This window comes from Protomyctophum parallelum, assembly GCF_964188405.1.
Source record: "Protomyctophum parallelum genome assembly, chromosome: 12".
Classification (NCBI taxonomy): domain Eukaryota; kingdom Metazoa; phylum Chordata; class Actinopteri; order Myctophiformes; family Myctophidae; genus Protomyctophum; species Protomyctophum parallelum.
Genome location: NC_139712.1, coordinates 14,106,120 through 14,250,298, shown reverse-complemented (window position 1 = coordinate 14,250,298; position 144,179 = coordinate 14,106,120). Strand labels below are relative to the sequence as shown.

General features: G+C 41.8%; 3 protein-coding genes across 3 annotated transcripts; all 3 read left to right on the top strand.

Annotated features, from left to right (window-relative positions):
- Window positions 1-39,186: 39,186 nt before the first annotated feature.
- On the top strand, window positions 39,187-68,811 carry LOC310868087 (nuclear GTPase SLIP-GC-like). Its single transcript, XM_083778345.1, has 20 exons — window positions 39,187-39,288; window positions 47,758-47,992; window positions 50,373-50,414; window positions 52,171-52,201; window positions 53,251-53,338; window positions 53,591-53,813; window positions 54,334-54,606; window positions 54,797-54,994; window positions 55,097-55,275; window positions 55,404-55,494; window positions 62,191-62,281; window positions 62,398-62,516; window positions 62,683-63,002; window positions 63,127-63,244; window positions 63,478-63,586; window positions 65,566-65,699; window positions 66,068-66,149; window positions 66,302-66,407; window positions 67,621-68,392; window positions 68,557-68,811. Exons 1-19 carry the CDS (start codon window positions 39,239-39,241, stop codon window positions 68,045-68,047), a joined length of 2,916 nt encoding a protein of 971 aa, XP_083634471.1. The 5' UTR covers window positions 39,187-39,238; the 3' UTR covers window positions 68,048-68,392; window positions 68,557-68,811.
- Window positions 68,812-76,409: 7,598 nt separating this feature from the next.
- Window positions 76,410-83,564, top strand: LOC310868264 (cAMP-responsive element modulator-like). The gene is made up of 3 exons (XM_083778618.1): window positions 76,410-76,539; window positions 79,700-79,832; window positions 82,454-83,564. Exons 1-3 carry the CDS (start codon window positions 76,440-76,442, stop codon window positions 82,596-82,598), a joined length of 378 nt encoding a protein of 125 aa, XP_083634744.1. The 5' UTR covers window positions 76,410-76,439; the 3' UTR covers window positions 82,599-83,564.
- An 8,467-nt stretch (window positions 83,565-92,031) lies between these two features.
- Window positions 92,032-141,706, top strand: ccny (cyclin Y). The gene is made up of 12 exons (XM_083778207.1): window positions 92,032-92,555; window positions 118,578-118,652; window positions 121,592-121,626; window positions 122,243-122,266; window positions 128,024-128,124; window positions 128,675-128,710; window positions 129,877-129,934; window positions 130,197-130,316; window positions 135,435-135,601; window positions 138,525-138,687; window positions 140,381-141,021; window positions 141,359-141,706. The coding sequence occupies exons 1-11, from the start codon at window positions 92,402-92,404 to the stop codon at window positions 140,495-140,497; spliced, it is 1,050 nt and encodes a 349-aa protein (XP_083634333.1). The 5' UTR covers window positions 92,032-92,401; the 3' UTR covers window positions 140,498-141,021; window positions 141,359-141,706.
- The last annotated feature ends 2,473 nt before the right edge of the window (window positions 141,707-144,179 follow it).

Genomic DNA, 144,179 nt, shown 5'->3' with positions numbered 1-144,179 from the left:
CAAAGTGAGTTTAACGTTGTTTAACGTCGGATCAGATATAGGACTTTTCTGTTTGGATGCAAACGGACTGTCAAGGCCAGAAAGTAGTTTTCTCGCCACTCAGTATGATGATGATGGCACGCGTATTTTCTTTTGTTGTACTTTGGGTCCCGAGACTCAAAAAGAGCACCGACCTTCATCACTCCTTTTTGGACGTCCAATTATTACATGAGTATCTCAAGTGGGAATGGTATACCCAGTACGTTATCAATTGCGTTGTGTTGGTTTAGGACGGTACAGTATGCACTGTACTGCTGTACCGCAATCTGTCTAGTTTTAATATTCTCCTTGTTTTCCATCATCTCTTTGTTCTCTTCTTCTACATAATACATATCCTTCTTTGTTCTTCTCCATCCATTTGATAATAATAATGATTATTAGTGGCTCTGGTCTGCATAGAGAAAATGGTTATTGTCATGATGACACGCTGAGTCATCATGACAATAACACTGACCTAATGACTTGTAGACGTAGATAAATAGCTGACAGTCCTTTGATAACACTAACACCACCCCATAAACATGTCGCTCGTTTAGGCTGTGGCTGAGGGATTACCGTTTGTCTGCCCTCTGCTCCACAAGATAAGAGCAGATGCTGAGCGCTAATGGCTGTGTTGTTGGGACCAGTGGGAAATTCTGGCTCATAGAGGGAACAATATACTGTACTCACTGTACTGCGCCGTCCATCTGTGACTATACTGACACAGACGTACAGTATACTGAACGTTTTACTTATGGTCTCTGCACCTTTAACTGCTTGGACCCCATCATGCCTATTCTGGGGGGGACATTCGCCAAAACATTTCGATCTGCAAGCTCAGAACACGGCACGTTGCATTTTGAACTCATTCGGCTAATTCTTTGGTGAAGAGATTTGGTGTAGACGTAAAAATAAAAGCAATCAGACAACAGTTGTAACGCAATGGTTTTTTAGTGGTTAAATATTTCAGTTTCAACACAAAATGGAGAAGGAAGCACATTCATAATTGTATCTTAGAAATGACAAAGGCTGATTTTCCCTTCTGCCCTAGGCTTTACATATTGGGCAACCCAAAGCAGGTTGCCCATTGTGATTATGTGGATTTCATCCTGACGGCTAGCATAATTGGTAGACAGATTCTGATGAGAGGCGACGGGGAGTCCCTCTTCAAGAGTTGTTTTGTGGAGATTGGTAGGGTTGCTAACTTATGAAGAAATGGCCTATAGAAGGTCTGACAGACTGGATAAATATATCCGTAAGTGGGGAGGGTATATAATGTATGTCAGAGATCCCAATGTGGTGTGAGTGCAACATACTTATTTTTGTCGTCTTTTTTTCCACTGGATATATTGTATGTCAATATTACTAAGAACCAAATGGCATTCTCTTTGTATTGTATTTACATTTTGTCTTGTTGTGTTTCATGTGTTGTCTATTTGTATGTCTGATTCTGTGTTTTTTCTGTGTACAATTTGAAAAAAGGAATAAACATTGAGTCATAAAAAAGGATCACATTTTGATGTGACGGACTGCTTGAATATTGCAATTTCACATTCACTCATCATCAGTTATGAGACTAAACTGACAAAAGTGTATATATTATTTCACTGTACAACGTCGACCCCTTTGACTTATAGGCACCAACTGATGTATTGTTTGTTATATTACCGTGCTCAGTCAGGTGGAAACGTTTTAATGAGAGCATTAAATGAAGTTACCATGTGGCTCCATATGGACCATATTGCTTGGGAATCGTTGGTAATCCCTAAAGGCTACTTACAGTATGCTGCATTTCCACATAACAGCCCAGCACCGCACCGGCACCGTCTGCAGGTGCAGTCACTTCCATATACAGTGAAGAAAGGGCCAAAAACGGGTGCCAATTTTGGCCCCACTCCCTGAGAGGTCTGAGGCTGTGGATTTGAGAGGGAATAAGCATATTTCAATTGTGCTATGGAAATGGGACACATCTTCGGTGCTGGAAATGCAGCATTACTTAATAATACTACAACAAATGGCGAGAAATTTGCAGATCTGTTATCACCACGTGTTGTGCGTTTTCCCCAAGATAGGGACGCCAGGTTGAAAGTTGTTAAGCCTGTTAACATCTGCTCTGCATGGGATAAAAGAGCAAAACAATCAAAAACCTAAACCGGTGGAGCTGTGTTCTTTTATGAGAGGCTGAGTGAAGTTCGGTTCACTAACTGGGTCCATATGTGTCCCATGTCAAACAACAGAAGCCCTATGGGCGTTGCGTGTCTGGTTTGATCAGTGGGAGGAAAAGCAACAGTGGATCCAATGGAAAGACACTTGCCAGTCCAGCAGTGTCAGACCTGGCAACCCGGGAGCTCATCTTGCTACAGCTCGAGGATAAATCCAAAACTTGGCAACGTCGGAGGTTTGGTGGAAACAGGTTAGCCAGGACTCTAGCAATAGCTTAGATTGTTTAAGATCCTCTGGATATCCAATCCAATTGTAAATGAAGTTTGAAAGCAGTGTAATATCTGCCAAAAACAAACGGATGAACGATCACCTGGGGAATGATTCTCAGTTGAATGCAAAAACAACCCATACGCGCACTTTAAAATAGGACTGGATCTATAAGTATGTGTGTGCGTTTGTGCGTATACGTGCAAACGCACGCTGAAAAGCCTGGTGTAGATCGGCCTTGAGTGAGTGAGTTGAAATTAATTGTATTCTAAATGCATTGTTATAAATGAATAATATTGCAATCCCTAATCTAAACACAATTTATAAACAATTACAAACAATCACAATCCTTAGCATTGACTGTGCATTTTTAGCACGGACTGTAAATTAATTTAAAAAGTGATGTAAAGTTTTCATGAATGAAGGAATCATCTTCAAGGGGCTGTCCCTTTCCTTTTACCATTTGGAGCCCTTGCAGCCTCTCACCCTCAAGCACTTACCGGCCGACGTCACTTACTGTAAGTCTGTTGGGTGCAGCAGGGCTTGGGCTCAGGGCGGGCATTGGAATTGGGCCTGTCTGTGTCCTTTTCTGCCCATATGACGTGACAAATGATGATGTGTGTGTGTGTGTGTGTGTGTTTGCACATGCCCGTGTGTGTGTGTGTGTGTGTGTGTGTGTGTGTGTGTGTGTGTGTGTGTGTGTGTTACAGTAGGCCTGTAAATTATTACACCATTGCAGTGAATAACCATTCCCTGCCACTACTCAGGCACTCCTACACAACTACACTAATCATTTCTCATGTTGTATATACTACTATTAAGACAGTGGTCCTCAAGGTGGAATCCCGAGACTCAGGCGTAGTTAATATAGCCTCAAAATCTGTTTAACCACTTTATACATAATACCAGTAAGACGCTCTGAGGGCGAGAAACGAGGGCGAGGTCGCGTGCACGCATCCGCCAGGCAGACTTCTGGGCGAGCGCTGGTGCTCTGACATGGGGGGTCAGATCAACATATATGGAATGAATTCTGTACTGGCCATATACAGTATATGGAGCGTGTCTTGAGCATTCTGCTGCACACCTCAAAGGATCTGAGCCTCCTCAGAAAGAAGAGGGTGCTCTGTGTCTTTTTTAGCGTCTGTGTTCAGAGCATAGACTGTAAAAAAAATATGGACAAAGCGTTTTCCGGGTCTGATATGGACGTAAGATGAAGCTTGTCAGTAAATCGCCATCTTTCTAGATCCGTTTGGGCCCAGCTGGCCATTGGCTGGCCCAGACAACGAGGCGGGACTTCCCCCCTTCTTCTTCGTTGGTTTTTATTTTGACTCGAGCGGGGGGGTGGTCCCGATCATAGACTGCAACGGTAGCCACGCCCCTCAGAACATACTCGACCTTATGGTCATTTGTTTAATAAATGGGACCATAATTTTCCAAAAAGAAATGAGACTTTAAACTAGTGACTGGAAGAAGAAAGTATTCATGACCATGTTTATTAAGGTAATACAGTCTAGGTGAAGTTGGGCCCAAATACATGGACCTCTATGGAGCTATGGGCTTTTTTGGGCCCAATGACAGCGCCACAACAGGCCATTATATGAACTTTCAGGAAGTCAGGATTTCCTACTGGCTTCAGACACTATTGGCTTCAATGCCCCCCTGGTTCAGAGCCCAGTCCAGGTTCTCGTCTAGGTGAACTCTCAGGTACTTGTAGGACTTTCTATTTTAGCATCTTGACTGACTATCCCATTATTTTAAGTTATCACACTTTTCCCATTTGTTGCATTTACTATGAAACCCTGCCAGACGCGTAATGTCAGTAGGCCCCGATGCATGCTGATCAGTGAGTGCCCCCGACAGCACCCCCCCAACCCTCCCGCGCGCACGGGCGCGCACAATCGCCGCCGTGCAGCAGGGCAATGTACAGCAGTTCTGACGGTACCTGCCGTGATTGTAATCAGAGCAACAGCCGCAGCCTGTAAAAACAAGCCCAAACTGCGTGTTGGTTTATATACAGCGGGGCACTGACACTGTACAGTTATAGTTATGATTTGTTATCGTACCTGGCTGTCGGGACTCGAGACTGGGAAAGCCCACTGCACACTCGCCACAGACACTTCTGACTGACTGACTTCCTTCACGTTATAATTGGGAGGCGGGGCACGTGTGATGCCTATGATGTGTGTGTCATACGACCAGGACCCGCCAAACTTTGTTCAACTGCGTCGTGCTAGTAACGCCCCTGAACCCTGCATCTACCATCCGTTAGTCACGACTCCATATATGGTCACGCTTCGTGACATCACGCCTCCATATATGGTCACGCCTCGTGACATCACGCCTCCATATATGGTCATGCCTCGTGACACGTCACGCAACCATACGTATATGGCCATATGAAGATCACGATACTGACCTCATCTAACCTTAGATAACCATACACGGAGAAGACTGGATCATCACCTAGATCTGCATATATGGAGCCGGCCAGCAACAATTTGGAATATTTTTAAAATACTTGAACACAAATTTTGTATGGGGGTCCCTGGCACTACATCTTTTCAGACGGGAGTCCTTGGCATGAAAGTGTTTGAGAACCGCTGTCCTAAAAATCTTGCAGTCTCTTTCATCAGTTTAGGCCTGCCTGCTATTAACATCCCCTAAGTAAGTGGAAATCAATTTAGTCATTGGGTGATGCCCAACAGAAGTGACTAAGCGTGACCATGTGGTCATGAGGAAGTTGCTGGCTATAAATCTTTTTTCGTCCCTGAGTGCCAAAGCAAAGTCCTCGTATATGCACTTCTCAATGCATGGCAATGATGTTTTTATGAGTTCTGTTTTCAAACTGACACTCCATCAGACAGTCTTTTGAGCACGTGAACCAGACCAATTAGTCTCTACGAATGCTATACCCTGATTGGGTATAGCCTGGCACAGGGATAAAGTATTAAATAAAGTCTGCACTGCGGAGTCTGTTAATCCAGATCGTCTATTGATTCTATACAAACACAATTGGCCATGTTTGGAGGAGGCAAGATGGGGGTGGTCTTTGTTTCTGCACGTACTCCCACGGTGTGTGGCTGTGGCGGTGGCTGTCAACAGGGAATGTTGAACAGGAGGAGTAGACTATGGACGCTATTGTCCCGTTCCAGGGAGGGTACAACACAGAACAGTGTTTGGAGGAATTCATTGACGTATTAACTAAACTATTAACTAAATTGGGAGAGAAAAAAGGGGTGAAAATTATTACTTTAGACTAGTGGGGGAGAAGAACTGCACCCTTGGAGCTGTATTTAATTAGATCCAGAAATGACTACATTAGAAGATCAGTGAGGTTGCGATGGTTTGGACGGGCAAGAGGAGAAGAGAAAATCAGAAGAGAAGGATTATGGATGCGCTGTGAGACGCGGCATGCGGGAGGAGTGACTGAGGACGACAGAGAGAAGAGAAGCAGCATGGAAACAAATTAATGATCTGCTGTGGCGACCGCTGATGAGAATCAGCCGAAAGAAGAAGTATAGGGAGACTGATTCCTAGTGTGGACTCTGATATGTATTGAAGCACTGCTGTCCCTGTGTCTATTCACACAGTTATTAGATTACTCCTATAATGGCCGTGAGACAGATATCAGAGTAGTACTGTTGATCTAAGATCATTGTTGGGCTTTTAGGTCGTGCAGAATGTGACCGCCAAAACACCTCTCCCCCTGGGCCTGAACAGGTTGGAAGTGTTTTTATTATTATTTCCCTTATTTTGGTTAGATTTTATCCTTATGGGAATCTACCACTAATAGATAGACATATATATATATATAGACATATTACGGTCTTCATGCTACTACTATACAAGATTTTTACTACATGAACAGCATTATTTTACGAGCAAATCACCTTTTCTCAAAATGAATGCATGAATATGATAATTAGTCTACAAATGCATGCCTTTGTGTTTGAGTTTTAGATGAGACTTTAGTCTTTGTTAGGGACTTCAACAGTGATCCTGCCCCCGCATTCCAATAGCTTCCAAGATAGTCTTGATAAACAGAAGCTAAAGCTCTCACTGATTCCTTCTCTCTGGTCCTTTGACCTCCTCTCCTAAGCTGATAGGTTGTGGAATCCCAGCCACACTGCCTGTGGCATTCCTCCAACCTATCTCCCTCCTACGGAGTCCAAGCTGGATGAGGTGCGTGTGAGAGAGAAATATTGTTGCTGTCGAGCAGAAACCCTTTCAAGTCCATATTTCAAATTCATCTTTTTGGGGTAAATGAATGCCCTGCTTACTTTGTATAGCGTCAGTGTCATACAAAGGATAGCAAAACTAGCAGATATACATGAAGCTCACACACATGTGAGCTTGTAGTATCATCTAAATGTATTATCTATGATTCTACAGTGTATCTGTGGGTTTCATGAATATAATAATATAATGAATGAAAAGTATTAACAAAACCTAATAACTACATTGACTGCAGCATTCTTCCATTTCCTGGAAAGTATAATATACTTTCCAGGAAATGGAAAAAATTACCTACAGTATGTTATGTAGTTATTAGGTTCTTGTTATTACTTTTATTATTATAGTTAACGGTTAAATAACACTTTTGGACATACCAGGTTTCCACCCAACAGCGACGATATGTGACCCAGCCTGAAAACACATTTGAAGTCCTGGGCACTCTCATTCTCTCAGAAAGAACAGATCTGTTGCTCTCTACCCATGTCAATATTATTTTTGTACTCCAAATATTCAGAGGAAAAGAGTTCAAATTGCACAAAATTCCGTTTTTTTTTAGAAAGCCGGCCTTAAAGCCACTGGCTTTTACTGATGAGCATTTCTCCAATTTCTGCGTCGTTCCAACTTATAAAAGCCATGCAGTGGTGAAAATGTATTATGTATATTTGCGCAAGCACACACACATTTTATGGGCATGCACGCACGCAGGCACGCACGCACGCACGCAGGCACGCAGGCAGGCAGGCAGGCAGGCACGCACGCACGCACACACACACACACACACACACACACACACACACACACACACACACACACACACACACACACACACACACACACACACACACACACACACACACACACACACACACACACACACACACACACACACAGGAATGCAGCCATTGTATGCATCATAAATTCCAGAACACATGCAGTCAGAAGGTGGACCCCGCCGGTGCCAGCCAGAGTGTCCCTGGGACGCAACCACGGGAACATATGCCTCTATCCAGAGATGATGGATCATAATAATAATAATAATATTAACTAGAAAGGTGCAATTCTGGGAAAATTGCAAGTGTGGCTGCACCGAGCACAAGTTACAGATACAGAATGTTTATCTGGAATGAAGTCGGGCAATTACTATAGTCTGGTTATACCCCACTGCAACCACACTAATCATACTAATGTGTTTGTGTGTTTGTGTGTGTGTGTGCGTGCATGTGTGTGTGTGTGTGTGTGTGTGTGTGTGTTGCATGTGCGTTGCATATGCACAAGGGGCTTCCCCTAAGCCCAAGCTAACCCCCCTGTAAGCCCCCTGACATTTCTGGCGGCTCATACAGTATATCATTTCTGTGGGGCAGAAACCTTGTATCTCCATATTTTAGTCTTACTAGACCTGTATGTGCCCGTCGCAGTCGGCCACCGGCCTACTTGGGAACGATGCAACTTGGGAACCTAATGATATACGTTGTCATAGTGTGTGTGTGTGTGTATGCGTGCGTGTGTTCTACATAAACAGATCAGAGGCGTTTGGTTCCCCTCTGAGGGCTGTTTAGCCAGTTAACAAACTGCTAGCAGGAACAAACACACACCTCACTGATGGGAACAGCAGGAACCGTGAACAAACACACACACACACACACACACACACACACACACACACACACACACACGTGTACACACACTTGGTGCAGGCCTCCAGTGCAGTGGCACACAGATGTAAACCAGGCCTCACCAGAGCGGCAATTGGGGGTTCCTTCCGGGTAACCCTGCATGTGTGTGTGTGTGTGTGTGTGTGTGTGTTTGTGTGGTTTACACTTCTTTGATGTGGAAAGCTAATGGACCAGTGAGAAAAAGGAATTAGGGTGGCAAACAAGGAGGTCTTGTTCCATTTGAACATTGGGAATCAAAATGTTGGGTTTTACACCTGTCTTTCTCAATGTGGGGACCGTCCAGGGACCGAATGGACCCTTACAATAACTATGAGAGAAGCCACACTCTCACATGACCATGGTGGTTGGTTTAATTTAATTCATAATTTATTAAAGCAGAAATGTCCTCTGGAAACCTAAATAACACTACTGTTGTAGTGGTAAATGGTGCATTTATATAGCGCCTTTATCCAAGGTGCTTTACACAGATTGTGCATTACATTAACCCATAACCCATTCATACACACATTCATACACCGATGACAGAGGAAACATGCAAGATCGACCAACCTGCACATCGGGAGCAATTTTAGGGGTGGGGAGGGGGGCATGCAGAAAATATAAAATGTCTGACTCTTGCGTCTTGTCTCTCGTTGCACCAGGAATGCATTAATAGTCTATTACAAAGACATGGGGTCGTGTAATCAATAACAGAACAGAACATGCAGCGATAAATGCATTCAAGCCTTTCTTTACACCAGAATACTGGCAGTGTCTAGACTCTAGACAGTCTACAGAGTCCAAGCGCATTCAAAAGATGGCGGAACAATACCATCCATCAACACCCATCATCAGTGAGCTGAAGACGCAGTTTGATTTAACCGAGGACTTGAGAAGAGAGCATTCCTCATGTCTGGCATGGCTTATTTTATTCTCTTCAGACACTTTCATATGCCATTGTTTCACCCTCATTCCACCATCGGGTTGAAACCTCTTATATTATATTTGTGTTTTTGTGTGAATTAAGGCCCTACTTGATCAATCACACAATAGCATCACAAGTCGCAGATCTGCAAGCTTGAGACACAGCGAGAAGCGACGCGTTTTGAGCTCATCGATCTGCAATTGTTCACACTTTTCAATTCGAATCCTGAAAAGGTAACAGTTTTGGACATGAGGTTTCCACCCAACAGAGACGATATAAAACGGCTGGGCCGTGACTCACAAAAAGCATGAGTAATACGAGATCTAAACGGTTTGTGTTTTATTTGGTCCTCATATGTCAAACATATGAACTGTTTCATGAGGATGAGTATTTATTTGTGGTTTTGTATGTTTTCTGGCTATTAAATATAGTTTTTCATATATATTTGTTTACAATTATCCAAAACAATAAATCAACTTCATTACAGCATGCAATAACAATAGTTGATTGTGCTATCATTTCGGTGAATATTGTCGTATTTTGATAAAGTGAATAATTATACATTTATATGGAATCTGTGTGTGTGTGTGTGTGTGTGTGTGTGTGTGTGTGTGTGTGTGTGTGTGTGTGTGGGTGTGTGTGCGTGTGTGTGTGTGTGTCGGGCATAACTAATGATTGACCGTGAACTTGGCGCGTGTCTTCTTTGTCCCAGATGACCCAGGCAATTTGGTCGGACCAACGGTACAAAAAAACAACACAACTACCAGTATCTGTGTCTAATTGTCTGAATGTCCGTGGATACACTGACAACCAGTAAAAGTACTACAAATACAACGAGTGGGCCATCATGCATTCCAAACTTGCATCGTTCCCGACTTGCATTGTTCCCGAGTAGGCCGATGGCCGGTTATAACCGTGGAAACGGGTATACCGTACTGGGTACTCTAACAAGAGGGTACGGTATAAGTACTCTGATAAGGTACAACGAGATGGGTTTACATGTACAGTATGCAGTTCCAGACTTGCGTTTATTTATAGTGCAGTTAAAGGACAACTTTAGTTTTTTTCAACCAAGGTTTGTTATTAGATAAAGTAAAAGATGAGTGTTAATCTTTATTAATTTGCTGCTTTCTTTCGAGGGGCATTCGAGCATGGGGCTAAATATGTATTTTTTTACACAATTTTATGGTGATTTATTTTTTTATGGTTTACTATAGTCCTAATGGGGGAGGCTTATACTGTGTGTATAGGCTCAATATGTCAGTTCGTCACATTCAATAGATCCTGTGATCTTTTGTGGCCAGATGTCATTTCTTGGGGTCTAGTAGGACTATATTAAATAATACAAAAATAAATCGCCATAAATAATTGTAAAAGAAATACATATTTAGCCCCATGCTCGAATGCCCCTGTCAAAAACTGCTAAAATCCCTAAAACGAAAGAAAGCAGCAAATGAAAGAAAATTAACACTCACCTTTTAGTTTCTCTAATAACAACCTAAAACATGAACCTTGGTTCAAGTTGGTTGAAAAAAACTAAAGTTGTCCCATAAGAGAACAAGCCTCTGTCATTGCCATATGAAAAGTTCCCATCGCCGAGTTAGTGTCAGAGTTAAAGTAACCAGCTTGATTTGTAAGCGAGGCCTGTTATAGGACGATCAGCAAGAAGAATTTAAGTAGTTTAAGTAATATCTGCCCATTTATCTGCATGTTGGCTGCATTTCTATTTGTCTATCTGGCTACTGCATGATTTCCTGTTTCACTGTCTACAGGTGTTTCTGGCTGCATGTACATGCATCTTGTCTCACATGCTTTCCAGTCAGTCTGTCTGTCTGTCTGTCCGTCCTTCAGTCTGTCTGTCCGTCCGTCCGCCTGCCTGCCTGCCTGCCTGCGGGGTTTTCCCACTCTACCTCAGAGAGGAAACCATCATGGCTGATAGACACTGCTGTATGTCTGCTGTGTGTGTGTGTGTGTGTGTGTGTGTGTGTGTGTGTGTGTGTGTGTGTGTGTGTGTGTGTGTGTTACTTCTCTAAAGCAAACTATATAGGCTACTACTGTGTATATAATATTTTGGGTGGGTTAGGGTTTCTTATGTGGTCTCTGTCACAGTATGTGAAATGTGTCCCCTGCATTCACCCATCCTATAACTACTGGGAGCAGTGGATTGATTGCAGCGCCTCACAGAGCAACTAAGGGTCTTGCTCAGGGACACTTCGACCGAGGCTGGGGGAGAGAACCGAGGATCTTCGGATTCCCAGGCGGTCTTTCTACACGTTCAGCTGTGTGTGTGTGTGTGTGTGTGTGTGTGTGTGTGTGTGTGTGTGTGTGTGTGTGCACGTAAGTGTGTGCATTTTAAACCAACTATAGTTGCCAGTCTGTGCATACAGACAGGAAGTAGAAGATAGCCGTAGCAGGAAACGGGGGCAGCGGGATTGATGTGGACAGTGTGGGCTGATGATAACTCTATACGATAAGACAACACAGGTCCATTTGACTGGACACACACACACTAGAATGTATATGTGGGTGGGTTTCATTGTGTGTGTGTGTGTGTGTGTGTGTGTGTGTGTGTGTGTGTGTGTGTGTGTGTGTGTGTGTGTGTGTGTGTGTGTGATAGGGAGGGATTCTGTCTGCGAAGCCTGTTTCCCAATGGACAAACAACCCACTCACTCCCACTAACATCTGGCTTTTGTCTTTAGAGGTAAAGGTTACAATCTGCATTCATTCCCAGGTCAAATGACATGTGCAGTAGACACAGGTATGCATCCGGCCCAGCTCCAATCAGCAGTGATGGAAACATCACACAAGCTCATATTTGCTAGGTTGTGGACAAAGTACTCTGTAACAAGAGAGAGTGCCACACGTCTTCACCAGCATGTTTGTCATGTCAAATGTGAAAGATGCGTGTGTGTGTGTGTGTGTGTGTCACTGTGTCACTGTGTTTGTCTGTCAGTCTGCCTGAAGCCCGGGCCAATCCTTCCTTCATTCCTTCATTCATTCTTATTTGTTCCTGTTTACTCCATGGGCACCAGCACCAAAGTGGTGACCATTAAAGGCAGGCCAGCCGCTTACAAACACTGGCTAAGAACCCAGGAGCACACAGATAAAAGCACAGCCTTCCTGCATGTCTAAATGAAGACAAATGGAGACGTTTGCCACGTAGAAGAGCGTGGTTTCCACAATAGAGCTCCGTAGTGTCATGCTGTGGTTATTGCTGCTGTATAGGGTTATGGCGCAGTAGTTCACAAACCGTTTCATTTCAAGGACCCGTTGGGTATCTAAGCCTGCAGCTTGAGATGCAGCATCCCATTTTAGAGGAATGCATAAGTAAAACATTACATGCAGATACACATTTTCTATATAAAATTCACATAGGTTAAACGTTACTTGAGAAGTTAAGTTGTGAGCAGTATAGACATCCCTGAGGGGTACGCACTACGCAGGGATACTACACGGGGTATGTGAAAGAAAGTGCAAATGTAATTTCATTTATTTATTTTACTTTGTTTAACGCAAACATTGGCAAACTTTGTGTGCACCTACCAATTTCAATCAAAAAAAAATATATTTTTATATTGAATAGAAACCATGTCGTTTCAAACTTATTGACATGAACAAACAAACAAACTAAACTTTTGACGTGTATATTTTCTAAGCAGAATGTTGTTCAGAAATGTGGATATTTTCTCAATTTGTTTTTCGTATTAAATTGAAACTATATGTTACCAAAAAAAATTACTGAAATAAACGAAACTTTAAACTCTGAGACTGAGAGTGTACAGTAAATGAACCGTCTCAAGCAACCCTGGAGTGGAGCTCCACGGACCCTATACTTACTGAGTGTTATCGTGGAAGTCCCATTGTCTGTCTGTCTGTCTCTGTCTCGCATCTCACACAGACACACATGCACACACGCACGCTTCATTGGAAAATGTAGTGTTGTGGTTAAAAGGTAATTAGAGAAGCCTTGATCATCAAGTTGTGGTCAAAGTAACCTTTACGCAAGGCACTTTAAAAGATAAGCACTCTATAATATAACTGAAGACTTTCTGCTAATGTTTGGTTAAGACAGTAGAGAGATGATGAAAAATGAGGACAGAGGATGGATGGGTGACATCATGCAAACACTGACCTGAACCACATTTGAAGTTTTTAACCCAGGTTCAGCCACCAGGCTAATACCGGTTCATGAGTGCAGCACATGCGCATAACGTATATTAATACATGCAAGGATGCAACTTTCCGTGTCAATATTTTCATAGATTTTCCTCAAATCTCAAAACACCACATTCATCCTATATTGACCCTTTCCCACTCTCCCTGCCCTATACACACACAGTCACACCCAATTACACAGATCTATACATACCACACACACAGTGCCTAAAACTAGGATGCACATTTTCAAGCGCGACTTGCACTGATGCAGATCTCACAGGAAATTAGTGGTCATCCTTACAGGACATGGGCTTTCCACTGTCACTATGACACTTCTGGTGACACATATTGCGGACGTTGCACAATATAAGTTGAGTTTAACGAATAAAAAGAAATCACCAAAAATAAACAAATTAATAGAACAAAGAAATGATGAGAGGCAGTGAATGGAGCGGAGGCAAGCCAGCCAAAACAGCTGTTCAGTTCAGCACTGGGGCAGCCAGGGAACAGACAGGAAATGTACAGTCTCTGGGGTGGAAGAGTCATTTCAGGATAACAGCTTGTCTTTTATCAGATGGCCTACATACTTCATGAAACCATTTGGCTCTCTCATTAATGTCGTGGTGAGCAAGCTAACGGTATACCTGTATGCGTATGTATTGTGTGTTTGTATTGTACTAGAAGCTCGACCCGCCTGCGGTGGGTTTGGCGTCTGACAGCACGTGTCTGTGTCGCAGACTCTGCGATTCGAGTGACACACACACAAAGTGTACATTTTGAATGAAGGCATGCAGACAGCGATTTATCTTTGTCCACTGACTGTGTGTTTTCCACGCCGGGCAGGTTGTGTGGTTGTTGTTCCGTGTTGTTGTTGTTTCTCCGTGAATGTCCGTGTGTCGGTGTATTTTGTTTTAAGGTTGTAGGAAAGCCCCTCTGTGTGTGTGTGTGTGTGTGTGTGTGAAGGGAAACCACAGAGCTTGGTTGAAAACGCAGGGATAGGGTCTGTGATGTATCGCGGCGGCGCTTCCGCATGCTCCGTTTGTCACGGTGAGCCAAGGGGGTAGGACCCAAATGCAGGACAGAGAGGCCGAAGAGCTCAAATGCAAACAGTTTATTTTAACAGAGACTAGAACAGAACACTAACTATATGACAGTTTAAACAAAGATCTCACAAGGAACTGAAAAGACAGGAGAGTATAAATACACACAGGGAAAACAGGGCACAGGTGAACAAGACTAACAATCAACACAGGGATTGGCTGGGAGACTAACAGGACACAGGTGGAGAAAACTAATAATCACAGGGAGGTGAGACAAGACAGGCAAACACAACTAGGCAGAACAGGAAACACCAACTTCACCCATTATTACCCATTTGAAATGCCGTTCGCGTTTGAACACAAAGACGTTTCTAAATACTGAACGCCATCAAGACCAAGGAGTTCCAGATCTGTAACAACATTGTGAGGGGAGATTAATGTTGTTTATACTGTACTTAAAACTAAACTAAATAACCTCAACAGACACAGTTGCGGGGGGGATGCATAAGGATGTGTTCCTTCTGTTAAATTATACACTGAAACGGGGTCATCCTTCATCTTTTCAACAGCTTGCTGTTATCATGGTATGATTTTGGTGAATCATTTTGTGATTCATTTCACAAAGTATTTTCATTGTGATATGATTTTGGCCACCGCCATTGACAATTTGAAGGATGAATGATCTGACACCAAAGAAATATTGCCTTTGGTCGCGATTCCACGTAGGACGTCGTTCCAGTACATGCAATCAATTTGAGTTATGGAAACAGACATGGGGAGAGAGAGAGAGAGAGAGAGAGAGAGAGAGAGAGAGAGAGAGAGAGAGAGAGAGAGAGATGCATACATATTGAGAATAGAAGAAAAAGTCATTTTTGTCCCAAGTCCCTCAAAACAAGACTCTTTTTAACTACAAGAACTAAAAGTGAACCGTGCCACACCGGTTATGTAGGCTATTTCACGGGTTCTGGGTTTGTTTACAACTCGGTTTAACAGGAGGTGGTACTAACCCTGAGTTCTGGGGAATCCAGAACCCAGAACTCAGGTTTCCTTTTTTATGAGTTTAAATGGGGTACCTCCCCCTTCGGTTCTGGTAATAATGGAAACATGTGCAAAAAAAAACTAAACAACAAAAAAACATGCACAGGTTCTATAAAGTTTCAGGTTATGGAAGGTTGTTGTGGCTTACTCTTCATACTAAAAAAATATCCTATAACTGGTTGGAATAACGTGTTCCGTCCACGCGCTACGTCCAACCAGGGAAACTCCCCCCTGTCAGGTGTAAACTGTAAAGGAGCAACTTGGACACTCAGGCATGAAGGAAGCATGAGTTCAAGTCCGTTGCTCTCCCCATGTCCCCCATATATGGGGACTAGGTTGGCGGAGGGTGTGTAGAGCCCAGGATCACATTAGATAATTGACACAGGGGTGAAAAATGGGTTACAAAATCGTGGGATAAAAATTAAAAAAGAAAAGAAAAAAGAAATATCCTAAAAATTGTGCTGTTGCATGAACTGAGGTTGAAAGACAAAAATAACGTACATCCTCTGTTTTCTGTGCCAAGCAAAAGAAGCAAAATCATAAGCGAAGAAAGAAAGGGGCTCACAGTCACAACCCACTTTTAATGCTGCAAACTTTATTCACGTCAGCAAAAACAACGACATTTCGACCTTGCAGTCTCCTTCAAGTCCAGACATTTCGACCTTGTGGTCTCCTTCAAATCCAGTCAACTTGAGGAAGACCACAAGTTGTTATTGCTCCAGGTTTGGAGCATTAAAGGTGAGTTGCAACAGAGGTTGACCACATCATTTAAGGTTCTCTGGGTTAGCAGTTCCCTTTTACAGATGATGTATGGTTCCCAGCAGGTGGGGGGAGAGGTATTTGACCTGTGTGTGTGTTCTGTGGACCAGGAGATCAGTTACAGCTAATGAATTCTCCCACGTTCTGGAGTACTGTGTATGTGTCCCCGTTCTAATGTGTTGTTCATATGCGGGGTGTGTGTGTGTGTGTGTGTGTGTGTGTGTGTGTGAGAGAGAGAGAGAGAGAGAGAGAGAGAGAGAGAGAGAGAGAATATATTAACAAAATATATTACTGATCTCTTAGGGAGATGGTGGAACCACTGAGGGGATTAATTAAATGTGACAGGTGATATGAGTGCTTGCATGTACGTGCACATGCGCACGCACACTTTACATTTGGCTCTCCAGATGATCTGAAAAACTGACACTAATTGTAACAAACTATTTTGTTTTATTACTGATCATTAAAACACAACAATGATAAATTCTTATAGTCAAGTGAACATATAAACCAGATCCCCTGCATGCAGATTACAAACGCAGAGCTTGGCCTACTGATTGACTCCACTCATGTTTCATTGGCTGCAAGTCCTGCTTCTGATTATTATTAGATTATTCCATATCGTGATCATCACTTTCGGGAAGATCACTCAACTTTGTAAGATAATTGAGTTGAGGAGTGTTTTGGGACATACAGTATAATGAACAGGAGGATGACTTGGGGTGGAAAAAGTGTCATTGAGCAGCAACACACTTAACCCCTTAATGCTCCCGATGAGCAGGTTGGTGTCTTGCCTCCACCAGTGGTGTGTGAATGTGTGTGTGAACTGTGAATGGGTGAATATAAGGTCACATTCTCACCTAATACTTCGGTAGACTCGAATGCGTATGGACGGGGAAATTGGGATTCTTGCATATTTAATTGGCTGCGGTTTGCCTTCACACTGTCATTCGCAGCAATTGGAAACGCAGCAGGGGAGACCTTTATCAATGTGTTCCATTCATAAACTAGCCTACACAGTGAAATCTATGGTGATAGAATTACACTCATAACGTGCATGTGTCGTGCCGTCTGGGACCCCCCCCCCTCTCTCTCTCTTTCTCTCTCTACGCACGCAGCCGCCACACACTGTTCTTTTGGGCATGGAGGCACAGCGCTGCATGAGCGCACTGATATAACTCCCCAGTCCCCACACAGTGACAGCACTCCATGTTTACGGCACGCACAGACAGACAGACAGACAGACAGAATATTCTGTAGGCTATATATAATAGGCTACACTGCAGTGTTTTTATGTGTTTTCTTAAGCAATTGATTAATGTACACCGTACACGTCCTCATTTCGATCAGGGCTTCAGTCTCCTCATTCGACCACGTCTATCCACAGTAACGGGACATCATTGCGCTGCGTAAAATATGCCTTCTCCGTCTCCAACTGTGTTCAGCTCCTCACCGCCACATTGTTTGCTTCATTTCCTTTATTTACTGCGGATTGCATTCACACCTGCACCGAATCGTAGTCAAGTGCGATTGGAAGCGAAGCGAAACCCCCGTTTCTGGGCGGAGTAAAATGCTGTTCTTTGCTTTGCATTAGGATTCAAATGAGCCTTCACACCTGCCAAACGAAGCGCACTTTCTGAAAATGCGCAGCAGGATTCGTTTTAATCGCAGCAAAGCTCTCTGGTGAGAATGTGACCTAATACACATTGTATAGCAATAGGCGCACTAATAATTCAGACCATTCAAACAGCAATATACCCTGGAGGCTTGAGTTATCATTATACCACATTGCATTTAATGCAATGTGAATGTGGCACTGGTGTGTCAACAACGCTCCATTTGATACATTACCATGGCCTCTTGTGTATTATTGTCATGAACATAATCTGTATACTGTGTACTTTTATTATGTTGTGATGCCCTAGTGTTTCCTGTTCTGCCTAGTTGTGTTTGCCTGTCTTGTCTTACCTCCTTGTGATTACTAGTTTTCTCCACCTGTGTCCTGTTAGTCTCCTAGCCAATCCCAGTGTTCATTGTTTGTTCTGTTCACTTGTGTATTGTGATCCCTGTGTCTACCAAGGAAACTTGGTAGACTTTTCAAAAGGTCACAATTGTTCATGAATAATGTTTGTTATGAGCTGGTCCAGCCGGCTCCATTCACTGCCATGTATTCATTGCACTTCCTGTGTGATTTTGGCTCCCATGAAAGTGTCCATGAAAGTGTCATGGCGCAGCCCAGTCACGTGACCACTTCACTTCCTTCTCAGAGTTTCCTTGGTGTCTACTTAAACCAAGGGGCCAGTGAGGCACTCCAACGTTGAAGCACTGGGCCCTAGTGGTAAGAGGAAGGACTGCAGGCGGACGGTCGCGGACCCGTGGATTCATGACGAGGAAACCCCGTGCAGCTGGGCTTTAACATTGAGCGCTCGGTTGCACTTCCGCATTTGGGCAACTTTGGGCAACTTCCACTGACATGAATAGCGGGGGGGGGGGGGGGGGGGGGAGGAGCTTCACGCCAGATCAGTCTCTATCCTTTTAATACTCTATGACTTAAACCCTCAGTTCCTTATGTTCCCTGCTTGACTATAGATGTTGTTAAGGTGTTCTGTTCCCGTTATGTTCACCTAGTGTTTTCAGTATAATAAATACTTTAATTTGACGTTCTCTGCTCCTGCCTGTCTGTTCAGCATTTTGGGTCCTATATTACTTGTCTTGAGTCGCACCGTGACAATTATTGATTAATTATTGACAGACAGCAGGAAAACAGAGAGATACAACATAGGGACAGGCATATATGTAGTCCCACATAATGTATGCCTTATCTTATCTCTGGACAAAAATGCCAGTTTTTATACTGCTGCATTTAAAAGCTATAGCTCTGTATTTCTATAAGGGTGGAGACCTCCCATATACATTTTGTTATTTCTTTCACCTCTATTCTTGAGTTATTTAATTTATTAATCATAACGACTTTTTGTATCATTTCCATCATGGTATGGTATATTTAAAGCAGAATCCCCGGGTTAGCACAGACATTACAGGGGAGGAAAAACAATTATGATGTATATACGTATAGCAATCACTCTGTCTAATTCCTCATGTCCAAACTCAATAATTTGACAGGTTTGTGATTGGAATTATTAATGTTGACACTGGGCTGTATTTTGCGTGTCTTAAGTACCAGGTCTTATTCCCTAACTTGAGTAAACTAAAGACCTGGAGGCGTGATCAATGCCATTTGGCTATTCTGAGTGGCCAAAGAGCATTGATCACGCCTCCAGGTCTTTAGTTTACTCAAGTTAGGGAATAAGACCTGGTACTTAAGACACACAAAATACAGCCCTATATGTTTTATGCTTCCCAGTAGACAGGCATTAAAAGTGTGACCCGTGTTAGAGTTGGAATGTGGATTTAAATTCAGGGGAGGGTTGAGAATGTTACCTCCGATACGGCATGTTCTCATGTTCTCGCAAAAACAGTGGTGGAAAGTAACAAAGTACATTTATTTACTCAAGTACTGTACTGAAATACAATTTACGCTACTTTTACTTTGTGAGTATGTCCATTTTTCAATACATCTACTCCACTATATCTCAGAGGCAAATACACTGCAATTACTTGAAACCTTTTTTTTTCCTTTTTTTTTATCCCACGATTTTGTAACCCAGTTTTCTTTTCACCCAGTGCCAATTATCTAATGTAATCCTGGGCGCTACACTTCCTCTGCCAACCTGGGGGGGGGGGGCAGCGGACTGACCTCATGCCTCCTTCTATGCATGAGGAGTCCAAGCTGCTTCTTTTCACCTGACAGAGGGGAATTTCCCCGGCCGGACATAGCGCGTGGAAGGGACACGTTATTCTGACCAGTTCCTTTCCCCTCCATCAGGCGCCCCGGCTGTTACTTGAATTACTTGAAACCTTTAGTTTAGTGACTAGTATACTTTTCAAATTTAGATTATTAATACAGATTAAAACAATTTGTACATTGGCTAGCTTTGAAAAGGTTTACTTTTGCTTATAAGGTAGGCCTACTACTGTAAGTATATTCTTATGTCAATACTTATGAATGCAATTCATTTTTTGTGTACAGTATGTGGTGTTTAGCTCATGTGCCACTGAGCTAAACCACATGCACAACACCAATATCATGACTGAGTCCCTATAGCAAATGTATATAATGGCATTTTATGATCAACCCAGCACTGTCTAAGTACAGTAGCTCTACAGGTCCCTCACATCCACCCTGATAGCAGCTTCCTTCCAGGGCGAGGGGCTCCCCAGAAGCAACATGGCAAAGGACAAACCTCCCATTTACCTAAAGCAGGGCCTTGGGGAGAGAGGGCAGGCTAGAGACATCCTCCCTGGCCCCAAGGCCAATATCCTGGCCAATATCCAGTGTTCAGCCCCGAAAAATGTTACTTGGAGAGATGTGATTCTGAAACTCTCCAATAATATGTATAAAGCAGTGGTTTTCAACCAGTGGTCCGGGGACCACCAGTGGGCATTGAGGAGGTTCCAGGTGGTCCCCAACTAAATGATGGAAGAGCAAATGGAACCAATAGAGCTTTAACTCTCGAGAGCATAACATTTAAAAAGAAAGGTTACTTAATTAATTTACAAGAAAGTACATGTGAGTACATGTCTGTGATGGGGAAAATAGAACAAAGAAATCTATTTTGTGTGTGTGTGTGTGTGTGTGTGTGTGTGTGTGTGTGTGTGTGTGTGTGTGTGTGTGTGTGTGTGTGTGCGCGTGCGTGCGTGTGTGGAGGGTGTTACCATTCTAAATATGTCAAACCGTTTCCTATGATAAATGTTTGTTGTTGAGTAAAGAAAAACATTCATTTCAATCATTCGCTTTTGAACTCCAGTTGGAGCAGACATCTTCAAAGTCTTCTAAAACGATTCTAACAAAGAAGGTCATTGTTATTTCCTGCATTTACCACGGCAGCCCAGAGTACACTGACCTCCCCTTCAGCCATATCTGTCTGTGTGTGGGGAGTCGAAGGTCTCCACTCTCCACATAGTCTCCAAAGGAAGGATGTTGCACCATAATGGCTGTCAAACATGCATGATTAACACTCAACTTACTAAAAAAACTAAACCAATGGTCCTCAAGCATTTTACTGTCAAGGACCCCCATACATAGCACGAGTTACAGACCTGTAAGGGTCCACTTGGAACCCCCTCAAGGAACCCTGAGCTGAGGGTCCCTGGCCTATGGGGCATGGACCCCACTTTGAGAACCACTGATCTAAAGTCAGAGGCAATCCATGGCAATGGACGGTAGGAAACTCTGAGAGAGACTGGCTTCTTGACAATAATGAATCTCAATGTCAGTTAGGATTTGTCTGATTTACTCAACAGTATTAAAAGCTAGCGCTGGTGCACTCCCTAATGGAAGAAAAGATGCAGGATCTCCAAGGATTTTGACTCCAATAGTGAAGTTCTTTGGACTGCATCAAAACAAAGAGACTTTGTACTTTGTTGGCGTCAACATTAAATCCACTGTTTATCACTGAGCTATATTTTGAATATAGTATAGTACAGACTACAGAAAATAAATACTGTGTGTAAACTTTTTCACTCACTCACACACACATACGCACACACACGCGCGCGCGCGCGCGCGCGCACACACACACACACACACACACACACACACACACACACACACACACACACACACACACACACATATTCTACTACAGGACCACAGAGCAGAGATATACAGTATCATTTACACTGTGTACAGTAACTGATTCACTGGTTTGTCTCTCATCTGAACCCTTGGCTATCTCTAGGGATTTGGCTGATTTCCAAGATTTTACTTGAAGACTGCGAGTGTGTTGTGGCAAATCCATGCTGGAAAATGTAGGCGACTTACACTTACAGTATCAGCAGAGCAGACAAGACAAGTGCTGCAGATCAAAGCTGAAAGTTTTATACAATTCCAATCCAGCAAATAGAAATCTGAGTTTGTACAGCGGGCCAGAGCTGATGGCGGTCTCTCGTTGCCTAACTTCAAATTATACTATTGGGCTTTCACCCTTCGCCCCCTTTTAAGGTATTTCGACTCAACTATAAAGGTCTGTTGGCGAGAGCTTGAGGAGAGTTTGGTTCATCCTGTGGAATTGAGGGATCTGATCTATTCAAACTAGGGCTGTCAATCGATTAAAATATTAAAATATTTATTTAATTATCTGATTAATCGCATGATTGTCCATAGTTAACTGTGATTAATCGCAAATTAATCGCATATTTTTTATCCGTTCTAAATATACCTTAAATCAGTGGTTTTCAAGATTTTTCATATCAAGGTCCATTATTTATTCTGCATTTGATGACATTTAGCCTTCCAGACCCAAACTAAAGAACTGTATTGATGTTGGCCAATGGTACCATTACGAGAACAGGCCATGTTGATCAAAATAACATGTTTTCTAAGTTTTCTAATTGTGTAGACTTAAATTAACTTAAGTAATGCAGCTGTTTAACAATTATTCAACTCTTCAGTGTAAAATTGCCATGCATCTCTCAACCATTCTGTCAAACTTCACAGTGCGTTAATCGCGCGTTAAAAAAAATAGTGCCGTTAAAAGGATTGTGAGTTAACTAGTTAATAGTGCGTTAACTTTGACAGCCCTAATTCAAACATATCGAATAGTCAATGCAAAGTTCGCTTTGGGCTAATCATTTCACAGTTAGTAACAGTGTGGAGAGCGGCTGAAAAAGTGTGCAAGATTGATTTGAAATGGAATTTGCTTTCCCCAGTGTTCAACAATGATGGTTTGCTTTTAGATAATAGTTCTATTCGTTTTCCCAGATGGAGTTCCAAGGGGATTCATACTTTGGGTGATTTATTTGATGTCAATGGTTTACGTTCTTTCCAGAATTTATGCGATATTTTTAACTTGCCTGGTAACTCTTTATTTTTCTAATTACAACTGAGAACTGCCATGAGGACTTATGGAGTTCCATGGCAGACCCCCCTTGCAATGCACCCTTTGCATAGACTTATCTGTGATGTTAGATCAAGAGGTTTTGTTTCCATATTGTATGATTATTTATTAGAATCTAGTTATGGGACCTTGCTTGTCGATACTGTATGGATGAATGACATACCAAATCTAGATCCAGATTGGAGCTGGGATACAGTGTGGTCTAATGTTGTGCTGTCTTCTAGGAATCCTGATCATCAACAAATTCATCTAAATTTTGTTCATCGGACGTACTTGACCCCCCGTAGATTGTGTGCTATGCGGATTTTAAATAATCACAACTGCACTTTCTGCACTCCGAACACCATAGGTACATTCTTTCATATGGTGTGGGAGTGTCCGAGTGTCCTCACATTTTGGAATTTGTTTGCTGCTAATCTTTCAATTATTCTACAAATTAACATTACACCCTCCCCATCTCTATTCTTATTAAACGATGTATCCCAATTGCCATTAAATAATACCCATATTCGTGTCTTCTTTGCTGGCGTAACAGCCGCAAAGAAGATGGTTGCGTCGCACTGGAAACCACCTCATACATTGACGTTTCGCCAATGGGCTTTGACCTTTCTAGATATCATCTATATGGAATTGTCTACAGCAAGATTGCACGGAGCGAAAGAAGAAAACATTGATATTTGGTCTGATATTGCAGATATGGTTAAGAACATGATTTAGTCATTATTTATTTATTTTTCCCTATTGCACAGTGGTAGGAGTCCTGACAATTTGTGACATCTTTGGTCCCGGGGGGAGGGGTGTGTGGGATTGTTTGTTTGTTGTTTGTTTCTATGTTCCTTTCTTTTGCTGTTATGTGTTATTTGTATGTGTTTTGTTTTCTTTATTTCATTCATTCTATTGTGATTTTTTGTCTAAAATAAAAAACATTTGATAACAAAAAAAATAAAAGAATCTGAGCTTGTTTTGATTGACAGGAGACGGGCAACAGTCAAATCACGAAGATCTTACATGAAGCAATCTTTCTTTCTCAGTTTTCTTTTTTTTGTTTTGTTGCATTTTTGGCACTAAAAACAATCTTACTTCCCCCATTCTCTCTCAGTCTTTCTGTCTTTCTTGTCTCTCTTTCCCAGAGAAAACAACTTGAACAAGCAGACTTTGATGTGGTCTTCTTCATCGCATCACACTCTGTGGACTGTCAGCCGCTTTCCAAAGTCAACTATGGTTCTGTCACTGGCATTATGGCATCAGCACATCTCCATATGGTACAGAATAAACAGTAAACACTGCACCTTTTTGACCAAAAATGGTCAATTTGGGCACTTGAAAAGAAGCTCATACAATACACACACATCTGCGATGGCGTCTTTACTCTTTCCCCAAGGGGTAAACTTATGGCTACGAATTTTCACAGAGGATTCATGACTATAGTTAAGACATTAATACGGTATTACTGTCCCATGTCTTTCCTTAGGAACTGAAAGGGGGGGGGGGGGGTCCAAAACAATGGAATTAACATTGTGACACAGTCCTTCCTTCCCCCTTGCCATGACAACCAAAGTAACAACACAAACTATGCCAAGTAGATCTTACATAGGTCACTTCTCAGCACTTAAACCCCATTGACCTGGGTCTCCCAGGGCTCTTTACTTGGTCTGCCACTTTTTCCCTCAATAAATCCCTTCTCTGAACACAGTTTCACAGAAGGCTCGCCCCAGGTTAATATGGTTAATGTTTAAGGCCTTTCTATTTTATCAAGCAACGTTTTTTGCAGGCAGTGCATTCAGGAAAACGATCGGTTTGGTCAACGATGTTTTCAAACTGTGCGGTCGATTCCCGTAACGCACAGTGAGATGTGATTTATTTACTATCTGTAATGCAAACCGGTCTCAAACAGAGAGCTTTTTTTTTTTTTTTTGGCTTTTGCCTTTATTTTTATTTTTTTATGGAGGGACAGACAGTAGGCTGACAGGAAATGGGGAGAGAGATGGAGGGTGACATGCAGTAAAGGCCGTCTGGATTGGGAGTCGAACCCGCAGCACACTGCCAGACTGGATTACCAGCCAAGGTGCCTGGACCGCTGAGCCACGGCCCAGGCCTAGTTTTTCATCTGATATTTATTAAAAGATTAGAAAATGGCCCAAACCTCTTTCTGATATCATTCGTGTGTGGACCAGCATCTCCAGCTGGGGGAGAAATGTCGGTATTTCATGTAATGTGACTTTGATTGATGTCAGCCAGCGGCTGTGTTCACGAAACTAAAGAAATAGCTTAAACTAGACTAGAGTTAACTGAAATAAAATCACAGAGGAAATGTTGTTAGTTATCGGCAGAGTTAGAAGATAACCGATCTACAAGCTCACAACCAACCCCCCAAAAAAAAAAACTACAGTAACACTAAAACGAATACAAGTTTGACTAAAACTAAGTCCTTTACGTTGCGCTCCTGAATCTTTCTCGAGTACATCCACGTATGTTAACGTGGGACGTACGGCCTCGTTTCACAAGATAAAAACTAAACAGAACTGGCAAGCACGTTTTGAAATCTAATTAAAACTGGACAGAAATTGAGAACATGACGTGAAAACATAATCAAAATAAAAAGGAATGGAAACATTCATAGCTATACTAATAACCTTGGTGTCAGCTGAGCCTCCGTCACATGAGCCTGTCCTCAGTGGTAATGTACTGTTTGTACATTAAAGAGTGTCAAAATGGGCTTGTATTATAAACAAACATCATGCTGAAGTCATTTAACACTCCCGACATCTCTTATCTCTTATTACTCAAATAAGTAGGCTAGCAAACATGGCTGGGAAGATCATGGGCTTGTCCACCCCCCCTATCACTCCCCAGGCCATCTTTGAACAAGCAGTGTTGAGACAGGCTCGGAATATTGTGTCTGACCCCTTGCATGTATTGTACCGAGAGTACGAGCTAATGCCATCCGGTAGGAGGTATAGAACTCCACAGTGTGTGTATAATAGATTTAAACACTCTTTTGTTCCCCTGTCAATCAAAATGCTCAATCAGAGATTGCCGAATGCACTTTAATGACTCAGAGTTTCAGGGATTGCCAAAATAGTTGCACTTTATCAAGGGAATGTGTGGAATATCTCTGTTTTGTGTATATGGGTGTTTCATGGTGTTTTTCCTTTTCGTATGTGAACGTGTCTGTTATTTGTATGCAGCTGTGACTCTGTCTCCAAGACAAATTTCTCCCAAGGGAGAAAAATAAAGACAACCTTGAACCTTGAACCTTGACCAGGCTTTCCCAATACCCAATCTGTCTGTTTTATTAACACAAGGCTGCTGTACTTTTTACCTCATACTTTAAATGCTTAGTATGAGGTATAAGCAGTCTTGTGTTCATGAAACAGAAAGGGAAAGACTGACGTTATGTATCTTTCAGGACCTTTCACTGCTTTGTCTCAACCATTTCTCTATAGCTCTGGGCTCAGCCACCGCTGTGGATATTTTGACATTCTTTTTTTTTTCTTTTTTTTATGTTGCCACTACTGTTGGAGCAGCTATAAACAACACAGGTTCATCCCAATGTTCTGGGCATCTTTGTAATGTTAGTGTTAGTAAAAAGCAGGTAAAAGAGTAACGTTTGAGTCAGTCTACTACTACAGTTCACTGTAGTAGAAGAGCAGCTATGTCGTCTCCGCCTACAGGAACTACGTAAGCTGCAACCATGAGACCCATTTCTGAATTTGTCTATAAGTGGACAACAGAAGTAATAGCCTATAAAACGTTCACTTTGATGATCACAGGTCAAGGGTTTATCCCTCAGTTTATCTACAGCATTGGTTCCCAAACGTTTTATCCCAAGACCCAAAAAAGAAATTAGACGTTTGGCACCCAAACTAGCAGATCTACAAGCTGACAACGTACAGCCATTCATAGTACACACAAACACACACAGACATATTAACGGTATATATGAACTGTATATACCCTCTACAGTACAGTACTGTAGAGGGTACAGTAGAGGGACCCCCACACGGTAGAGGGACCCCCACATGGTAACTCTGTCATTTCTCAACCGTTTCGGACGCGGGGCGCCTCTCACCACTCACTTCACACGGGTGTGATTTTTATAACAAAGCACAAACATCACAGGAAAACACAGACACAAATACAACACACACTGCCATGTAGGCCTACGCCTACTGTATAGGCCTATTGTGGATATTGGTAACTGTTACCAATGAATTAATATACACAATGCAACAGCTGTAGCCAACAGCAGTGTTCAACTAAAGCAAAGCAAGTTGTCTATATGCTTAGAGTCACGGTGTCACCTCACCTATGTAGTGTAGACAATGCATCACCATATTGTCTATAAACATAGATGCGTCAGGCAATGCGTCACGTCACCACTCACCACCATATCCAAGGCACAGCCAACAGTATCAGTCTCAGACCACAGCATATCAATGCACTCATCTCAAACATATGTGTCAGACATTCAGACCTATAAACCTTTTACAGCTGTAATAAGTTGCCTAGAACAGTTAGTGTAATAGGCCTACTAATGATTTGCGTTCCATAACGTCAAAACAGAGTCGACTATAGGCTACTGCGCACTGTTAATAGCCTAGGAGGCTATCATTGGTAACACCTGCATTGTGATTTTATGTCAATGATTGCTGCATCATCACCTGCATGCGTCTTCCAAAAGGTCTACTATGCTATAATGCGCCTAAAATCAAATATAAGCAATTTCTTACCTTTTTGTCATCTTCCTTGCGTATAGGCAAGCCCAAGGACGATTCTACTTAATCCATAACTCATAACTGAAACAAACAAAAAAGCTAGCCCTGGTCCAGTGCTTACAGCGAGCACTGGACCAGGGCTACAAAAAAGCCACAAACTTGACAATGCCTCCCTATTTTTGTCTACATCTGTCCAGTGTTTTTTGAAGAAAATGTTTTTAACACTTCTTCCAATCTTTAATCTTTAACTTTGTTTTGTAAGTGCGTCACGTACAGTCCTACTGCATCAAACAAGACTGACGTTGCAAGACGTTAATTGTCGCGAGCCAGAAGCAAGGGGGGGGGGGGGGGGGGAGGGGGGGTAGGGGATACATAAGCTGTGGGCTTTTAGGTCTGATATTTTCGGCATCATGAGCACTCGAGCGGCCCGCCACCACTATACAGCCAGCCGTCTTTTTGCTATTTACTATTTAGGCTTACAAAGTCAAAAATAAAAAGAAGAGAATATTTACTCACAGTTTAACCATGAACCTTTTCATGTAGAAAAAACTTTTTTACATCATTTTGAAAATGTTTAACTCAAATTTTGGCACAAAATCTTTTCAAATGGGTTTCTGTCTGCAGACAAATCCATATCAATTTGGGGGTCGTTGACATGAAAGTGTTTGAGAGCTACTGACTAAACAAATCCTCCAGGTGTAGCAGCAGATAGCTACACTGTCTTGGTATGTTTGCTGTTACTCGAGTGTACATCACTTGGGTTCAACACTGTTGTTTTTAAATGTGCACTATAAATAAAGTGGATTGGAAAGGACACGGCCTTATCTTATAGCTTATCATAATCATAATGTTTATCAGTGCAGGGCTGGGTGGGGTGGGGTGGGGGGGTCACAGGAAATGCATAGTCATCACCACAGGCCAGGGGGGTTTCCACTGTTACTATAGACACTTACGATGAGGACAAAAATATTGGCTGTGGAAAAAGTGTGTGTGTGTGTGTGTGTGTGTGTCATGTATGTGTGTGTGTGCAGCGTGCGCACGTGCATGCTCATGAGTGCACGTGTGTTTCTGTGTACAAACCTATGTGTGTGTGTCTCGATGTGCTGGCTTATGAGTGTGGAATTGTCTTCCCCACGGTGAGGTACACACCCAGCTGAAGACATATTGTTCTCCAGGTCTGTTGAGTCTGGGGGTATGCCTGTGTGTGTGTGTGTGTGTGTGTGTGTGTGTGTGTGTGTGTGTGTGTGTGTGTGTGTGTGTGTGTGTGTGTGTGTGTGTGTGTATATGTGTGTATATGTGCGTGTGCGTGTGCTGGTTGCAGGTAAATGTATCACATGGTGTCACACCTTAGTTAAACATTGACCTGCACACTGACAGTGTGTGCGTATGTGTGCGTATGTGTGCACGCATGTGTGCGTGCGTAGTATGTGCGCCCGTGTGCGCGTGTGTGCGTGCGTGTGTGTCATCATGCAGTCGACTGTCTTTTTTTGTTGTTTGACTTTTCTGGTTGACATGCTGTAGCTGCCAATCATATGGCTCGAATAGAATAGAAGTGGAGGCCTCGATCTGCTTAAGTAAACTCATCTGGACTTGACTCTAATAAAAGCTCCCTTTCTGTCTGTAACAGACACAAAGGGAGCTTGCCTTACAGAAAGAATCACCTCAGTGTTTGTCTTTTTTTTGTTTCCATGTTTTCTCCCTTAGCCCTGAAATGTGTGTGTGTGTGTGTGTGTGTGTGTGTGTGTGTGTGTGTGTGTGTGTGTGTGTGTGTGTGTGTGTGTGTGTTCTCTCTCAGTTTTCAGGGTAAGTGACAAACAGCCTGTTTTTGAATGTTTTTTAAGCCTTGAATATCGATGTACTGTCATACCTTGTAATAAAATACTTTAAAATGGAAGCTGATGAATGGGTACCAGAGAGAGAGGGGGGGGGGGGGGTGAGAGAGAGAGAGCATCTCTAGAGAGGTATCATCATGGTCAATAGCTCAATCGAAGCAGCCTGTCCTCATTTTGGGGTTCAGAACAAAATGCTGGTTTCATCCAGGTCAAGTTAAGGCTTTTGAGTGCATTTATCGGCTTAAATGTCATCTTTCTCTTTCTCTTTGGTCATCTTTGACAAAGTTGTCCATAAAAGTCCTGGAAAACGGAAAACATTTCAATCATGTCTCTCACAAGAGCAGCAGGTCAGAGAGGCATTAAAAAGATGCAGTGGTGCAGTACATAAACAGAAGGTCAAAGGTTCCCTCCCTTTAACAGTCAATCCATATGTGCTCATTGCTCGATGAATTGCCCTTGAGCAAGACAGCATCTGCATTGAGATGTTTATGTATATAAAAGAAATGCAAAGAATCAATTGAGATTATACTGCATGATGATGTGAACCATCCAAGCTGAAATGTGGAAACACTCAAAGATAAGGTCATGGGAAAGCTTTGAGACCTTTAAGATGATAAAACGTCCCCTAAAGAAAATAAAGCATTGAATATTGCACTACCAGAGATAAACGTTTTGAGCTTTTCCTACCGGAACCAACAAGATGATATATCAAATCATAAGATAAGATTAGATAAGATCAGTGCAGCAAGCATGTAAAGCATTTAAAGAGAGAACATATACTCCTTGAAAAGTCCATACATTGTCTGGTTTGGATGCTTCCATGGTCTCAGAACAGTTCCTCGGCACGGTTGTACGGCAGAAGTTCGGCAAGGATGCAAAACTTTAAACTACAAAAAAGTAGGCCTATCTGTATGACTATAGTTGACTACTCTACAAGCTGTTTATTTTATTCAATCGTCTGAACATTTCAGGGGAGAAAACATGGAAACAAAAAAAAGACAAACACTGAGGTGATTCTTTCTGTAAGGCAAGGTCTCTTTGTGTCTGTTACATACAGAAAGGGAGCTTTTATTAGAGTCAAGTCCAGATGAGTTTACTTAAGCAGATCGAGGCCTCCACTTCTATTCTATTCGAGCCATATGATTGGCAGCTACAGCATGTCAACCAGAAAAGTCAAACAACAAAAAAAGACAGTCGACTGCATGATGACACACACGCACGCACACACGCGCACACACGCGCACATACTACGCACGCACACATGCGCACACACATACACACACACACACACACACACACACACACACACACACACACACACACACACACACACACACACACACACATGCGCGAGCACACACACACACACACACACACACACACACACACACACACACACACACACACACACACACACAAACACACACACACACACACACACACACACACACACACACACACACACACACACACACACACAAACACACACCTGAACACGCATCTCCTGTTAACACCAACACCTGTACTAATACACTTACAATGTGCAAATACACTCCACACTTTCTCTCTGATCTCTCTGTCACACACACACACACACACACACACACACACGCGCGCGCGCGCGTCAACCTCACAGCATGCACACACACACACACACACACACACACACACAGACAGACACAACCCCACCTCCTCCCTCCAGCAACAACAGTGGCTTGACCTGATGACACCACAACACACACACACACACACACACACACACACAGTCACACACACAGCTGTGACTCGCATGTGGAGCAAAGTGACAGAGCCTTGCCAAAACCACATGACAGCGTCCCACATCCCACCAGGGGAACAGGCCTCATGTGGGACATTATCATAAAGCCTCTACACACTACAGTTACACTGCTGCCAGCTCATCTGATCACCATCGTGTGCCACGTGTCCTGAAATGCATTTCAGTGTTCTCAACCTATTTCATGTGAAGTTTTCCTTTTTTTAAAATATATATTTACAGAATCAAGACTGAGGAGGCTGAGGAACTATAGGAGGTAGGCCTACTAGTCTCGCAAGCCAGCCTCCAGGGGATACAACCACCTCTGTAAGCCCTCTCTGAGTCACCATCATCATACTATAATTAACCGAATGTCTGAGTGAGTGTGTGTGTGTGTGTGTCCGTGTGTGTGTGTGTCTGTCAGAAACAGTGCCGTAACTCCTTACTGCCTGCACCAATCACTCCTACTACCTTGCCGATCACTTCTGAAATTTAATTTAATAACACAGAAGCCTGTGTGCGGCCTAATTGGCTGCATGGCAGCCAATCAGACACTATGTCCTTTTTTGGAAAACACTGTCAAACACAACAACATAGAAATAGACAACCTACTGTAGACTAGAGCACAGGCTAAACACACCTGTCGACATGTGGCAGTAGTAAAACCATTCGCAGAGAAATGTGTGATGTGACTGGTGACTTTCTTCATCTCATTTAAATATAAAAACTTTGAAATTAAACAAACATGTTTAGGCCTACTTCAGCATCAAATAAATTAAATTGCCAAATGTATATGTATATATCGTTTTTCTTTTTTTGAGTGAAGAGAGCCTACTGTCAGCTGTCCAGCAGTCCAAATATTATTTAATTTAATTTCAGAAGTGATCGGCAAGGTAATTGTATAGGTCTATATGAAAACACTACTGTCCCATTGTGCAAGTGAATTAAATGGAATAACATTTGATTGTGGGTTAATACATATAGGCCTATACAAGGAGGTTAAATGGGAGGCTGTTGTGCAGTCAAAGTTACCAATACAAGCTAGTTAATTCAGCATTCTTTTATTGACCGGTCAGCCGGTCAACCCGGTATGGTAGGCCTGAGGCCTACCATACCAGGTCTCAGGCCTACCATTGCGTGGCACATCTTTGCACAGAATATATATGTTCACACAGTGAAAGGGGGTGTTGTTGAGAAGAACCACACGCCCACTCCCTACGCTACGATGTCCCAACGGAAACCCAACCATTGTTTGTTGCAAACCCTGCTGATACCAGCCAAACAAAGTTCCCATCTAACCACTTAACAGATGGGTGGGCTGCGAACGCTTTTTGAGTGGGCCCTGGGTAGGGAACCACTGATATAGGGGTTCAATAAGACCATGAATGTAAAACCGTCAGGCTGTCATGTCATGATCATATCTTCTGTGGGCTGGGGTTAGGGGTTTGATTCCCTGCCTGATTTAAGGAAAGCATTACGCAGGAACAGGATTGGAGGTTTACAGTGGGCTACAAAGGATGGAATATCCTGGTTGTTCAACCAGTAAATGTGCATACAGTAGCTGCAACATCCTGGGTTCTAATCCAGTTCAGGGCATGTGTTGCATGTAATCCCTTTTCAAATAATCAAGAAGTGTCATTAAAACATTCCTTTTAACCACCATAAAAAGGAACTGAAAATCTAGGGTGCTATGGCATTGGTCCGAGACGAGTCTCTTTATTTCGACGCACCATTGTTGGTCTGACAGTGCACGTTACTAAGCCTAACCCATACCTCACACTAACCTCACATTTGTTGGACTGTTGGCATTTCAGAATAATATGCTGTCAGACCAATGGGCAGGCCCCCTAAGTAGTGAAAAGCCCCAATACAAACCCTCAATGCCCATGCACCATGCACGTGCCCTGTTGTGCCTCATACGTACGTCCTCCTCGAACATGACGACGAACAGGAAGCTATTGAGAAGAGTACACTCTACAGTACACGTGTCTTCTCTTCCACATAGAATACACGCATTTCATACTGGCAGTTTAAGTAAAGCCAGACAAAAAGAGGGGTTTCTGGCAGAGGGAGTCGTCCCCTGTTCTTGGGTGGCATTCAGGTCTCTGTGAACACTTAGCGCATGGCTGAAAACACTGGCAGACTGAAGTCAATACAGCGGCACTAAAGCAGTAAAGCACTTCCAACTGTAAACAGACACTGACGGAGCTGGACCTGAGCTGAACCTCACATACCCTTCTGATAATGCAGGAAGTGTGAGGGATCAAGTGGAATAGAATAGAATAGAATAGAATGTGATATTGGCTAGAATCAATAAGTGATGAATTCTCTGGCAATGATATGACATCGCATTTGGTTGCGCTTGCAGTGGCTTGCTCTAATCCATTTAATCAATTTGAGTTCTGAAAAGTCACACACAGAGAGATACAAACATGCACACGCACGGCGCATGCAGGCCTGCATGCGCACACAGAAAGAGAGAAAGATGGAAAGAAACAAACTGAACCGTGGTATATAAAAGAGGAGAGGAGAAGTCCAAGGGTATTCTTGATTACTGTATCACTGCACTGCTTATGACTTTGAATGGACACCACTTACATGATCAACTTTAGTCAACTGCCAACATAATCACAGCTGATTTAATACACTCACTTTACAGAGATAAATAATCATCTTCATATTACAGTAATGTATATAATGAGAGCCCCCGGCTTACACACTCTGTGCACACACAGATATTAATGAGTAATTTGTGTGTAAATGTTGTGAGTGTCCCTCGGCTGTTCTCAGGACTGTGTGAGTTGCAGCATCTGGAGGGATGTGTCCCCAATGTCCCACAGTCAGACTGGAGGGATGTGTCCCCAATGTCCCACAGTCAAAACACATCCCCCTGCTGCTGGTGCTGCTGCTGCAGGGGAGGAGCGTCCTGCAGAGGGCATCTGACAATGACTCACTTGCAGAGGTGGACAGTAATGAAGTAGCTTTTGTTTTACTTATACTGTACTTGAGTCGAGGGGAGAGGCAGGGTAAAGCAGTGTCAGGACCAAATTGTGGGTGGCGCACTGGAGTAACTAAAACAATTTTCTGTTCTGTGGAATATTTTATTTTCTGGCCAAAATGTGTAATTTAGGTGGAAGGTGCAGCCAGGTGCTGAGATTGAGAGTGTTCCCACGAGGAGAGTATAGGCTTTCAACACATTAAACCCGTCTTTGTTTTTGGTGTAAAGTGGCAAAGTTGTATTCTGTATTTTTACTAAAGTCAGAGAGCCTGCACTACTGGCGGTATATGAATAGAATGTCCAAAGAGTAACATATTGTTAAGGAGAACTCTTACCTAACGCTATGGACTAAATTGTCACACAACGCATTGCATCGGGATGCGTTGTGAGCTTGTAGATCGGCCATTTTCACTAGTTTGGGTACCGGGGAGAGTTTGGGTTTCGAGCTAAAACATTTGGGAACCACTGGGATAGAGGAGACGAGGCAAGATGAGATGAGGTGACATAACATGAGACGAGACGAGACGAGCTGACGAGAAAGAGTTAGTGACGGATAAGATGAGTACAGGAGGCCTCACATGTCTCTTTTGGGAAACACTGGGACAGAGGAGAGGACTGAGGAGAGGCCAGACGAGACGTGACATGAGTCACATGGCGTGACCGTGACGTGAGTCACGTGATGTGACGAGACGAGCTGAAAAGAAAGGGAGTGTGTGTGAGATATAAGAGGAGGTCAGGTGGACAGGATCGAGGCCAAAAGCTGCGAAATAAGGGAGTGAAAATGAGAGATGAAGGGAAATGGGGATGAATGACTTCATGTCTGGTATGAGGATGGGGGAGAGAATAGGAGACCAGGAAGTGAATGAGAGCAGTTAGGGAGTATTAATAACACTTTTAAGACTTGCTTTTTCTTTACATCTTGAATTTGTTGTTTACTTCCTGCATGTCTTTGGCTTACTAATAAGTGTCTTGATTGGTTTGATACTTGTTTATTTTGTTCTTTAGTTTTGTATTCTATTCTTTTTACAAATGCACCACTTAAAGACTTAATTGGCTTAAAGATGCACATGCACATGCACACGCACACACTATATATAGTATAGTATAGTATAGTACAGACTACAGAAAATAAATACTGTGTGTAAACTTTTTCACACACACACACACACACACACACACACACACACACACACACACACACACACACACACACACACACACACACACACACACACACACACACACACACACACACACACACACACACACACACACAGTAGGCCAGCACTGCAAACACATAACACGTAATACATTACCAGCACACATGTGTGATTTTTACAATGATTATGAAAGGAGGCTAAAGTTGTATTGGATGAAAAAGGTGTGAGGATAAGGATGATGAAACATGTAACAGTGACAGTGACGTTGGAAAAACAAGAGGAAGCTATAACAGAATTGATGAAGACAAGATGCCAAGTAAATGACGAGAGAAAGGTCAGAGACCATTCATTCACTAATTAAACGTACATTTTCATGTCAGAAAGACAATAGCCACATTCAGGGCAGGAATTTCATGGAGGCCATGAATGCCATGGCCAGTTTACCCTTCATGCCCCAGCTGATTTAGGTACAGTATAGGATTTTGTAGGTACCATTTTTTATATATTTTTTGAGACTATAGGGATTCTTATATTGGGCAACATCAAGTGAAATAATATGGCAATGGCACTGTGAAAAAAGAACACAAACCAACTATGTTATGTACTGTACATTGATAACATGTACACTACCCGCTACCAGGACAGGCGTTTCATGGCCAAGGCCTCAGTTAGGCCTAGTTTGGGAAATAAACATTCTTATTTGTTTATATTTAATTTAATCACATTTTCTTCTTTCCATCGTTTATTAATGAAGATAAACTCAACATGAGACTGTAGGTTACGGACTCACAGGTGCAGTGGCTTTGTCGAGAGTGCATTAGTGCAGTGATTCCCACAGTCTGGGGACCTGCCGCAGGTCACCTGCGGGTTCCAGCCAGGTGGTCCCTAAGGAAAATGAGTTAATAATAGAGCATAAAAATCAGTTTAACCACTTAAAGTTTAAGCTATTTTTCAAATAGCAGATTTCCATTCATCTGCTATTTGAAAAATAGCTTATCTACAAGCATAGATCAGGTATTTTCATTTCATTTTGAAAAAATGTGAAACATTTTAACAACGAAAATCTCGTTTGAGGGTCCCTGGCACAACATATTGTTTGCTGTGTGGATTTTGTCTTTCTAATCATCAGGACATTTGTGTCTGAAAGAGCAACAGGAGCTGAGTAAAAACCAACAATCGCACTGCAATACTGCCACCCTGTGGAAGAAATTATAATTTAAAAGTAAAAAATAATTTGAAAGCTGAATTTATCTGCCAGGACATGTCGCCTGATATTCAGTATATACTGCATGATATTGGGGGATCAGCGGTAATGGAAAGTCTTTGTGCAGTGGTAAATGTCTGTGGAGAATGTAGGGAGAAAGTGCAATGGCAATCAATTGGCTCATTTGGACCATGGTCAGAGCTTTTCTGGCCAGAGGCGCCTGCCTCTGTCTGGCGAGTAGACCGTACCTTCTTCTATGATAGAAGAAGTGCTCTGCAGTCCCGTTTACTGCCAGGAGAGGGAGCCAGCTTTCTTGTTTGAGGAATTAACTTTTCCACAATTTCCTCCACTGTGACTGCATTTTGTTAAGAAATGTTTGTGTTCATGTGCCTATAACTGCTGTAAAGGATTATATTTATGTATGTATTATTGTGACTGCAGGTCGCAGGTAACTATGGAATCTAGCATTTCCCGTCAGTGTGTGTGTTGTTTGGATGGTTGGTCACCCCAGGCAAGCCCCCCAGGTAATTGTAACATTTAGTTTAGTTTAGTTTATTCGCACAATAAAAACAGTACAAAAAAGGTAACATCAATAAAAGAGAAGAGTGTGCAGGTGAGAAAAGAAACCCAGGGAGGGCTTATATGTGGTTCTCACCAAAGATAATATACAATTTAACAAATAGTAATATACAAATAGTAAGACAAAGTAATCAAACATAGGTATGGAAAATAACAAAAACAAAAACAACAAAAAATAAACAAAAAGACACGCACACACGCAAGCACGCACGCAAACATAAGTGTTCTGCTAGTTCTTGCACTTATCTTTTGTGAGATTATCAATACATGCATATAATAAAGCTAAAAAAATCATTTCTGAGACCATTCATGTTTCTGGAAGATGCTTCTATTGCTAGTTTGATCACTTCAAATGCTCTTTCATCTTAAAATTACGACAGAAAATAGTCAATGTACAAGCTCATAACACGTTGCGCTGCGAGTCTGTGACATGTTGTAGATCTGCTATTTCCGGTGCGGCAGCAAGCTTTCACAGAAGACACGCTGCTATGGCTTCTATATTGAATCCAAATGACTGAAATCAGACTTGTGGCGACTGAGATCCATCCATGTTAATGTCTTCTTGCATAATGTTGTGCAATGCGATGGCATTCATTAATTACTTTGTTGACAAGATTTTACCCTTTCAAATTTGGGAAAAACTATATGAATAGTGTTTTTTAACACAAATCTTCAATTATGGGGCTCACTGGCAATAAGGCCACTGGCCACAATATGTGAAAATATTTGAAAACAGGAAGAGGATGCCCCCCCCTTCTGTCTCATGTTGAATGGAAGAGGGAGTGGAAGAGAATTACAGGAAGAGGAAAGGATATAGCCGGGGAGCCACAGGCCCAAAAGCTCAACGGTTAAGGATTAACTTGTGATGTTATGCTGTACTTTTTATTTGTGTTTTCTCTATTCACTTGGTCATTAAGATCCACAGAATGACCAGAATTTCCCAAATTTCATAATGCTTTAAGTAGCATGTGACAATTGTGACATATCAATCTAGGCGGTTTGCATGATTCTGAATCCATTCCAAGCATTTGTTTTGCACGAAAAACACTCCTTGGCCTAAAAGCGGCCATAGCCGTCATCACAAATGTGATGAGGTCAGCACAAAAGTGATGAGGTCAGCACATTTGGGAACATTTTGGCAAATGGCTATGGCCACTTGCCATAGCCACTTGCCACCTTACTTGTAATGTGATGTGACAATAAAGATTTATTCTGATTCAGATTCTCTACAATATATGGTGTGGTATACAAAAAAAACTTTTTTTCGCGATGTTTCCGCCAGAGCAGGCCTCTCATTCTGTGGACCTTATAATGACCAAATGAATAGAAAAATCACACCCATGTGAACTCAGTGGTGTAACTCCCCTCCTCCTCCTCTCTCTCTCTCTCTCTCTCTCTCTCTCTCTCTCTCTCTCTCTCTCTCTCTCTATCTCATTAGCAGGCAACAGTGCAGCACTATCACTCTCTCTGTTTCTGGCACAACAGCGCCCCTACTGGTACTAATAGTCATACTGGTGCTCATTAACCAACACATAGGCACATAGGTGAACACATAGACACATGAACACATAGGTGAACACGGACATTGCTGTTCCAAAAACACAAATAAAAAGTACGGCATGACATCACAGTTCCTGTCCAATTTTGAGCCTGTGGCTCCCCGGCTACTACAGTGAGTGAGTCATTTGTTTTTGTTTGAGCAAGCACGTCCTCAGATGAACTCCCACACGCATCCATGATTCACACACTGATACTCTGATGCGAGTCCACCACTCTTCTTTCTTCTTATGCTCCAAGAACGGTAAAAAGTCTTGATTTCTTTTTAATCTAGATATTATTCATCAAGACAAGCTCATGGCAGAAAATATTTCAAACGTTTGACAAGTTCAATTGTGCTATTACATTGTATAACTATGAAAGTATGTGGAATAGACATTATAGACTAGTAAGGCTACTCTACTGAGATAACAGCTAATGTTCATAATTGCAGACCAGGTGAACAAGTTGAAAGTTGCATTCCATAACACTTTATGAAAGTATGGCATGTAAAGAGTTTGATACAATTGGTGACAACGCCCTCGGATGAAATCTGAAACCCGGATGAAAGTGAACATAGTGTTCTCTTTTGGCTTCTACTTTTAACAACTTAAACCTCTGCATCCGTATATGCTGGGGAAATCTCTTGCAGAAAATAGTATGATTAGCTATTTTCAGCGAAGATATTTAACCTATTTAAACCGGGAAACTTGTTATAGTTGTATATCTCTATGCTTTTAAATAGTCCAGTACCTGCCTGTAGACCCTATCGCAATTTGGTGTTGGGGGAATTTCTCACTTGAACTGAGTCAATGGGTCCCTAGACATGAAAGATCAATGAGGTGCTTGTCCGCCATAGTGCCACGAATGGCGCAATGGCCACATAAAAAATGGCCGCCATCGGCTATGATGAAAATCCAACCTTTTTGTTTTTTAGTGTTTAAGCACATGTAATACATTCATTTTGACTAATTGTGGTGTGTGGAATTCATTTCTGATATTGTTTTGATGATTTGGGGTGATTTTGACCTTGAAAGGTCATAGTCAAGGTCATTTTGCTATTCCACAGACCTTGGCCATAACTTGTCCATTTTTAGGAGTAAGAACAGGAACAATTAGTCTATTTCAACTAAATCTGACTCTTAAAATTAATTTCTGATATTGTTTTGACCATTAGGGATCATCCTGTCATTGAATTATTGATGTTAATGTCATTTTTCAATAATTCGATTATGATTCTTTAGTCGCTTTTACTATATATTTTCATGATTTGTTTTCTTTACATAAACAAAATACATGGGCATGAGAAAAACAACAACAGCACCATATGTGCTGTGTGAATAAGCCCATTGTACAAAAGACTCTGTCCATGGCCCAAATGAGCCAATTCATTGCTATGGCAACCCCATAGTGGAGGTAAGTCAATATATCATAAGAATCGTTCACTTGATGGTACAAGCACCAAATTTGGTACACAAGTGCTTCAGAACCTACTCTCTCAGAAAAGTACGTTGTCCACTTGAAAAAACAAAATGGCCACCATTTTTCAAGATGGCCGCCAAATGAAAAGGGCCTTTTGTGGCAGTTCTGGACAACCGTGGGTCCGACCAACTCGAGACCGGGCACTGCACTCCCTGTGTGTGTGTGGAACGTGTGTGTCGAATTCGGTGAAGTCAGTGGGGCAAACGGTTCTCGGGTTACATGGATTACAGATGTACAGACACACACAGACTTGAATATATGTCAATGGGCAATGCCCATTGGGGTTTTTTTTAGATGATGGGTAAGAAGAGAGAGATGTGATGTCAGGTGGTGTGGGCTAAGAAGTGGTCAGGGCTAAGATAAAGTATATGAGATGTACAGTAAGTGCAAAGAGAGATGGTGAGGGAGGGAGAAAATTATTTGTACCAATTGACCAAACAGTAGACAGTAGTGTAACAGGTTAAGGTGAGTATAGAGATGGAAATGTTCTAGCAAGTGAAGCCAGTGTATTGAGAATATGGGACATATGTGTCAGGAGTTATTTGCCGTACGGTTGGAAACGGTGGCACTGATGAAAAGGAGGCACAGCTGGAGGTGGCAGAATTAAGGATGCTATGCTTCTCATTAGGAGTGAAAAGGAAGGACTTGATCAGAAATGACTAAATTAGAGGATCAGCCCAGGTTAGAAGGTTTGGGGATAAAGCAAGAGAGGTGAGGTTGAGATGGTTTAGACATGTGAAAAGGAGGGATGAGGGTACATTGGGAGAAGGATGCTGAAGATGTAGCTGCCAGGTAAGAGGATGGCCAAAGACGAGGTTTAAGGATGCTGTGAGAGATGACATGAAGGTGGCAGGTCACAGAGGAAGATGTAGAAAACAAAACCAAAAGGGGTCCTCCCCTTTTCCTTGTGCGTGCACACACACACACACACACACACACACACACACACACACACACACACACACGGTACTCTACAGTACACTACAGTATGTTACAGTACAGTATGGTAAAGTACAGTAACGTGCGGTACGGCATGGTACAGTATGATACCATAAGGTATGGTACAGTACAGTATGATGCCGTACAGTACAGTAAGGTACAGTATGATACCATACAGTAAGGTACAGTATGGTACAGTATGGTACAGTATGGTACCATGCAGTACGGTACAGTACAGTACAGTACAGTACAGTATTGTACAGTATGATACCATACAGTAAGGTACAGTATGGTACAGTATGGTACCATGCAGTACGGTACAGTACAGTACAGTACAGTATTGTACAGTATGATACCATACAGTAAGGTACGGTACGGTATGGTATCATACTGTACCTTACTGTACTGTACGGCATCATACTGTACTGTACCATACCTTATGGTATCCTACTGTACCATGCCGTACCGCACGTTACTGTACTTTACCATACTGTACTGTAACATACTGTAGTGTACTGTACAGTACCGTGTGTGTGTGTGTGTGCACGCACAGGGAAAAGGGGAGGACCCCTTTTGGTTTTGTTTTCTACATCTTCCTCTGTGACCTGCCACCTTCATGTCATCTCTCACAGCATCCTTAAACCTCGTCTTTGGCCATCCTCTTACCTGGCAGCTACATCTTCAGCATCCTTCTCCCAATGTACCCTCATCCCTCCTTTTCACATGTCTAAACCATCTCAACCTCACCTCTCTTGCTTTATCCCCAAACCTTCTAACCTGGGCTGATCCTCTAATTTAGTCATTTCTGATCAAGTCCTTCCTTTTCACTCCTAATGAGAAGCATAGCATCCTTAATTCTGCCACCTCCAGCTGTGCCTCCTTTTCATCAGTGCCACCGTTTCCAACCGTACGGCAAATAACTCCTGACACATATGTCCCATATTCTCAATACACTGGCTTCACTTGCTAGAACATTTCCATCTCTATACTCACCTTAACCTGTTACACTACTGTCTACTGTTTGGTCAATTGGTACAAATAATTTTCTCCCTCCCTCACCATCTCTCTTTGCACTTACTGTACATCTCATATACTTTATCTTAGCCCTGACCACTTCTTAGCCCACACCACCTGACATCACATCTCTCTCTTCTTACCCATCATCTAAAAAAAACCCCAATGGGCATTGCCCATTGACATATATTCAAGTCTGTGTGTGTCTGTACATCTGTAATACCATGTAACCCGAGAACCGTTTGCCCCACTGACTTCACCGAATTCGACACACACGTTCCACACACACACAGGGAGTGCAGTGCCCGGTCTCGAGTTGGTCGGACCCACGGTTGTCCAGAACTGCCACAAAAGGCCCTTTTCATTTGGCGGCCATCTTGAAAAATGGTGGCCATTTAGTTTTTTCAAGTGGACAACGTACTTTTCTGAGAGAGTAGGTTCTGAAGCACTTGTGTACCAAATTTGGTGCTTGTACCATCAAGTGAACGATTCTTATGATATATTGACTTACCTCCACTATGGGGTTGCCATAGCAATGAATTGGCTCATTTGGGCCATGGACAGAGTCTTTTGTACAATGGGCTTATTCACACAGCACATATGGTGCTGTTGTTGTTTTTCTCATGCCCATGTATTTTGTTTATGTAAAGAAAACAAATCATGAAAATATATAGTAAAAGCGACTAAAGAATCATAATCGAATTATTGAGAAATGACATTAACATCAATAATTCAATGACAGGATGATCCCTAATGGTCAAAACAATATCAGAAATTAATTTTAAGAGTCAGATTTAGTTGAAATAGACTAATTGTTCCTGTTCTTACTCCTAAAAATGGACAAGTTATGGCCAAGGTCTGTGGAATAGCAAAATGACCTTGACTATGACCTTTCAAGGTCAAAATCACCCCAAATCATCAAAACAATATCAGAAATGAATTCCATACACCACAATTAGTCAAAATGAATGTATTACATGTGCTTAAACACTAAAAAACAAAAAGGTTGGATTTTCATCATAGCCGATGGCGGCCATTTTTGATGTGGCCATTGCGCCATTCGTGGCACTATGGCGGACAAGCACCTCATTGATCTTTCATGTCTAGGGACCCATTGACTCAGTTCAAGTGAGAAATTCCCCCAACACCAAATTGCGATAGGGTCTACAGGCAGGTACTGGACTAAAATGGCTGTCTGCTAATATGCTGAGCAGGGACTAATGTATAAGCAGAGCGTGAAAGCCAATATCAAATATAATATTCACTCTCTCTCAAGCTATTATTGGTCTCAATCTATTCATTTAGTTACAGTATCTGACTGAATTACTTCAATGGACAGGTAGTCAACATGAGAAAGGCAAAAAGAGGAATCCTGCACACAGCTGTCTTCACTTACAGCAACAATAGGTTGTAGAGCTCTACATGTCGCTTCAGGGATAGCACTTACCCTGTAGCCATTAGACTGAATCTGAACTCATAATATATGCATATAGCACTTAGGCGTGGTCAATGGCGTGGTCAATGCTCTTTGGACACTCAGAATAGCCAAATGGCATTGATCACGCCTCCAGGTCTTAAGTTAAGTAATAAGACCTGGTACTTAAGACACGCAAAATACAGCCATATGTCTCTTGAGTCTTAACCCTGATGCCTAGTTTATAATGGTCTGACATTTCTAGAAGCTCATCTTCTGTACATCCATCCAATTATCCAAAAAAGCTTTGAGTTAAATTAAATCACTTGGCTGGCGGACAGAAGTTCACTGGTACAAAAACTCAGATTGAGAAATCGTCAACTAATAGGCGCCAATCCTGTGTGTGCACACCCAGTGCAGCTGCTGCAGCGAGCACGAGAAGCAGCAGTGCCTAGATGGGAAAGAATATCAAATATTGGTTCGTTTTCCTAATTTTCTAGCCTACAAAAGAAATCAGTACAATGCTTAAATTTTCGGACAGCGTCCTTGGTATTTTGGCATAAAATAAACAAATTGTTCAGGGTACTAAAGTGTAATTATTTTCCTGCATGAGGTACACAGATGAAGGTCCGAATATTAGGTCCGAATATTAGACAAGACAAACATTAAACCTGTATATAGGAGGGGCTAGCACCCTTCAAAAATCAGCCCTGACATTTGGCCCAGCCCGGCCCACCACAACCTGCAGCACGCAGATAGCAGATACTCTATCGCCCTGCTCTGTTGAAGCACACAAATATGAAATCATTCATTTATATAATGTGAATTTATACATTAAAAAAATACACAAAGCAACACAAAGTAACTACAACAGTAGTTATATTGCAACAACGCTGATATTTAGAAGTTGTGTTTTGTGAGTCAGCTTCTTGCTTCAAATTTATTTTTATTTCCATAACAGAGATGAAATCTCTGTTATGTTGTTGATTATCAGTGATCACATTTTTTGGGATAGATTAAAATGGGATAAAAAACGTCTTAGATTCTACGTTGATTAGCGGTTGTTTAGACGTCTATATATAGACCGTCTATATATAGACGTCTATTAGACCAAAAAATGCTCAGTGGGATGGGAGTGCCTTAATTGTCTACTAATGCTAAAAGTATAAAGTTGCGAAATGGAAACACCATAAAAGTACTACATTTTTACTTGAGTAAATTACAATGTACTTCGTTTCCACCACTGCCTATTCGTGCCATTTACAGTTTCTGTTTCTCTGAAACGGGAAGTTAAGCTCGGCAGGTTTCTAGAGAATCAGAAACCGTTTGTGTAGGATATTGGGGAAATGGGCATTGGGGGCGGGTCCATCGAACCACTTAACCCTATGCAGATTGGCTTTTTGAACTAAAAGACGATCTACACGCTCAGTACTGATGAAGCAAATTTTTATATTATTATATTGCTTAGCTTGAGTTTGAGAGTTGAGAACATGGACCTAAAACAAGAGCCGATATAGGCCAGAATGCAGGGAGTTCAGGTCGGGAGGTCACAGCTGCCATCAAGTCAGTTGCCCCTTTGTTATATGGATGTGCAGGCAGGCAAACATTCGGCCCTGACATTTGGCACAGCCCTACCCTACCTGATATAGTATAGCTATACTACCTGATGAAGGTAGAAGCGACTGAACCCATAAGTAATAATAAACCTATTGTCATGGCAAAAGACAAACAAAAAACATACCGGACCGGTATTCAAGCATTGTGCTAGTGCTTGTAGCACTTATCTTTTGTGAGATCATCAATAAAATCTTTTGCATAATGTTGTGCAATGTCGGTGCAAATATGGCATTAATTATTTAAAAAAAAAATTTTGAACAAAGCAGGAGTATGGCCCTCCCTCTGTCTCATGTATGGCCCTCCCTCTGCCTCCCTCTTCCTCATAGGAAGGCAGCCTTACCCAGATTGTTTTTATTTTCTTTAGTTTGAGAAAGCACGTCAGATTGCAGACCAGGTGAACAAGTTGAAAGTTGCATTCCATAACACTTTATGAAAGTATGGTATGTAAAGGGTCTGATACAATTGGTGACAACGCCCTCGGATGAAATCTGAAACCCGGATGAAAGTGAACATAGTGTTCTCTTTTGGCTTCTACTTTTAACAACTTAAACCTCTGCATCCGTATATGCTGGGGAAATCTCTTGCAGAAAATAGTATGATTAGCTATTTTCAGCGAAGATATTTAACCTATTTAAACCGGGAAACTTGTTATAGTTGTATATCTCTATGCTTTTAAATGGCTGTCTGCTAATATGCTGAGCAGGGACTAATGTAGCGTGAAAGCCAAGATCAAATATAATATTCACTCTCTCTCAAGCTATTATTGGTCTCAATCTATTCATTAGTTACAGTATCTGACTGAATTACTTCAATGGACAGGTAGTCAACATGAGAAAGGCAAAAAGAGGAATCCTGCACACAGCTGTCTTCACTTACAGCAACAATAGGTTGTAGAGCTCTACATGTCGATTCAGGGATAGCACTTACCCTGTAGCCATTAGACATCTGAACTCATAGTATATGCATATAGCACTTTAAAAAAACTGGATGTAATTTCCTATGCTGCTGGTTTTTGTTTTTGTATTGTACTGTCCTTCTTGTTTGTGTATCTATGGTTGTCTGTATATGTTGAGTATGAACCAAGACAAATTCCTATCAACTTGTTGACATGGCAAATAAATTATTGAATCTTGAATTGAATTGAATCTTTATAAGGTTTGGTTGCTTGGACCATCATCAGGTATACAGTATAGCTATACCTGATGATGAACGTCCAAGTAACCAAAACCATGGCAACCTCTCATGGCAACCTGATATGGCTGGAGACGATGTGTGGGATTCCTCTTTTTGTCTTTATCAATACTTAAGTATTCATTATGCAGAATGTTTCTAGAGAAACAGAAACCGTTGTGTACCAGAGGATATTTGGGGAAATGGGCATTGGGGGCGGGTCCATCAGTTAAACCACTTTAACCCTATGCATATTGGCTTTTGGAAGAAAGACACTTCTACACACTCTACTGATAAAACACATTTATATTGCTTTAATATCTTGAGTTTGAGAGCTGAGGACATAAAACAACAGAGCTGATATAGGCCAGAATGCAGGGAGTTCAGGTCAGCAGGACACAGCTGACAGCATGTCAGTTGCCCCTTTGTTTTATGGCTGTGCTGGGTCTGCATGTGCTGGGTAAAAAAATCACACCCGTGTGAAGTGAGTGTTGCAACTCCGTGTGGGGATCCCCGGGGGGGGGGGGTCCCGGAAGTTCCAGACCCACAGGAACGCACCCAGGGTGAGGGGCGGGGTGAGGCGCCCCACGCCCCACGTCCGAAACGGGTGAAAAACAACCATGCTGTTTTCGTGCTCAAACCCAGGCACCCAGGCAGGGACACAGGCAGGCACCCAGCCAGCCACACACATAGCTCCGTAAGGGAGTGGTTCCACCACTCAAAAATCACACCCGTGTGAAGTGAGGGGCACTTTACCAACCCTTATCATCTTACATCATCGCGATATCATAACATAACATGCATATGCCATATGCAACATTAACTCTGTTCATTGTTAATGGCATTTAATGTTTGTGTTAGTGACACAACAAACATTAAACTCTGTCCATTGTCAATGGCATTTTTAATGTTTGTCTAGACAAGAACATTAAACCTGTATATAGGAGGGGCTAGCACCCTTCAAAAATCAGCCCTGACATTTGGCCCAGCCCGGCCCACCACAACCTGCAGCACGCAGATAGCAGATACTCTATCGCCCTGCTCCGTTGAGATTTTTGAGATCTTTGAGATTTTGACTGCTGTACTGTATGTGTTTGTTTTGCAGTTTCAAGATGGAGAGTAAACCTGAGATCGCAGATCCCCCATTCAAAGGCACATCACCAGTGTGGAAACATTTTGGTTTTCCGAAAATTGATGGCAAGCTTGATAAAACACAAACTATTTGTCGGAGGTGTCACAAAATACTTCGATATGCAACAGGCAGAACTTCAAATATGCGAGGACACATCAAATCTTGTCATCCTGACATTGATCTCAGTGACAATCTACCCCACCAACAGGTACAGTAACTTTTAGGGGGTTGTCACGGGGCAGCCCGTGCCCTATACACACACACACTGATTAAGGACATTGCACGCACGCACACACCAGTGACACCACACAGACGTGGGTAGTGGGGCAGACAGGTCCTATCATATAATGTCAATACTGTTGATGTATGCATTTACAGGATGTACAAATGAAATGATACACACAGGGAAAACATTCAGTTTATTAACCTGTGTGTTTATTGTAACCTCAGTGTTTGTATGGCCTCTCCAGTGCTGGCACTTTAAGAGGGGGAAGGTGCCAAGTACTGTTGAGGAGTAGGGGTGTTCCACAATGTCATTTATCAAAGTATGTCTATATTATCTGGGGAAATGAATGTAACCCCATATGATGATTAATCTAAAATAGAACATCTAGGTATGCGGTTACTTATTCAGGTTCAGCTGATATCTGTGAGCTTGTAGATAAGCTGGGTATATTGAATTGCTTCTCTGTTGGTGGTAGGATCCTCTCCTATAAAGGGGAGACTGCAGGCAGAGCTAGTCAGTTATGCTCGGGCAGGAATCATGCTGACACCCCCGTGAGAGCTGCTAGGGCCCATGTCATGGGCATAGCCTAGTGCAGTTTGTTACTTTTTCCTTCATTGAGCGTTAAGTATTTTTGAGTGCTTTGTTTTGTAGTTTGGCCAGTATTATTTTTGTTGTTTGATTTTTCCGTTGAGAATATCTGCACTGGAGCTTGAGTTTTGGAGCAATAAAAACCACCAAAAAGCATTGCTGACTGTTTTTGGAGCCATGGCCCTCGGGCAACTTTACAGGGGGGATACAATAGGAGGGTGTCTTTGACAGCTTAACTGTAAATTATCTTAAATTGTAAAAACCTCCATAAGGTAATGGGCAATGTCTTTGTGCAAATTCAGAGCCTTGGTGCAGCCAAGTGACATTGCCTCAGACAAACATGCAAACATGCAGACAAATATGCAAACATGCAGACAGACATTGCCTTAATAATATGTTAGATATTTTATAACATAAATAAACCATGTGTAACAGGGTGGTATAATTGAGAGCAGCCAACTACATCACCTTGTGCGAATTTGCGCCCTAATAAATGGTTCATTGTACTTAAGAAATAAAGGCAGAAATAAGGCACCAACATAGAATACACTTTTATTCAATTTTACACAAGGGAATAGCAACAGCCATTAAGGATCCATCAATCAATAAGTTAAAATATTACAGTGGCTCAGCAATATACATTGTACCTCTAGGGATCGGCACTGAGGCTACCAAGGGGAGTGACGAACTATAGCTAGCAGGCCCATGGTGGCACCTCTAACCACAGCGCACACACAATCAAACAAATCTAAATAACACACAAAAGGGAAGTGGATACCACCACTGGAGCGGGCATCGCCTGGTTCCAACCTGGGCCGCAGCGCCAGCACTAAAACAGAGGAAACAAATAGTGTGCACAGTGCAGAGCACTAGCAATACATTAGTTTAAACATACAATTCACATTAAGCAGTATTTGACTGGGGGGCCTTCACACAACAAGAGCTGTTGGTCAGTGGTGGAATCAGTCCAGGCAAAGCAGCAGTTAGGCAGCAGTTAGGCTAAGTGTCACTGAAATGATGATAAGTGAAAGCGGCCATGTTAGCCTGCTAGCCAATAAGAATGACATTTAACCCCTTTTGGACAGAATTAATTTCTAATGATAAAAAATCTTTCTGCCATCAATGAGATGCTATATTAAGTTAAGATACTCAATTTGAATTTAGCATAACAATAGATATAATTTTTAATATATATATATATATATATATATTTTTTTTTTTAACACAATATTAAAATGTAATTGTGTATACAATATAAATGTGCCAAATTTGGGACAGTTGGCTATTACACGTATTACACTATTACACTAATTACAGTTATTACACTAGTACACTTATTACATTATTACACTACCAGTAAGACACCTGAGGGCGAGAAGTGACCTCACCCTAAAGGGCGAGAAGCGAGGGGCGGGGCGAGGTCGCGTGCACTGGCCATATATGGAGCGTGTCTTGAGTGTACAGGGTTTGATGAGGTCAGATCAACATATGGATTGTCAGAACAGGTCAGCTCTATATATGGAGATCTAAGAGTGGCCTTTGGTCACAATTAGATTTTATGTAATGGAGATAGTGGAAGTAAAAGTATAATTGTTACATCATTTTGTTATTTAGTGTTTTTAAAACAAGTACACATGTAGTTTGCTTTTACTCAACTTTGTACTGTGGTTGAGTAATATTTGTATCTTGACTCAAGTACTACAGTTGAGTACTTTATCCGCCAGTTCTAATGAGTGCTACCCTGTTTGTTTCGTTGTTTCACATTTGTTAACAGCTCAAGATGGCCAGCTGGGAACCGTCGACGTCTGCAGTGCCAGTAATCTAGTCAAATTATATATATATCTATTATAACATTAGAGAACTTGTACCCAACACATGGCAAGAAACCCAAAGCCACAACAGCTACGTCGCTATTGCAACACCCACAACACCATCTTACACACAACACCCACACACACTCACACGGCAGTGACGTCACACACTTACCTTCGCAGTGTTGCAACGCTATCTCCTCCTATCGCGCCGAACGCCAAAACCCGACACCACCCACCAAACACTGGCACTGGCACTGCCACCAAAAATGCCTTCCGTCCACACTCACGCCGCCAATGCATTTGTTTACTACAAACATTATCGCCCGAAGCACCCACACCCCCGGAACACTGTTGCCCTTTCACCACGCTAAATTCGCCAGGTCTATGCAAGTGAGCACAAATTACATGTGAGAAAATTCATTCACAAGCCCACAAATGCCATTCAAATGCCATTCAACACACACTACGACTCGCTTACAATTCGCGAACCTGGCAACACTGCCCTGTCTTCTAATAGGCCCACACTACTGTAGCTCTCAGAATCTGATTTTGATCTCCCGCAGGAGAAGAGAAACGAGGAAGGGGAGGAATTTTCCCCTCACGATTTTGCTTATTCCTTCTAAATCTCTGTATATTAAATATCGCTCTCTCAGCGAATCTCTTAGTTACATCAACATTGTTCTTTCACAGTTTTTGGTTTGTAACTGTCTTTCTCCGCACGCTCACGTGCGCACACAACATTATTCAAGTGAAATGCATAACGCCAATATTGGCCTAATATAGGCTACCAATATGTGGGTAGCCTACAGGGATTTACCCACGGAATGAATATATATATATATATATATATATATATATATATATATATTCATCTATACCAGGGCTGCCCACACTTTTTACTTCAGAGCTACTTTCAAAACGACCAGTCATATACCCACCAAATAAAACTATCATCCCATTGCAGAAAATAGTTACAAAATGTAATTGAGGCTACATACAGTGGTGTCCCCTTCGTCTGTACCAGGCTGACTTCTATAGGTTTTGAAAGGTACCTTTCTTTTTTTTTCTTTTTTTTTTCTTTATTTACCCAGGGAAGTAGCTGAGCACAGGTGCTCATTTTCAGCAACGCCCTGCACATCGTAACACACACACACACACACACACACACACACACACACACACACACACACACACACACACACACACACACACACACACACACACACACACACACACCTTTTTTATGTCAATCAATCAAGTCATCTCAGGTCATCTCAAGCGGCAGATGCACAAATAGTTTTTTTTAAAATTAAAATTATATATATTTTTAGGGCCATGTCATGTGCTCTACCTGCAAAGCCTTTGTGATCTATAACTTTTGGGCACCGCTTAACGTCAGATCAGGGGTTTTGTCGGCCAGCGCCAAAAATGCTCCCCGACAGCATAATCGGAGCAAATACCGGGCAGTGTGTATGAGCCATAACGTGTTGACTACACTACACTACACTAATAAGGACACATAATAATAACTAATAACCCATCCGTTACTACATATGGAGTCAACTCCCGCAATTTCCTTCTTCCCATAGTGCGCAGCAACGTAACTCTGGGATGAGCGAAATTCTAGTATATTACATACTATATATTACAGTATTATAGTATATATTACATAATTATATTACATAATTTACATATGGATACAATATGCATGTACGTGTGAAATGCTCAGTTAACACCTGTGTTTCCTTTCTCATTCAGGCAGATTCCTCTACTAATATTGAGGTTCAAGGTAAAGAAAGAACCTCATATCTTCTCAACAATACGATATTAAAAGTTACTCACAAAAGTTGGGATCTCTGTTCATCAGTAATTTATTTACGTATTCTGGGTAAATATGGCCAAGTCTGATCTAACAGATAAATAGCTCTCCAACTTCAGTGTACAAGAGCCCAAATTTCTCAATGTGCACAACTTTTTAATTTGACCCTGTTGACACCTCTATAGCTCCGTGACCTGTCCTGACATTTCTCTGTTCCATTGTACATTTTTACTGGAAATCACTGCCTTCTTTCCCCACCTAGAAACATAAGCAATAATGATGCTCCTCCCTTTCCAAAGTTTAATTTCACCCTGAGGAACCTACTTGTTACTGTCAACTCTGCAAAATGGCTTTCATTCACTCACGTATGATACCGGAGAGCTCCTTATTGTCTACGCCGGGCCGAAAGGTGTGGCTGAGACTATATTTTGTGTACTGTACTGTACTGTACTGTACTGTACTGTACTGTACTGTACTGTACTGTACTGTACTGTACTGTACTGTACTGTACGTAGGCCTACGTCCATTCGTCTGTCCGTCCATCCATTTGTCCGTCCATGTATACGTCCGTACATGTATACGTCCGTCCGTCCGTCTGTGAGCAGCTAATCCCTACAATAGTTTGTTGTCCCAATCGAAGTGGCTAAGATTGGCATCTGAAATTTTGCAGTATAGTGGTTTATTTTGAACAAAATGCCTCAAATCATGAACGGTGAATGCAGCGTCCGATTGCCGTGAAACTTTGCACGCACATTCCCACCAGGCAGAGGAAGACATTTTTACAATGGCCTATTATAGTGCCCCCAGCAGGCCAGTTTCTACAGATTGTGTCCAATCGTCACGCAAATCCTGTTCTTCCTGGTCATCTGTGTCACTAATTTCTATCACACTAGGTGCTCTTGCCCTCGCTATCACACTAGGTGAAAGAAATCCATAATCCAAATTATACTTATGTAATATGCATTTAGTTACTTTCTACCACTGGCTGCTGTACAGCTAAGGTTTTGATTCCTTTACAGAAGCTGAATTAGCTGAGGTGAAAGACATCATGAATGATGTTTACAAGAAACTCAGTCTACAGGATACAGATCTCAACACATTTCTAAAGTGAGGCCTACTCCAACTAATGACTCCTTTCCACAACAAAGGGTTTGAAAAAAAAAAAACGAATGTTTTACAATGTAGTATACTACTTTAAGTTATTGTTCATCTGTCTCACAATGAAAACTAACTTTTCAAGGTTTAAAGAAAAAAAAAAGATTTTTATATGTTTTTGTTTACATTTTACATTAATGTTAAATTAAATTACCAGCACATTAAATTCAAAGTTTAAAAGTTTGTTTGTGATTTTCGCAACAGGGGAAAAATCAAAGATTTGGAGAGCAGCAAAACGGAGCTGGTGGGTGTCTTTGGTAGAACAGGAGCTGGGAAAAGCACTCTGATAAATGCCATTATCGGTGAGACGAATCTCCTGCCATCTGGAGGTAGTGGCGGTACTGCGTGTACCTCAGTCATGATTCAAGTTCAGGCAAATATGAAAGACTCCAAATACATAGCAGAGATTGAATTCATCCCAGCAAAGGTAAAAAATTACGTACATAAAACATGATATTATGTTGCATTGGTATACTCAACCCCAGTGCAAAGTATAGATAGCCTATACTCGTCATAAAATATTACTCAACTTAAGTGAAGGTTGCTCAGTCAAGTTTGTTAGTACATAAAACAATGTACAATGTTACAATAGTGTAAATAGCAGATCTACGAGGTTTAACAATGTGACTCATTTTGAGCTTGTAGATATAATATTTTCCCAATATTTGAAAGTGATTATTTCATAATATAGCCTACTTTTTCCTTTGTTAAAAATGTACTGTAGTCAAAGGTACAATATGTCTTTGAAATGTAGTGAAGTATCATAAAACACAAATAATCAATAATGTTTTACTTAAGTCCAGAACTCGTGTAAATGTACTTTGTTACTGACCACCACTAGTTTTCAGCAAAATAATGACATGTTCATTTGTACAAATTTGCAACAGGACTGTCATGTATGAGATAAGGATTGTATTGATTTCTGTCTCTCTCTCTCTTTTATTCAGGAATGGGCAGATGAGTTGCAGGATTTGAAAATTATATCTCGCAAACATGCTGATAGTGACGAGTCTGACGACAAGGATGACGACGAAAGTGATGACGACAACGATGATGACAAAAAAACAGACGGTGATGATATTAACGAAAAGTTCTCAGCACTGTATGGAGAAGATTTTAAGGAGAATGCAGATATTGAAGACTACTTGACCGACAAGAAGTTTAGAGATATCGGTATTCCAGAATTTCTAAAATCACAAAAGATACTTAAATGTGAAAACGTAAGTTGACCTCAACACCAGAGTGGAAAATGATAAGTGAGAGTGTTATGGTTGTAGATCATTGAAAATGTAGTTGCATTTGTTTACTGTTAAAAAAAAAATAAAAAAAAATGATTGAATGAATACATAAAAGAATACAGAATTAATAAAATAATACATAAATGTTCATTCACCTGATTGTGTGTTACAGTCCTCAGATTTATCCAAAGAAATCGCACCGTACACAAGGCGTGACAGAAACAGAGGTATTGGCAGACAATATTGGCCACTCGTGAAGTGTGTTACCATTAAGGTACCAAAGGCCTGCAACATTCTTCAGCATGTTGCAATTGTGGATCTTCCTGGAACTGGAGACCGTAACAAGAGCAGAGATGAAATGTGGAAAAAGGTAATTTAAATTATAAATGCAAATCACATCATGATAATGCAATTAAAAACTATATACAATATCTATCTATCTATGTAAGATTATTCAATTATTTTCTCCTAGTTTGTTCAAAATTGTGCTGCTGTGTGGATTGTGACTGACAAATGTCGAGCCAGTGACGAGAAGGAAGCATGGGATATTTTAAATGAAACCCTCAGCCACATTGGAAACGGTGGAGAGTGTCAAAGCATCTGTTTCATCTGCACCAAATCTGATGTTCTAGGCATTACAGACGTAAACTTGTGAGTTCGTGAGGGGGGGGGGGGGGGGGGCATTGCACCTTTCTTTCTGAGACCTTGTTGTTTGCTAAGAATGCCTGCCTATCAAAAACAAATTAAATAACCCAGTCGATTTTCACATTTCCTTCCAGGTCAGAACGTGAGTGTGTATTGCAAAGCAACGAAGAAGTCAAGGAACAACTGCGAGAGGAATTTAAAAAAAAAATCAGGTCGTCCATCAAGGTGCGTTTTACAGTGAGCGGCTTGGCATGAAGCGTGTAGTAGAGCCATCATGATGTGAGCTGGTCCATTTCCGTTTTTGACACAGCTTAGTTCAATAGTCCTGCAACAAACAGTCAAAAAGTGCTTTAGTTTTCGAGATACCCCTACCGGAGTTAGGACCAAACACAACATAGTTTTTCCTCATCTCCAAGGCCTCCCATAAATGAAATGGATTCTTGTATAAAAATATTTTACTGCAAAAGTGGTGAAATTGTTATTTAATACACCTCAAACTAAAAATAAAGCCTGTCCGTCTGGTGGTTGAGGCACTTAAAGGCATGTAGATTCACAATGGAAGCTCTGAGAGGTTCAAAACGTGGCATACTTGAAGCCAGAACATACCTCTACATTCTAGAAAAGACTGAATGTCAATATCTGAATGTCAATATGAGATATAGTCATTTGAACACATACTTACAGTAGGCGGAATTGTACATCTATGTAGATGTCTTCTCTACTTTGTAGTGACTCTGGAATGGATTGTCATAGCAACACATATAATGACTTGTAGGAAAGGTGAGGTTCTACTGAATCCAGCAATACCAATTGTGTAAATGTAGCTTGCATAATCGTGGAGTTATGCCACAAAACATACATGTTGTCCCAAACGGGGGGGAAATTAAACTAATGAAATCTACAGTATCACATTAGTTTTATTTTTACTTCACTTATCAAGGGTGGGAAAACATAAAAAAATCACTTGAGTAGAAGTCCCTAAAATGTATGAAATGTCTCAAACTTGAAATGAGAAATTGTGAAGAAATAGATGCCGCTTCAATAGAGAACTAGAAAAAGTGCCCTTCTGGGCACAGGTCTCCACCAGGTTATCCACAGATCCGTGCAGTTAGAGGTAAAAACACTTTTCGGCCAGTTATAGCGCCACCTTGAGGCTGAGTTGAAATTGTTCATGTGGCATTTCGTCCTCGGCCTAGTGGGAATGTGGGTGCACAATTTCACGGAAATCACGCGATGTGTTCATGATTTACAGCATTTTGTTTGAAACTGAGCACTCCTGTGAACTTTGGAAGCCAATCTTAACCAATCAGGATGGAGTCTGATAAATCTGAAAGACCCGTTTCGTTGAATGGCTCTAGAGAGACTGTGTACCAATTTGCGCGATGTTTGGACAAAATCTGTAGGTGTACTGTGCAAAAACTTGTTTTGCACAAAGCGGCCTCCTGGTGGCGCTATAACAGGCTGTTCTGGAAAGTTTGGGGCAGAGGTTCATCGTTGGCATCCAGGGAGTGTGTGTGCAAAATTTGGCATCGACCGGGTTAACGGTGGCCGAGATTAGCTGTTCACGGACACACGGACACACGGACACACGGACGGACACACGGACACACGGACGGACGGAGTGCAAAACATACTCTCCCCACATGCCTTCGGCCTGGTGGAGACAAATATGCAAGCCTACAGTGGAACTACTAACTATTATTATGTTGCAGCACATGACCTGGATGTTAAATAATAATAATATAATATCTCAAACTTATATAGCGCTTTTCTGAGTACCCAAAGACACTTTACATGGGGGGGTTTTACAGAGGTAACAACAAATTAAAAACAACTTTAATAGAAAAAGGAAAAATAACACTAAAAGCTAAAGAACATTAAAAGACAGTGAAAAGGGTTAGCTAGGGAAGGCAATTTTGAAGAGGTGGGTTTTGAGGGTGGATTTGAAGGTTTGAAGGGTAGGGGCATCTCTGAGTGCCTTAGGGAGGGCATTCCACAGGGTTGGGGCTGCAAAGGCGAAAGCCTGTTCCCTCATCAAGCTCAAATCTCAATATTATCCTCGTAAATAGGGGCGACTGTGGCTCAAGAGGTAGAGCAGGTCGTCCAATGATCCATGGGTCGGCGGTTCGAATCCCGGCTCCTCCTGTCTACATGTCGAAGTGTCCTTGGGCAAGACACTGAACCCCAAATTGCTCCCGATGTGCTGGTTGGTACCTTGCATGGCTTCCACCGCAATCGGTGTATGAATGTGTGTGTGAATGGGTGAATGTAATGCACAATCTATGTAAAGCGCTTTGGATAAAGGCGCTATATAAATGCACCATTTACCATAAATATAAATAATCAAGTTATTAATTTCTGTTATTTGAGTTATTTGGTTACAGTCAATTTATACTACAGTATTTGGCTCCACCCATGTGCATCTAATGTGATCTTATAATGTGAAGTGTATCGGAAATCGGGGCCGATCATGACATTTTTAAATTATCAGATCAGGAGCACAAAAATGTGATTGGGACATCCCTAGTATCAATATGATATCCATATCATGATATTAGACTGTATATTGTCCGTGATTTGGGATATTGTACTATTGTGATATTGGAGGAGTTGCATAAAAATATAATTTTCAGATGGGGAAAAATCGGTATCGGCAGATACTCAAAATTAAAATGATCTTACTAAATGTTGCTCAACAGAGAGATGATGATGTTCACAAAACCGTGGCTCTATATACAGACAATATGCTGCAGTAATGAGCAAGTTGCAAATGTTGAGTGAGAGCATGCCTGCACCAGTCTCATCAAGAAGACTGAATAGGGTTGATACAACATTGTTTAACATACAAAGAGATTTTTCATTTGTGTGAAGGCCAGTACAAGACCAGAACATCTGACAGCCATTATGGCTGGTACTGGTATGTGTACCAGAGACTTAAGGTCCTTCATGCAGCATCAGAAAGGTTGATGAAGTTGTACATCATCTGCTCCTCTCGTACCCAGATCTGTTTGTGTATGATGACAAATATACAATATACAGTATAATACCGGTAATATGCTGGGGCAGCAGTGCCTCAGGGATAGAGTGGCCAATAGAGCGGCTGGATGGAGAACCGTGAGGTTCGCAAGACAAAATTCAGTGTGAACTAACAATATACCGGTAGTACTATATCATACCATATTCTCAGTTCGATCCAGGGCTCCCCCAGAGTTAGACTCTGAACCCCTAATTGATCCCGATGTGCAGGTCGGTGTCTTGTATGGTTTCCTCTGCCATCGGTGTGTGACTGAATGTGTGAATGTAATGCACAATCTATGTAAAGTGCAGGTTTAAAATAATTAATACAATGACTTATTTTTATTTGCCGATGTACAACTTCATCAATCTTTCTGATGCTGCATGTGAAGGCCCTGTCTCTGGTACTCTGACCAGTAGTCCTGGTTTTGTCTATGAACTGATTGCACAAGACCGCAAGGACTTTTTTGTGCTATCCCTTTTGGACTGATTGTATGACTGTACTCTGTTGCTGTTTTTACATTTATGTCTAATAAACTATTAAATCCATCAATCAATCAATCAATTGTGCTGGCCTTCCCACAAATGAAACAATATATTTGTATGTTAAACAGTGTTGTATCCTATTCAACAATGTTGTACCCTATTCAGTCTTCTTGACGAGACGGCATGCTCTCACTCTGGTCTTACTGGAGTAGTTTTCTCAACATGATACAGTATATGATGAGGAGAGGAGAGTATATTGAATTTGGGTTTGCCAGGGTTTTATGAACATCATCTCTCTGTTGAACAACAGTTAGTATGTGTTGAAGGTCTTCTGCCGTGGGCTTTATACATTATGGGTCTTGTTTCGTGCCTTTTTCCAACTGTTTAGCAAAGATGATACAAAGATTTGGATCCAATATTCCATTTTGGTAAATTTTTAAAGACACACTTCAGAATTTGTACAGTATCTATGTTGTGCATTGCGCACACTATTTTTAGGCTATAGTATATGTGCAGTAACCATATTACAAGTGATACTAATTAAGTCTATTTTCCATTCTGGTGAAATAGTGTCAGGGCAGGGTTCTGCTATTGTCAGTGTAGACTACTGGACAGGCAGTAGGCTCTGTTACACTAAAGAGAACTAAATGCTAGGTCACTCTCCACTCCAGTCAGCTAAATAGCTACTTGATTTGACAAGGTTCATCTCATCTTTTCACATTCCAAAATATGTGAAATGATTTTACCTGTCATTTTATGAAGAAAGCCACATACTGTAGGCAATAAGATGCAGGTGGAGCCAAATACTGTAGTATAACTTGACTGTAACCAAATAACTCAAATAACAGAAATGAATAACTTGATTATTTATATTTATGAGGATAATATTGAGATTTGAGCTTGATGAGGGAACATCCAGGTCATGTGCTGCAACATAATAGTTAGTAGTTCCAATCTAGGCTTGCATATTTCTCTATTGAAGCGGCATCTATTTGTTCACAATTTCTCATTTCTCAAGTTTGAGACATTTCATACATTTTAGGGACTTCTACTCAAGTGATTTGTTTATGTTTTCCCACCCTTGATAAGTGAAGTAAAAATAAAACTAATGTGATACTGTAGATTTCATTAGTTTTATTTCCCCCCGTTTGGGACACCATATATGTTTTGTGGCATAACTCCACGATTATGCAAGCTACATTTACACAATTGGTATTGCTGGATTCAGTAGAACCTCACCTTTCCTACAAGCCATCATATGTGTTGCTATGACAATCCATTCCAGAGTCACTACAAAGTAGAGAAGACATCTACATAGATGTACAATTCCGCCTACTGTAAGTATGTGTTCAAATGACTATATCTCATATTGACATTCAGATATTGACATTCAGTCTTTTCTAGAATGTAGAGGTATGTTCTGGCTTCAAGTATGCCAAGTTTTGAACCTCTCAGAGCTTCCATTGTGAATCTACATGCCTTTAAGTGCCTCAACCACCAGACGGACAGGCTTTATTTTTAGTTTGAGGTGTATAACTTTAAATTGTATGTATTGTAATGTATGGGAGGCCTTAGAGATGAGGAAAAACTATGTTGTGTTTGGTCCTAACTCCGGTAGGGGTATGCCGACTTCTGGGGGCCATTGTCGCAGTACTACAAGGAGGCAACACCCAGATGTGTAGGTTTAACACAATTAATCCATGCTTGGATGACCCACCCTAATCCTATACATCCCATGCAGGCATAATCCCACTCTGCACTGTCTAACCCTATCTGGATGGCAATACGTTTTTGATTTGATTTGATTTATTTTGAAAAGCAATCTTAATACAATATTATAATCAGCGATTCAAGGATTACACAGTAAAGTCCAAAGACTTATTTCCACTGAGGTCCTCTCACACTGAACGGAACAATACTTTAAAATACATCACAAATACATAACAGTACATTACATACACAACACAACAAGTACATCCCTATCCATCCCACTAAGATGACCCTTTATAGGGGAACCTTTTCCAGTAGCCATTTTTTAGTCTTCTGTTTAAATGTCCTCAAATTAGAGGTCAGTTTAACAATGGATTCCAGGCTATTCCACTGTGTGGCTCCTATATAAATGAATGAGCCTTTGCCCACTTTACTTTTAAAACCAGGGAGCATCACATCTGCAATACTGGCTCTGGTGAAATGGTTGTGTACCTCGTTTACCTGCCTGAAACATGTTCTTAAAACTGCTGGGACCTCCGTATTTAATTTTATGGACCATGTTAAGTCTAGCCATTGTAACCTTTGATTCTACTGGGAGCCAGTTCAGCTCTCTGAACTGGTTCCTTCCTATATGGGTTCTGGGTTCCATCCCTAGTATAACCCTGATCAGTCTATTTTGAGCTGACTGTAGCTTTGTTTTAAAAGACTTAATCAAGCCCTCGAACCACGATGTACAATACACGCAAAATCAAAGTGGCACAGGATAAGGGAGTTGGCCACCACTAATTTTGTCTCCCTATCCATGTATCTTGCTGTTCGAGCTAGAAACGTAGTCAGTCCGGAGACCTTGTTTAGCACCTTGCTGGCCATACTTTGGCCGTCTAATAATCAACATGGTTAGTGCCATACTGTAAAAAGGCTGCACAATTAACATAGGCAGAGGCTCAATCATATAGCACGACACCATCCTACCACACTGGATTTGTTATAAAGAATACATACATACATACATAAATACATACATACATACATGTATACACGCACGCACGCACGCACGTACGCACGCACACACACAGTCACTGTTCTGGAGGGAGAGGTTGGGGCAGAGCAGCTCGCAATTCATTTTCAATGGGAGTCACGTGTTTTTGACGAAACAGCTTTGCATATTGGCTCTTTTCTGCCCCCTCCACCCCATGAAGCAAGGCTGTTTCGTCAAAACCATGTGACTCACATTGAAAACACAGTGCACACACAGTATACTGAATAATAATAATAATAATAATAAATATAGATGCAAGCAGCGACAAGGCGGGACCAAGCAATAAGTCCTTTTAGGCTGCTCAACAGTGCCACTTTATGTCACCCAGCGGTATTGCATTTGAACTGTTTTTCATATATCAAAATGGCGGGTGATCTAAGGGTCAAAAGTCAGAACACGAAATTGTTGGCATGAGGAGAGACATATATGCATATGGAACTTTTATTGCCGGCGGTCAAACGGTTCATGAGCTATGCCCATTCAAGGTTTGCATTTTCAAATAGCGCCACCCTTTGGCCAATGGTTGTTGGCTGATTTAACCGACTGCACGGTTCAGCCAGAACTTCTATTTTTGGCGGAAAAAGAAGAAAAATCCGGACAAATACAATAAGGGATCAAGAAGTCGGGCTTGGTCCCTTAATAATAATAATAATGGATTTTCATTTGATTAGTTTCAGAAACATTTCAGCGAAGAAAGTGACCTTTTCAACGTGTTCACAGTCAGCTCTAAGACTGTGAAATATCTGCTAGAAGAGGACACTGGTAGGACAATTCTAATGTGTAGTATAGGATTAACTATTAGTATCAGTGTGAAAATTCCATAACATACAACATACATTTTAGACTGGACATTTTACTGTATATAAACAATTTTCCAGAAATACCAGAACTTAGGCAATTTCTGGAATATCTCAGCGACCGTCACTCAAAGACAAAAACCTTTGTCAAAGGAGCCTATGGAATACTTTCTCTGATGAAAGGGAATACTCAAGGAACGGTATGAACAACACACACACACACACACACACACACACACACACACACACACACACACACACACACACACACACACACACACACACACACACACACACACACACACACACACACACACACACACAGGTCTACATCATTATGATTCTGATTTAATTTTTTGATTTCAGGACTCCAAAGCAGACGTCGACCTGGAAACAAGTCTTCAGAAATGGATCAACACAGTCAATCAATCCATGACAAAGTGTCATAACGCTTTTGAAAAATGCCTCGATGAAGGGGTTTCAAAGTCAGTAAAAAAATGTGATAAAGTCTTGGCGTGTGCCACAGGAAAAAAAGGCTGTGGACATCATTCGAAATTGAAGTCTTTAGTTCAGAACAACGGCATTTACAAACCAAAAAGCAAAAAAGGAAGCAACATTAATCTCAATGAGAGATTATGCAAATACATGAGAGAAGAGATTGATTCAGAGTTTTGCAAGACCTTCCCGTAAGTACAGTATACTACTGTCAGCAGTCATAAAACCAGCATTATTGATTTAATAAAACGGGTAGAGGGAGGGCATGTCTTAAAGGGCTTCCTCAACTCAATGCAGATCCACTGTACATTTCAGGAATGAACGACAAGCTGGACCCATCAAAGAGGCCATCAATAAATTCACACTTGTCACAAAGAGCCTGCGTGACAAGCACAAGGAGGTTGCACTGCAGATGACATTTCTGAAGACAGAGGTATAACTACACCTCATTTTGATAGATTTTGTCTCTGAAGTAAAGAAAGACACAATAATTTGTATTTGTTTGTTTGTTTATTTGATAAGTATCCATGTGTCCCAGTTTGTTTGTTTATTTACCATGACATTATTGTTCTCTAGGCTGATATATAATGCTTCGTAGATGAGTTGTTTTTCTTCTCTATAGTGTTCAGTTTATTTGGCTTTCTGTACTTTTCTTTTAATGAACAGGAGGAGAAATTAAAAACAAAACTTGTCAATGTCATACGTGAAGAAAAGAAATACATCTACTCCAGTCTAGAAGTGTCAATCCAGAAATCCATGCAGCCATGTTATAAAAGTAAGCCATGTTTTCACTATACAATGCCAGTATAAAACCAGCTAAAACATTTTCACAACTTACTGGCATCTAGTGGGAGAGTCAGTAAAAGTGCTGGTAATGCCTGGAGTTGAGTTCAGTCAGACAACTCTTGGATTACATATTATTAAGGTTATTTATTGAGTATAAATATGTAGAGCATGGTGTTACGGCTCTGTCTCATTTAATTCATTTTCTTTAAAATAATTATCTAAAAAAAAAGGCAAAACAAGTAAATGGTTCAGGACTGTGTGTCAGTAAGGTGATGTTTTTAAATTGTGAATGGAGCCTCAAGCCCCCAAGTATGTAGAAGTACGTATCAAAATCCTCAATTGACTTCCATAATAAATTTAAAAGTAAAATATCTCAAAAACTACTGAACATTTTATACTCAAGAGATTGTGCACAATTCTACAGTATAATAATAATAATAATAATAATAATAATAATAATAATAACTTTATTTATATAGCACTTTTCTGGACAAAGTGCTGTACAACAAATTCACAGGAAAATCGAACACATTTAAATGGATGCACCATAGCAAATCAAGAACTTACAGCCAGCTGGCCTACAGTAGAAAGCATTTTTAAAGATACAATATAAAAACAACAACAATGTAATAGATAGAAATAAAAATACAGACAGAGTTCAGTGAACAAATATTCAACGGGGCTGGGGGGGAATGCTTTTCTGAACAAGTACGTTTTGAGAAGAGTTTTAAAAGATGCAATGGTATCTGCTTGTCGGATGGTTTTGGGAAGGGTGTTCCAAATTTTATGTTCAGTAAGCTGAACATGTTAAAGTTTGAATGGAGTTTCTACTGTAAGTGAAAGCGTGTAGGACTAGTTATTTGCCAAAGTTTTCTCTTGACGGTTGTCCACTTTTCATTTGACAATTACTACTTACAAATGAAAACATACTGCATGAAAGCATAGGCAGACCCTTCAATAGGAATAGGAATCTTGATTTGATTCACATGTGATTCCCATAGCTGCACGTTCCTCAGAACACACCTGATTTTAATTGCAGGGCAACTCCGTTTTTAAGCTTATTCAAGATGACGTACGGTACGATGAAGTACGACAGTGTATTACTAATTTTAAACTATACAGCAGATGCCCTCAGGGCGTCTTACTGTAGTCTTACTGGTATTTAACCAGAAGTATTACTGATACTTTGACTCAAGCACTATACTTGTCAAGAAGCAGCAGGATCAGGGCCCACATGTAAATCTCAAAGCGGGCCCACTAGTGTGGTATGATGCGTAACAAAAAAAAAACAGCTCTGTATAGGATTCTTGTGCTAAATTTTCTTTTTCCAAACTATGAGAAAATTATGGGGTTCAAATTATTCCAGACCCCCACCTACTTTCTGGGGGTTTCATCTATTTTGGAATGTCCCAGAACAGTACGTCAGCCAGTTCATGTCCAATTATCATAATGTTAAAGTTGTTTTGTATGTTTTAAAACATTCTGAGTTGATTTCTTACACTTTTAAAGTGTCCAGAAGAATCTTTTCTGACTTTTGGTAGGGGTATTTCCTCACCAGGCACCCCCCAGACTGACCCCCATCTCAGTACTCATTACATTCCTCGCTCTGCTGCTGCTCCAGAACGATGTCAAATTAGATTTTATTTTTTGTACCTGGGCTCTGATGACAAAAATGAGTAGTAGCTAATACCAGGAGTCTTCCAAAGGGGGTCCAGGACTCTTAGGGGGTCCTCAGAGTTACTACAGGGGGCCCACCAAATCGAAATTGTGGGATAGCCTAGGAACTTCTTTTTATATTGAACCATAGCCTCCTTATTCTGAGGATAATCTTTTGTTAAATTTAATTAAAATCTAAAAGTATATATGAAAATGTAATTAAATTAAAATATTTAAATGATCAATTCATCATTTAAATGTTGTATTATCCTCACTGAGAATGGCTGACCTTGAATTGAATTGTGCTTGTAGAAGCAGAAGAACACCATGGAACAGGGATGAAGGACAAAATTAAGCAGGAGCTGAAGGACCATCTCAATGCTTCAAAATCTACCATGTTTGAAAAGGCTAAGAGAGACATGCTGGAGCGCATGGAGTTTCTGAAGGTTTGTTAACACTCATCTATCTCAGAAATATAGACAAAATTCCAATGGCTCACAATTTCTAAATTAAGTTATATGCACAAGTAGCCTACGTCGCAGGTTCGAGTGCCCATCCCGACGGCATTTTGCTGTGTGTCACTCCCCATCTCTCTCTTCCCATTTCCTGCAGCCTGACTTCTCTTCTCTATCAATAAAGGCATAAAATAAAATATTGGTAGTTATTTGTTCTAAAAACGGATGTCGAATGAGGCCCAGGAAGGTGTGTGTGTGTGTGTGTGTGTGTGCTCGCAAGCGAGTGTTTCCTTGAAGTACATTTATTGACAAATCTAGATCACTTGTCATGCATTAGTTAATAATAATCTTCATTTCAGGATACATTGTTGGACACACTCCGAAATGATATGCAAACATCCATTGACCAGTCACTCAAGAAAAATTTCAAGTCTGTCCCAGGTAACAGAAAGATATATTTTTTGTGGTTTGTAGTGAATTATTTCATAATAATCAACAAGTGATTTATATAAATTGTATAATTGACACACCATGTACATTTTATTCATTTTGATACCGTCTAGTTAAATACATGTGAAACAATGTTGTTACAGATGTCACGGAGCAATATGAAAAGGTGAAGATATGCCATGAAAAACTGAACGGGACTGCAGGAGGCAGAGAGAATGAGACACCCGGATACTCACGGGAGGCGCACAAGTCAGTAAAGTTAAAATTGGAGATCCGGGCACTCAAAGTTTAAAAAGAGGCAACAGCTGAGCCGACCTTAATGCATGTTCGCCAACCTTAATGCATGGTCACCAACCTTAATGCATGTTCGCCAACCTTAATGCATGTTCACCAACCTTAATGCATGTTCGCCAACCTTAATGCATGTTCACCAACCTTAATGCATGTTCGCCAACCTTAATGCATGTTCGCCAACCTTAATGCATGTTCACCAACCTTAATGCATGTTCACCAACCTTAATGCATGTTCACCAACCTTAATGCATGTTCGCCAACCTGTATGCATGTTCGCCAACCTTAATGCATGTTCACCAACCTTAATGCATGTTCACCAACCTTAATGCATGTTCACCAACCTTAATGCATGGTGACCAACCTTAATGCATGTTCGCCAACCTTAATGCATGTTCGCCAACCAAAAAGCATTTTCACCAACCTTAATGCATGTTCACTAACCTTAATGCATGTTCACCAACCTTAATGCATGTTCACCAACCTTAATGCATGTTCGCCAACCTGTATGCATGTTCGCCAACCTTAATGCATGTTCACCAACCTTAATGCATGTTCACCAACCTTAATGCATGGTCACCAACCTTAATGCATGTTCACCAACCTTAATGCATGTTCACCAACCTTAATGCATGTTCACCAACCTGTATGCATGTTCGCCAACCTTAATGCATGTTCACCAACCTTAATGCATGTTCACCAACCTTAATACATGTTCACCAACCTTAATGCATGTTCACCAACCTTAATACATGTTCACCAACCTTAATGCATGTTCACCAACCTTAATGCATGTTCGCCAACCTTAATGCATGTTCACCAACCTTAATGCATGTTCGCCAACCTTAATGCATGTTCACCAACCTTAATACATGTTCACCAACCTTAATGCCATTTAATGTTTGTGTTAGTGACAAACAAACATTAAACTCTGTCCATTGTCAATGGCGTTTTTTATGTTTGTCTAGGAAAAACAAACATTAAACCTATATATAGGAGGGCCTCAAAAATAAATAAAAAAGCTTACAAGATGCTTTTTATACTCTGACAGAGATGCTTTACTTCAACCAAAAAAATGCTTCGCCATTAGCAAATGAAGTGAAATATGTCTTAATCAAACATTGTTCATAACTCCAAGAAACGGTTAAAAACAGCTTACTGTTGCTTTCAGACGGAGACGACCACGTACTGCAGGACACCAGCCCTGTGGAAAGAAATGTTCATGTTGCCCACAATCTGATGATCTGGAAGAATTCACCAATCCTCACACCAAAACAATTGTCCGCCTGGAAACCCTGACAACATGTGAAACAACGAATGTGATATATGCAATCCGATGTCCTTGTTCCAAATTGTACATAGGAAAAACATCTACCGCATTAAAAGACAGGATAAGTAACCATAAGAGTGGTATAAGAGGCAAGGTTGGACCTCTAGGAAAACACTTCGCCCAGCATGGCCATACAGAAAACGATCTTAAATTCTGGGCGATTGAAAAAGTACAGGGAGGAGATTTGATTTTAAGAGACGCAGAAGCACGTTGGATAAATGAGCTAAACACACTTTCCCCATTGGGTCTAAATGAGAATAAGGCCTAGGAAGCATTGCCAAGTCTGCTTGTTATATGAGTGACGTAGGGCATTATTTTCTGTAATGTCGCTTGTACATATTGGTTGCGGATTTTTGTTGTTTATAAAGTGTTGTTGCTCATTTGGGCTTGCTTCCTAATGTTCTTTAAACCAGTAATTCTCAAACATTTTCATGTCAAGGGCCCCCTAAATTATGTATTTGTCCACGGACTCCCCTCTGAAAATATTTGGTGCCAGGGACGATTTGTGTCGTTTTTTTTAAATAGCAGCTCAACAGAGCTTTGTAGATCTGCTATTTTCAAATAGCTGATGTACAGTATATAGGTTCAAAGTGCTTAAACTGATCTTCATGTTGTGCAGTATTTAGGTTCAAAGTGCTTAAACTGATCTTCATGTTGTACAGGTTCAAAGTGCTTAAACCGATCTTCATGTTGTACAGGTTCAAAGTGCTTAAACCGATCTTCATGTTGTACAGGTTCAAAGTGCTTAAACTGATCTTCATGTTGTATAGTGTACAGTATACTAATTTGGCTGTGTGCGTGAGTGTGTTCATGTAGACTAGTCGCTTCTTTTCTTAGACCTGACAGTTTATTTCTCTTGCTAAATATGGCAACACTAGCTGGTCCTCGGACTTCCAATGTTTGTTTATTGATGAGCTCTTAATCATGCATTAGTCTTTCTTGATTATTCTTTGACTGTGTAAAGGGTTCCTATTTTGTCTTCTATAGGCTTTACTGTATGTGTATGCTGTGCATAAAGTAGGCCTATACTCTCTTTGTAGGCTATATTATTATGTGTCCTGTCCATGTGTATCTGGATGTATGCTGTACATTTTATTGACTTTTATTGACAGTGGTGAAAAGCAAGTACAGTACATTTACACAAGTAGGCTATACTGTACTTTGCATTTTCATGCCAATATTTCTATTTGTAATGTACTCAACAACATCGTGAGTACATGACTTTTACTTGTAACAGTCTATTTACAGTATGTACAGTATGTGAGTGCTTCTTCCATCTCTCGTTGATCACCATTCTCTCTGTATAATATAGACTGATTTGTTTTTGGTTTCATTTTGACTGATTGACTATAATCACAGACCGCACCTTCACCACACCTGCGTACTCAGTGATTATGATGTGATCTCTTCCATTTATATTTGACATGGTTTCTCATTCTCACGCTTACCATTGTTGCCTGGGGAAATTTTTACACTCACAAGTCGCAAGCCGGTGCCTCCAAGATTTGTGGCCATTTGTACGTTCGCTTTCCTGTACAAAGGTTGTGAAACAAAAGTATGGCTAATATACGGTATATAAAGTAGCCTAATTAAAACTACATTTTGCATGATATGCGTATACAGTCTCCCTATACTCATCTGTTTCCTTTATGTTTTTTTTTGTTTTGTTTTGCATTTAATCTATAATAATGGAATCACACAAGTAGTGATATAGTGTGTCTATATCTACGTTTCAGACTTCTGCAGTTCTCAAGCTTGTCCTCTCCGAACCTTCTTCAAACTGCAAAAGTCCTGTCTGCAAATTGTAACTGGTCGTCTGGGCCTATTAGGCTAAGCTTTAACACCAGAAATGACCCCCACCCCCCTGCAGCTGTTTACTGTAGTCTAGACTACAGGTATGTTTTATTGATACTAGTGATGGTGTTTTTGTGTAATCCTTTTAGCACCATTGTATAATCGTACCACTGTACTATTTTCAAACTGTTAATAAAATATTCAATCAACCGAAAGAAAAGACTGAATTTACGTGGAACAGTTTAATAGATGCATGCAGTCAATGAACAGGGCTTAATACCAACTTAAAGTTAAAGCTTGTGATGGCAAAACGCACTGCAAAGAGAGTGGCAAAGAGAGTTTAACGTTGTTTAATGCAATCAGATAGGACTTTTCTGTTTGGATGTACGGGCTGTCAAGGCCAGGAAGTAGTTTTTTTCTCAGTAGGCGTTCCCGCATAACTTCCGGGTACGATGATGATGTCATGGCCTATCATGTCCGCTCATTTCTTAGTTTCATCAGTTTTTTATTTAACCTTTAAAAGTATCTTTTTCAAGTGGGAACTGGCCAAAAGGCAAAAATAAAATTACACGTCATTGTTAGATCATACAGAACAGGCAATAATACATCCATGATACAAAACTACTTCATATTTGTGTTTATGAATTTGAATCTTGTAGGAGTTCTCTAGCCTGATTGGGTGAAAATGTACTTTCTAAAGAGGTAAATAATGTGATGTCATGTTATTTCCTATAGGCCTGCCTGCAGTGCTCTGCAGTACTCTATACTACCAGGAGATGGAGCCAGTTCACTTAATATTGGTTGAGGAATTAACTTTCAACTGGCAGTTTCACTTCTGGATTTCCACAGGAATTCACTGTATGAGACACGTATTTGACTGATAAGTCTGAATGTTTTTAAGACGTTTTTGTGTTCATGTGCTTAGAACCTCTGTGATAGTATTATGCATCTGAAGGCTTTTTACTTGCGCAAGCAGAGCGCGCAAGTAATGTTTTCGCCAGGTCTCTTCTGCCGTGACAGCTGTCCCGCCATTCGATGTTTATGCAGGAAAAACATCAAATCTGTGCCTGTTTTGCTGGGACCAAATGACCACAAATGACCATATTTCTTACGTCATCATTTAGAGCTAGTCATACGTATACTATATACATAATCAGTAAAAAATAAAATAGCAAATTGTGCCTGATCTGATGGGACCAGAGTACGTGGTGTGTATATGTATGACTAGCTCTTAATGATGACGTAAGAAATATGGTCATTTGTGGTCATTTGGTCCCAGCAAACCAGGCACAGATTTGCTGTTTTCTTGCATAAACATCAAATGGCGGGACAGCTGTCACGGTTTTTGGCGCAAAGTAACCACAGTATACCGCTAATCAACTTACAACTACACACTTTATACAGTATAGAGTATATATGTATACGTATATAGTATATGCCTATATATACTATATATATACTATATATATTTCTTACGTCATCATTTAGAGCTAGTCATGTGTATACTATATACATAATCAGTAAAAAATAAAATAGCAAATTGTGCCTGATCTGCTGGGACCAGAGTACGTGTTGTGTATATGTATGACTAGCACTTAATGATGACGTAAGAAATATTGTCATTTGTGGTCATTTGGTCCCAGCAAACCAGGCACAGATTTGCTGTTTTCTTGCATAAACATCAAATGGCGGGACAGCTGTCACGGTTTTTGGCGCAAAGTAACCACAGTATACCGCTAATCAACTTACAACTACACACTCTATATAGTATAATGTATACGTATATAGTATATGCCTATATACTATATATATATACTATATATAGTACTATTATACTATATATATAATATATATATAGATTGATTGATTGATTGAAATATTTATTAACAGTTTGTAGAATTTACAGTACATTTTAAGCACAAACTCAATACAAAGACTGTCAACTGTGAGTGGACGACCCAATTAAGCATTACACTTGTTTACAACAGGGTCCACATTGTTCAATTCATCAAAACATTTAAAGACATACAAACATTTAGAGACATACAAATAGACATTTCTATGTAGCTAAATTCATCATATGGGAAGCAAAAAAGGGAAAATATACAATATACAGTGAGGGAAAATGGGGTGGGGGGGGTGGGGGGGATTCAGATTTTACAGAGGCCAGTTTCGAATTGCAGCCATCCGTAGGTGCCCTTTGAGAGCGGTTTTGAAGGAGTCAAGGGATTCACATGTCTTAATGACTGTTGGTAGGGCGTTCCACATTTTGGTGGCATAGGAGCGAAAAGAATTTAGTCCCTTGTTTGTGCCGAATCTGGGTTGTACATGGTTTGTTGTACTCCCTCTGGTGTTGTGGGTATGGACTTCGTTTACATTAAGGAAGTATTTAGACAGGTACATGGGTATCTTGGTGGTGTATCGAATCTTGTGGACCAGACCCATTGCAAGATGCTGTACTCTGCCGTCGACCCTAAGCCATCCCAGCCTGTCAAAGTGGGCCTACTATATATAGTATATGCCTATATATGCCTGCTTTGCTGGGACCAAACGACCACAAATGACCATATCTCTTACGTCATCATTTAGAGCTAGTCATACGTATACTATATACATAATCAGTAAAAAATAAAATAGCAAGTTGTGCCTGATCTGCTGGGACCAGAGTACGTGGTGTGTATATGTATGACTAGCTCTTCACCCAAACTTATATAGATAGAAACTTGAATCATACTTAATAATACTAGGTGTTTATATGCATAAAGTAGGTAGGTAGCAAATAGTTACATCTAAAAATTATACATTTCAAACGTTCCTTCACAGAGATACTGAGATTTGACAGTTTACAGCGGTCGAAAGGACTTGCACTCTCTGCTTGCGCACTAGTTGGCCATTTATGGCCTACTAGTGTGCAACAAGCAAGTATGCACTCGACAGAGTGCAGTTCTAGTTCAACCTATTTTCATCCTCACTAATGTAATATTCATTATAAGATGGCACTTCTGAGGTCGACCTAGACTATAGAGACTAAAAGTGTGTCAGCTGGGCTGACCCTGTGAAAGACTCAAAGACAAGAGTCAGGGCCGTAGCTGACCATTTGATTGCCCTACTCGTAGGATATTTGTGCTGCCCCTCCTCCCGACGAGAGCGCTGCTATTCCTCATGCAGATCAGCTATTTTCACTGTTTGTGAGGACGCACACACGGCCACTCGTTATTTTCCGCGGCGGAGCCGTAGTGAAAATTGTTATTTTGAGGGTCGGCTTGGCACTTTTTGGCACATTTTGTTGCCCCCGTCGGCGTGTTGCCCTACTCGCAGCGCGTACTGCGCGTATAGGTAGCGACGGCACTGACAAGAGTACACAAGACACAACACAGGCCCTGATAGGCCAGGCTACAGAGGATATGTGACAATGTTTGGTGTGCATTTGACTCCATATATGTGCATTTGATGGGACCCTCCCACCCCAGGGCTGCGGTGGTCCACACTGACCGCATTACCCATGGCACCCATTAGGCGATTTTAATATAGGATAAGGTTGAAAATGGGTAAAGTGCTCCTTTAACCCTCACAACACAAGCCAGCTACTCTAGGTTACATCAGGCCAAGGTTTCCGATAACAACACACCAAAATGTACTTGCTGTCTGACCAAGCATTGTGCTGCCAGCCACAAATCCCCCAAGGTTTCAGCAGCCTTCTGTTCCACAGCAGCTGAACACAATTCCTATTTCCTTCCAAGTCACAAGACAAACTGTATGCAGCCCTCTCAGAAGGTGAGGGGAGTGGTGGAAGAACTCAGATATTTTACTTACAGTAGGCCTAGGTAAAAGGCTACTAAATGTAATTGCTAGCAAAATAGGCCTGTATTACATTTTTTTATAGTAGGCTATAAAAAGTAAATATATATATATATATACGGTATATATATATATGTATTTATATATATATATATATATATATATATATATATATATATATATATATATATATATATATATATATATATATATTATTGTGGCGTCTCGGTCGAATTTACCAGACGAGCTGACACCTGCGTGCCCGCACCCAGACAGCATAAAAGCCTCCTCTCTCCTCAGTCTAGCCGAGACTCTCCCGGGGGACAAGCTGACCTGCGGTGCTCGGTAAGACAAGCCCATGTTCCCTCTCACCCTATATGTCATGTATTATAAACGGGATAGTAACTGTGATTCTCTCACCTCACAGGACACTCCATGCACAGAGTGATTGACCGTTGGGCTCGGAGGCTTTGGCGCAACATTCCCCCTATTCCCTACCAGTGACCAAAAGTGACAGACTGTTTCTATTTGTTAGAGGAGAGAACACGGCCCCGCTATTCAGAGAACTGCCGTTTATTGGAGCCCTGAGTTGGAGAAAACCCATAACCCCTAAGTTACCTTTTACTCACCTTTATATGGCTGGTTCCTCCTTCAGTTCTATCCCTACCCACCGTAGCATGAAAAGACTATGACCAATGTATGATTTTGGGATGAATAAAACTGTGCCTAAATAGGCTTGATGTGACGCTGTCTCCTGTGTGTCCTTGATGTGTAACCAGCGCCCCCACAATATATATATATATATATATATATATATATATATATAGTAGTGTCTCGTTGGTGGAATACCGCCCAATAAGAAAGCGCCGCTCTGGAGAGAGAGGGAGGCAGACAGCCTGGGCACACTTGAACTTCCATGCACGGCCAAAGGAAGCTGTCTTTTGCGTCATTTCCAGGTTTTTAGACAGCTGGTGGATGGAAAAGAAGCTCCACCCACAAGGCAGAATGCCGCTGGGGCAAGCTTTTCCGGAAATCTGGCATTCAGCCGCGTGGGTGGAGCTTCTTTTCCATCCACCAGCTGTCTAAAAACCCGGAAATGACACTGGCCGACGGAGAAAACGGCCGCGGCTGTCGGCTCAGGTCTGGAAACACTGTAGGTGTGCCCAGACCTAGAGAGCTACATGGAGACGCCAGGCTCTCGATGACAGGTACATCTCTAATCACCTGCTAGGACAACTCAGTGCACCTGCGCTCATCAGCACACCTGAGCGCATCATCAGTATAAAAGGGAGAACTCTCTGCCTCATCCCTATACTGACGGCGCATCCTCTCTCTGTATCTCACTCACAGGCATTATACACGGATATGGAAAAGGAGTAGAAATACGACCCCAGTACACGGCGTACAGCGAAGGAGTACAACTACTCGAGTACAGGCTGAGTAGAAATACTTATGAAACCCCTGTTCTGAGGGCATTTATTGACCGTTATCCACTTGACCTAGGCCTAAAAGCTAACCCTGTACCATAGACTGTAAAAAATATGGACAAAGCGTTCGCCGGGTCTAACATGGACGTAAAATGAAGCCTGTTATTCCTGCACTGTAAGTCGCCATCTTTCTAGATCCGTTTGGTACCAGCTGGCCATTGGCTGGCTCCGTTTTGGACCAGCTGGCCATTGGCTGCCCAGACAACGAGGCGGGACTTCCCCCCTTCTTCTCCGTTGGTTTTTATTTTGACTCGAGTGGGAGGGGAATCCCGATCATAGACTGTAACGGTAGCCACGCCCCTCAGAACATACGCGATGTTTTTTTTTATTAATGGGACCATAATTTTCCAAAAAGAATATTATGACATTAGAAATGAGACTTTAAACTAGTGACTGGAAGAAGAAAGTATTCATGTCCATGTTTATTAAGGTAATACAGTCTAGGTGAAGTTGGGCCAAAATACATGGGCCTCTATGGAGCTATGGGGCTTTTTGGGTCCAGTCCAGCGCCACAACAGGCCATTATAATGAACTACCGATTTCAAATGAGGCTTCACGAAATATCTGGCTGACTGCCCCCCTGCCCTGTACCTACCTCGTATACTCTCCTCTGGAATCCCTTGCAGGAGTACTTATCCGAATCCTCTGTGAAAAGTAATCCATACTCACAGCGACGAGGTCCAGCGACGACGATCCTCCTTATCCTCCGGGAAATTAACTTTGTGTTGAAATCTTACCTTTGACTGCATTCCCCTGAAAAGCAGAAAGAAAGAAGTTCATTTCTGACCTGAATTTATGTTCAATAAATGCCTTGTGAATAGGCAAACCTGACTCCTGAGTTGTGTATCAGTCGCCATTGTTTTGGCATCAATGTGTACAGAACCAAATTCGAAATGCTAAAATCTTTCAAAATGTGTCACAACATTCCCGAAAACAGCAGATTTAATTACAACACGCTGTGTGCTTGTAGATCAGCTGGTTTTTAATAGCTGAAGTAAAATATGGGGCTTATGTGGATAATGTAGTTTTGTATTAACGCATTCTGTGCAAAGTAAACTATGTCAAATGACAGCTTTGGACAAGGAGTACAAAAATTAAGTACAACATTTGACTCTGAGATGCAGTGTGGTATAGTATAAAGTTAGTAGGCTACCAAAAATCACACCCGTGTGAAGTGAGGGGCACTCTTATCATCTTACAACATCGAGGAGGGAATTCTAACTCATGTTGCTATGATTATGTGATGTGATGATGTAAAACAAACGGTGACAAAATGAACATTACATTCCCTTTGTTAATGGCGTTTTTAAAACAAACATTGAACTAAAAACAAACATTAAACCTGTATAATTAAGCACAATTCTGAGCGACTGTCCTACTTTGCCCACCACTGGGCCAAAAGACAAACGGCGCAGCGGGAGGATAGGGGAGGGGAACGGAGTAGAGAGAGGAAAGGAGGGGGCGGGGGCTCCGCAAAGCACGCTAGCTGTTGACATCAGGAGGGCCATTGATGTCAGAGTGATGTCAATGCCTGTAATTGTACATGACACACTCACATGGGGCTGGCTGGCTGCTGAGGCAATGTTTCAGTCAGACAGAAGAAGCCTTGGAGAGGAGGACAGTTTCTCTCACAGCAGCACACAGAGCAGAATGGCTGTGACTGGGGACGAGACGGAGTCAGGTAAGGTTTGTCATAATAGAATACTGGTCCATTTCTGTGTACATTCATACATCATTGATGCTTGTTTTTGTTTTGCCTTGCTCACATGGGAATGTCTCTTGAAGACGCTGTTTCTCGGTTTCTGGTCTGGAGGCCCACCAGGGGTCCACATGGAACCTTTTTTTACAGGTCTTTAACTCTGAGTGTACAATTGGAACCATGGATGGTACAGTTTTGTAAATTCTCAGTGTACATTTTTCACTGACTGAGACAGTACAAATGGAACCAAATGGACCATAGGGTCAATTGAGTTCCATACACTCAGAGTCACATACCGGCCTGGTCCTGCAGGTACTGGTAAACCCAGAATTGAGAGGGGAATGAATGCATTTAGTGAAAAAGAATCCATACTTTATTATCATATCACGTTGTAGCTGGAATGGCAACCTGTTGAGCCAGAGCCTCTGAACATTGAGTCATGAAGTTGGTGTTGTTTTTGTCCACACCATGGTAAGAACACGTACACCTTTCAAAATCTCTTCAATCGGCTTGTTACACAAAAAGGTAACTGTTGAAATATCAGTGAAATTACTTTCTTAAAGAAGTAAACTATAAACAAGTGTTGAGTCTCCTCAAAATCCCCTTGTCTCTCTTGGCTCTCCCTCCCTCCACACAACCTCTCTCTCTCTCTCTCTCTCTCTCTCTCTCTCTCTCTCTCTCTCTCTGTGTGTGTCTTGTCTTCTCTGTCTCCCTCCACTCTCTCACTCTCTCTGTCTCTTGACACACACACTCACTCACACACACACACACACACACACACACACACACACACACACACACACACACACACACACACACACACACACACACACACACACACACACACACACACACACACACACACACACACACACACACACACACACACACACACACACACACACACACACACACACACACACACACACACACTCTGTATTTCGCTCTGTTTCTCTCTCTCTTCTGTGTGTGTGTGAAATGCTTCAGCGGAGCACTCTTTGCTCTGCCCACTCAGAGCACATAGCAGCAGTGGCTGACGTCACTGCTTTTCCTGGAACTTGCCCCCAGCAGTGCAATGTAAATGTTTGACGTCAGTGTGTGCGATTACAGGCAGTACCTCTTACGCAGGGCAGACGCATCACAGTATTAATCATCTCATTACAGCATACAACACGGGCGGCGAGTTCCCCCTAGCAGAGCAAACACATACAGAACAGAAGGAGAAGGAGAGAAAGAACGGCGTCTCTCCTCTGTCTTTCCTTCATGTTTTTTTCTCTTATTCTCAGTTTCACATACGTGTGTCTTTTGCTGGTGGCAAGACACCTGAAGGGTGTTTATGATTTGTTCCTTTGGGCAAGATAGATAGTGATGACATCACTATGGCATCATCAGTGGTGTGTCACTAAAGGCTACACTTAGTGCACTACTTACAGTAAATACACTTTCATGGTAGTTATTATGACTTTATACTTCTGTTCCAAATTTCCAATGGAGTCAGAGTCAAATGTTGTAGCCTACTCTTGACAGCTTTCGTTACTATTACTTTCACATAAGCTTGTAATGTTGATAAACAGTTTTTTTAATAGCCTAAGTAATAGTCCAATAACATGATACCGTAGAAATTATTTTGAAATGGGCATTTTGCACAAGTAATACCTTGTACTTTGACTAAGTAAATGTGTTTTACACTTTGATATTCCTACTTTTACTTAACCACTTAAACCCCAGCATCCATATTGTGGGGAAATAAGCTGTCGCAGAAAATCGCCCCACAACGTGACACATTGTGAGCTTGTAGAAATATAATAAACATGAAAAGCCACTAATATACAGAGCCCTGAGGGACTCCGGTCAAGTATAGGGTTTAAGTGGTTAAGTCCAAAATGGCGGTATACTATTCACCGCTCGGTGTCATCAACATGACGTCAGACATCCACAGGCTCTCTGGGTGTTTGTGTGTCTAGAATGGCTAATGTTCATTTTACACACGTATTGTCAAAACAAATGCTTGCCAGTCTGTATGGGTAATGTTTTATTTGGTAAACATTTACTTTGACAGTAAGGATGAAGACCTCATGTGTTTTCTGTTACCAGCTGTATCCATCACTACAGTGTTGTGTACCAAAGCTGTCGTGTAGAAACCTTGTATCTTGTATCTTTTTTTCTTCGTAAATGAATGGCTTACTACTTAATCATCACACTACAGTGTCACACAAAAGTAGCTAAAGTAGCAGATCTACAAGCTCAAAATATGTCGTAATGTGACATGTTTTGAACTTTTTGTAGATCGGCTATTTTCACTTTTTGGAGCGGTGCTTACCGCTCCAGTGTGTGGCTTTGTGTGTTTGTCTATGCCTTATTATTCGGCCCCAAATTCCCATTCAAGTTGCCGGGCTCTAATTTGCTCCCTTTCTTGTGCAAGGGGGGTTACTTTGGCAAGTTTGAGGTCTTGGTCCCTGTTTGATAGCCGTTTATTATTGAGTATGATGAATGGAGCTATAGAGATGGCTGAGTCTCTGAGAAATTTGGAGGGAATATTGTCATGGCCGCAGTGGCCTTGTTGGGCTGCAGGGCACTCAGTTTTGTAAGTACCTCATCAGTTGTTAATATTAGTTTAAAATTGTCTTTTCAGACACCTAGGTTTCTGTAGAAAGCTTTGATGTGCTCTACACCAAAACGCCCAGAGTGGGAGGGCAGTTTGTGAACCAGTTTGAGTTGTTGCTATGTTTGTAAAGATGTATTGGCCACATCAAGCTTGTCAGTGATGTGGGTGTCATTTGATTTGATGTTGATGTTAGTGAACCTGGTTTTCAGTTTCTGACTGCACTTTAGTTGGTTGGTAACTTCCAGAGCTCCCGAGGATTGTTTTAGTTTTCCTCGGCTTTATCATTGATAAAGTTTCTTTTAGCAGATGTGGTCATGGCAATTACAATGTTTCTGGGCTTGTTACGTTGTGATTAACTACTTAGGCTAACAGTAAGCATAATTTCATACTTAGAAATAGTGAAAATGTGCCTATAATGAGTGATGATGACATCCCCAAAATAGGGAGAGATTATTAATTGCTAACTTAAAAAGAAAGAAAATAATAATAATGTTGCACTGAAACACAAACTGTATGTTTTTTCCCCCCACCATTCAGCTGCCACAGGAGACATGTCCTCCTATGAAGTGCATAAAGCCTGCAGCTCCAGCCTGGCTCAGGGGAAGATGATGAGCAGCAGCATGGCGCACGACTCCTCGGGCAAGAGGCAGCTCCGTCTGCTGAAGAACAGGTACCATATGGTGTTTGGCTTTCACATTTGAGCCATTACTTTGACCACATCGATGTTGCCTCTCACAATTTTCAAATGCTTCCGTCATACAGTCAGTGAAGCCATGGATATTTATAGAAATCACACCCGTGTGAAGTGAGGGGTGCTCTTATCATCTTACAACGTAAATGACAACATAATGTTTGTTTAAGCAACGGGTGCTAATGTTTGTTTTAATCCTCAAAACAAACATTACATTTCTCTTTATTGTCTATGGCGTTTTCTTAAACAAGCATCGTTGAAAGACAAACATTAAAGCTGTATATAGGAGGGGCTATAGCGCCCCTCAAAAATTATATGCCTCATTGGCCGCTGCAGCTCGTTGGAGCGACCTGTCTGCAACGGGAGGAGGAAGTGAGCGGAATCTTGAAGGCACGCACCTCTGATTGGCCCCTTCCGTTCTTCTGTTTTGCTTCCGCTATGCTTCACAAGGAATCTCTGGAAAGCTTGCCAATGCAATCGTGGGCCCTTTTTGAAACTAGCGCCTTGCCACTCACCCTACACACTTCCACTCGGTTTGAACATAGATATGTAAATAATAGAGGGCACCGGGATTCCCCTCCCATCCAGTGCCGTCTATCTATGCTCAAACCGAGTGGAAGTGTGTAGCGAGTGGCGAAGGGCAAGTTTCAAAAAGGGGGATGCATTGCCATCACCTCCCGTTGCCCCGATGTTACCTTCCGTTGAGATACAGACATAGACATTAGACATATATAAAGGCTCGATGGCTCAAGGCGGAGTCTCTGACGTAGTACACCCGGCGGCCATCTTGCCTCGGGGCTACAGTACAGTATGTTCTATGACAGCTCAAACACAATACTCATAACTCGCTCAAATCACACGGGTTGGTTTGTTACAAACGTTATCAACGTGGCTATGATTCAGGATGCTTATCTGCTTAATGTTATTTTTTTCACCTTTATATGGCTATGAGTGAAGCACCAAGCACGGAAGCTCCAGAAAATATCCGGGGTAAAGAAAATGCCCCTGCCGCGCCTTCCCCCACTTCCGTATCGCCTTTGCAGTCGCGCACATTTATCCTACTGTAAATCAAATTATTTTAAACATTTCTAGGCTATAGACTCCACCATTCAGGTTAGGCTATAGCTTGCTGCTTGGCAGAAATGGAAATTTTAATATATATTTTAAAGATACTTAAAGTTCATATTTTTGTGAACAGAAATGATGACATCTCCCTTTCTCAGCTTTCGGGAAGTGTAGTTACAGACTAGCATTCGGAGATTGTGGAATAGTTGTCTTGCTATGCGAGACTACAGTTGATGTGTCCTGATTCCGAATCACTTTCAAACTGGCAAAATAGGATTTTAATATAGGATTTTCTTTCTTCTCGAAAATAGCAGATTATAGGCTACAATCTAACATGCCGTAAAGCTATGCATTGTGAGTTTGTAGATCATTTTGGGATCATTCATAGAGTTATAATTTTAATTTTCTTTTTAACTTTTTTCATTCTACAAAATATCAGTCATAACATCGGTAATCGGTCGGCTATGACTCGAGGACTCGGGCCAGCATCAGACAAAAATCTGGCTCTATTTTACATTGTCTGGCCGAGCCACGCTCTGCTATTTCTGCCTGGACCCCCTCACTATACTGCAACCAACATGTTATTACACGTTCCCTATAATGACATTCTGTGGCACCAGGCTGCGTAATAGGCTAAGAACATGCTAGCTATTCCAAGCCAGGCCGGTGCTGACAGTTGCATTCAATGAAGTCCCACAAGCCTATACCTAATCATCATGGTTCACCTCCAACCCTGTGACTATATACCGTCTACTCTCTTACCAATGATTGTACTTCAGAGGGAGTCAGCTGACACGCTTTCGTGCAAACCTTTGCTTATAAATTTAGTTTTGTGCTCTTGTGGCGTGTGTGTGTGTGTGTGTGTGTGTGTGTGTGTGTGTGTGCGTGCATGTGTCGTGCGTGCGTGCGTGTGTGTGTTTGCATGCTGGGTAAACCCTGCTATTGGTGTGAACAACCACTTCCATCAGCACCAATGACATGGTGCAGTCATTTCCCTCATTTTGCCTGCATCGATTCGAATCATCCACATTTCATTTGTCTGCTAACCTGATCTTCCTGCATGATTTTTTTATCTTCCACAGTGCATGAAATCTTGTTCCTTTGGTTGTGTCACTTAAGATGAAATAAAACGGAATAATCCACACACCGTCTTCACTTGCTCAATAGAGAAAACTGTTATTATAAACGTTTCAGTCATGGGCCTTCCTCAGGCATCTGCTGACAGCTGGTAGCACCACAATTACTATACAATACAAAAACAGGGGTCTACAGCCAACTATCACTTCTCATTGGTGGCAATATGCTTGGTGCAACAGTCCCATCCCATTTGAATTAATTATTTTATTTCAATTAATTTGCACAATCAATATTCCGTACACATCAATTTATCGTAAGTTTGTAACTATACGAAGTGACAGTGGAATCACAATGCCACACGTTTACGAGCTTTAATATTTTCCCAAAAAAAGTAGAAGCGTTTAGAGTGCTGTCTGTGTGTTACGTTTTTTATGGTGACTGTCTATTGTTTCTTCCAGAGAGGCAGCTCGGGAGTGCCGGCGAAAGAAGAAAGAATATGTGAAATGCCTAGAGAATCGCGTGGCCGTGCTCGAACACCAAAACAAGACTCTAATCGAGGAGCTTAGAGCCTTGAAAGACATCTATTGCCATAAAGCAGAGTGATCGGCAAGGACTACACACCAGGGACTGGGAGAGTGTACGATTACAGGCCGTTTTTTTCCTATGGTCTATCAGGGAATCCTGGCTTTCTGACACAAACACAGATAAACATTCATGCATACACAAGCACACATGCGCACACACACAAAACATCCCTTGTCCGTTTTGTCACAGTTTGTGTTTACACAATGAAGTGGATGTTTGTAGCATGAGAGTCTGTGTCCATCCTCCACCGCCTCCACCACCACCAGCAGCACCAGCAGCAAAACAAACTGTGTTCAGGTCGAAAAACAAACTGTTTTCAGGTCGAGGTTCAGGCCAGTGTGTATCACAAGGCATTTATCACAGCAGAAAAGAGGCTGCCAAAATGTCCCGGCAGAAATTTTAAAAAGGGATTACGTGAAAAGGCTGCAGAATCGTGAGGCGGTCAAGAAGCAGCGGCCGACTGACTGAAAACTGAAATGATTTTCACTCACATTAACTACTAATACTGCACTGTATTTGATATTTATCTGTAATGGCTTTAGATTGGATATGCTCAGAGACCTGTCTATCTACTGTATGGTTTGATTGTATTGTTTGCATGTTTTTTTTGCAGGTTATTTTCCCCCGTACAATAGATTGCCACATGCTGTTGTAGTAATTGCATTTTAGAAGAAAGTGTTCAAAGATAATTCACAGCCTCAAGGTCTCAATGTGTATTTTTCAATCCAATCCATTCCTCTCTCAAGAGAGGTAGCCATATTATCTCCTACTATAATAGTTGTTTGACCTGCATCTTCATTTTAGTTTTTTTGTATTGTGCATCTCTGAGAAAATAAGTGACCTTTTTAACCTGTGGTATTTATTTGATAGAAAGTCTGGTACACGCTGTATTTTTGTGCATTTCCTGTTGATATATCTTTGAGAAAAATGTCCTCAATATGAATGAATGTAATAATAAATTACTAATAAACTATTTATATAGCACCCTTCTAAAAAAAGAGTTGTGCTTTACAAAATACAATAAACAATCCACTAATAGTAAGAATCAAGATATAATAAAACAGGCAGTAAAACATTAAGTAAAAGATTACACAGTAGTAGCTAAAGTGTCACTAACCGCCGGATCTGAAAAAGGCTTGATCGCTGCATGTGTTTCTTAAAACCACATGAACCACACACCCCCTATTCTTGGTGAACATATCTTACGTATAGCAGCACGACACGTTGGGAGCTATAGATCTGCTATTTTTTATCCTAGGCCATCTACATTCTAGGGGTCTCCCTCTCTCTCTCTCCCTCTCTTCTCTCTCTCTCTCTCTCTCTCTCTCTCTCTCTCTCTCTCTCTCTCTCTCCCTCTCTCTCTCCCTCTCTTTCTCTCTCTCTCTCTCTCTCTCTCTCTCTCTCTCTCTCTCTCTCTCTCTCTCTCTCTCTCTCTCTCTCTCTCTCTCTCCAAGTAAACAGCAAATACATTTTCAGGTCAGGATACAAATCTTACCCAATCAGGAGGGAAAACTCATACAAAATATAAATTAAAAAAAAGTTAAATTTAATAGTGATGACACAAAGAAATTAACAGACAAAATTGGTACTGCAACACTATCAAACTGAAGCTGATTGAATGGGTAGGGCCTATACTCTCTCCTGATTGGCTGATGGGCAGCATCTTTTGAGAAATGTAGACCCACCTGAACACTGTTGTTAACCTACAGGGTGCTGATGGTAGAACCGGCCCTGTATAGGCTATTTAGAAAACCAGGTACCAGGTACAAAAAAACCCAACAAATTGATACAGACATGGAAACACTTTAACCATGCCAGCCCGCCTGTACTACACTTCTCAAAAAAGCACTTTGTTGCCATGGATACGTGTACGGAACACACTGAAATACCTATTCCCTATTCTCTCAATTTCCAAACAAAACACAGCGCACTATAAAAGATTGACATCTTTGTATAAAACTTCAAAACATAAGCATGAAGCATAAATAATGCAGTATGAAAGAGGTACCAAGTTATCATAATGGACATAGGCTACAGGTGTATGATAAGAGTGCCAAATGTGCTCCACGAATATGAATAATCCAATATCATGATGAGAGACTTGCTATTATTGTCTCCAACAGGCCGGTATAGATGTCTTATATTATCTGTGAGCACTTTTCTTGACATTCCACCCCACTAGGGTGTAACTTCATATCCCATCCCATTCTCATCCCATGCCCTTTAAACCAAACGAAAAATCTTGTTTTTTATCAAAGCCCTAATATTAAGATAGATTTTTATCAATTATACCGTAACTGCATACTGATAAAATGTGTTAATCGGGAGTGGATCATTTCATCTCAATGTGCACTTCACAACAGAAGCTCTTTCATTGTTCAAGGTCTCTTCTTATAAGAATCCAAGATTCTAACCTTGACTGTGAAAACAGAGCATTCAAAAAAGAACTAGAAAAAGTGCCCTTCTGGGCACAGGTCTCCACCAGGATAGGAATGTAGGACATTGCAGCTTGCCTTCATCTGGTGGTTGGATAAAAGGGCAACAAAAGTAAACTAGGGAGTTGGCATACAAAGTTATCCACAGATCCGTGCAGTTAGAGGTAAAAACACTTTTCGGCCAGTTATAGCGCCACCTTGAGGCTGAGTTGAAATTGTTCATGTGGCATTTCTTCCTCGGCCTAGTGGGAATGTGCGTGCACAATTTCACGGAAATCACGCGATGTGTTCATGATTTGCAGCATTTTGTTTGAAACTGAGCACTCCTGTGAACTTTGGAAGCCAATCTTAACCAATCAGGATGGAGTCTGAGAAATCTGAAAGACCCGTTTCGTTGAATGGCTCTAGAGAGACTGTGTACCAATTTGCGTGATGTTTGGACAAAATCTGTAGGTGTACTGTGCAAAAACTTGTTTTGCACAAAGCGGCCTCCTGGTGGCGCTATAACAGGCCGTTCTGGAAGGTTTGGGGCAGAGGTTCATCGTTGGCATCCAGGGAGTGTGTGTGCAAAATTTGGCATCGACCGGGTTAACGGTGGCCGAGATTAGCTGCTCACGGACACACGGACGGACGGACACACGGACACACGGACACACGGACGGACGGAGTGCAAAACATACTCTCCCCCCATGCCTTCGGCCTGGTGGAGACAATGAGTGGTTTATTCCAGTGCTTCTCAAAGTGGAGTCCAGCCAGGGACCTTCAGGATTCCTTGAGGGGGGTCCAAATGGACCCTTACAAGTCTGTAGAGCATACAAATGGAGCCAAACGGGTACATTTGGTTCCACTCTCTGAATTAATGGTGGTCCTTTCATCAATGCAAAGATGTTGTGACTCATCTGTCCACTGCCCCCGGCTGTTACAACAAAGTATAAATCAGGCATATCATTCCCGATATTGCAAATTATTTTTGCAAAACATAATACTGCTGGTAGGTCAGTTCTGGCCTGCATGCAACTTATTGCCTAACACTGCTCTATGTATTCAACAGGGGGTGCTCAGAGTCATTGAAATATTTTCTATTGTTTGATAGTAGGCCTACTCTTTGTCATCTTTTTCTACCATATTTCCTTTCTCAACTTCCCCCTAATGGCTTTGAACAAACAGAAACCCAAGACAGACAGTCAAACAGACAGACAGACAGACAGGTGCTTTTAAAAATGTCCAAAAACACATCAATAAACAGTATACTTCAACTTTCTTCCTCAGCTTTGCATGCTCTTTCTAAATTGCCTTTTGATGACTTTGAAATTGACTCTTTGTAATTTTCCTATAATCAGTAGTATAATAAGTGAGTGCCTGCCACTTCTTTGTGTCCATTGTGTTTATATAATTGTATAGTCAAATAAGTTATTTGTAAGGTTTGTAATGTTGATGCTGCTTTGTACTGAACCTAGATCTTGTACGATTTTGAAAAACAAATAACATTTTGAATTATAAAAAGAATAAGAAGTTATTTGTGCCAGGAATTGTGTGGCGTGTGTGATTCCATTTGCTCATTTAGTTCATCCCCCCATAGAGCAGCAAATGGGGTTTAATCCGATTTACCGAACTTTCCTTTTCGCTTCATACCGTTCCCTAGAGACGGCCTATATACCAAATGAAAGCCCTAATTTCGTAGTTTACATAGAACTTTAGACATTTTTAAAAATGGGGTGCATCACAAGTCAAGACAGCAGCACATCACTCTTCCATGTGCTATAGAACAATATAGAACTGGACATAATTGGGCAACGGATATGGGATCTCTTAAAGGCAATGTTGGCACGTGGACCCGTGATTGGTTTAATTTGGTTTAACGCCCAAACCACACCTATGCATAATATAACGGGTAACGGAGTTGTTTTAGGGATGTTGGGCTTGTGTTATTATGTGGCTTGTTTATTTACTTTCAAAAGGAAAACCATCAAATATTCTTATATTATTTTAAACGGCTACTAATATATATATACTACCAAATACACAGCCATAGATTGGTCCTATCCACACCCGGTTATCAGACTGACCTCATCAGCATTTAAACTTGTAGAGATGCGTGTGTACTCACCCAATAATTAATTCCTAAAACGAGTCAGATATTGTAATCTAGTTTCATATCTATTTGAAAGTTCTGGCAGAAAACGTGTATTTACAAGTGACTTTTGTGCCCGGACAAGTGAATGGGACATTTACTTGTTCGAAGGACAAGTGCCTCGAAAAGTTAATGTCAAGCCCTGCCTGTAGAGATTGAGACAAATTGATAATTTATATTCCACTAATGAAGCAAACAAATCCAATAGTGCACAAATGTTTTCATAATGTGTATAATGGTCTGAAGGGATTGTGCTACTGTCAAGGTGAGGGCCTTCTCTGAAGCAAAATGTTCTCTTTGCTCTGTCACTTTCCCTCATAAGAACACCTGCGGGCGGCGTTATTACAGGGAAATAGAAAGAGCTAGTATTTAAGATATTTTTTAGGAACAACAAACAACTAAAAGGGAGGCAAGGATGTGAAGTCATAGAGGAGGCTTGAGCAGTTTGAGTGATTTGAACCCAGGACGTATACAAGTGGTTTTGTGGTCAGCTCATTAATTAGCCTAGTTGAGCCACTAAGAGTATTTTAACACTTTTTAAACCAAACATTCAAACAATGATGATGGCCAGTTGGTGTCAGTGTAGCCTGAGCTAACGTGTTAGGTTTCTGGTCTAGAGGGGCGGGTCGCGGCTCAGATTTGCGCACGCCCTGATTGGATCTCATCGATCTGTCCGTCACCCCCGGCCCCTCCTCTCCCCCCTAGTGCAGCGCTACGTCACATTATTTGGAGCGACGCCCACCCGGAAGGGTTGACTCCCACTTTTAGACCAGAGCGGCCAATCTTAGAGTATATATATTTATAGAGAAGGCACCCAGAGGAAATCTTGAGGCGAAATGGACATAGTGGCCGAATGAAGGTATTGCAGCCTGGCCCCAAACACATGAACGCGCTGTCCGTTGACTATCATTGTACACGTACACGACGGACGACGCTTGTGCGCGTTCAACGGCAGCGCGTTCATGTGTTTGGGGCCACTCACCATTGCAATCCGTCCCAGAATGCACTCTGTTCCTACCAGGAAGGAGGAGTGAATCCGCCTCATGCGCTTTTGAGCAACTCAATGCAAGTGGATGGGAGGAGAACTCGGGTGTCTTCTCTATAGATATATATACTCTATGCGGCCAATGCGTTCCTCCAGGCTTTCAATTTTTGCACCAACAAAAATGAAAGCCTGGTACCAAGGCTAGTGTCAGTGTAACTTTATGTCCAAAAAACAACATTGATTTGTTTTGGGGCTTTTCACCATTATTTCGATATGAATAGGGGAGAGAATCACAGAGTGACATGCAACAAATCAACTGTCGGGCTCAGGAATCAAACCCATGAGTCATGACATGCAGGCATAAAATACTATATATGGTACTATACGGACCTTAAACATATCGATCAGCGCCCGAACATTATTCATTAGGACAAAAAGGTTATGGCAATTCAATTCAATTTGTCACGGTAGTGGTTAGCAAAGCAAAGCAAAGTTACTATATTTACCCAGGGTAACTGGACTAAGCTCAAGAACTTGTACAGCCAGGCCCTGCTCATAGAACATTTCATGGTAGCCCCCTTTCTGAAACCAGCTCCTAGCCACTCGCCCTACACACTTGCCCTCGATATGCGCGTTCACGCGAGGCTGCACCATATTAAGTGTTGTCCGAAACCAAGCAGCCTTGAGTGGAAGTGGCTTATAAAGCCCTCAAGAGTGAGTCTGTGCCGATCTAGACTAGATTGCCTTGTGCAGCCCTGCTTTCTGTCCGCATGGAAACCGCAACCTACAAATGGAAGTACCACTACAAATAAATGATAAATAAACTCCTCCTAAACAATCTTCATCTGATGCAGAATAGACAACGCTCCAACTGATGTTCACAAGGGCTCTTTATTTACCCCACTGTGAAAAACTATAAATGAAACCACACAAACAAAACAACTTTTAACACAATGATTTATAAACACCATGGATGTATATGTCATTTTTGACAGTCATGCTGTATTTCCTTTTTCCATATTAATGAAATCCACATGTCACACAAACATACACGATGCAATGCAATATAACTGTACAAACAAAATAACAGGTAACACAATTGTATGATGGTAACGAATAGTGTCTGATTCCTGTTTCTTCACAAGGAGGGCGAGTGTATCTCCAAACAGTTTTTTAAACCCAGCACCCTAATCAAGGGAACTTGATTCAGCTGGAGGGGCACTTCCTGACGAGGGAACCTCCCGAGAGCACTTCAAGTCAAGGGACTGGTTTCAGAAAGGGCCAGGGGTTCAATGCCTTGCTCAAGGGCACTTCAGCGGTGGTATTTTTATCGTGCCGGTCCGGGGATACGAACTAGCGACCTTCCGATATCAAGACCGCTCTGCAAACCGTTCGGCCACTGCTGCCCCGGTTTTGCAGAGACAAATTAACAATTGCAATAGAAACAATCCAGTGCTATTGAACTCTGACCTGCAGCTGGGCCCATTGTGAAGCTGTCTTCCCAACACAATGTATCACAAAACAAAACAAAACAAACCACAACTTCCACCAAGCTGTTGGAGAGAGGCTGCTACGCTGTGGAATGCACTCAGTACGGAAGGGGAAATAGGCTGAAACTAAAACGGTGTGTTGTTTAGGCCTGGGTGTGATTATTTAATGTGGCATTAAACATACTGATTTTTGGAACAGCTTTTTATCTCAAAATTACACCCCCAATTCAAAGCGTGTCAATTCATTTTAATTCAATTCAAAGGGCTTTATTGGCATGAGAAAACATACGTTTACATTGCCAAAGCAGTGTACCAAGATCACTCGATGCAGGTATAGTGCAGGAATATACACAATGATTAGTCTTTAGGGTGGTTGTGTTCCATTTGATATCCTTCTCCTATCACCCTTATGCTGCCTTCACGTATATATTTTCTTCTTCTTTTGATTGTTTGTTTATTTATTTCCATTAAACTTCCCATGAACTTAGTCAGTATTATTGACAACATGAAGCAGCAGACAGCAGTGAAAGATTGGGTGTTTCCATTTGGTCCATCCATATTGCAGTTGCCTAACTGCAATGTGTGTTCATGACCAGCAGTCTGCACTGCAGCATCACATCTGGCCATGGTGTGAGCTAAACATTAGTATAACAGACAGTATTAGCCAAGCCAAGGCAGGACCTATAGCTCTGGTCCATAGCCTAATGCTTCTATGATTCTTCCCTGCATTGGCTATGCTACTTTCGCTTTTAAATCTCACATGGAACTCGACCAGCCTCTCCTCTTTAGTGTAAATAAAAATAACTACTCACCAAAACAAAGGCGGGTTTGTGTCATTAGAAAGCCTACTTTCCTTAGTTGACTCTGAGCCCTGCACCACACATATAAACGGTAGGCCTACTTTTTGGCCAAAAACGGATTCAGTGTCTTGAAAAATATTCTCTATGAGGCCATTCTCTGGGCAATATCGGTAGAGGGCGCATTGGACTAACTAAAAGTATTTTTTCCCGGTGGAAACAAAATCCCCTTTTGCCCAAAAAGTACTGTTTATACGTTAATCTGTAAAATCTGATTCCCCCCCACCCCCCCCCCCCCCATTTCCCCTCACTGTATATGTATCTTTTCCCTTTTTGCTTCCTATATGATGAATTCCTGTTCTGTTCTTTAGCTACATAGAAGTGTCTATTTGTATGTCTCTAAATGTTTTGATGAATTGAACAATGTGGACCCTGTTGTAAACAAGTGTAATGCTTAATTGGGTCGTCCACTCACAGTTAACAGTCTTTGTATTGAGTTTGTGCTTGAAATGTACTGTAATTCTGCAAACTGTTAATAAATATTTCAATCAATCAATCAATCAATCAATCTCCCACTAAGGAAAGTAGGCTTTCTAATGACACATCCCGCCTTTGTTTTGGTGAGTAGCAAAAACGTTATTTTTTATTTACGCTAAAGAGGAGAGGCTGGTCTGATAGTTCCATGTGAGATTTAAAAGCGAAAGTAGCATAGCCAATGCAGGGCAGAATCATAGAAGCATTAGGCTATTGACCAGAGCTAGGCAGGACCGTGCATTCATACATTCAATATATTTTGTCACCTAGGGCAGGCTATGACCTATCCTGAACTCTAATAGTCTAGAATAGATAATGGATTAGTGACTTTGTGAAGCAGCATATCCAAGGATATAGCCGGAAGAGTGGGCACCAGAGAACTGAGAATGAATCTGATTGCCGTGCAAGGCTGAGGAAGAACTGGCACTCTTTTCACATTGGCCTATTATATACACTTATATACACGTTTTCTATGATTTAATTTGATTGTCTTAATTGAGTCAGGCAGTCAGCCAATCAGTCAGTCAGTCAGCCTTTAGGCTACTGATGAACCAAACCAAAGAAACCATTGTACAAGATATATTTGGCTGGAATTAGTTTTAGGCTATTAATCATCAGACTTGAACAAATACCTGACAGGCGAATGACTGTTAAAATGGTCAAAATTACTCGAATATTGAAAATAGCAGATCTACAAGCTCACATGCAGCGGGTTCAGCTTGTAGATTTTTTGTTTTGTTTTGTTTTTGTTTTACATTTTTAAAAACGTTTCACTTAAATGACATGCCCAATTAAATTACTAAATTATTATTATTAAAAACCACTGTCTCTATAGCAGTTTAAAGTGTGTGCGTGCTTTTATTACATGTTTGTTAGTACCACCCACTTGAACCGGAACCTTTCTCAACACGCACGCACGCAAACACACGTACACGTACACACACACACACACACACACACACACACAACTACAGTGCTATCGGTCGTTTCTGCAACAATGTAGCGTTCGGGGGGGGGGGGGGGGTTGCACGAAAAGTAACCGTCGCATTCAAAGTGAGAATAATCCGAATGATCCGTTTTGCTGGAAACAGTGCAGTCAGTACTGACTGACAGTGTAGTGAGAGTAGTTTAATTATAAGGGACGCTATCTGCGTTCGCCAGTAGAACTGTCACAGGGGCGGAGTAGTAGTAGCCAGGCTTGTCTACAGATTTATCAGCCTACATTCTACTGTTTTAATGGCTCTTCTATAGCGGCTTCTTTCAGCCCTGTTCCCGGAGGAGACGGGCGTGTGTAATCAATGTAGAGGACGGACACCCCGCGGCTGTTATTTGACGTCCGAGTCCCTCGGCTTCCCTATCCGCGTTACCGCCCCGTTTTTCAGCTGTGGTCTGCCTGGTCGTAGCAGCTCCACTCAGCCAGCCAGACAAGGGTACTACTGAACGTGAACCATGGGGAATACCACCTCCTGCTGCGTCTCGTCCAGCCCCAAACACCGGAGAAACAACCACTCCAGGCTGGAGCCGTACCGTCCTGAGGCGGACCTGAGCAGGGAGGACACCGGCTGCAACCTCCAACACATCAGCGACAGAGAGAATAACGACGGTAGGATTAAACACTTCACAAACATTTTAATGTCAAGGAAGGACCCCCGAAAATTCCGATACGGCCCGAATTTATATGCATTTTGACCACGGACCCCACCACCCATCTTGTTTGTTTTGTTTTGTCACATTTGGTAGGCCTCCTGCTTGGTTGTGTTGTATTTGTTTTGTTGTTAAGTGATTTGTCTAATGTGAATTGTCTGTTGCCCCCCCCCTCGAAAACGAGATGCTACAATGAAGGGGTTATTCCTAATAAATACTTTAATTATCATCTGAAAATATTGTGTGCTAGCCAGGGCACAACATACAAATGTTTAAAAATATATATAGATTTTGTTTTCCAGGGGAGGTGAGGGAAGGACAGAAATATATAGGCCTATAAACTCACATCTGATGCCATATTTATAGGCCTAACTCGTTTAGCTGGGGACCCGACTGGAACCCTCTCAAGGACCCCTGGGGGGGTCCCTGGCTGGCTGCTAGATCCCTCTTTGAGAACCACTTTTGGTGTGGAACACATCCTTGATCTCTTCTTCCTTCTTTTAGGTCGTTTGTCTTGCATCATGACTGCTGCACAGCAATAAGAACGACTGACTGACAAGTGTTGATATTGCAGCCTTTGATTTGTTGCTTGTGTAAATAGTTATTAATATGCTGTTCTGCAGCAGCCCCAGGCTACGATAGAACACTTAAAAGGTGTTGGAGTAGGTGTTACCCTTTATGTAGGTAATTCTTTTCTGACTACGGATAAGCGGATGATGGATGGATGGTAGACCTAGAATGCCTGTGATAATTTAATTATACTTAGTAAATTTTCATGTATCACAGGCATAGATGGCTTGCACCGGGTCCTGGTAGAACTTTAACATATGTGGCATAAATGTGATAAATGCTCCGTTTGTACTCTCCCATTAAATAATTCCAAAGACGTGGTGTGAAAAATGGTCCTCTAGTTTTATATCCATGTGAAAGTTCTGGCACAAAGTGATGACGTCTGCGGTAAACGGGACGTATTTGTAAAATCAGTTCATCGATTGTTTCTGGCCCCCCTCGCCCGGAGAGAAAGATGTCTGTGTGCATCTCTTGAAAAAGTGGAGATAATTCACTAAATACGCGCTTTGTGCCAGAACTTTCACATGTATATAAAACTAGAGGACCATTTTTCACACCACGTCTTTGGAATTATTTAATGGGTGAGTACAAACGGAGCATTTATCACATTTATGCCGCATATGTTAAAGTTCTACCAGAAATCAAGGGGGGTGTTCTATGGCTCTTGTATGTGAAATACTGTACTTACTGTATGTAACAACAAGAGCCGTTCTAGGGCTAGATGGATGGATGGAGACATGATATTAATTGGTGCTCACTCACTAATGCTCATTAGGCTATAAGATGCCATTTCTGTCTTCTTGCTCTGTGTCTCATTGGTGGGCTGTAGTGTTAGTATAGACTATAGACAGTTCAGAAACCTGCCTACCAATGACATCATTGATGGGGATTCCAAGCTAATAGAAAATAGGCTACAACCTTTCTCTTCGGGAGACGGGAACGCATGTTTAAATATAGAAGCAAATGTTGTTCTTCCATAATAAAATCATATTTGTGTGTGTGTGTGAGTGTGAGTGTGAGTGTGAGTGTGCATGCACATGCACATGCACATACGGCGTGTGAGTGTGTGTGCATGCACGCTCACACACTGTAGTGTGTACATAGCTGTTTCCATTCTCCTGCCAAGTCCAGAAGGCTTTCTCAATGAGTCTGCTGAGGAAGGCATGACGAGATGCAGGATTCTGAACTGTCGTCATTGTGTATATGTGTGTGTGAAAGTTCCCTCCTTGGATCAACAAAGGTCTGTGTGTGTTAGAGTAGGAATGTGATGGATGTCGTTGGGTGGTGGGGTGTCCATTCCTCAACAGTCCCCTGGGGCTTGAATAGGAAATGACCAACAACATGACTCAATGTGACTCAACACTTATAATTAACATCATCAGGGTGGCCCTGTAAATGCTACAGTCTAGCAGTGGTTCTCAAACTTAATATTTCAAGGGCCCCTTATAACTAAGAGCATACACACAAGGGTCCATTTGGTTCCTTTTGTACTCTCTCTGAGTTACAGACCTTTTAGGGGTCCATTTGTAACCTCTTCAAGGTCCGCTGAGGGCCCCAGCTGGACCCCACTTTGAGAACCACTGATCTAAAGTCAGAGTCAGTGCAGTAACTGCTTTGGCATAATGTGTTTGCTCAAATCTATTTGAACAACCTTAAAGTGTGTTGAATCTGTCGATCACTGAATTTGAACTGTTGCTGGCCGCTCCATCCTACACCCTGGAAGCATTACAGCAGTAATTAGGTTTTTGTTAAAAACAGATGGAATATGGATCTGTGTTGATCGGGTGCAGTACCTAGTTCAGACTAGTCATTGGTCCGACAAACGACAACCTACCTCAAACCCTAACTTAACCATAACTGCAAGCACGGGAGCAACGCATGTGCAATGCTCCGTCGGATCCCCGTGTTGATCACATGACTATAGATATACTGTGTACCTACCGTATTTGCGTGATGTTTGGACCAATTATATGAAGATAAGTTGAAAATGGGAGAAGTGGAAGCCTTTATACTTCGTTGTACATCAAATGGCGAGAGCTCACGATACATCACAAGCTAGTGATTATCGCTGAATGTTTCCATTATGTGTACTGAACGTGCACATATTAGTGACATGCCCGGCAGCCCAGAATAGGGATGCTACGGTTCATGTGGCTAACAACTGGAATAGCTCAGGAGTGGAAGCCTTCCCGGCCTTCTCCCATCCAGGGAGAGTAGACTTCTCTGTGGTGTGAGCAGTTAGGACAGCTCCTGGTTCTCTAGGCTAGAGTGTCTCGTCCATCCACCACCAGTCCTTTAAACAACATCAGCATCAACTCAATTATTGATGGAAGAGTCAAAGGACTGTTTCAGTGGCTCAGGTGAAAGAGCGGCTGCTTGGGAAACCAAAAGTTCAATTCCAGGCTCCCCCTGTGTTAGTGTTGGAAGTGTTCTTGAGCCAGACACTGTGACTGAACCCCGAACTGATCTTGTCGATGAGCAGGTCGGTGCCTTGCATGGTTTCCTTTGCCATCGGTGTGTGAACATGTGTGAATTGTTGAAGGTAATGCACATTGTAAAGCAGCTACATAAATGCACACTTTAGGATGAGGTTTGGCATGTTGGAGTCACACACACCAGCTTGTTTGCCTTTGTGCCGTTCAGACTGGCTACATCCTCCGTCCACATGGTTGGACAATTATTGTATCTAAACGGCTCTTCTCTTCTGCATTGTGTTAAAGTAGGTCTGAGTTATTTGAATACATAATCATCATCACCCCATGGCATGAATGCATGAGTCTTTTTCTAAAAGGACAGTGAATAGGCTAGTCGCTAGTCCATTAATTTCTTCATGAGGACAGACGGAGCAATCATCGAGAAAATGTGTTCTTTGCCAGTGGTGGACAAAGTGTATACTCAATTATTCAAAAGTACAAATTACAAAGTAAATTTACTTTCTTTTCTTTTTGAATATCGATGCATTGCTGTATTGAAATTTAGAACATTTCACACACAAAACCCCTGAATTGTTCAAAAATAGCACTTGATTGAAAGAAAGAAAATGACAAATCTACACGCTCACAATGCGCCGCACCACAATGCAAGGTATATTTCTCACAGATATTTTCACTCTATTTAAAATGGGGCACAAGTGGTTAATTCATAATATATTTTTGTAAGTTTGGGTCCAGGAAATGTTGTCAAACTATTTGAAATGTAGCGGACGGAAAGTCATTCACGTGTGGTGGTGTTTACCTACAGAAACCTGTTTTCACTGTTTGTTTTGATAGACAGGGACGTTTTGGTGAAAAGTACAGTGAGAGAGCAAGGTGTTTCTGCACCATTACACTTCTTATCTCCAGTGGCTGATAACTGCTGGTATATAGAGGGAAATGGTGGGTAAAAATATTATATAATTGATTTGTTATGTTAACAAAGGGCACAGTTACATACTGCATTGTGGCTTTTAAGTACAGTTGAGTACTCAAGTATATGTACTTTGTACATATGCACCACTGACTCATTGTTCAGCAGGTTCTTCCAAAGCCCAGGTGACCTTAGGGTACTCCACTACTCCATCCAGTGCTATAAAAGAAGGGCTCTTCAGCCATGCTGGTGAAGAGAGAGAGATTTGCACTACTTCGAGTGTTTGCATTTAGGTATTTGCTCAAGTCATTATGGGCGACCCTTTAACCCCTTCATTGGGCCTCTAATTGGCATTCCAATGTCAGGAGACCTGGGCAGTGCACCTGCCACATGGACCCTGTGACGGAAACAGACAGATTGATGTGAAAAACCCATAGGTCATTGTTCTCAGACTAGCTTTAAGACAGACGATTCTCAACCTGTGGGCAGGAGGCAGGAGCCCAATAGTAGCCTGGTTAATAAACCAGACTAATATCGCACGGACCGCGAATTTATTTTTGCCAACGGCTGATTCGGTCTGGTTTATTAACCAGGCTAGCCCAATAGTGGGTCGGGAGGATATTGCAAGTGGGCCCTCCCAAAATGATTTGCAAAACATTTTAGATTTTAATGATAATATAACAATGATAAAAAAGGGAATCGTCAACTATGTTTTATTTAAAACCTTAGTTTTCATTGTAATACATAGGACCTTAAAGTATATTGATCCAAGCTGGAACACAATTGATTGATTGATCATTAAAACAACATGCCTGAAAATGTACGTATGTGGCCCACCCACCACACATGATCTGACCACTTTACATCTGATCCAGAAAAGGTTGGGAACCACTGCTTTAAGAAAGCATTTTGTTATCTGGAGGACACGTGGTAAGGAGTACCACGTGATGCCAAAGATTGGATATCTCTTTTAGGAATGCAGTGTACATGCAGGAGAAAGTGATTAAGACAAACTGGTTTTTCTCACTTCTCATAGAGTCGGATAGTTTTCTGATAACCTGAGTAAAGTGGGTATTGTACTTGAGTTGTGTTGATTTGATCGGTTCAAGAGGTGTGTGTGTGTGTGCGCCATAGAGTATATAATATATATGAATAGAGAAGACACCCGAGTTCTCCTCCCATCCACTTGCATTAAGTTGCTCAAAAGCGCATGAGGCGATTTCACTCCTCCTTCCTGGTAGGAACAGAGTGCATTCTGGGACGGATTGCAATGGTGAGTGGCCCCAAACACATGAACGCGCTGCCGTTGAACACGCACGAGCGTCGTCCGTCGTGAACGTGTACAATGATAGTCAACGGACAGCGCGTTCATGTGTTTGGGGCCAGGCTGCAATACCTTCATTCGGCCACTATGTCCATTTCGCCTCAGGGTTTCCTCTGGGTGCCTTCTCTATGCATATATACTCTAAGGTGTGCGCGCACGCGCACGCGCCTGTGACTGCCTGCATTGTGACCATATTGTGGATGTGTGATACTTTTTGCTCTGAGCTTGTGACTACAAACAACTCAGCCATGAGAACTGCTGACGTTGATGACACAGAGCTCTGCAACCTCCTCTTGCATCTATGAAGTGGTCTTTGGAGTTGCAAATCACAGCCTCTGGAGTCGAGTTGTTTTCCACATACTTCCCTAGTCAATATCTCAATTGACAATATACTCAATATCCTGCGTATATCCCTGTTAAGCCAGAGATACAAAGTAGGCTGGAGATCCATGTGCTAACCTCACAGCGTGTATTCATCTGAACATTATGGTTTATGTTCAGTATATCATGGAACATATAGGCTTTATTTTGCACGATGCATATAATTTTGGTTTGTGGAAAAAAACGTAGTCTTAGTATTAGTCTAAAACTGTTACTTTTTAGGATATGGAAAAACAATGGATCCGATGTAATTATCATTTAGCTCTTGATCATATTTTTCATTAGTTAAATCTTTGCAAAACCCACTGACACTATTAACACCACTTTTATTATTAATCAGAAATAGCAGATCTACAAGCTCACAATGCATCGTGATGCTACCCGTTTTGATGACAAAGTAGAGCATTGATTTAATGAACAAAACTAAAAAATCACACCTGTGTGAACTGAGCGGTGCAACTATACTTCTATTGTGATAGTTACTGTACTGCAGTCTACTGTACTGTACAGTGTTCTGTGCTGTGTACTGTACTGTCTCAGAGTACTGTTCTGTACACTGTACTGTACTCTGTACTGTACTGTTATGTACTGTACTATTGTAATAGTTATAGTGCACAGTGTGAAGCTCAACAGCGGTCACCCAGCGGTAGCGGTATTGCAGCTGTTCCAAGCAGAGTTGAAATATGGAGATACGTGATTTCAGCCCAGCAGCGAAGATATGCAGATACAAATACCTGCCTCCCAGAAAACCGTGATGGAGAGGCCTCTGACCCATGAAATCCAATGCAACGGTTGGAATCTACATGACTAGACTAACATCGGGCCATAACCCAGTCTATTGTCTTTCACACAGATAAAAGAGCTGCAGCCTGCCAGCGACGCAGAGCTTTACACAGTCGTTTTTAGGTTTTACTGTCTCTATCAGCACAAAGGTTGGATAAATCAATTCCCAAGGGAAGGAGAAGTCACTGGTGTGAGAAATACAAACAGCCGTTGCTTGCATAGCTGCAGCCGTGGAAAACCTTGCAGCTGCAATTCAGCCGGTTCTCCGTTTGGTTTTTCTCTTTCATTTGAAAGGCTTTAATATGGATCCAGATACAGGTTTATTAGTCATGTACATGTACCAGGATCTAGCCGTTTGGTTTACATGTAAGCACAGGCAGCAAAGAAAATGTACAGCTACACCCTAATATATAATAATGTTGGCTTGGATGTCCAAAACTTCCATAGCCCTCTCCACTTTGTCAGTCTTGCAGAATTACTACCGCTACTGGGAGTATCAAACTAGGAAAAACTGCCCCCAACAACAGGAGCCGCAGCACAGCACTCTCTCCGAGTTTATAATCCAGACCAGAGATTGGCTGCTGCAAAGTCCACTACCACCAAGCTTCCATCCATAATCTCATGTACTGGAGTTTGGATGGAAGCTTGGTGACAAAGGATATGAGTCTGCACCGTCAATGAACAGACCCCATCACACCAGACTATCTTCTGAAGTTAGTCAGTTGCAACTATGAGGGGGAGTGTACACACTGCATTTTAGTGCACAGTGCATTTCTGCTTGTGGTAACTTCCATGGCAAATTTTGCAAGAACAACAAGCTAGATGACGAGCAGTGAGGGAGATGAAAGGGAGTTGGAAGCACAAAAGCATACTTACATTTTAGCCCCTTAGTTTTGTATTATGTGTTGATCTTTTTTATATTGTGATATCATAGAGCCATATTCTGTTTATTTATATTTTTTATTAATGAACTGAAATTCGGCACATTCATTTCCCCCTTATTTTACCGTTAATTCTCTTTTTATTTAAGGTGTGAGAATAAAGTCTCTGATTCTGAAAAGAATAAATCAGTTAAATCCATTAAAGATTGTCCATCTACTTCTGTTTCAACAGTTTGTTTCAATTAAGATGCATTTGTGATATATTATTAAAAAGCTTTTTGTATTTAAATATGCCCCCCACACCAACACACATACAGAAAAGAAAACAAGAAAACACCATAGACATCCATTGAGATATGCATACACTGGATTAGTATGTCTGGAACATTCATTTTTACTGAAAATGAATGGTTGGAACGTATTCAGCACCCCAAAAAAACCCTACTGTATTTACACACCTCACAAGCTCATATTAGCCAATTTGAGAATGTTCTGCTGTTAGCCTAAGCTCTCTGCGGGGTACCCCAACTTTGATTGGCTCCCACAAAGTTTCCCAAGGGAATTGGCTTGGAACCATTTTTTCTGCGATAGATTTGCCACAACTTAAGCTAATTTTACCTAACTAATTGTATTGTGGTAGTATTGTAGTATTGCAAGGCTGCAAGCCAAAACGCAGACTGTGTGAACTGTGAAGTCGATAAACACCCGTTTTGGGAGAAACGGCTGATACTGAGATGGCAGTGGCTGTGATGTTGGTGTAATTAGGGGAAAGAGGTTGGTGGGTGGGGCGGGAGGAGGGGCATGAGGGAGGTGACAAAGGAAGGGCGTAGATTAGAGTGTGTCATCCAAATTGTCAAAAAGCTTATAGATTGCCTTCAACTCTCATCAGGATCCGAATCAGCTTTATTGTCGCATCACAGGCTTACAGGTGTAAAGAAGTGGGTGGAATTATTGTATTTGCGTGCCGTGCGCCCCATCATTTTGTAATTTCAGTGAGAAGAGCGCAGCCTCAGATCCTAGAGAATCAAAGGCATATTTTCACAGAATTTACCTCTTCTATCCAGGCTATTTATTGCCACTATAGCCAGGGTTAGATGATGTGGTAGCATTGCGTCTTTGTATTATTCTGTAGGAGCACCCCCGTAAGGCCACTGCCACGGTTGATGTGAAGGGTTTCAGCACGAGCTGAAAGGAGACATGAGATGGCTTGATCCCTCAGACAGCGTGGCGGCGTCTATTTTACACATATACATCTGTAAATGAACAAGCTCTGTCCTCAGGCTCATGAATGCTCTAGACTAGAGCATACACGCACGGAGTCACACTCACGCACGTGGGATGCATGGCCTTATGAAAACATGGGTACACACATGCACACATAAAATATAGGCTACGATATGCATAACGGTATGTATGCACATTGCACGTTCATATACACATGCACACGCACTGATGGTTGGAGCCGGATTAAGTGCGGAACATAGCACAACAGCAAGCTCACAATGCATAATTTTATACAGTAGGTGTGCTTCTGGATGGTTGATGACTTTACGACCATATCTGCAATAATGTGATTAGGTTTGGTTTGCTGCCGAGGCGATAAAGCCTCTTGATTGTCCCCTGAGTCCTGATCATGCATATCTGGGATATGATGCGTCATATTGATATGACAGACAAGTGGTTCCCAACTGCCTTACTGTGCTGTTATATGATTGTGTGATTGTTTATTTATTTTTCGTGTCCTGCACACAATGTGCCCAACCCTCATGGGTTTATAAGGCACCATGCCAACGATGAACCTCTGCCCCAAACTTTCCAGAACGGCTTGTTATAGCGCCACCAGGAGGCCGCTTTGTGCAAAACAACTTTTTGCACAGTACACCTACAGATTTTGTCCAAACATCACGCAAATTGGTACACAGTCTCTCTACAGCCATTCAACGAAACCGGTCTTTCAGATTTCTCAGACTCCATCCTGATTGGTTAAGATTGGCTTCCAAAGTTCACAGGAGTGCTCAGTTTCAAACAAAATGCTGCAAATCATGAACACTTCGCGTGATTTCCTTGAAATTGTGCACCCACATTCCCACTAGGCCGAGTACGAAATGCCACATGAACAATTTCAACTCAGCCTCAAGGTGGCGCTATAACTGGCCGAAAAGTGTTTTTACCTCTAACTGCACGAATCTGTGGATCACTTTGTATGCCAACTCCCTAGAGGCCAAGGAAAAACCTTTGTCTGGAATTTTTCACATCTGCTCTTTATAGCGCCACCAGGAGGCCCACATATGTAAAACACATTTTCTATTATTACTCCTTCAGATTTTATCCAAATTTCACGCAAATCGGTACACATGATCTCCATAGTCATGTGATCAACACAGGTTTGTTTGATTTCTCATATTCCATCCTGATTGGCCACGATTGGCTCCTACAGTTTTGAGGAGTAGCAAATGGCCACAACGCAGCGTCCGATTGCGATGAAACTGTGCACGCATATTCCCACTAGGCTGAGGAAGAATCCTGGTGGAGACCTGTGCCGATTGGCACTTTATCTAGTTTTGTATTTATTGATAGTTATTCTATTTTATTATTTCACTCAGGCCCTGAGTTCATGTGCAAGCATGTACACGACAATATAAAGTGAACCTTTAGCCTGTGGGCCACAGGTGTCCGTGATGCTATTGCAAGTGGGCCCCCACATAATTGGCAAACCACTAAGATATATATGATAATATAACATTAATATAAAGAAATATACATCTTGCAAAAACAATTACAAACCTTGAAAAAGGTGTTTTCATTGTGATACCGATAAATAAGGACATAAGTATACTATGTTGGCTCTATTGATCCAAGCCGAAACACAATCGATTGATTGATTATTGCTCTGAATATGTACGCAGCCTGCAAGTGGGCCCTGATCCCGAAAAGATTGGGAACCGCTGTAATAGACCATATCGCTATATTTTGTTTGATTATTATTTTTAAATACAATATCTGTAATGTCCTACCTGCCATACATACTGACAAACATGGAGAAAGAAGCGAGATGAGTGTGGAGAATGCATGATGGTGACAGTGAAACTTAGCTAGCCCCTGCCACTCTCAAAGGATATTTGTAAGATGTATTGGCTATTTGGCTTAGCCTTTAACTTCCTTTCTGCTAACATATTGTTAAACATTGTATCTGGATTACTGGATATGTTGGCATATTGTGAGTTACCCGCCAACTCACCTGCATTGTTCTACCCAACCCAAGACACACAACCATGGACATACCATGCATATCTGGTGGACTACTGGGCTTTACTTCATTTTGTCTCACTCATGTTTCTATTTCTGGCCTCCAACCTGAGCTTCACCTTTCTGTCCTGCTCTCCCGAATCACACAGCAGCACATGCTGAGACGAGACCGCCACAACAAAATAAAAATACATTTGAAAGAGGCCTGTAACATGTATGCAGTGTGGGTAAACCCCAGGTACTGTAGAAAGAACAGGTGGTTCCAAATGGACCTTTACATGTCCTCCCTTGAAATTCAAAAAGGTTTGAGAACCACTGAGACGGAACATATGGCAGTAGGGTCTCAGGGTTTGACCCTACAGAGCTGTATCATGTTCTACAGCTAGTGCTACAGACAATTACATTTGACTTTGGGTTTCTTCCCTGGTGCGATCACTGCGATGCCTTGCTCTCTATACTAATACGTTCACTGACTGCAATTATTCTGTAATTAGGCTCTGTTTTGTTATTGTGTTTGCACGTGTGTCTGTCTGTCCTTGCCGTCTGTGTCAGTTTGAAAAAAGTATAAAGTATTGCAATATATATTTGGAAACGAATTGACCATCAGCAAAGCTATTGATTCTGGCAGTCAGGATGGAGGAATTGATTTTGGCATCTACCAAAATCAGACACCGTTTCAGCCACAATAACCTACAGTGGAGCCTGAAGAGCATTGTGCCACTGGCTGTCCACATGTTAAGCACTTGAGCAAGACAGGGATTTGACAGATACAGTACACATGGTTCTGAATCACAAACGCCATTTTGGCAGATACCATTTCATCCACGAAAAATAATAATAAAACTAGAAATAAATCGCTGCAACCAGCGATAAGGCAGGACCAAGCAGGAAGGCAATAAGCAATAAGAATAATATACACAATAAGCCATAGAAACATGGAAGACTGAACTTGTGAAAAAAAAGACCATGTCATTGTGACAGGGTCAGTTTTAATTGTGTGTGTGTGTGTGTGTGTGTGTGTGTGTGTGTGTGTGTGTGTGTGTGGCGGGGGGGCAGAGTTCTTGAAGACTCATACGCTGAGCTCTCTGCCGAAGGTGAGAGCCCTACCTACTGAGCTAGAGCTATATGTACAGTCCTATCAGTTGTTGTATTGTTTTTTTTTAAAACATATGTTTATTGATTTATTTTACAGTACAAAGAAGTATTTTCAAAACAATTGACATATATTTTTAGTTGTTGTATTGTTAACAGCATCATTCAAGAAGGCAATAAGCAAATATGAGTACCAACGCAGTCGGTAGTACTCAAACAGATCTACATACGTCACATCACAGATCAGCTTTGTAACCATTTTTGTGCTAAAGCTATCCAGACGCAATCAGTTGTTCTATTAACAGCAGAATCATTCAGTGTTTGATGACAATTGTGTTCTGGTCCATTATTCATTACGACAGTGTGTTCGCTGTTCATGTTTTCACGTACAAACTTATCTTCAACTGGGATTTCAGATAATGGTCCATAGATTGTGCTACCATACTGTAAAGTTGCATAAGCATATGACGCTGCATGTATGTATTAGGGGCAACAGAAGATTCATTGCCGATGGTCAAACGGTTCATGATCTATGCGTGGTCAAAGTTTGCATTTTCAATTTAGTGCTGTAGCGCCACCCTTTGGCCAATGGTTGTGGGCTTCGCATCCTTACAGTTTGGCATGGCCCTCTACCATATTTCCAAATTTCGCGAAAACCGGCGGAAGGAGAAGGAGAAGAAAAAAACTAACAATAAAGTCCTTTCAGGACTGCTTGGTCCTTTAATAATATAAAATTAAAACATGTCCCCCACTCCTCCACAGGAATAACAAATAATTTCAGATGCAATTGGCTGTCTCATTGCGGCCTCTCATTTGGCTTGACTGGGACTCATGCGTGGGTGATCGTCGAGCATGCAAAGTGCTCTACTACCACCCACCACTCTATCCCCCCCCCCCCCCCCCTTCTCTCTCTCTCTCTCTCTCTCTCTCTCTCTCGATCTCATAGAATTGCCACATTGCATAGTCATGCTATTGATTTAGCTAGGAGACCTAATAGAGTAGTTATTTTGCAGTGCATATTGATGATAAGAATTATGAAATAATACAAGAAATATATAGTAAACCCATAAAAGTAGGGGTGCTTCGATTAGGTTGTTTGGGACCGATCCCGATCTTGTGCATAAGGGGAAACCTTTAATATTTCCAAAATTATCCTATGTCAAAACCCACGTCAAAACTGTTCCCGTGTGTGGGGAGGAGGGGGAGAATGTTTAGGCCTGTCACAAAGATACAAAGCAATATTATACTATACATCTAATTGACTTTTATACCACCACTTGAATGGTATAAAAGATCAGTTTCCCCAGATTGGGTACATTTCCGGTCACCGATCGAGTGAAAATGCTCCGATCCAATCGGAGCACCTTTTAATAAAAAGGTGCTCCACAAAAATAGGTCCCGACCCACTGTTGGAGAACCAGTTGGCCTAGACTGATTTTAGAAGTGGTCTGAAGAATCCCGCACACTGTCTTCACTTGAGTTTAGATTTTATTGAGCAACGTTTCGGCCTGACGAAGGTCTGACGACCGAAACGTTGCTCTACTTATCAGTTCCAGTTATCCGACACACCTGTCCATTGTAGGTGTGTAGAAGGACTTCTGTCCATTGTAGGTGTGTAGAAGGACTTTTTCTTATAGAAGTGGTCTGAAGGAATCCCTGAACTTGTAAAGTCAAACAACTTGACCCCTCCTCCTCCTCTCCATGCGGTGCACGCAGCGCATGGCTGGCTGTCAGCCATGTGACTGTTATGTGTGAATGGTTGCTATTCTTATGAAGTTATAGGGTTAGATAAAGACATCTCTAATCAGTCCAATGAATGGTCACTGTGTGGATTGAAGGTCGGGGAATACCCTGCAACTGCCCCCAAAGCGGGAAATGAGTACTGCATATTTTATATAATATAGAAATTAAATCAATAAATCACATGTGCCTTATACCAATGGTTCATAAGGGGGGTCCGGGGACCTCCAGGTGTCCTTGAGGGGCTTTCCAGCTACATTTGTTAATATAGCATCCAAATTCCCAAATGAGTTTAACCACTCTAACCCTGTACAAGCTCACAAGTGAACTTCTAAATCTGCTGAAATTTCTGCAGAATATTCCTGTCAGAAAGTCCCTGGCAGAAAGTGAAATACAATTTAAGAAGGGGATGGGGGTCCTTGACATGAAACATGTTTGAGAACCACTGACTGCCTATACAACTTAAATTTGAGCAGAATAGAATAGAACAGCATTGAATATACCAGTACAGTAGCACAGGGAGAAACTGAGAGTAGCATTGTTGTGGTGTTTGTAGTAAAAGCTGAGGCTAATCTCAGCAGGTAATTGAGCATGCATGTGCCGGTCAGATGGGACCAGCGGAGCTGCCGGTGTTCGTTAGCAGGTGTGGGGCTTACGCTAATTATGTGCTGTGATTGGCCTCAGGGCTGCAGTGGGGGACATCTGTGGTGAAACCATCCTTGAAAGGCAATAAAACGGGCAGACATCAAGGAAGAGAAAGAACATCCGCACACTATAGTTTCTAGAGCTCCGATGATTCTTACTTTATTTAGAGGCAACAAATTGCAAACTTTTCCACCTACTAGGTCTTCATCAGGCAAATATTGAAATATTTCAATATTTGCCTGATGAAGAAGACCTGGTAGGTGGAAAAGTTTGCAATGTGTTGCCTCTAAATAAAGTAAGTCTCTGAGCTCTAGAAACTAGTGTGCAGATGTTCTTTCTCTTCCTTGATGTTTGCCTTGATGCCTGACATCCATCCAGCACCTGGCCTAAATATAGGCATTGAGATCTGCACACAATCTTCTCAATAAAACGGGCAGGACACTGGGTAGAGGATGTGATGTGTAGGGCTGGGAGATAGGGCTAGAAATTACATCTTGTATCTGGATAGTACATGCAACACACACTACTAGATACCCATTAGGTTTGGAGTAGGGCTCGGCAATTATTCACCAATAATAGAACCAATAACTGACTTATCTTGCTCATGTAAGTACATTTAATAATAATTAAGCAAGATTAGTTTTTCTTATCAATGCATCGACACAAAACATTCTAATTTATCAACTACATTTATTAGTCTGATTAACCACTGAAGCCTCTATTATACTTCATTGTTTGTACTGTACAGTGTAGTGGTCAACAATAGCAGAAATCTACACGCTAGTAACTAATGTGACTATTTTTCTTTTATTAATAATCGTTCAGTAATCGTAATGGAGGCCATGGTCATGATTTTACAACGGCTAAGAGGGCCTCACGTCACCACGCCCTTGTCAATTCCACAACGAAGTACATTACCCTTTAGGTAGCAGGTGTGGAGCTAATTATCTGCTGCAGAATGGCCTCAGGGTTGCGCTGCGGATAGTGTGACACTAATGTCCAAATATTGCCATCTTCATTATCATCGTGTGTGTGTGTGTGTGTGTGTGTGTGTGTGTGTGTGTGTGTGTGTGTGTGTGTGTGTGTGTGTGTGTGTGTGTGTGTGTGTGTGTGTGTGTGTGTGTGTGTGTGTGTGTGTGTGTGTGTGTGTGTGTGTGTGTGTGTGTGTGTGTGTGTGTGTGTGTGTGTGTGTGTGTGTGTGTGTGAGACTTGGACAGGGAGGTTGTCTCCCTCCTGCAGTGTGGATGGCAGCCCTGACACATTATTTCATTAGCTTGTTCATTCTCCACTCTGCAGGGTCTTTCCCAGGTCACTGTATGGTGACAGCAGGCTGGTGTGTGTGTGGACTAATGTAGGTGTGTGCTTGCATGTGTCTGTGTTTCTGTTTACATTTGGGATGCATTATGAGCTTGTACATGTACTATTTCTGTTATGATTTATTTTTATAGGGATGCCACGATAACGTTTTTTTACTCCCGATTCTGATCATTTGATTTTGAATATCTGCCGATACAATTCTTCCCCGATCCGATATTAATATATATATATATTTTTTCAAATCACAGAAAATATCCAGTCTAATATCATGATATGGATATAATAATGATACCAGGGGTGTCCCAATCACGTGATCGGATCGGGACAACCCTAATCTTTTTTTGTAAATTATTAAATGTCAGTCATTTCTTTGTGTATTTATTATCTGACCTGTGCATTTTTTTATGAAGCTTAAAAGAAACATGTTAAATGGCAAAAACACAATTAAATCGTTAATCACAATTTTGACAATCGTTAAGGGAAATGTCATGATCGTGACACGCGTGTGTGCGTGCTTGCGTTTGTGTGTGTGTTTGTGCGCGCACGTGTGCCTGTGTGTAAATGTCAACAAAGGCATGAGTGTGACAGAGCTTGGCACACAGATGGTTGTCCTGCCGTTCTCTGATCCTAACACAGCATGACACAGGAACACAACGCAGAGAGGCAGACGGGCGAGAAGAGAGAGAGACTTTGAGACAGGAAGAGAGACAGAAACATGAGAAAACGAGGGCATCACGTACAAATATGAATGTAGGAGAGAGAAAAAAACTAGTGAAAAGGGAGTCATTGCATAATGCATATTAACATAGGATTGGGAACGAGGGAGAGAGTGGTGGAACATCTTTCACTGGACATTCATGCCTCAAACTTCCTTTAGTGTTTACTTGACTGGTAGGAAAGTCTCTTCTTGTTCCACTGGCTCCAATGGAAGTCAATTCAGCATGTCATAGTCAGATCAGATCAATTATTAGAAGCCAAGACAACGTAGCTTAAAGTAACTTAAAAGTACAGATGGAAGATTCATACAGGCCCAAATCCACTAGTAGAATATAGGCTGGCATACCCGTTTCATGCTCTGGTAAACTTTCCCTGAGCTTCTTTCGATTGGATCAGCCGCGGGTGGCAGGGCCATTGAGTGATATCCAACGATTGCTAATATGTATTTATTGTGTACAGGTAAACACCACCACACTACTCCAGTGACTGATGATTGGTAGCATGTATTTATTTTTTGTTATGTAAACATATCACAATAAAATCACACCCGTGTGAAGTGAGGGGCGCTCTAATCATCGTACATCATCAAGAATGGTGGTCCCTTATTGGCCAAGGGTGGCCACCGATGTACCCAGGCGATTTGCTCAGACACATATGACGTAAATTCTCCATTCAGTGTCAATGGCATTTAATGTATGTGTTCAGACAGAATCTACACTATAGCTGTTTATAGGAGGGGCTAGAGCCCCTCAACAAAACATTTCAAGGTTTTATGAAATTGTGTTTTTAAATTATATTAGTGTTTTGCCACTTATTTGGGGTACAATGAAGAGAATCCCAGCACTCATATGTCCATTTCACATGATTTTATTTACCTCTGACGAGAGTGGACAACACACGCGTTTTGGCCTGCACGGCCTTCCTCAGCGTCGTCAACGCTGAAAATGCTGAAAATGGGTCACCTTCCTAAAAATAAAGTTTCTGTTAGAGGCCTGTTACTGAACAAGCAATGATTACTAGCAGTATATAGTGCAAAAACCTTTTAATTGTAAACCAAAAAATATCACTTACCCGCCCGAAATAACCACTTGAGCATCTGTCCAATGAGTAATGTCAGTGTTTAGTTAAATAAAGCCAATTACAAATTTCTACAGCCGCACACATTTCACCCTGTTGTTCGCTCCCTGTATTCCTTTTTACCTCCTTTCTATCTCCCGGAGTACAGATATACTAGCTGGCTTGTCCCTCCTGTCTGTCCCCCTGGTAGCCTGCCATTGCTGCCTGGCCTCGCAAATCCCTCTGCAGTTGCTAAGGAGCGCTAGTGGGCCTCTACAGTACTTGAAACCTTGCCTACGCCGCTGTTCTTTCTGTTCTGTTCTGTTATGTTCCAACCTCACCTAATTACAGTCATTGGTCAGCTTTGAAGGTAATCACCCCTCTATGCTTAAAGAAAGGCACATCGCCTTCAGTATACATAAAGCAATGACACTATGGAGACTTTAACCAAAGTACTACACAGAAGGTGACCAGACAACCCGGTTTGGCCCGATTTAAGTCCCGGGACTCCCGGCCAATATCTCTAAAACACTAATATGTCCCAGTTTTCCACATTCACTACAAAATTGTCCCGGTTTTAAAAGTCCGGTAATGGTTGTTTTGAGTGGTTGCATAGGCGCTTATCAGGTTATTTTCATGTAGGCTGAACATGCTCACATAACCAGAAAACATGAACAAATGCAAAATCATTTTAACGCTGAGGCTGATTTGTCAATCAGTCGTTGCCTGTATTCAACACCTATGCTACAGTATACGTGTATGTGCATGAATGGGTGCACATCGAACGTGCACATTGATTTAAGCCAGGGAACCAAAATCTAAAAGTAGGTTAATTGAATATTCTAGAAGCAGGTTGTTTGTTTTATATATATACAGTATATATTTATATCATATATGTCAACAAATCAACATGAAAGAAATTCTAATAGATGCTATTATAATCGACTGAGTCGATTAGTCTGATTAACCACTCACTGTATTATACTTAATGGTACAATGGTGCCGTGTAAAATTGGCGATCTACAAGGTCACATTGCGGTGCGGCGCATTGCGTTAGCTTGTAGATCTTCCATTTTCACCATTTTGTTTTTTCATCGTTCATTGTTCGTAATCGAGGCAAAGGCTTGAAATAATCGTGATTTTGATTTGAAGTCATATCGATCAGCCCTAGAATGTAGGAGGTGTTATCATATCAGTGGACTCTGTTTCCCGTGTGAGGTAAGGATGTGACCTTCCTGTCAGAACAGGAAGATATGGTGGTCCATCTGTCCAGGATGCAGACAGGAAGTGCAATGTGAGGTATGTGTGAATAGCGGACCTCACACAGTGAGTGCAATGTCTGAATGAATGAGTCTTTACTTTGACTCATTTGTTGCTTCTTCTTACTATATGATTTTGGTAATAATTTCTAATCTATGCTTTAAAACCCATTTAGGCGTGACATCGAAATAAAAAAAGTCTTCTAAACGGTTTTAGAAGACAGTATTTCAGACAGTTTTCTGAAATACATATATCCTTCAATATTTCATGTCAAGGACTCCAAAAATGAACTTTGGACGCCGACCCCCATCTCAAAATATGTTGTTCCAGGGGCACCCCCAGAAGCAAAGATTTGAGGTAAAGTTGGTCGCTCTGAAAAAATATTCCAAGGTTTGCGCCACATTTTTACGATTTTTCAAAAATAGGCTGTGCAGGTAGATCATATGAAATGCCCCAATATTTAACTTGAATTAAGGTGACTTGATTGACCGGCATTATCAGCTATAAATCAGCTCAAACCCATATGCAATATTTTGTTTCAAGAGTGTTGCTGACGGGCCCAGGCCGTAGCGTAACGGTCTGGGCACCGGACTGGTAATCCAGTCGCAGTGTGCCGCGGGTTCGACTCCCGGACCCGACACGGCCTTTACTGCATGTCATCCCCCCATCTCTCTCCCGTTTCCTGTCAGCCTACTGTCTGTCCCTTCAAAAATCAATAAAAAGGCGTAAGCCGCAAAAAAATCTTAAAAAAAAAAAAAAAAAGAGTGTTGCTGACTGTGCACAAACGTCAGTGATCTAGCATTACAAATAAAATACAAAAAAAAACCCTACCTATTCCATTTCTCCCCATCTATTAATTTCCCATTCCAAGTTCATTTGTCTTATACAGTATGTAACGCCAGCGCAGCTATTCCAACTATTCAGCTACATATCCGCTACATATTTAAACAATTTTCAGCAATGGTGTAATATTTTTTTGGTGGACGTAGTTGGTAGACTAGTTGTTCTATGCTACAGGGACAGTTCACAAACTTAATTCCATGATTCGACTTAAGTAGGAGATCCCTTTGTGCGGAACACAAAGAAGAAAAGAAAACAGTTTCCTGCTATATGCTACAGTATGGCAGCAGCCTCTGGAAGGCAGGTGTGTTGACCAGGATATAATTACGCAGAAAGCTCTGTAAACACAGTCTACAAGACTCATTTACAGTTGGTTGATGGGGGTAACTGACAGGCCAACTTCTTGGTTCCTGCACTGATTCAGTGATTGCTATTGATTGTACAGGCTTTGTTGGCTCAAGTTCTCTGAGCTTGTGGCTGACCTTCATAGTTCTGCTGTGTGTACGTGTGTCTTTATCCAGTTCTGTGTCTGGCTGTGTGTAAGTCTGTGTGTGCATGTGTAATCTTGTGTTTGTACAAAGGCTAAGCTCCCAAGATGTGCGCTACATTTGGAAATGGGTTCCCTTCACTAGAGAGTCAGAGACCAACTGATAACAACTAAGTAGAACTCAGGCTGGTTGGTGTTACAAAGGAGGAAAAAAAGGCAACATTGCATTTATAAAATTGCCATCATAGGTGTGTGTGTGTGTGTGTGTATAGAAGATTGTCAGAGAGCTAATGAGGTACAGTAGGACAGAAGGCGTATCAGAGGAGTTGAACCCCCTCTGTATGTTTGTTTGTCTCTGTCTCTGTGGCTGGAGGCGGGGGTCAGCAGTGCACCCTGTGGTATTTCCCAGCCTGTTAAGGTTGCATTGTTAGCAGCAGCTCTGTGCTTATACAGTGTTCAGTCAGCCTTAGGGAATGACACAGAATGATCTGGCCATTTGTCAGGACGACAAATTGACGAAGGGCCATTAACTGCAGCCATTCATTTCCTAACCATTGGTCCCACTAGTGGGCCATGGGGATATTGCAAGTAGGCCACCAAATAATTGCCAAATTACTATGATTTTTGAGTGATGCAACCACTCCTACAACCAGCAATGTCCGTGTCCGCCTATGTGTCGTCCACCTATGTAGAGAGAGAGAGAGAGAGACAACACTTACAGTAGGCCTTGAGACACATTAGATTTAGTTTGACCCGGTTCCACAGATACATATGTATTTTCACAATTTTTGCATCTGTCTTAGGTAACTTTACCCCGACATTTGTGAACACATTGGATCCCCACAAAGGTAAAAAAAAGTGGGGAACACACATGCAATGTATTTTGCCTAACTGCTTAATTTATACTTTATAGTTAGAAAACTGCGGATCTACAAGTTCACAGGTTACATCAACAACGCGTTGTGAGCTTGTATCAGCCATTTTTGGCACAGGACTAAGTGTAAAACAGGCTCCAGTCACAGGAAAGGGATTATGTTTTATTGTTTTCACACATGCACATGCACACGCACACGTGCACCTCCCAGGCAGATAAAGGTTGATCTTCCCTGCTTTGATGAAAGTGCATGCGTGGTGATGCTCTGTGTCAGCTGCCAGCCATCCATCGATGGGAGCTCAGAGGGAGTTTAAACCCTTAAGAACAGAAAGGAGGAAGGAAGCTTTGATCCCGCACGCAGCTGTGTGTATCGTAAATGTTCTTTAACCAAGTCGGTTTATAATTTACGTTACATGATTCAACCAGTCACAACACAAAGATGGCAGTGGACACCTTGCAAGGCAGCAACCTGCTGACATCATACAGCAAAGACGTAGATAGAGGAAACTCAGACGATCAATAGATAAGGCATTGATCTATTCTAATGTCAACAATATAGTGGGGGACATTTGGCCCTCACATGTACTGTAGTGATACAACTACGCACACACTCACGCACACACTCATGCCAGCTCACTCAATGTCAGTCACTGAGTATGGAGTGAATATGCAGGCCTGCAGGGAGGGAGTAGCTGCCGTGAACATTTGTCAGACAACAATAGGCAGAGTTCAGTGAAGTGATCCAAGGATTTAAGAGTGCTACAAGTAAGACGCGCATACGCGGGAAGCGAACGTGTGTGTGTGTGTGTGTGTGTGTGTGTGTGTGTGTGTGTGTGTGTGTGTGTGTGTGTGTGTGTGTGTGTGTGTGTGTGTGTGTGTGTGTGTGTGTGTGTGTGTGTGTGTGTGTGTGTGTGTGTGTGTGTGTGTGTGTGTGTGTGTGTGTGTGTGTGTGTGTGTGTGTGTGTGTGTGTGAGACTTGGACAGGGAGGTTGTCTCCCTCCTGCAGTGTGGATGGCAGCCCTGACACATTATTTCATTAGCTTGTTCATTCTCCACTCTGCAGGGTCTTTCCCAGGTCACTGTATGGTGACAGCAGGCTGGTGTGTGTGTGGACTAATGTAGGTGTGTGCTTGCATGTGTCTGTGTTTCTGTTTACATTTGGGATGCATTATGAGCTTGTACATGTACTATTTCTGTTATGATTTATTTTTATAGGGATGCCACGATAACGTTTTTTTACTCCCGATTCTGATCATTTGATTTTGAATATCTGCCGATACAATTCTTCCCCGATCCGATATTAATATATATATATATTTTTTCAAATCACAGAAAATATGTGTGTGTGTGTGTGTGTGTGTGTGTGTGTGTGTGTGTGTGTGTGTGTGTGTGTGTGTGTGTGTGTGTGTGTGTGTGTGTGTGTGTGTGTGTGTGTGTGTGTGTGTGTGCGTGCGCGTGCGCGTGCGCTACAGCTGCGCCCTCTGGTGGCGGGCGGGTGGTGTCACAGCGGGACAGACAGACACATACACACACACACAGACAGACATGAGCTGCAGGGTCTCATAGTTAGTGCTCATTGCATTCGCAAAGAACAGGTTATGATGAAAAGTAACTGGGATAGTAGGAATAGGACGTAAGGATTGGCAAAACAATCGCTCATGCTTCATTCCTTAATCTCCAACCTTTGCACCTATACATCATTTTATTTTTTATTACCCTAAAACTAAGCTCTAAAAACCCGTAACCCTACATTTGTGAGGACATTGGATCACAAACATGCGAACGAACACACGGGCAATGTGTTCCGCCTAATGTTTCATTTATAGTCCTAAAATAGCCAATCTACAATATTGTGACAGGCCTAATTACAAGAAGCACCTCCTTGTGTTTATCAATTGGGTGATATCACTTAACCCAGCACCCGGCTGGCAGCCACAGGGCATGGAGTGGGGTGGTTGCCAATCTCTGCCATCTGACCCCCCCCCCCCCCCCCCCCCCCCCCCCTCAGGGTACGTCACAGTGGGACAGCAGAGAAATGAGGCCTCTCTGTCACTGTCACTGCGCTGCTGTTTGGAGCCAGTGCCACGGACTGCCACCAGGCACTGTGCCAAGGTTACTTACCATGGCTGAATCCTCCTCCCGCCCACCCTGGGCAAGACCTATACGCTGTAAAGGCTATCATTTGTTTGGGCGGAAGTTGCGGGATTTTAGCGGAAGTATCGCCCAAGGAAATGATGCTTTACAAATCAGTTTACATTCTCTGCGTCTCTGCGAATGAAAGTGTTGTGATTGACCGGGAAAATATCCTGGGACTGAGGCTACCTCCCGCCAGGCACAACACCCAACGCTGACTGACCCAACTGTTATTTACCTATTTCTGGCCTAATCGTGTCCACCTACAAAAATGTATGTGTGCAATTTTAAATGCATTTGAACATTTGTTGCAATTTGTTCCAAAGGTTTTATATCAAGTGACGGCAAAAAAAAGCTATAAAGCTTTATCCCAACTTCCAAGCTAACCTTTCTGACTATTTCTGCCAGCAAATGCACAATTCGTATGATTTTGTAAGGTCTTGTTTTTTATTTATTTGTACATACATTATTTTGTTTTGATTGTTTTGAGAGAGAGGGAGAATGAGATCAGTTTGGAATTAAAGTTATAGATTACCAGTGGACAATATTATGATGTTGAACGCACACACATACACACACAGTAAGCAAGCCTGCCCCTCTTTCCTTTTATCCAAACTGCCTCTCTAACAATGGAGTGTGCTCGTCACCAGCCCACAATACCTAATTTCCTTTCCACTTCCTGAAAGGCAGGAAGTGGCACGCCTTGTTGCATCTTCCCCAGGTGTGTGTGTGTGTGTGTGTGTGTGAGAGAGAGAGTTTGGCATTAATGTACAGCAATACACATTGCTGTACATTCTAGTTCTACTATTAATGCTTTTAGTTATCTTGTTGCTACGCCATCGGAACTCTGTCAATCAGGCTTAGCAGTACACAATCATCATGTTAAGTGTTCTGTTGCTGTGTATTGTATTGCTTATTTTATCCATGATGACACCTCTGAGGATAATTTAATTTAGTGATAAGAGGATGTATGTGTGTGCACATACGGCGTACGCATGTGTGTGTGACTGTGTGTACCATAAAAGTATGTTGTACCAAAGGTGAAGTGTGTGTGCCTGCCCGGGATGTGTATCCTTTGAGGTTCCTCAAGTGCCTGTTCTCAGACTAAATCAAAGCAGTTCAAAGCTGTTCTGCTTGCACTGCTGCCTTCAGTGCTGAGCACATCCATCCCGCCATAATGACACACATACACGTGACTCACCCAGGTGGAAAGGAGGAACTAAGTACATTTAATTACTCAATTACTGTACTTCGGTACAAGTTTGAGGCACTTTTACTTTACTTGAATATGTCCATTTTTCAATATTTATAAAACCCCCAGACGGCAGACGGTCACCATCCAAATGTTTAAAAAATATGGAAAACAGCAGATGTACAAGCTCACACCCAGTTGCATCGCATTGTTTGACACAATCGCACTGTCGATTACAACTTGATTCTTAAGTAGAGCCGATATGATTTCAAATGAATATCACAACTATTTCAAACTCGATTATGATTCACAATTTTCTTTCACAAGGTAGTATGTTTCTCTCTGTCAGACTCATTTACAAACAAAATCTAAAGAAATATTTAACATCTTTTGTGTTGATATATAAAACATTGATAGATAACAAACTTGCTTCTCGATTCATCTTTATTAATTCATCTTCACTAGTCCTTACCCGTTGTGAGATATTTGAAGGGTGAAGGGTACTGCGCCCGGGTGCGTTTGTAATTGACTAATACATTAATTAATAATCATTAATGTGTCAAATCGAAAAAAAGGGCTTCGTTACGCCCTCCATATTCATATGGTCAATGCCTGTGTGAAAAGTGGGAGTGATTGGTGCAGGCAGTAAGGAGTTACGGCACTGTTTCTGACAGACACACACACACACACACACGGACACACACTCAGACATTCGGTGAATTATAGTATGATATGATGATGATGATGATGATGAGCATGATTGGTTCTTAATTTCGGTTTCGATATATTCTTTGTTAATTGTCCAGTCCTAGTCCCAGGCACTGCTGGCAACATATTCACAGTCTGCTCTCCAACTCTAGCTCCCTTCCTTAACCCCCACCCATTCCGCCCCTCTCTCTTCCTACTGCCTTTTCCTTTCTCTCTCTCTCTCTCTCTCTCTCTCTCTCTCTCTGCCTCTCTCTCTCTGCCTCTCTCTCTCTCTCTCTCTCTCTCTCTCTCTCTCTCTGTCTCTCTCTGCCTCTCTCTCTCTCTCTCTCTCTCTCTCTCTCTCTCTCTCTCTCTCTGCCTCTCTGCCTCTCTCTCTCTTTGTCCATCATTCCTCCACTGTACAGTATGGTGGGTGTTGGTCCTTCCTGCTGTTTTCTGTTGCAATGACATCATCAGCACCCCACCGTGTGTGTGTTGTGGAACACTGTGTTTGTAGGGCTGCAGCTATTCATTATGTGTATTAATTTCTTTCATCAACAACTTGGTTAACGACTTAAGCATTATTCAATCAATACTATACTAGTATATCAAATAATAATAATAATCAAGGGCAATATAGCTTAAATAAATAAATAAATAATTATAATTATAAATACAAAAAAAATCACTTTCTTATTCATATAATATAATCAATAAAAAAAATCATAGTGTTGTGCCAATTATTAGGGGGCCCACTTTCAATATCCACCTGTCCCACCTGTGGCGAATGGCTGCTCTCCCTGATGACACTCCAGTGCTCCCTGAAGGGAAGCGCTCTACTCTCGCCAGTGTTTTGAGGTAGAGTAGAAAACAATGATGGCTCCTATCTCCTCTGCTCGTCTTCTGTTTATAGTTTATAGTGCAGTGATATTAAACTCTTCAGCCAACACCCATAAAGCCTGGCGCCTGTGCCAGCCTAATAACATCTAACGGCTACCATAAAACTTGCCTTCTTTTTCTGCAGCACCAGCCATGTTTTCCTCTGGACAGGTGGCATTGCGATGGCAGACTGTTCTATGTGGTGCTGTGGATTTCGCATGCCACAGTTACAGCAAACATGAATGCATTAATGCAGTGGTTTCTATTTATTTATTATAAAAGCAAGTATTCACATTGCATGTCACCGTGATTCTGCAGACTTGCAGCCTCCCAGGCTTATATGTACAACGTGTTGTGAGCTTGTATAGATCGGTTATTTTTTTTAATGGTTGAATCATTTTGATTATTTTCTTTTAACACACATTGAGAGGTCTGCGGCAAATTACATAAGAGTTCGGGGAGTGTTGAGGATCTGCACACTGTTCTTTCCTCTGCTGTAAGTAATGCTGTTCTCGTTCCTTCTCCTCTGCAGACCTGCCCATGGAGTACAACCCCTCTGACCACCCCAGAGCCAGCACCATCTTCCTCAGCAAGTCACAGACTGACGGTGATTACACACACACACACACACACACACACACACACACACACACACACACACACACACACACACGGTCCATATCACGTCAGTGTCATGGTCAGTATCGTGTCAGTCAGTATCACGGTCAGTATGAATGATACCTGTTGTGAATTTGTCCGAGCAGGAAGCTGGGCATCCAATGCTGTAAAAGAGTGTCAGCTCTCAATATGATTATAGTTGAAGGTGATAAAAGTTAATCGGTATCAGAAAATTGAAAAAAAATTAAATAAAAGGAACTGAGTGTTTTTTCTTTATTTTATTTTTTCTCATTTAAAAAAGCATGTCTGTAATTCACTTAATTTACAACATGTTGGAAAAGTTTGAGAGCAAGAGTGTCTGTCCTGTTGTCTGTTTTGTTTGTCTGTTCACACTTGTCATTGTTTAACAGTTTTTTGTTTTTTCATGTTTATCACATTTATTTATGTCTTTTTTATTATTATGCCTCACGCTACATAAATAGGAGATAGGCTCCTGCCCTATGGGCCACATGGCTCAGGAAGGCTACTTACTTATCTATACACATTACACACTAAGCCCCAACTGACACCATATTTACCATATTTAAGTATCAATGTAAATAACAGGGAAGGAATATGATCACCCGATTGTGGTATATTGATCTGATATTGGTCTCCAGAGCAAAAAAATAAAAGTCTCCAGATCAGAAGGTTGTGTGTCCAAGACTGGTCAAATATTCACAAAAAGGTCCTATCTCTGTAGTACAGTAATCAAAGATTATGAAATGGTAGCAGCCTCGAGTTGGTACAGTCCTACCCTATTGCTATGAAAAGTGGCAATTCCAAGTATTATCAGTGAAATAATACAGTATGCTTAGCTATAAACAAATAGACAAACTGGCCTTTGTGTTTTTCAGTTGCTGTGGCCAATAAGAAAGGTAAGTATGGGTTTGTAGTGGGTTGGTATAGGCTGGTAGTCTTACTTGCTTACTGTGTGTGTGTGTGTGTGCATGCATGTGCAGGCTTATCTCTGTTTGGAACCTGGTCTCCTGGTTCCAAACAGAGATCTAGCTTGTGTGTGCCTAGCCTGAAGTTACGCACACGCACGTGTGCGTAACTACAGCTCATGGCGGTCCCGTCGCTAGTCACGTTAGAATTTATATACTTCCCGTTGTTGTCGATCGCCTCGGGGGTGTTTTGGCCACATCTAGCGACTTCTTCAGCTACATCTACCTGGTGCACCTTGAAATGTGAACCGTTGCTGCAAATCGCTGGGCGCTCTGATCCAATGGTCCTAAATACCCCCGGGCGTTCGGGGTGTTAACTGTGATATATTGATTTGAAGTCATACAGCCCTGGCTGGCCCTTAATTTGAGCTAAACTTGTTCATGTTCAAGTCACACATGAAATACATAGACTGGAAACCCAACCCAATCTGTGCGTGATTCATCACAGTACAATGATGTTTATGATGATAAAGAAACGGCTGGTTTTGCAACATACCGGTAGGTCTGATTGCCCTGGATTAAATATTTGTTTAGTTCGTGCGTGCGTGCGTGTGTCCATTTCACTGAGTCTTAAAACACTGGGTTTCAAATTTATGGAATTTATTTGATTTTCCTTTGCTTAAAACTTTGAGTGAATGGCCGACTTGCAAACACACCGATGCCATTCAATAATGTGGACTTCTATCTTTTATATAACTAGACCGGTGCCCGGGTGTAGAGTGTGTATGAAATGTGTTGCGCAAATCTAATAATAATTATACTAATAATGATTAAACCATTTTCACTTCGAAAGGACAAAATGTAACGCATGATCAACTTATGTTGCCAGTTTAAAGTAGTTAACTAGAAGACCTGAGAGACATTGGCCCTGTTTCATCAAGCAATTTACGCTCATATTTTGAGCGTACCGAGATTTCCGACCATTCCCATGCTTATCAGGGTAGGGATCAAAGCATAAATGCATTTAGCATGCTTTAGTCTCATGCTGACAAACGCATTCCACACCCTCACAGGGAGTGCAGCGTCGAGTCGGTCGGACCCACAGTTGTCCAGAACCGCCACAAAAGGGCTCTGGACAGGCTCCATATGGAGCGCCACTGTTCCGACATCACAACACTCCATATTTGGGCATAAAGGGACACAGAGAAGAGACGGAAACAGAAATCTCCATGGCCATATAAGGGTACGGTCTGACATGGGTACACCATGTGTACAACATGGGTACAACGGGTATTGCATAGACTGGTGGGGAATGGATCTCCAACTTCCATTGTTACCGACTCGGTGCTCTACACCCGGGCACCGGTCTAGTTATATAAAAGATAGAAGTCCACATTATTGAATGGCATCGGTGTGTTTGCAAGTCGGCCATTCACTCAAAGTTTTAAGCAAAGGAAAATCAAATATATTCCATAAATTTGAAACCCAGTGTTTCAAGACTTAGTGAAATGGACGATCTGCGAGCTCACAACGCGGCGTTGTGTGCTTGTAGATCTGCTATTCTCACTAGTTTGGGTCCCGGGCAAACATCAACCACTGAGATAGAGGTCATTAATTAATTAATTAATTAATTCGTTCATTCATTCATTCATTCATTCATTCATTCATTCATTCATTCATTCATCCATCCACCTCATCTAGGAAGTGTTTCAGCTCTGTGTAGAGACAAAGAGGAGACGGGTAGCTAGTTCATTTATTTTGTAAATTTTTCCAAAATGTTTTGTCTATGACATGCCTAATATACTGATTGATTATTAATCGATTGTTTTATTAAAGTATCTATTATCACTGTCACTTTCACCCCTAAATGTGAGCTTTTTGGATATTACTTCTTTGACTGCTGGTTACCCTGGGTACACACTGCCCCCTGTCTGTGCGGGTTGGGAATTGCATTGTTTAGTGCAGCATTGACTCCCATCTCTCTCCTCTTTTTCGTTTTCAGTGCGAGAAAAACGGAAGAGCTTATACATCAACCATGTGAGTATGACCTCCATGTTATTGAGCCTGACGTTTACTCAAGCGTTTTCGGTTGTCAGTTGATTATTACCTGGAGGTGGGCCTTACAGGTGCAATGTCACTTGAATAGTGGTTCTCAAATATTTTCTAATTCATGCAAATTTGGCCAGGGAACCCCCATGCAAGATTTGTTAAAAAATAAAGATTAAATTAAATAAAGGTTTCGAGCTTGTAGAGCGTCTATTTTCAAATAGCCAATGTATATTATAGGGTTGAAGTGATTTTGATGGAATATTTACTCATTTTACTGGGGAGTCCTTGGACCCCTTCAAGGACCCCTGGAGGTCCCCAGAACCCACTTTGAGAAGCACTTTTCTAGAGGGCCTCTGGGCATTGTTGTCATTTCACGACTGGGTTTGATTGGGTTTGACATTTATTATTATTATTTTTATGATCATATTGTATGTGTAGGCTAAACATTTTGTCAGTTCTATGTAGGCTACTATGCAATTTTATTTATGTTTACTTTATATGTTATGGTTTTGTTACATTAGCTGTTCTCAACACACGTCTACTGATTATTACTGTTATTGATGTTGGAAAAGTTGGTAATTGTATTTTGTATTGTTTTTTCCAGTTCACGCACATATCGGAGAACAAGGTAATTTGGCCACCCTGTCTGTCTTTGTATGTTTTCCCTCTGTTCACACTGTCTGGCTGCAGGTGTCATCAATGTGTCCGTGGCAAATTTTAGATTTTTAAAAAGATACATTAACATAATAACAACATAATTATAATATTCTTATACTGTACGGTTCATATAATGTGCAACAGAGGCTGTACTGATATAAGACCCAATTATGGAAATGCCAGTCTCCAGGTTTATTTCGGAATAGCTGATTTAACCCATTCTGGGCGGGCACCCCTTTTGGTGTTAGCATCATGTTATGCTTTAGCTATTGAAAAATAGCAGATCTACAAGCTCGTAGCGCGCGCTACGAGCTTGTAGATCTGCTATTTTTGAAAAATCCAAGAACGACTGACATTTTTAGAATCTGATCTCAGGTCAGAATGGGTTCATCAGACCAGTGTGTGTCCAGTGGAAACCTCGTATGAACCTGATCTCAGGTCAGAATGGATTAATTAATGTAGAAATTCTTGTTGTAACCACTGGAACAACCCTAGCATCCCTATTCTGGGTGGAACAAGACTGTAGCCTGGCTATTTTTGCGAAGAGTTTTGGTGTGTCTGTGTGTGTGTGGGGGTGGACGGACGGACGGACGGACGGACGGACGGACGGACGGACGGACGGACGAGACGTCTGGCAAAGTGTAGTTGTAACTCAGGTCCAGTTCTCTAAAACAACACCAAAGGGTCACCATGCAACTCCTTGGGTCCAAACGGTTGCAAGGAGTTAACGCTAAAACCGTCTCAACCCTTTGGTGTGGTTTGGGCCATTGAATAGATAGATAGATACTTTATTTGTCCTTTCGGAAATTTGTTTTGTGCACAGCAGTCATCAGGATATACATAAAACATGCAAACAAACAGATCACACAGTACATAGACAATAAAGAAACAGTGCCAACAGAAGGCCACCAGTCATAGTTCCAAGAGGCATCACATCACACTTTATGCACGGAACTGAGACGTGGCCTGCTTGTTCATAAGTCCTATACTTAAGGGAACAAACAATCTTGAGGCCCTAGCCTGCAGGGAAGGTACCATATACCGTCGCCCTGATGGTAAAAGATGGTATTGGCTGTGTAACGGGTGTGTGTTGTCCCTAGTAATAGCTTTCCCCTTCCTGAGTACCCGCGTCTCATACATTGAGGTCATACTCTCAAATCGTACCCCAGCTATTTTGCTGGACACGCTGATGATTTTATGGAGTTTGTTCTTATTAACCAATGATAATGAGCCATACCATGAAACAAAACAAAATGTCAATGCACTCTCCACAAAGGATCGATGAAAAAGTGCCATGATATTTTTATACTGTCTCAGTCTGCGCATAAAATGCAGCCTCTGCTGACCTTTCTTGTAGATGGAATGAGTGTTGGAATTCCATGTCAGCTTGGAATCAATCGTTGTACCCAAGTACTTATATTCGTCCACAATCACTACCCCATCCCCACCAATGACTATTTCCTGGTGTGCATGGGCACCAGTCCTAAGGTCCAATATGACCTCCTTATTTTTTTTTTATATTAAGCTGGAGGAAGTTCTCCTGCACCAACCGGCAAACTCGTCCACTGTTCTTCTATAGCTTATCTCATCATCCTTAATCAGACCAATAATAGCTGTGTCGTCTGCGAATTTAACAATACAGGTGTTATCTGACTTACTCCTACAGTCGCTTGTGTACAGCGTGAACAATACCGGTGAAATCACGCTCCCTTGCGGAGCCCCCGTGTTGGTCGTAATGGGGAGAGATATTGCTTTATTCACCTTGACCTGTTGTACCCGCTCAGTCAGGAATGACTCCACCCACCTGATGATATTGGTGTTAACACCCATATCAAAGAGTTTCCTCATCAAAATATGAGGTCTCATTGTGTTAAACGCAGAGGAGAAGTCTACAAAGAGTACCCGAGCATATCGTTTCTTTTGAGGTTTATCTAGAATCTAGATACTGCTCTTCTTCTTATGCTTAATAAAATCTACTACCATCTAGATTCTAGATGGTAGTAGATTTTATTAAGCATATTAAGAAGAAGAGCATCATCAGTGCCCCTCCCCTTTCTATATGCAAATTGCAAGGGGTCCATTTCATGTTGCACATTATTAAGGAGGTTATTTAAGATAATGCGCTCCAAGCTTTTTATTAACAATGTTGTCAAGGCAACTGGCCGATAGTCGTTAAGGACTTTGGGATTAGACATTTTCGGCACTGGAACTATAAGCGAGGTCTTCCACGCTTTTGGTATATAGTGTGTATCTAGCGATACCTGGAACATGTGTCTCAGTACAGGGCTGAGCTGCTCCCTACACTCCTTAAGCACATAACCCCTTATCCCATCGGGACCCTGTGCTTTGCGTGGGTTAATTCTATTGAGGGTTCTACGCACCTCCTCCTCTGTAATAGTAATTGACTCACTACTGCTGAATTGTTCCCATAACAGATTGCGTTCAGTGGAAAAATCTGAAGTATCAAATCTGCCATAAAAGGTATTTAGCTCATTGGCAAAAGACATATCATCACTAGTGTTGATGACCTCTTTCTTTTCCTTTATTCCTACCATTGTATACAACCCCTTCCAGGCTTGACGTACATTGGTATCCCTCATTTGCCTCTCAATTTTAAGTTTGTAGTTATGTTTACATTCACTAGTTAGTTATCCGTTTGATCTCTTTCTGAATTAATTTCACTTGAACTAGATCCCCTTGTTCAAAAGCACGTTTTTGAGTGGTGCAACCACTCCTACAATCAGTGGTGTGCGCATGCGTGAAATTGGAAAGAGAGAAGTATGTGACATGGCTGCCACCTGCTGGACGCAAATCCAACTACTGACTGTCTAGGTTCATTGATATCCATAATAAAGCTAATCTGACGAGCAGAGAGAGAGAGAGAGAGAGAGAGAGGAGGGGGGGAGAGAGGGGAGTTGCACCACTCGGTTCACACAGGTGTGATCTTTTCCTATATAATGCTTCTTTCATTTCCTTATTCATCCATGGTTTGTCATTTGGAAACACTTTGATGGTATAACGCTATTTATACAAAACTGTATGTATTGCGTTACAACAGAGTTAAGTTCATCAAGATCAGCACATGTGTCATTAAACATGTCCCATAAAGTGCAATCAAAACACCCCTTAAGACAGTCAAGTGACTCCTCACTCCACTTTAGAATGTCTTTCACTTCAGGTTTGCTTGTTTTGAGTCTCTGTTTGTAACGTGGGACCAGGTGGACCGCATTATGATCGGAGCTCCCGAGCTCCATTTTTCGGTGGCTACGCGTTCTTTATATTTCCAAAGCATAAATCAAGAGTCTTTTCACGTCTTGTTGGGCATGTCACGTATTGGTAGAAATTGGGCAGTGTCTGTTTAAGCGGACATCCGTTGAAGTCCCCCAGTATGAACTTGGGCGAGTCAGGAGAGATATTCTCCTGTTTGGATATTGTCTCATATATTACCCCCTTCATATTCGCACAGGGATGAATATAGACCAGTGTAACGAAAATCTGACCAAATTCTCTTGGCAGGTAAAACGGTCTAAATGAGACAGAAAGAAGTTCGATGTCTTCTGAACAATAGGAGTCTCTCAGTGTGTAATCCCTGCACCACCGTTCATTCACAAAAATACACACTCCTCCTCCCGTTTCTTTCTGCGTTACCTCAAGGTCTCGGTCAAGTCTAATGGGTTCACTGAACCCTGGAATACGGATGGAATCACTAACAATCGTGTCATTAAGCCACGTTTCAGTGAAACAAAGCAAGCAACTTTCCCTGTACTCGGAGAGGTACCTCACCGCAGTTTGTAGCTGGTCGTATTGCTGCGGGAGAGAGCGCACGTTTGCGAGGAGTATTGTCGGCAGTGGTGGCCTTGAGCCGCAGCTGCGAACTCTCCGCCGTACCCATGCGTTGAATCACTAGGGTCAACGTGAGTCAACGTGCAACAAGACATATCACACCACAGGGACGACGCTAAAACCGTCTTGACCCTTTGGTGTGGTTATGGCTTAAAGGACCACTTCACCACTTTTCAACCTATCTTCATATAATAGGTCCTCACTAATAATCATGAAAAAATGGTGCAATTCTTTTCTACTCGGTCTGTGTCTCATATAGGACGGCTGTGGGCAGTTTAGAAACAGTCTTCCAGTGACATCATCGATGGGGAATACAAGCTAATAGAAACGGCAGGCTTTCTAGTCCTGAAAAGTTGCAATGCAAAAATGGAAGCCATCGTTCTCACGATAATGAAAATCTAAAGATTTTTGTAAAAGAATCTTGTTTAAAAACAAATCTGCCTAATGATGATGTCACTGGAAGACGGGGTCTAAACTGCCCACAGCCCTCCTATGAGACACAGACTGAGTAGAAATTTTTTTTGCCATTTTTTTCATGATTATTAGTGAGGACCTATTATATGAAGATAGGTTGAAAAGTGGTGAAGTGGTCCTTTAAGACTGGAGGCTTTAAGTGGTTTAGTGCATTGGCATAGACACTATGGGAGCCCTATACATTTAGGGCTAGAGGCCTGTGAGTTTTGTACAAACATGAAAACAAAGAAATGTTTATACATCACATTCACATCACATTAACTGTTGCACCCATATCACTTCGCTTCGTGCATCATTTGAAGATGCGCCATGTCGACAAGCACCATGCTAAACAGATTGCTATAGCAAGGATTTGGCACCTCTGGTCCCCAGGGACAATGACATGCTGTGAGCTCTCTGTTAGGACAGAACAGCAGCAGCCAGTGGTACTGGTCTCTGAGGACCATGCCTGAACTTCTTGGAGCAGGGGTGGGCAACCACCTCTTTTTGATCTGCCAGGCCATCAAATGATGATTGGGTCATTGAGGTGATCAATAGACCAGATCAGAATGTTTGTTAACTAACGGGGATGTCAGGGTCGAATGTCTATGGATATCTGGTATATATCACAATATATACCGGTAATTAATAGACAATAACGATATCAAGTGTCCTGTTCTTCCAGATATAAGGTTAATGAAAAATGCTGCTCCAATACGACGATGCCAGCGTTATCTACCCGGAAAATAAAGTTTTGGTTGTGTTGATGTCACAATGAGTCTATTGACAATTATTATTATTATTATTATTAATTATTATTATTATTGTTTGATGTACATAAAATGTGCATTATTCCCTTATTTACTTATTCTATGAGTCTTCTAATTGGCAGCCTTACCGGTCTGGCCCTGGGTGATCACGCCAAGTTTTTTGTGCCTGAAAATTCTGCCCAACCCTGGACTAGAGCATCATCTCTGCTCCTCATCTGCACATAAATCATCTAACCACTCTGTAGTCCTGACGGTTAGCCGCACTATAGTGCCTCCATACATTTCTCACAGAGTGGGTGAAACAGCCACAACAAATATGTCATGAAGCTTTTTGTTTTATGGTGAAAACTCGCAAGGGACTTTGAACAGTTCATAGACTGCATACCTGTAGGTTTTTGTGCATTTTTGTGCAGCTTAAGTGGGGATATATAACATGTTAACGGTACTGTAAGCTTGTGATTAGGGATGGATTGTGTGTATTCTCTGTAATCATCTAGAAACATGTGACCCATAGGTCACAAGAGGTTGACGGGGAAGAGTATTTATAAAGATAATAAAATGGGAAGTACTTACAGTTTCTATGACATTTTTCTGAGGACCTGGACAGATTAGATCTATAGTCCTAGTATAATGTGTGTGTGTGTGTTTGTTTTGTTTTCTAGCACCATCCTGGCGCAGTGAGGAGGAAATACAGCTCGTGTTCGACCATCTTCCTGGATGACAGCACCGTCAGTCAGCCCAACCTCAAGTACACCATCAAATGGTAAACCACCACAGGCACAGCTGTGTTCCTATGTGCAGATTATGCACACATGTATACAAGTCTGTTGCACAGATGTAAGGAAATTGGCGAACATAGCCAACCTACAAGTGTTTAGATGTGTTTTTTCTGCTATTTTTGAAGATTTTTGAAAGTGAAAGAGTCTTTCTGTGGGGTTTATCAATATTTAACCATTACTAACAAGAGCTTGTGACTAAATAATAACCATATTGGATCCATTGGTGCGCAGATACATTTTCTCATTTCCTGAAAAGTCACACGTTTTCTTTTGGACTTACAAGTTTCCACCCGACAGTGATGCTACAATAACTGTGTGTTGAATACAATTTGCTATGTATTCCTGTTGATATAGGCTCTAGGGGCCCTGTCTTATCTTATCCCTAAACTTTTTTGCCATTTTTTTTTTACTATTTTGGAAAACATTTCAAAATAGTTCAACTTGCCGATCTACATCGACACGTTGTGAGCTTTTAGATTGGCGCAAGATATAGCACTATTAATGCATTTTGACGCCCTCTGTTTGCCTTCACAGCGTATCTCTGGCTATCTACTACCACATAAAGAACAGGTGAGAATTATGATTTTTCTCATAACCAGCTAAGTTGTGGCTCTCAATCTTTCCGTTTAGTTTGAAAAGTAATATCGTGCAATTATGATTGGAGGATGAGACCCAACCAAGTTCAGGACTTAGTTCCATTGTGGTCCTCTCTACAATGAACAAAAACATCATCGTCATGTACAATAATAATAATACAAAATAAACTTGAAACGACATGAAAGAAACTTGACATGGATTTTTGTAAGGACCCCCAAATTATTGTATTTGGCCCCATCTGAAAATGGGACAAGGGACAAATGTTTCAAGATTTATTTGGAAATGGTGGATCTACAGGCTCACAACACGTCACCTCGGGTTGTGAGATTGTAAATTGGTTTAAATGGTAAAACTGAACCGATGTGTTAACTCAAAGAACGTCATCATAAAACGACCTTTAGAAGACAAAAGTGACGACCAAGCTGACTGAAAATGGCAGCCGGCTGCCCCGTCCCCCACCCCTGCTCCATCCAAATGCCACGCTCTTTACATGGGCCTACTGTGAGATTCTGATAGGTCTGTGACGTCTCGACTGAGAGTTATCTTTTCAGGCTTCTGTGGACTGTTTGGACAATGTGAGAGATTAGAGTGACTGATTCTTTTCGTAAGCTTGATTTGGACATTGGATCAGCAGAAAATAGACAAATTAGCCTTTTCACTTGAAAGAATAAAACTCCCTGTTCCTACATAGATTGCGTCAAAGTGTTGTATTTTTGGAAGCATATGGGCCACTGACTGTACTTGGAATAGATCAAATTGTACGGAGCAGACGCTGCCAAAAAGATAAGCTCTGCAAAACAAAGTTACTAATTTGTGGTGGCAGTTTGGCAAAAGAAAAACATCAATCGTCAAGATATCGACAGAACAAAAGCTGACACAGCTTTGAAGCTTTATATCAGCTGGATGGCTGCAAGCCACTGGTTCCCAAAATGGGGTCTGGGGACCCCTAAGGGTCCTTGAGGACCTCTATTTTGCTGTTAAAATTGGACTAAAAACCTAACTTTTTACAAACAAAGGGTTTTCTTAAATTGGCCTCTTCATTTCTGTCTTTAGTTTTTTTGCGATTTTCAAGAATGTGAAGTGCTTTATAAATAAAGTCACAAGTGCATTATTATTATTATTATTTTCTCTCCTTCCAGAGAAGTCGAGGGGAGAACGGTATTAGACATATTTGACGAGAAACTCCACCCGCTCACGGTAAGTACAGTTTCTGTGAAGATAATTTACCCTGAAACATTCTACCCCCATACTGCAAAAACATCATTCATGTATATACGTGTTTTTGAGCTTGTAGATCTGCTACTTTTGCTATTTTTGAATTTAAATCCTGAAAAGTAACAGTTTTGAACATAAGGTTTCCACCCGACCAGCGACGATATGTTCCTCTGCATACACCCCTTGGTGATAATGGACTCTATTTGTTTTCATCTTTGTTGTTTTTTGTTTTTTTTTATCTCAGAAGTCGGAGATTCCTGCGGATTACGAAAAACACGATCCGGAGCAGAAACAGATCTATCGCTTCGTCAGAACGCTGTTCAGTGCTGCACAGCTCACCGCCGAATGTGCCATCGTCACGCTGGTGAGTGGACACGTGTGTGTGTGTGTGTGTGTGTGTGTGTGTGTGCGCGCACCACTGGGAGGGAGTGTTGTTTCCTAATTGTCTGCTCTCCTTTCCACCCTCTTTAAGCTTTCCTTTCCTCAACCAGCAGTCGGTTCATGAAATATGAATAAATAAATAATAATGAATATATGATGTGGTGCTACAGCTTCATCTCCAAAATGCCTTCATATTCCACAGTCGGTCAAAACAGTCAATCTGCCAATCTCTACTCTCTCGCTCACTCACTTGGAACATTAATAGCTTCATGATACATTGTGTGAGTAGTAAGGGAGTGGGAGAGTGACCAAGACAGATTGAGAGACAGAGAGATACATAAGTCAATCTGTCATCCACAGGGATCATAAATATCCCTCATGTCTGCACTCATGTGCCCACTGCCCAGTAGCGTGGGTGCAGTTCCACAGCGTGTCCAGCAGACTGACGTGTGTGTGTGTGTACATGCCTCAGCAGAGCGGTGCTGAAAGCAGAGGGCTAATGGACTCTGGAGTAGATGACCTGCTGACCCAGTATTGAGTTTCTCTGGGTTTTTGACAGATGCACAAGTGCAAGCATGATGGCGCGTGTGCATAGTATGGACAATATGTCAGGCTTACACGGACAGTCGGACGCACACACACGGACGGACACACACACACACGGAAGTATTGTTATACTTGTGAGGACATTTGACTGTAGTCACTGCCTCACAACGCATAGCACTGTGACACGTTGTGGGGTTGTAGATCCGCAATTGTCTGTGCAGAACATCGACATCGCTTCACTGCAACTAAGGCCACCTTTACACGGCAACGGTCTGTAGAGACAACGGCAAAGTCCTGTTGCGTTCTCACGTTTTATTCAGCATTTACACAGAGACTCAACAGTGATTTAACATGCTGTAGCTGTAGGGTGCATGCCAGGTGGCTAGCTGGCGGTGACGCCAGCTAGCCACTTCCGTTCTACTTCCTATCACACGGCTGTCTGTTTACATTCACCAATGCAGCGGCTCGCTAAATTTGTATTCCTAGGATGAGCTGGGCAAGGGAGCACTTGCTCATCCCAGGAACTCAAATATCGCCTATAGGGCTCTGCACCAATATACATAAGCGACGTGAGCCATGATCTCACACGTTTTACCGATTCATCGTTATGCCCATTTACATGGAGACGCCAGGTAGAGCGTTTTCAAAGATTTCCACTCTGGAAGGGGTTTTCACTTTGTTACGTTTTCAACCCCCGATCCGAAGTACACTGTATAAATCACACATAACTCCAACCACAACCTCTAAACCTTGTGCTAATTTTAAGCCTAATTCTTAAACACATGCACACTAGCACTCTTCCGACAAATGCTCTGGCTCTAGATTGTCTCCTGACATATCATGGGTAATTTAATAGTGGTGTGGTGGGTTGGTGGTTATGCGCTAACTTTAGACAGGACGATATAAAGAGGAGAACTGGGGAAGGGAATGGTTACACTGGGAATGCATCACTCAGGCTGGACTTAGTCGAATGGACATTACCACCCACCAACCGTCTGACCTATCTGTATTCACTGAAAGGGGCTGGGGCCAAATCTAAGTTAGAATTGTTTAGATTGCCCTTTAGCATACAGAAATTGATTATCATGGTCAGTATCATGTCAGTATCATGGTCAGTATCATGGTTGGTATATCACCATCATGTCAGTATCATGGCCAGTATCATGTCCGTATCATGGTTGGTACCATATCGCTATCATGGTCAGTATCATGTCAGTACCATGGTCAGTATCTTGTCAGTATCATGGTCAGTAGCATGTCAGTATCATGGTTGGTATCATATCACCATGTCAGTATCATGATTCAGTATCATGGTCAGTAGCATGGTTGTTATCATATCGCCATCATGTCAGTATCATGTCAGTATCATGTCAGTATCAGGTCAGTATCAGGGCAGTATCATGGTCAGTAGCATGTCAGTATCATGGTCATTATATTGTCAGTAGCATGTCAGTATCATGTCAGTATCATGTCAGTATCAGGTCAGTATCTTGGCAGTATCAGGTCAGTATCTTGGCAGTATCATGGCCAGTATCATGGTCAGTAGCATGTCAGTAGCATGGTCAGTATATTGTCAGTAGCATGTCAGTATCATGGTCAATATCATGGCCAGTATCATTGTAAGTATATTGTCATTATCATGGTCAGTAGCATGTCAGTATCATGGTCAGTATCATGGTCAATATCTTGTCAGTATCATGGTCAGTAGCTTGTCAGTATCATGGTCAGTAGCATGTCAGTATCATGACAGTATCATGGTCAGTACCATGTCAATACAGTGAGCTACAAACTAGATCATCATCCCATCATTCACTGCACATCACAGAGTCTGTCTTCTACAGTAGCTTTTTGTATCCTCCCATCCAGCCCAGCATGTATTCTGTCTGTTCTTGATCTGCCATTCGTATCATTGTTATGTTGTGTGTGTGTGTGTGTGTGTGTGGGTGGGGGGGTGAGGGCTGTTGGCAAGCACAACAGAGCGATGCTGCAGTCAACACCCCACTGGCACACAACCCGTCCAGGCATGACTTTGCCCAATTAGCCAATTCAGCACTGCACGAGTTGAGTCAGTACTCAAAGGATCACGGATGACTGTTCTCACCTTTGTGTCACTCCAGTTTTTACACACTATGCCCCCCCCCCCCCCCCTTCTGTTTTTTTCTCCCGCTCTCAATCTTTCATCTCCCTCCCCGGCTCTCTGTTTATCTACAGGACATGCTGTTTGTTTTGTGTCTGCCTGGACAGAATCAACTTTATTGTCACATCACAGGTTTACAAAAAAGATTTAGTCTCTGTGACACACCTAGGGTCCACAATCTGCATTCAAAGATTTTCATAAAAGCTTTGTCATTGTTTAAAAAAAAAAAAAAAAGGGCACGGTGGCACAGTTGGTAATGCTGTCGCCTCACAGCTAGAAGGTCCTGGGTTCGATTCCCGCTCGGGGCGCTGTGGGTGCTGGTGGCGTGTTAACTCCTCCGCGTCATCAGTGCCCATACCCGAAGGCGGGGTTGGCGAAAGGGCCTTTCTGTGTGGAGTTTGCATGTTCTCCCCGTGTCCCCTAGGGTAGGTACCCTCACAAAAACATGCAGTAATCCTGGTCTCTAAACTGCCTCCCCCTGGCCAGCCGGGACGCCTGATGGAGGGGAAAGGAACTGGTTGGAATAACGTGTTCCTTCCACGCGCTACGTCCAACCAGGGAAACTCCACCCTCCACACTTGGACACTCAAGCATGAAGGAAGCATGAGTTAAGTCCGTTGCTCTCCCCAGGTTGGCGGAGGGTGTGTAGAGCCCAGGATCACATTAGATGATTGACACAGGGGTGAAAAATGGGTTACAAAATCGTGGGATAAAAAAAAAAAAAAAAAAAAAGGACGACTGCAGAATGACGATCAGGAAGTAGACCGGAAAATTGACCAATGACAAAGCTTCTAGTAAAATCTTTGAATGCAGATTGCGGCCCCTAGATGTGTCACAGAGACTACATTTTTTGGGAGCGTTTTGCTCATTGCTGTCTGTCTGAACACCAAAATAATTGGTTTCTTTCAATCGCCTGTATCTCCTATTCCTTGTCCCAGATGGCATTTTTGGTCAAAACAGCGTTTCTTTGACAGCACAGAGCGGGTGATGTGGAGCTCTCCAGAGCTCCGGTTTGGATTCACATTGTAAACAAGGCCTGTCCAGCTCCGTTCAGCTTCCTAGGTTATGTCTACTGCTAGTGGACTGGAAATGTGGCTTTTCAAAATAAGAGCTCAAATGGAAAAAAATACTGGCGTGAATTAGATCCTAATTTTTCAATAAATGCTGGCGGATTAAGAGTTAATGGTTAATGATGGTTATCTAATTGTGTCGAGCAGGGAGACAAATGTAGCAGAGCATGAACGCCAAGATAAAATATATCCACACTTGTATTCAGCAGCCAGAGTTTTAACTAGAACTAAGATGAGAGAACATATTACTCCAGTTTTGGCTTCACTGCACTGGCTTCCGGTTGTTTTTAGGATTGATTTTAAAATTATTTTACTTGTGTATAAAGCTCTCAATGGTCTCGCACCTTCCTACCTACATGACTGCCTGCCTAAATATGTCCCAAACCGCCCCCCTAAGGTCTTCCACTGCTGGCCTGCTCGCTTTGCCTAAAAAAATGGCAACTAAAAAATACGGGGAGGCAGCTTTTTGCTTCTACGGGCCGTCAGCATGGAACAAGCTCCCACTGTACCTTCGTCAGGCAGCCTCTGTAGACATTTTTAAAGCACAGCTCAAGACCCACTTCTACAACATTGCTTTTAATTGATCTTTTATTTTTTGTTATTCATGTCCTCACTGTATTGCATTACTGCTTGTTTTTTAATGTCGTTGCCTTGCTTTTCTTTTTTATTCTCCATTGTTCTGTAAAGCACTTTGAGCTGCATTTCATGTCATGAAAGGTGCTATACAAATAAAGTTTTATTATTATTATTATTATTATTATTATTATTATTATTATTATTATTCACATTCTATAATACAATATTGACTTATCTGACTGAAATTAACATTAATTCAACATTTTATATAAAAGATGATAGTAGTTGATAGTGATGATAGTGTGGTCAAACATATCTATCAAGCCACATCTATGAAATCTAGTGGGGGTCTAGTGGGGGTCCCTGCCTCACCTCCCTCTCAGCTAAGGGGTCCTTGTGCCTGAGAAACATTGGAGACCCCTGGTGTAAAAGTATGACTTCCATTATAATCTCCCACATAACACGCAGATTGACACGTCCAATGTTCGAATGAATGCATATCGAGCGCATATTAACCGAAAAGCCTGCATATAGTTTGCCTGCGCTCATCCCTGGGTATGGTTTGGAACTAAGTTAGTTGAATTTTAAGAAGGGAATACAGCACCACTGTGCTACTGTCCACAGTGACTGCTTGTTTAAGATACATCTAATTAACTAAACTAAGAGGGCGGGAGAGATAGAGAAAGAGAGAGAAATACCTCTGGTCCATTAAAGGTTGAGAACCTCTGATTTATACCAAATCTATCTCGCTGTCTTGTCTGTCTGGCCCCAGGTGTACCTAGAGAGGTTGCTGACATATGCAGAGATAGACATCTGTCCTGCCAACTGGAAGCGCATCGTCCTGGGTGCAATCCTTCTGGCCTCCAAGGTCTGGGACGACCAGGCTGTGTGGAACGTGGACTACTGTCAAATCCTCAAAGACATCACCGTGGAGGACATGTGAGTCACCCACGCACACGTACTGTACACGCGCACACACACCCCTGAATTTTCCAAAATATTGTATTATGCTCTGTATTATGTAATTCAAACACAAAGCCATGCTAGAGATACTACTGTGCCTTACATTCACCAATGTTCTGGCATGATAGTCGGGCAAAATCTCCATGTTTCAATTTGTAATTTAGCAAATTAAAAGTCTAATAGTACAAGAGTGTCCCGCAAAAGTAGCGAAAACCTAGGCCAAAAATCTAGGCCAAACCAATATATCGGTCGGGCCCTATTCTTAAATCTCAGGCACCACTGATCGAAACTGATCGGAATGCATGGGAATCAGTGTCATTTGCATGCTGAGGACGGCTGGGGGTCAGCCCTCTTTGAAGAGATGTTGAGACGGGGCGAGTTGAGAGGAGTCCGTGCATGCACTCATGACAGCTTGGGCTTATGACCTGGTTTGGGGAGATGTACCACAACCTCTACAACCTAATTGCTGCTCCATAGAACCACAAGTATTATGCTTAAAGATTGTGAAGTGAGGCCTTTATGTTTGTTGTAATGTGTGTTTAGACGAAGGAAAAGATGAACACTTGTTGCAGTTGTTCCGCATGCTTTTCGTTAACCAGTCATCTTTGTTTTTATTTTTTACATACTTGTTATACACCATGGTTATGACTTTTATATTTGACTTTGTCCTGTCATTGGTTGTGTGTCTTCCTCGCAACATCGATTCCAACCAATGGCAATTCACGTCGCCTGAAATACGACACTTCCATAGTTATTATGGACACTTCATAGTCACTTCCGTCACGCAGAATTCACTAGTGTGAATGAAAGCAATGCAAAGACTCCAGGATGAAATGAAGAACATGTGCATGAGTCAACCTCAGTGCCCCCCTTTAAAACAATATATACCCCGCCACATCCGTCCTAACACCACAGGAAATGGAGCCGTGGTATTCTGAGACGCAATGTGACACCTCAGATGTGTCGCCGCGGCGCTGACCTCTGACCCCTGCACACGAATCACGACGCATAGTGTGCAGGCTTGTCGGCCTGCCTGTCTGTCTGTCTGTCTGTCCCCCTTCCCCAGTGGTTAAAGAAATACTGTGATTTTTTACGTAACTTTAAGTTAAGGTATACAGTGAGTACCACTACTACTGTTATGAGTAAAATACCTCAAAATGTACTCGCAGTACCACAGTGAAAGTACTCAAAACTTGTAGGTCTGCTATAAGTATCAGCCATGCTTTCTTGTTTTGTAATACTATTCTAGATACGCAAAGTATACAATCGTTGCATCTGACATGTCGCAGAGTAGAAGTATAAGGTATTCTAAAATGGACATACACAAATAATTATACTTAATTAAGCCTGCAGTACTTGACTTCATGTATTTAGCTACTTTCCACCACATTGTCATGACAGTCAACCGCGTGGCTGAGATTCTCTCTGTTGACAATGTCACAGCAGGCTGTTAATCTTTGCTCCCGCCCGCATGGCTGCTTGACAGCACAGAGGCTCATTATATAAGCAGGGATTTCCCTCGCAAGAACCTCATCAGTCTTCTTAATCCCTGCTACAAATGCTACCGCGCTAACTGCCGGGTGAAGTGCGAACTGGGACACAATATAACGGAATCTCTTAATTGGATCGCAGGACATACCAAAACCTTTTAATGTGAGACAAATGGCAGATGATTACAAAACTGATATTGTAATAATATTCCTGATTGTGTTAGATATTAGGAGGAGAGGAGAGGAGGGGTGGAGGTGACGGGAAGAATTATTAGGCAGAGTTTAGCTTAACACCAATCTAAATTTAGCATGTCTGTTGCTGTGTTGTCAAGTGTGTGTGTGTGTGTGTGTCTGTGTCTGTGTCTGTGCCAGCCAATACAAATATCAAAACAAGACTAAACATGACAAAAATGTGTTGCAATATACTGCCGCAGACAATGAATGCTCAAAACTCAAAACATCACAAGTTTCAATACGTAGTGCAGCGTCTAATTTGGCACTAGTCATGTTCATTTAATGTTCATTAAATGAACATAACCTCTTAAACCCCAGGTTCTATACTTGGTCCCCTCCTTTTCTCTCTCTAAACCAAATAAACGTTACACGCTGAGCTTGCATATGGGCTATTTCCACCAAATGTTCACCTATAGACCATAGTCACACGGCGGCCAGGTTGCCATTAAGTTAATGAAATGCCACCCCGTTGCCACAACACCCTGCTTTTTCAATGCAAAATGCTAACAATATCTTCACATGCCCAGAATAGGGATGCTAGGGTGCACTCTAGCAATTCACGTCTGTCGTTTTGGTGCCTTTGAACTACTGAACACCTTTGTACTAAAGAGTATTATTATTGTCTATTGTCCTTTTTGCTTCCTTTCTGTCTTCCACAGAGAATGGCTAAATAAAGTGATTACTTACTTATGCTCTTCGCCCCCAATGGGGCATAAGGCATCGATAATGTTCCTCCACCTATCACGGTCTTTGGCAACCAGTTGTGCCGTGCCCCACGGGAGACCCATCTCCAGCAGCTCAGCCTCGACAGTTCTGCGCCAGGTGATCTTAGGTCGGCCTAGTTTCCTTTCCCCCGGTGGTGTCCATCTGGGGGCCACTTAGAGTAGACAACCGTGTCTTCGGAGTTACTTGTTGGTTATTTATTCGGAACAGAATATATGGCAGATCTTCCTCAGGCAGCCATTGTGGAAAGAGCACTTGGTTATTCGCCAGCAATTAAGTGATTAATAGATTGTAAAGTAATTTGTGATTTAACTTTTTTTTGTACCTGATAATCTCGTCTTGTAACTATGTTTCCTGTAACCCTCCTCCCTTCCAAACCTCTTCCCCTGCCCCCTGCCTGTGTGTTCTCTCTCTCTCTATCTCTCTCTCTCTCTCTCTCTCTGCTGCTGAAGGAACGAGTTGGAGCGTCAGTTCCTCGAGCTGCTACAGTTCAACATCAACGTTCCCTCCAGCGTCTACGCTAAGTACTACTTTGACCTGCGCTCCCTGGCCGAGGCCAACAACCTCAGCTTCCCTCTGGAGCCGCTCAGCAAGGACAAGGCCCACAAACTAGAGGTGGATGAGCTTTAATCAAATTCTACTATTCTTGTGGGGACAACTTAGGACGCTGATTTTACAAATGCCATTTTCACAATTTTAAGCCTAACCCCCGTGCTTAAAATTGCTCACCTACAAGGTCACAATGTGTTAGCCTGGCTAATAAGACAGACGCAAATCTGCCGTTGGCAAAAAGAATTGCCTGCTGCGAATCACACGTGACAATGTGATATGTGTGGCTTATTAGCCAGGCTGACAATGTGTCACGCTGCAACGTGTAGTGAGCTTGTAGAATAGATCGTCTATTTTTGGTGCACGACACTGGCACACAACTAAGTAGAAATTGGCAGGTAAACCTAAGCTCTAAATTCTAACCGAAGCACTTTTATAGTATGCAGTAAAACAACCATTTCTCTTGTGAGGAGTCTGGAGGACAAGGACATTTTTCCTCAGTGTTAATTTATCAAATTCTACTCACTTTTTGGGGACATCCGGGCTCCGGCCCTCACAAGTAATACAAGTACTGTGCATGCACACACACACACACACACACACACACACACACACACACACACACACACACACACACACACACACACACACAGTGTTGCCTAATTAGAGTCAGCAACTCATTCTAGCACCCCGAACAACACTACATTTGAAGAGTGCTTGAAACGCAAAATGTATTTCCCTCAAAATGACACACAGATGGTTTTCTCTGACACGTCAGTCACAACACATGCACTATGACGCACTAGTGATGTCGGCAGTAGTGAGGGCTAAAAAAATATAAATATCTGCTAAACTAGGAAACCTGCATAAAAAAGTAATCAAAGCTTAAATTGAAAAGAAAAAGTCTAAAAATAAAAACTCATGGAAAATGCTAAACTCTAATCAGAGATGGTATTTTGTAATTTGTATTTGACTTGGATGGAAAACAACGGGATGTAATTTGTGATGAGATACTTTCAGATTTGTGTCATTTTATTCTCAAATTGATTTTAAACATTTACACAGGTTTATACTGTGGAATAAAAAAATAATCACACCCGTGTAAAGTGAGGGGCGCTCTTATCATCATACGTCATCACATTCCGGCCAATCACAATTGGCGTCCTCAATTTTCTGTCCTCAGTTTTTATCCTCAATTCCGTACTCGGCCAATCAATTCATCGCTATGGGTTACAAACGCACACTCAAAGCTGGGCATAGGATCAGATCTAATTCAATCACATATGAGAGGCAGAGTAGGGCCAGTCTTGAGATATTCGTATCACCTCAACTAATGAATTGAACCCTCGTGGAAATGTCCATTCATCCAATGCATTAAAGTTGGTTTACATTTGTGATAATTTAATTACATTAAGTTATAAATCTATCCTGGTGTCTGTGAAGTACAGGCGTGTTCTTGTCTAGCTTTTGACAATAACAAGGTCACTCTGGCCTGCGCTCTCACACACAGTGGTAAACATTGTGGTTTCATTAAAAAACGCTTTTTTTGTTTTTATTTATTTTTTATTCCCAGAAATCCGGGCAAAGGAATTAAATTGACTAATCATTGCATGAGTTTTTATTAAATGTATTTTGTATCTCAAATGCATTTCTCAGGACAGTATTTTTATTTGTTTGAAGTATGTGTAATTCCCATATTAAAATACATGTTTATGTATTTTCGCCTATCTCTGACTTCTTTCTATTTCTTGTTTTTCAGGCTATCTCCAGGCTGTGTGATGACCAATACAAGGACTTGAAGAAATCGATGAAGAAGCGGTGTGTGAGTGCAGACAACCTGACCGTGGTCCGCTGGTCTCCTGCTATCATTTCCTAACACACTGTGTCTCAACGTCTGGCCCGGGACCCACCAGGGGTCCGGGTGGACCCTTTCACAGCTCTGTAACCCTGGCTGAGAGTGTACAGAGAGGACCCCAAACTACACTGTAAAATGTTAATTTAACTATGATCTAACTATGAACCCTTACGTGTCCATTTGGTTCCATTCGTACGCTCTCAGAGTCACAGACCTGGTGGGGTCTATTTGGAACTTCCTGGTGGTCCTCGGACCTGACGTTGAGAGCCAGTGTGACACACATTTGACACACCACAGACTGAGGGATGCGGCCATGGTGGCTGCACAGTCCTGTGGATTGGTGCGTTTGTTCACCTGGAAGGCACAGACGTGTGTACACACACACGCACATACACAGAAAGAAATGCACAGACACACGACTCTTGCCACGATACGTGGAGCTTCCCTACGGAATGATGTGGGGGAGCCCACCTGATAGCTGAAAAGAACTCAACCCAACTAAGTGTGACGCCTGCAATTCGAACACTGGTCTCCCATGCAGGAAGGTAGCCTGGTTAATAAACCAGACCGAATCAGCCGTTGGCAAAAAATGTTTTGCCTGCCGGCGGATTACGGTCTGGAGAGGCTCAATTGTACGCCCATTTCCTACACCAGAGAAATGGGGCGGCCAATCGGGACACGGTATGCAATATGGGTGGGCTTTGGTACAGTGACTTTCAATGCTTGGGACCTTTGACTGACAGTAGCTCTGACCAATTGCGTCAAAGAGAAAATGTTTCAACCCGCCCCCCCTGGAAATGAAATCCAAGCTGAGCCTCCCCAGACTAATATCCCGCGGTCTGTGCGATATTAGTCTGGTTTATTAACCAGGCTAGCAGGAAGGGACACTAGGGGAATTCCCCCTTAACAGGGGGAACCAAACCTTCTTAATCCCCTTTCACTGGGGCCTGGGGGAGGCAAACTTCTCAATGCCCCTTGGCAGGAGAAGATACTAGGCTTTTGTTCTTCGGGCAAAGGCTCTGCTACACCCCCCAGTGGCTCTGAACCACTCTACCTAACTTGGGAAGGGTAAACGGGAGGACCAAACGAGAGAAGACGCCATTGTTTAAGACAGTTTTTTTAACAAAATATGACCGTGATACCAATATCTGCACTAGAAAAGGGCCTGTGAGGTTTGACTCAGCGATGTCCTCCTTATCTAATGGCTGGCTAGGCCAGTGGTTCTCAGGACCCAGGGACCTCCAGGGGTCCTTGAGGGGGTTCCAGGGGGTCCACAGCAAAATTACTGCTGTTTTCAAAAACAAAGAAACACATTTTGAATATTCTTAAAACATTTTAACAACACCAAATCCCTGTAAGAAAATATTTTCAGATGGGGGTCCACAGCCAAATCTATTCAATAATATACATTTTCCTTGACATGATAAAGTTTGAGAACCACTGGGCTAGGTTTCACACACATTCCTTTGTTTATTTACATTCCTCTGACGCAATCATTTCTTTCTCATTTCTTTTTTTTTTATTGATTGAAGATTTTTCTGTTGTTTGAAGTTCAAGTCCTAAATACCAGGCAGCATTCCTCTGTCTGTACGTTGACATTGCTTTTAGTCTTTAGTTGTTGTTGTGTCTACTAAATGCACCCCCTCCCCCAATCTAAGAAAAGTGAGCCAATATTCCCACACTGGTCAGTTAAATACAATGAAGCATTTGAGACGGCAGCTCTCGTACCTGTACCTGGCTTGCGTGTAAGGAAGTGCTAGGGCCATAATCAAAAGGAAGCAACCACTTAATTATTTAACAGTTAGTTCGCAAACAATGCACTTCGTACACAACACCCCTATCCCCGTCCCCCGTCCCACCCTGCCCCCAGTCGTTATAGAGATGTTGTTTGTAGGAGGCTATAGGATTTAGTGAGGAGGTGTATGTGAGAAGACATGGGTCAGTGAATAAAGCCTGCTACAGCAAGTGCATTCAGACATTAAGGGCCCGTGTTCGCCAAGAGTTTAGTTTTTTTGCAAATATTTCAGCTCTCAGCAAGCAGATAAAAACTCCTCGTGTGACCGCGCAAGCGCAAAATAAACGCTCAGTTCCTGGAGTTTCCAAAAACGTGGCACTCCCATTTTAAACTATTCAAAACATGCGCTCAGGAAAGAAATGAAGGAAAAAGAGCATCTTGGTGTACACGACTCCTAAGAACATTAAGATGTTGTACTATATCCACCGTCATTGCCCTGAACTGTGGTGCCTGTAATAAGCTAGCATTAACACATTTTACTTCTGTCCTTTTTTTAGTTTTTTACTAGAGGACAATAGAACAGTATTTTCTTTCCTCTCTTAGATATTTTTTCTTTAAATAATTATTTGTCTAGAAGAAAACAGCACAAATTACATTTAAAAACAAACTTCGTGGCCCACCCACGATCTGAAGTTAAATGGTCCGATGGGCGACTCATTTTTAGGGCATTTTTATTTTAATGGTCAATGGTGTTCTGCCTTGGGTTCCTATATTGGTATCACAAAGAACACAATTCTTTTCAAGGTTTTAAAGAAAAAACGGTGACATTCCTTTTACTTTTTTATGTTTTATCATTGGCAATTATTTGGGAGCCTTTAATTGTCCTTCGAGTCCCAGCTGGCCCACAGGTTGAGAAACACAGGTTTAAACACTGCATACAAAAACAGATTGATTGTATCATAGATTTAGCTAATTGTCTTTTGTACAGTGTAAATACACCACCAGTGAAATCGCAGGTTGCACTGTAAAAAAAAAAAAAAGAAACGTTATCGTAGTAGTATTTATAAAGAATCCATGTATGTACTGGCGATAGATAGAAAATGTTATTGAAAATGTTGACTTTTGGGCAGGTGTGTTTATCTGTCAAGCAAGACATTAAGAAAATGATCCCTTCATGAATGTTCCTTATTTCAAATAATTTGCCTTCTTTTAAAATGAAAACGTTCTAACCATTTACATACCGAACACACTATTATTTAAATAACTTGAACCAAGTTTTAAATATTTGAATGTGCATTTTTGTATAATACAATGGTCTGAGAAAGGTAAAAATAAGTGCAAAAAATGTTCTCAAATATGACAATAGTAGTGTATTTGCCACATTACCACAATGTATTTTAGTTTTTTTACATTCAAATTGTACTTACTGGATATTGTGCATTCGACCAATCACCAATGTTCAAAATGATTGTCTTATGTTATATCTTTGGGTCAAGTTACAGTACAAGAGAATCTGTGACGGGGGTTCTCAAAGTGGGCCCCAGGAACCGTGTAAGAAATGGAACCAAAAGGACCCGTACGCATCATGTCCACCACGACAAATGGACCCTTCCTCCCTTAAGGGCAGTCCATACTGTCTCCGACCACCGAACTTTGTCGGAAAAATCTGACTTTATTTCTTCTCCGAAGTAGAGTTCGGCGAGTCACAACATCTGGGAGTGCAGCTTTCAGAACAAAAATTCGGAGGAATGCGTTTCAGAAGTTGCGAAAGACGTCATGTTGTAGTTGTACCGGAGAAAAGTTAGATGGTCGGAGACAGTATGGACTCCCCCCTCATGGTTCCATTCCTTACACTCTTGAGTTATGGGGGTCCTTGAAATTAGGTCCAGGGTAGACTGTTGCGCATTTCTAATATGGTTGGTTGCATGGTGGTCTCAAAAGGTTCTAAAATGGTGAAACACACACACA

Excerpts from the sequence above, each read along its gene's own strand:
- LOC310868087 (XM_083778345.1), top strand. The coding sequence starts at position 39,239 with ATGCGAGTCCACCACTCTTCTTTCTTCTTATGCTCCAAGAACGGTAAA. Across the intron at positions 54,995-55,096 it reads GAGATGAAATGTGGAAAAAG|TTTGTTCAAAATTGTGCTGC; the intron begins GTAATTTAAATT and ends ATTTTCTCCTAG. Across the intron at positions 55,495-62,190 it reads AAATCAGGTCGTCCATCAAG|TTTCAGAAACATTTCAGCGA; the intron begins GTGCGTTTTACA and ends TCATTTGATTAG.
- LOC310868264 (XM_083778618.1), top strand. The coding sequence starts at position 76,440 with ATGTTTCAGTCAGACAGAAGAAGCCTTGGAGAGGAGGACAGTTTCTCT. Across the intron at positions 76,540-79,699 it reads TGGGGACGAGACGGAGTCAG|CTGCCACAGGAGACATGTCC; the intron begins GTAAGGTTTGTC and ends CCCACCATTCAG. Across the intron at positions 79,833-82,453 it reads CTCCGTCTGCTGAAGAACAG|AGAGGCAGCTCGGGAGTGCC; the intron begins GTACCATATGGT and ends TGTTTCTTCCAG.
- ccny (XM_083778207.1), top strand. The coding sequence starts at position 92,402 with ATGGGGAATACCACCTCCTGCTGCGTCTCGTCCAGCCCCAAACACCGG. Across the intron at positions 128,125-128,674 it reads CTCAAGTACACCATCAAATG|CGTATCTCTGGCTATCTACT; the intron begins GTAAACCACCAC and ends TTGCCTTCACAG. Across the intron at positions 128,711-129,876 it reads TACTACCACATAAAGAACAG|AGAAGTCGAGGGGAGAACGG; the intron begins GTGAGAATTATG and ends CTCTCCTTCCAG.